This window comes from Aquila chrysaetos, chromosome 7 (genome assembly GCF_900496995.4).
Source record: "Aquila chrysaetos chrysaetos chromosome 7, bAquChr1.4, whole genome shotgun sequence".
In the NCBI taxonomy this organism is placed as follows: Eukaryota; Metazoa; Chordata; class Aves; order Accipitriformes; family Accipitridae; genus Aquila; species Aquila chrysaetos.
Window position 1 is genome coordinate 47,507,432 of NC_044010.1, and position 144,179 is coordinate 47,651,610.

The following is a 144,179-nucleotide window of genomic DNA, read 5'->3' on the forward strand; positions in this document are numbered from 1 at the left end:
TATTTTATGTCTATTGTTTATTCTCAGTTTCACCAGATCAGGGGTCTAAGAAGCAGGCTTAATGCTGGCCGGGCTTCCTGATTTCAGCCTCCTGGGAAAATTACGAGCAGGTAGAGGACTGCACCAGTTCACATTTGACAGGCTCTGCAGCAATAGCTGTAGAAACGAATGGTATTTTGTCCCAGTGGCTCACAGGGAACAGATTCCTCAGATGTTATATCTAGCACTGGCTTGGGTTTAAAGGATATCTTTAAAATATGTTTCTGTTTCCTCTGTGTCTCCCAAGGACTTATTCTGTGACACTTGGCACATTTCTGTATCCGTCTCTATAATGAACATGATCTCTCGTTTTCCTGCGAAAGTTCAGGATGACAGAAAGGGGAAAATATTTCAAATTCAGCAGCGTCCATCTGCATTGGTTATGAGCATACCACACTTGGCTATAAAGATTTTCTGTAAGCATGTTTCAGTATTTCTTCACCTTTCTCTTGTATATTTTTCATCGCTTGGATTAGCATATTTTTACTTGTTTCTCTGATGTTGCCTAAATATTAGATTTTTATAATTTATGGAAAGGACTCATTTTCCTTGTTTCTGAAGAACCATTTAGTGCTTATGAGAGTGCTTAAAGCAGTTAGCAGTAACTTGCAATATATGCAGGATACTAAAGCGGGCTGTATCAATTTCACTCTCATATAGAAGAGTTTGAGGGTCTTTTGGGTGTGTATTTGAGTTTGGTTTTTTTCTCCACTAAAAAGCCTCCTAGAATCTCACTCTTGTGACCGTAGCTTAGTTTTGAATTTAAAACTTCACTTTCAAGTGATGCAAGTAGTGAGGATGCAACTTGGGCACGGAAAGCCCCGAAGGCTGACAGCGTTCAGGAGATGGTTTCTCACCAGAGACGCCTACACGCCTCTCGGGGTCTGAACTCAAACACCCAGAGCTTATAAAACGGGAACGCGCCCCCTCAAACGCCAAGGGGTGCTTTTCAGCTATTACGCGCTATTCGTAAGCGCGGGTCCCGAACAATCGCACACCATTTCTCAAGCGGCCGCGCACCGACGAGGACAGGCGCGCCTCAGCTGCGACCGCTCCTGCCGCCGCCGTGCCGAGCGCGGCCCGACGCCGCGAACCGGCTCTGCGGGGCGCTACCTCGGCGCTGGCGGTGCCCGGGGCAGGCGGGAACGACCGCCGGCAGCCGGGGCGGCGGTTGCCTGGCCTTTCCTCGCGGAACACCTCGCCTTCGATTCCTCACGCGTCTTCCAGACGCTAACCGCTCACACCGCGGTCTCCGACAGAAAACACCTGCCGTGGGGTAACCTCCCCCCTTACAAGGCGCTCCCTCTCCCCGGGCGCGGGACCGCGGAGCCCCCGCCGATCCTGACCCTGCCCTGCCCTGCCCAGCCGCCGGCGCCCCCCCAAGTCCCGCTCCTCCCCGCCGCAGCAAGGGGACGGGGACGTGCGCCGGTGTGGCGGCCGCTGCCGTTCCCGCCGAAGCCCCGGCCGCCGCCCCCCGAAGGGCCGCTGGGCCCGGGCCGCCCGGCCGCAAGATGGCTCCGGGGAGCGGGGCGCTCCGCGAGGGGACGGCGCCAGGTTTGAACGCGGGAAGACCGCGGGGAGGCAGCGGAGGGGAACGGCCGGGGCCCCGCCGGCCGCGCTGCGCTCGGGGCCGCCACACGGCCACCCCGGACGGGGCGGCTCTGCCCCTAACGCGCCCGCTCCGGCGGGGCCGCCCCCCGCAGGTATGGGCGAGGTGCGGGGATGCCGGCTGCCCCCGGCGAGGGACGCGGGACCCCCGGCCGCGCAGCCGCCGCTTCCCCCCGCGGCGGGCGGAAGGGGGTCGGCGGGGGTGGGGGTGATGGGGGGGGGGAGGCGGCCCGCGCCCCCGGTGCCGCTGCCGGGCATGCGCGGTGCCCCCGGAACATGGCGGCGGCGTGAGGCGGGCGACGGCAGGAGCGGCTTGACAGGCGCGGGAGCCGCTGCCGGGGACCCGCTTCCCGCCCGCCCGGTGAGTGGCGGCGGCGCAGCCCGCAGCGGCGGGCAGGGGAATGGAGGAGCGGGGAGAGACCGGGAGGCGAGGCGGTGGTCGCGCCCCCTCCCCGGGCTCCCACCGCGACCTCTGCCCGCCACCGGCCGCGCTGGGCGTCGCGGGGAAAGGAGAGCGGCGGCGGCGGCCCAGTCCCCTCGGCCCCGTCCCCTTCCTTCCTTTCCGGGGGGGGGGGGGCCCTCCGGCTGCCGACCCCTGCCCGCCCCGCCGCGCTGGAGGCGGCGGCGGGTCCGGCCGGGGCTGCCCCGGGCTCAGGCGCCGCGTCCCGGCCTCTCGGAGCTGCCCGCTCCCCTCCCCGGCGGGCTTGAGCTCCCGCCGCCCCCCGCCCGCGGCAGCCGGCCGGTGGCTGGGGCGGGGGCGCAGCTGCCAGGGCGGCGCGGCGGGAGCCTCTCCCCGGGCGAGAGGAGCGCGGCGGCTCTGCTTCTCCTCTCGGGGCGGGTGGGGGGGGGGGGAGGAGGTCGCGGTTCCCGGGCAGCGGGAGCCCCGGTGAGCAACGGCGGCGCGGGAGGTTCCCCGAGGGACCCGGGGCAGCCGTGCGGGGGGGGGGGGGGGGCGAGTTGGCGTTGTCCCGGGCCGCCGGCTGCCCGCCGCGCCGGTGCCTCCGTGGCGGGGCTGCGCCCGGGACGGGCCCCGCTCCCTGCCGCCCGCCAGAGCAGCGGGTCCGGCGGCGTTTGACAGGAGCGCGGGGAGGACACGCCTCCCCCGGCCGGGGCGGCCCCGCTGCCTCCCCCGGCGGCGGCGGCGGCTCCGCGCCCTCCTGGCCGGGGCGGCGGGGCTGGGCCTGCCCCCGCCCCGCTCCTCGCTGCCGCGGCGGCTGGCGGGGTCCTGGGAAACGGTGGTTAACCTGGAAAAGGGGATACGTGTTAAAAATTGGCTACTGCGGAGCGTGCCCTTGTGTTTGGTGAGGAGGTTGGGGGAGCTGCTTGAAGGCTGCGCGGCGAAAGGGCGGCGGGGCGTGGGGGCACTGGTCGGCTTGCCATGCGCTGCGGCACCGTTCCCGTTTTCTTCAGAGTTAAACTGCACGTATGGCATGCGTTGATCGCCGGCTGAAAGGGGTTGTCTTGCGTGGGGAATGGTATTTTCCATAGCTGCGGGATGGTCCTAGGAAAGCGGTTCAGGTATGAAAAGTTCTGTTCTTACGGTGTTGTGCATCATTGCTGTCTTTAGCTGCTGGGACAACCTGCAAAGCAGATTGCAGTGCTGTAGTAATAAAATTAACGTTCAAGTTAAATTTTACGCTCAGTTATTCTTTAGGAGTAAAGAGACACTTTAAGTGTTTTTTAAAAATCTCTAGCTAGTTACTTACCGCACTTTAAAGTTGAAGTCTTTCCCTACAGTTATTTTCTGTTTCTCACTGATGAGTTTGGCTATAGGAGATAGCCAAAAATAATTCTAAAAGGTTTAATGAAGAGGCGAAATACTGATATGTTAGTGAGTTCTAATAATGTAAACCTCACTTGTGACTCATGCATATTCTGACTAGTGTAGGCTTGGTGATTAAAACTTAAAAAGCATAGGCTTTGTAGATATGACGGTAGCTTTTCAGGGTGTCCTGTGCCTGACTTGTAAACAGCTCTTCAAGTTTGACTGGTTCTGAATTTTTAATTATTCAGAGTAGCAGTCTTAAACTCTGGATTTTTAGAGCTTTCATACTGCACCTTACTTTTTGGAAGTGGCAGAGAAAGGCAGTCGGTGAGGCAGTCACTTAGGGTCAGTAACAACAGCAGCACTTGTGGAGATGCGAAGAGTAATGACAGTAAGGCATTCGCTGCGTTAGTTATGTTTGAAGCTGTCTTATTAACATCAGGTAATAAATAGGGGAGTGAACGCTTTGCGGTGTACCGGTTCTCCACAGGCCACTATCAAGTGCTGCTCAGACCACAGTAACCCACAGCCCACATGAGTGGGCTCACTGGCGGCGCGTCCAGGGAAATTACTCGTGCAACCAGGCTGCGTGCTTGGGGGCAGGGGGAGCTGGTTTTCTCCCTTAGGGTATGGTAAAATGTAAGTACTATTTAAGGATGATATTACTTGACTTGATGTAAAGGAAAAGTACATCAAAAACACTCTTGTTGGTACTTTATTTATGGGAAGTTTCGCAGTAATGCAAGCGGGAGGCAGCGGCCAAGAGTATATGGTAAAACTGAAGTCGAGACCTGGAAGTACTTGTACAGCTTTTAACTTTAACACAGTCTGGTCTTGAATATGAAAGTAATGTTTACGGATTTTGTTTGAGACTCAGCTGATGGAGTTGATGTTCTATTTCTCTATTTGGTGTAAATCTGTAGTAATATTTGTGTAATAAGGTCGTAATATTTGTGTAATAAGTTCATAATATTTGTGTAATATCTTTCAGGTTGCTTGGTATTGTATATTTTTATAGTAGTGTTCAGATTCAGCAAAAACAAATGCTGGCTTTTGATTAGGTGTTATAGCTGCAAGTATAAACTCCTTTCACACCAATTACAAGCTGTGTAGATATGCAAATGTGACTGTCTCTCATTAGAATGTTCTTAAAATTCGGTCATATGTTAAGTGTTGATCTTGAAATAGGGAGGTTAGGGAAGAAGCAGTGACAGTCCTCTAAAATATGTTTCCTCAGACTTTGTATATTCCTACTTTGAATGTGCAGATGCCTCTTTTTCCCTTTGCTGTGGCTGTCCTTGCTGCCTGCAGACACTGTGCCCTTGTTAAGTCAGAGGTGTTCTTTTCTGGAGTAGCTGCTCAAGTTCAAAAGAGGCATTGGAGAGTGTTTCCTTTACAAAACCAAGTGTAACTTTGTTTTTGCTAGTGTGAAATTTGTAGTACTGAGGAAGTATTAATTCCAATATCGGTCTGTAAGTTGTGTGTATAAAACAGTGATGCGGCTTTACTTAAGAAGAGAGAACGCGAAAAAGCCTGAAACAAACGTAGGTAGCTCCTTCTGCCCTTTGCACATGGTTGTCTGTCTTGTGATTTTGCCTCATTTTTTTCTTTCTGTTCCAATGGGATCGTGAGCTGTGAGCGAGCCCTGTTTACTCCCTCTGCCTCTGCAGTCGATCCATAGTGGAGTGGATGTATGGGGAGAAATTAAGTTCTCAGTAATTATCCCTTGATATTAAATAGCATCGCTAACAGGAAATGACATTTGTCATTAACTGTCCAGGACACTGCGGCTGGCTTTCTTACTCGTCTGGATACACCTACCTCAAACAAGGATGGGTGAAACACACAGTTATTCTTGCATGTTTTAAGATAATCTTTGAAAATGCCTTTTGACAGTCTACTGTAATATTTTCTAAGTGTGAATATAGAACAAATTACAGCCAGGAGACCGGGACACTGCTTCAAGGAGTCTACACAAGGGAGGCTGTCAGCCAACTTCTTGACCTCCGCAACTGCAAGGCATTTAAAGTTCTGTTCATTCCCATTTGCAAGAAATAGCCTTAGGCACCCAGCCTTAGTGCTGATTGCTTCTTCCAGAGATTAAAATCTTAAATGTAAAGGACTATACCGTTTGTGTTCTTTAAAGTGTAAGACATGCAACATAAATGGCCCAGAACTCTGAGATCTTTCTGGCATGTGGGAAGAGCCAGAAAATCCCTTATAAAGTTGTTGAGGCTTAATAGAGCAGTTTGTAAATGTGAAACAATGGAAATGTTAAATGGAAAATTATTTGTGCTTGAATGTTACAGGTGTTTTCATCACATATAGTAGTCCTGGTACTTTTGCAAATACTTCTGATTTGCAGTTTTTGGCTCAATGCAGTTTGAAGTCCCAGAATATTTGTTAACGTTCTGGTGCGATTTGGTGAATGATTCTTTTTTACTGTGATTTGTGTTTTGGTATATGAGAGTGTTTTTACTAATACAATTTGTACGGCTTCTTTGAAGACTTCTTTTAAGGTCCAGGTGTTCTATAATTTGGTGATACCTTGATGTAGTGGTAGGAAGCCTTAATATTAGTTATATGCGCTTATGTTTATTTTCGCATTGTAGCGATGACTGATAATGGTGAGGTACATGTGGTGTGTGTGAACAGCTTTACTTACGATGTCTAAGTGGAGAGATGATTCATTTGCTTGAGGTATAGCCTCTAAAAAGTGAAACAGTTAAGTCCTTAAGTGAGTTGTAGTTTATTTTAAGAGTATATTTCTGTGTAAATACCATTTTTGTACCTTCACGCACCTGCCAGCTGACTTGACCTGCGTGGGCAGTGAGGGCTGAGAGTGTGTACCCAGCTCGTGCTACCCCTCACTCCTGCAGCAGTGCTGGCCATGGAGCAGCAATGCTGCCTCTCGCTCCTGGGAGCAGCAAGAGATGATTTGGTGAGTGACCAGCTCAGTCCACTTGTGGGTGTGTGTGTAAACTCCTCAGGTTGCCTAAAACTGGTATCCCGTATCTGTGATCTCCTCAAGTATATCTATCTATGGTCTTTTGGGATGGGCAAGGGGGGCTTGCAAGAGTGGAGGGGTGGCTTCAGGTACCTGAGCCAACAGGGAGCAGGCTCCCCTTTTATCTGCAGAAGGTACATAGCCAAAGAATAACTGATGCATAAATAGTGATGATAACCCTCAGAGGTCTTTACAAGCCACCTTATCTCTTCTATTTGGGCTTGCTCTGATACTTTCTCTTGCATACAGTGGACATTGGGCACAGGTATATACAACTAGGCCATTTGTGGTAGAGGGGATATACTGTCTCCTATGCTTAGCAACTCTCCTCCTAAGATCCTTGTCACAAAAAGTAACAGCTTTAGTTTCGATGTCCTTAGAATAGGACCAAAAATCCAGTATTTTCTTATCTTAGATCTAAATGAATTGAAGAAGTATACACTACTTCTTTGTGATGGTAAGTTACATGTGTCTCTTATTTCAGCAGCGTAGGTTCAAGACAGGTTCATAGTTCTGGACTTTAACAAAGGTGCCTGCTTTATGGGTAGTGGTTGATCATTTTGGATCTAAATTGGTGCAATATTAAGTGTGTGCTTGTTGTGGTTCTTCCATGTCCACTCTTCCTGCCTTTCTGAATTACTTGCAGAGACTAATATCAAAGTCTTTCTGAAATACTGAAACCTTTAACAGAATTTTAGTGCCCTTTTGCTTGTTTTAGGAGGGGGGTAGCCTTTGTGCTCCACAGGGAAGATGCTGTCTAGGCATCTTATGTCCAAAGGAATCCTAAAGTACTTTTTTGGATTTGTGAGAATAATGCTATATGCAGCTCAAGTATGAACAGTGTTTTGGACTGAAATTTTTTTACCCATAAATGGTATGTTTTCTGTGCAGCTCCCCATTTGTACGTTGTCATCTAAAACCAAGGAAGGTATTGCATTAAAGGTAGATGTCCTGCTTAAATAGTTTGATTTAGGCCTTCAGCTTCACAAATCAGGTCAAATTCTATTTAAGATACCAAGGGAATTCAGTCTTTCATGAAAGGGATGAACTTCTTTGATGGAAATCGAAGTCTGTTGTCTTCTCAAGGTAATATGATACCCCATTTAGACTAGGGCAGAGACAAGGCTGAGCCTTTCATCATCTCTAGCATACATTAGTTCAGGGAGCATCTGAAGTTTATAAAACCTAGAAGAGGGTAGAACCATTTTAATGAGGTGCATACCTAAACTGAAGCCTGTACCATTATTTATGTACTGTATGGAATCTATCAGAGATTAATGCAGGAAGGTTCAGTGGAAGGAGTGCAATTCATGGGGCACTTTTAAAAGCCCATTTAAAAAGCACAGTTTGTAAAAGTGAGTCTTGTACATGGAGGAATGTGAAAGGGTATCAAAGCTGCTAAATTGGGTGGAACTCCTTATTGTCACTATCGTCTGACAGGGGCTCAGAGATTAAAAGGGCTGTAGCATGTTTGATGGCACTTCTCAATCTCTTGTATGTGTACCCTGCAGTGGAGTGCTATAAAGAGGCAGACAGTGGTTTTCTGGAAAGGTCAAAAGATATGTACTGATTTTAATCAGAAAATGAACAGTATTAAAATTAGCTGGAAAACTTTTTTTTTCAGCTTGTTGTAGGAAAACGCTACCTAGGTCCTTGTTTGAATATTCTCCAGTGCTCAAAGGTGTAAGCACTGGGTGGTGGAGGGAGGGGGGATTGCCTCGAGAAAGGTGATCTCCAGAAATAGCAGAAGGGGAGATGCTCTGCCTCTGTCATGGGCTGGAGCCGCACACAACCAGTGACAGGTGTGCAGCTGTACTGAGGAAGAGGTGGAGGAGGTTGCCCCGTTACAGCCTGCTTCACCTGTTTTTGTGGGTTTTTTTTAATAATCGGAAAGTTGACCTGGGAAGTGGGAAAGAGACAAGGATTTGCCGTGGATGTTCCTGATGCTTTAGGTCTTTCATCTTCTTCCATTTTTGAAGAGTGCAGCAAACAGTACAGCTGAGTATTTGCAGCTGTCTAGTCCTTTGAGCACTTAGGAGTTGTCTTGTCTTTTCTGACCTGTTGGCACTTTGTTAGCTACAGAAATGTCTAGTAGCACTGAATGGTGCTTGTGAATGTTTGTCCAAATAGATGGACAAATATTTTTGGTGACATCTGCATGGAGGATGAATTCCTTCCCTTGTATAAGGGGATTAAAGAAGGATTTTCCTTTTTGGTTAGAGAAATAAGAAGTTGGGGAAACAGCACAGCCACCAGTACCAGCAGCACAGATGAGCCCAGTGTGGGGATATGGGTGAGCCTGGAGACTGCAAGCAGCTCTCTGGGGTTTTTGCCCTTCTGAAACATCCTCTGGAAGGGGGAGCTATCAGGAAATTGCTTAAGGGTTTATTTAGTTCTGGTTGGTTTGGTTTTTGTGCCCTGATTAGACACCAGTACGTGGGACCGATGTAGTTGTCCCATTGTATAAGCCAGGGTACACCGCAGAGTGTTGCAGCAGCAGATAGACGTGGTGAGGCAAGTTCTGCCTTTGTTAATATACAGTGGCAGGGAGTCCAAGCCAACATTGTGTTGTTTGGATTCTCAAGTGGGGAGAGAGAAACAGATACTTTAAGCACTGGGAAAGGATGGTAGCAGAAGTATGTTGCTGCTGGCATTGAGTACAAGCAAGGGGAGACAAGCGTGTTGCTCTGAAACAAGCTAACTCCTCCTGGGGTGCTGGCAGCAGACTGATCCTGTGCAGAAATGTCCCAAGACTGTTCTCCATGCCTTCAATGAAAAAAAATAAATACATTGTGCACTCTATTTGACTTTCATAGATTTCTGCATCAGACTAAAGGTGTTTGTGTTTCTGTAGATACTCTGTTGGGTGAATAAAAAATCTGGACCACAGGGATGGATTTGCCAGCTACGCGGTATGTGGAGAGCTGTTAGATCATATCTGAACCGAGCTTCCACAGTCCTTTTCAAGTTTGGAGCCAAAGTTGCCTAAGAGGTTGTAAAATCCCTTTTTCACCATCCCTCCTCTGCTTGTCTTTCTCCCCCTTGTCCACTTATGTACACATATTCTCTGTGACTACTGCTTTTAAAGCTGGTGGTATCGCTTGTTCTCTGCCAAAGACAAGCGCAGAAGAGCTCTATAGGGATCTCTAGCATCTGGGCATCTCTTAACTACGTTTGCAACAACAATTTCTTTTCTCCCTTACCTGCTGTATTTACACTGTGCTAAAAGTATGCTCAGTGCCTCACAGAACAAATAGTTCGAGAGCTCTCGTCTGTGTCAAGGGAGGCTGAGCTGAAGGCAGAGGAGATGTATCTGGGTGTAGAGAGAATTTCATGCAGGTATGTAGCTCTTTGCCAGTGCTAATCATACAAAATTGTTGGGGTTTTTTGGTGTGCATAATTTAGTTAGTTAGCTTATGAAAGAAATTTCAGTTAGGCATTTGAACAAAACCAGGTTGAATAATGATGATGAATGTTTTCAGGAAGAGTACTCCAGGCTTGAAGGGGGAAGTGGAAAACAGTACAGAGGTTTCAGTGAGCTGAATTCACCAAAATGTTTAAACAATTTGTTGAACTCTTGTACTACTGTAAATATGTACTAGTAAACAACTAAAACTGGCAGTTTTACTTAAAGACAGAAATGTAAGCACTGCGAGCTGTATTTTTTATTTATTTGAATATAACATTAAAATACCCTTTCATGTGGGAAGACTGGCATTTTAAGAATATTTAAAGCTGTTAATGGCCAGTCAGCCGCTTTGCTGAACTGCTGACTTCACACATACCATTTCCTTTTTCAGGTTTTTACAACCCCACATCTTCTGACTTTTAAAGCAGGATGGGGAGGGAGGGAAAGAGGAAAAAAGCTATTTTTATTTTCCACTGGTAGCCATAAAGCAGCTCTAAACTTTAATTTTTAAAATTATTGTCAAATTAGTAAATGTTGAATCTACATGACATAAATTGTTTCTGTTGTGTGTTGATAGAAGCTATGCTGTTTAATTCAGAGACCTTACTTTTCTGCTGTTCTCATTTATAAGTATTTATTTCTTGTTTCAGGAATTTTTGGGAAAAATTGTTGGTCTAAACCTTGTTAGTGTTGCTTTTTCAAATACACAATGTCTTGCTCCATACTGAATAATACACTTAGTATGGTTTGAGAGTTTAGAGAGATTTTTGTAGTCTTGAAATGTATGACTTACTGTAATTACAGTTGCTCATATACTAAAGCAGATCATAAACTTAACCTGGAGAGAGGGCAGAACATTTACAGGCAGTATTTTACTGGTGACAGCTTAAAAGTTTGTTTATGCTAATCACTTCATAAATAGTGAGCAGTACACTGTTGGTTACTTTCCGAGGAATTTTGCAAGTGCAGAAGATTTTCTTCTCGATACTAAGGCAAATGACATTACAAAATGGTATTTGTAAAGCACTAAGTACCCACTTTCTTCCTTTAACAACTTAAGAAATAGTCACTTAGTTGTTGTAATAATACACATGGCTAGCTAATATCTGCTCTTTTGAAAGCCCGTAAATTTGACAAAAGCCGATCTCTCTTAGCTCAGTTTTTATCGGCCGGAAGAGAAGGTGTTCAGATATATCAGCTCATTAGAAGTTCTGCTGTACGAAAACATGGAAGTTTCATTTCCTTTCCTTGAAAGAATCTCACTTTTTTTTTTTTTTTTTTAACAAAGAATGTGAACTAAAAGGGATTCCAACTTGGATCAAATTCCTTGTCAGAACACCGACTAATGATATATTTGTTTGCATAAATGAAAGAAGACCTGATCTTTATGTTTTGTTTTGACATCATATGAGTGTAATGGTGAATAATACTGATTTTACAACTACAAAGCTTGTGTTACATTTTATAAACTTCCAATACATTTGTGTAAGTTTTTTCTCTTTAAGCCTTTGAGATCTTACTTTTCTATAATGATGCCACAGTATGCTCTGAAAGGTATGAACTGATTATCTCTATTACAGAAATAAGTATATGCTGTTGTGTCTTGAAGCACACTAAATGAGTCTACACACTGGGTAACTTGCTGGAAAGTAAATTTTCAAGTATTGGAAATATGGAAGTATTGCATGTTCTAGAAATACCCCTTTTAAGTCTTAGTCTCTTTATTTGCCTCTTTTCAGCCCCCTAAAGACTTGTGAAAATGGTGTGAAGTAGGGTTTTTATTTAAGAGATAACAGATGAATAGATGATTAGGTTTTAAAAAAAGGTATTCCAGACTCATGAAGGATAACTTTGAAGGAAGGCAGTTAAGTCACACTTGCTTGGGAAGTGACTGGTGCCTGTAGGTTAGGTACATGTTACCCATGCCTGGAAGCTGGAGTGGGAAGCACGGCTGCCGGACTGTGTGTCTGTCTGTGGAGGAGGCTGTGCGTATATAGTGCTTCCCAGTGCAAGTTTATCTTGACAGCATGCCCGCTCATAAAAATAGATAGCCCAGAATTATGGAGATAAATATAATATTTAAAAGAAGACTAAGCAACCAGTAGATTGTGGATTTAGTCCCCACCAAAAAGATTAAGGTTTTTCTGTCAATGACTCTGCATCTCATTCTCAGAGGTAAGAGAGAGACACCAATTTTAGAGCCGGTTAGCTTTTTGACCCTAGTACTGGTATATAAATGAGGCTGTGCATGATTTGTTTCAGGACGTTCGGCTTGCTTGAGTGCCTGGCTTACAGTGAGAAGGATAATGGAGATGCATAGCAGACAAAACAGAGAATGATTTTGACATTTTCTGTAGAATACTAACTTCTCTGAAATGCAGCAATACACGTCCTTTGAGTAATTCTTTCAAAATGAGAAGAGCAAAGTTAGACAGGAAAAATGTTTTCCATCCTGTTCACTGACACCTAGTATTAGGTAGTAGCAATGCAGAGAGGGTGAAGGCTTAGGCTGGTCTACTAATATACTTTCTGACAAAGGGCTGGCACAGTGGGAGGTAGCTAGAAGAAGTGATTTGGGGATTAACAATAAAAACTTCAGTAGGGCATTGAAGGCAGATGTATGCTTTCCATCTGATTTTTTAAAAAGTAACTGATGTAAGGGACGCTAATCAGAGAAAGAATAAAACTCAGTTTACAGGATGAATTGAGGTGTAAGTGACGTAAATAACACACTTCATGAGTGTGGAGATCCTTCACGCCTCTTTAAATTGAAGATATTTCGATGATGAATCCAATGTTATCCTAGGTTCATGGATTTTTTTTCTCAGCTTTTCCAGTTTCGTTAATTTACAGCAAACAGTTTCTCACTGGTGTCCGATATGGATTCTGTACTGCCATTCCTTAAATCAGTGGGTTTTGGCCATTTTCTGTCCGTGACTGACAGTCACTATGCTTAGCTTCGTCTTTGTAACTTTGGTTTTCATTGTGCTGCTTTGTGCACCCTAACGCCATTATGCTTCAGTGTTGCCATTGCATTTCTTTGTTTGCTCGTATATTCCTGACCTAGTTTTGTTTCATTTTTTTCCCTTCATTTCTAGAAGCTGCTAGATTAATTTCTTAACTCCAGCTTTCTGTATCACTCACTCAGCTTGCTTGCCCAGGCACACATACAAGAATGCCTTGAGCTCTGCCCTTTTTGCGTTATTTTGCCAAAAAGGTCCCTGGAAGTTTCTCCCCTGTATTTGCTGGCAGTTTTCTTCTCTTCTGTGGTGGGTGTGCTGTGGGTTGAACCAGGCTGGTGATGGTGAGTGCAACGTAAGAGGACTCTTGTCTTGGTTAGCAAAGGACATAACTGCCTTGCTTACGGTTTGCCGCTTAATTACGTGAGGCGATAGAAAGCTGTTCCTAGGTCTGCCCCTGCAAAAGAAGTTACACTTTATTTCAGACTGACCCTGCTCTGTTTTGGAGGTAACTGGTTTTCATTTTGCTGTGATTCAGCAGCATTGCGGTCTAGCATTGTGGTATCTAGCGGTTGTTAGATAGAGGCTCAGAAATACAATTCTTGAATGTTTTCTGTGACAAACAGTACCATCTACAAGCTAATTTAATAGTGGCTTTAAATTTAATACTTAGGTGTAACTGACTTTTAAGTAGCACCTCTTCAAAACAGTAATATATTGTATTCCTGCAGTTGGGTTTGCCTCATTTCAAACAGTGCTTTCAGAACTTTCAGTTGTCTTATATTTTTAACAGGCTGGTGGGCATGCTGTAAAATAGCCTATCTGGTACAACACAGGCTAATGAAAAGCTGGAATCCTTTTTATGTTCTGACAGATGCTCCGGTTGTGCTAAACTTGATGACTATCACTGCGGGGTTGGAATCTTTATTACTGCACCAAGTGCAATCTGGTACTTGGAACAAAAAGATAAAAACCACGCACTGTTTTAAAGTAATCTGTAAAAACAGTTACTTCGACTCTGCATCACCTTTCACGATTTACTGCTTGCAGTGGAAAAGCTTTGAATTTTGGGGGGGAAGTCTACGAAAGTATCAAGTATTTCAAATTTATTTGATGGCTTAAAAGGATTTCTGTTCTTCATCCTGATGATCACTTATGCTATGAATGCTATTGTGTAGCAAAACCTGCTTATTTTATGGTAGTATTCAGTTTTACTTATAACTGCTTTCAAGTCTCAATCTTGAGAGTTTTTGTAATAACTGTTCAGCACATTCACACACAGCACGCGCGTGCGCGCGCACACACACACACAGAATGAATTAGTCAGTGGCGTTTTTAAAACCATATTTAATCAGTTTTAGCTGTGGGACTTGCACTGTATAAAGTTTTCATCATGCAATCCATCACCATAGTGTGCAAGTTCCTCGAGGTTTCACTGAAATGTCACAGTTTCAGGAAAATACTCAGCTATATGACGCCTCTCTTGTTATATGTGATACATATGTGTAATTTTTTTTTTTTTTTTTAGCGTGCGAGTATAAGAGTCAAGAAATTCCAAGTAGATAACTTGCTTTTCAACTATTCCTTTTATGTAACACTGGAAAGGTATAGCTTCTGAAAATGTTACCTTTGGGTAAATTAATCTTGGAAAAAGTATGCACATATTTAAATTAAAAAAAAACAAACAAACTTGAACTTTTGGTTATGTCAACTTTAACCTGATAGGAGTTCCTAGAAAGGAAATGATCAAAGAAGATAATTCAGAAATTTGAATGTATTTTTACCCATTATTACTTGAAAAGTTAATGGAAAAGGATAATAAACTTGCTGGCTTTGCTGCTTTGAGGCTAAAAAGCTTCAAATGAGTTTGACTTGAACTGAACACAGTCAGAGTTCAAAAAAACTAGATGCTGGAGTAGAAAATCACAGTAGCACACACAAAAAAAATAAAGTTTGTTTTTACTGTTTTACAATAGTTTAACTGATCTGGCACTTCTAGTTTCTAAACCCTACAAGAATGTGGCTCGCTGCTTTTATCTGCAGTTAGTGTTTCCCTAACAGGTTCTCTGTGCTCTGTTACAAGTCGTAGAGGGCAGGGGTATGGGAGAGCACTTGGGCCTTTGTCAAGATTTCTTACATCAGTGTTTTGTTCCCCCTTCCACTGTAGTTGTGCAAGATAGTGTTTTACCCAAAGGTGTTTAAACCCATGATTGTTTAACTCTGTGCAAGTGAGGCAGGATGAGTGGGTTATGTATAAAAGTATTTCTTCCATTTTTCAGTAGTGTTTGTTGGGGAAAAAAGGAATAAAGCATGTTTTATATCTTTCTTTGTATTAGAAATCCACAGAAAATGCAAATCATTTTACAAGGAACTGTCTAAAACAATGAAATAAAGTTTGGGTTCTGTACCCTTGCTACTTTGATATATCCATTGTTTACACGCTGTTCTTCTACACATAGTTTGTTAAATGTTTGCAACTTAAAACCAGCGAGATAATTATACACCAATACAAAAAAAAAAATCCTCCTTTCCAAAAAAAGAAAACCCAAACCCCAACAACAACCTCCCCCCCTAACTTGTATTACTACTCCACAGGAAACTGTTGTGCTGAAAGGAAGAATTAACTGGTCTTTCAACTTCAGCCTTTTTATTGTGAGAGGGGAGATCACAGAAGTGTCACCATGGGGAGAACAGCAGCTAAAGGTAAGGCCTGGTAACTTTTATCCAAGAGGAAAGAAAATAGGGAACCTGTTAAATTCTCTTTTTGAAGGTGGTGGGATTACTATAATGTTAGATTAAAGAAGACAGTTTGTGATATGAGTACAGGTAAGTTCAAACTTCATGTTGTTTTAGAGTAAGTATGCAAAATTTGGCTTATCCTGGAGTTCTACAAGTTCAACCAAAGCAATTTTGTCCTGTGACAGCCTTGAAGCCATTATACTACTCTAAAATTGAAGAATGTGTCTAGGGTGTGATATTAAATAAAATGTAGTGCTTTATTCTGTAACTGCATGTAATTTAGCAGGACAATAACTGAGTAGTACAAGGAATCAGATTTTATCACAGTGAATGGCATTAGCAGCTGTCTCTTGAAGATAAAATTAACATTTTTAAAGAAATTAATCCACAAATGCACAATGTACTGTGAAAGTGTGATTTCTGCTGTGTCATGTCTGCAGAAGTTTGTTGTGAGTTAAGTGCTTTATTTAAGTGTTTATTATTTCACTCTTTATTCTAAAGAGTGAAACTTAAGAAGAAACAAGGGTGTTTGGGTTGGTGAAACAAAGAGAATGTGAAGAGAGAAAGACCCACGGTCTGAAACCAGGTTGCTGCTGCTTTTCGGAGCTTTCAGATGGGTAGTCCTCCCCCATAAAAGGCTGCTAACACTTCTGTACTTTTCTTGAGCTTTCCACCTTCAGCCCAAGCTGCTTTATACGCTAGTGCACTCCCTTGGTAAATAATTGTCTTTTGCTTTAATAGATTTTCTGTAGTGGCAGGAGTCATCCGTTTAATTGTCGCACCAAGAGTTTATGGAGGAAGTCTGTCCCCTTCTCTTGTAGGTTTTCTGCATGGCTGTTGTCTAAACATACTAAAAGAGACACCCGGTTCCGGGCAGATAAGATAAGAATCCCACTAGGGAAGCACAAAAAGAAGGGAAAGGAGGCATTTCATAGTTACTCTGTCTTGCTATCCTCAACTGTGTGCCCTGAGGATTGCTGAAGGGTGGCTAAAAGGTGCTCACAACCCTGTGTAGTAGGGAGTGAAGTAGATTCCTGGGCAATGGTAAGTCTTGGACTTGTCTTAGTAAACCTAGTCTGAAGGCGAGTAACTGCATGGCATGAGAGGAGCAAATGTTTCTGTCACCCAAAGATACTTCATATCCCTCAGGAAGAGACAAGGGGTTTCTTTGAGAAAAGTGGCCTCCTGCCATGTTTTCAACACCTGTCAGTTGAAGACTTTAAGGTGGCTAAGAAATAGCTGCAGAATTTCAAAAGCGTGACTGTGAACTGCTTTTTCCCCACAGTGGACCGCAAGCAAATAGCAAGTCTTAGAAGATAACAGGTATATGCCTCCTCGTGTAGCACACCATTCTGTGGTAAAAACTAATACTGTCAAAAAACGTGATGCTTGCCAGCATGCAGACAAAGCAATCATCTTGTTTGTTGAAAGGTTAACTCTTCCCAGAAAGAAGTGTTGTAGATTTTTAAAGCATCTCAGACAAGAAGCTGGCGTTCAACATAGGAGTTTATAAGAGGAACTATACATTGGTCACTGGGATTATCTTTACCAGACATTATATTCTAAAGGTGCCTTTTCTGATTGTCTTTTTTGTTTGTTTGTTTTAGGTTTTGGTGTTTTTTTTTTTTTTTGTATTCACAAGTCAGTCAAGATAGCTTTGTCTTTTTTCTTCCTTGTCTCTTAATTTCTTGCATGATAGATGTGGTTGGTCTTGCCTGTCTTCTGTTGAGTAATCTTATCAGCAGAAGAATTCTGTGGTTACAGATAGGGTGGGAGTAATGTAAACACATGGAGTTTTGAATTGGTAGGCAGAAAGCACCATGTTAAATAATCTTACTCTAATCTTGTTTTGTATCTACAGCTTTAATTTACGAAGTGCGCTTTAGAAAAACAGTTAGTTGGTGAACAATAGAATATGCTGCTTTTATAGTTTTAGTATATGCTGGATTCTGATCTTGCTACCTAGAAGAAAATAATCTTTCATGGGGGTTTTGAAGATAAGTATTTAGCCTGTATGTATTATAGGCTAAATGTGTATATATTTACATAATGAATATATAAACTCTGTATGCTTATATGTACTACTATATTTTTAAAACTTTCTTTGAAAATGGTATCCCATTCTTTGTTGTTTGTTTTTTTTTTTTTTTAAAAGAGAGCTAAGTAGCATGTGATTAAGTCCATAGTAGCAGCATTTCATTTTTGTTTGTGTTTTGACAAAATGATCTAAAACTTACTGCGTTTTACATTGGAAAGTAGACTGAAACTTGTCTCTCTAAAAATGGACTTTATGAATAGAGGAAGACAGATAATGAATTAAACTGACGTATTTTTTTGGTCACCATGAGCTTCAGTACTCTAGAACTAATAAGTCACTTCTGTCTCTCAGTATATGAATAAAATTCCCATTTTCAAGTCCACTTTTCAGGTTTCGAGGAATTAGTCATTGAATGTGGCTAGGTGAAGGAGATGAAAGGAAAATACTATTTGTACCTGCAGAACTATTTCCCTCTTTCACAATCTAATTTTTGAGGTTTGACCTCAAAGTTTGACCAAACTGAGGGTCATATGCTGCAGGAGTCATCTTCCTCAGCCGAGTGATTTTTGATATAATAGTCTTCCATGTCTTAATTTTGTTTTCAGTGGTCTTTTGAAACTAAATTTACTAGAATTAAGGATATCAGAATTTCAAATGTAGATTGGCATGCATTAAAAAAAAGGGGGGGGGGCAAAAAAGCGCATGTATTTCATATTTATAAAATTGGATTTTAATAAAATGTTATTTTCTTTAATATTGCTTTTGAAAATAAACCATGAATTTTTATTCACCCTAACTACTGACGTTGGAAGAGGCACACCAAACCAAGGCATCATAGCAACTGTGAAGTATAGACCAGGGGAAAGTTTTCTGAGGTGGTAGCAGATACAGGGTATCTCGTGTAAAAACAAGTTAGTAATTCTTGCTGCTATTAGCTTTTTATCTGCTTAGACAAAACACTCCAGCTTTGTAACGGTCTTCCCAGCATTGAAGGTTGGAATGCATAAAAGCAGGGGGAGCCTTTGAAAAAAATCTTGATTTTATTCAGGCTTATTTTTGGATGCTTCTGTGTGTGCTGGGTGAGTTTTACTTGAACGTTTTAAAGAGTAAATTTCTGGCCATCAAAACCAAGTGATAGTGACGGTGCTTTGGGTTTATTATGAATGAAGATGCCTCCATCTCAAATGAAAGATGTTTAAACTGCTGTTGAAAAATGCATTTCTTCTCATTAATGTCATCATCTCTTCTTGTCATAGTTTTCTAATGGCTGATGATAACAAAAATGTGTTACCGAGAGTGTTCCATTTCAGCGTTTGTATTTGCTGTGATACTTGTGAGAGAGGCACTAAACCTAACTGGTACAGGAAATAATTCGGGTGGTGGTTGCCAGCAAGAACGCATCTGGTGTCCAGGCTGTGGTTTTTCACATTCTTTCACCTGTTCTTGGTGTCTCTCATCATGAAAGGCTGTCATCTCATTTGAAATCTGGCCCTGTGGGGTAGATACTCTTTCGTGACTCCGTTCTTTCAAGCTTTGGGTGTTCACAGGAAGCAGTTATTAGTTCTGTTCTATAAGTCTCTTACGTGGGACTCCGTTGGATTTCCTCTTCAGAAATAAGCAGATTGGGAAGTTATCTCTTCTGTAAGCTGTCAGCCTGATGTTTATGACAGTCTCGTGACTGTTTTTGGGAAAGCCTGACTAACTGAGCTTGTAGAACATGGCAAAAGGCTCTGCTGGTGATTGCCACTGTCCAGGAGAAAACTAGCTGGATTCAGTTCAATCCCAAAGAGGCTGGATGGAATATATTTTTATCTGTAGGAGGTAGAAGGCGAATGTTAGCCTTGTGTCTCGTCATTGTTACTGAACTAGTTTTAACACGGTCCCTTCTCAGATTCCCACTGGTGGTAGTTGTCAGGACATAGGGTGTCCACTTGTGCGGGTTAAAGCCCTACTCCTGAGGAGGTGCTGGAGTTTTAGTGCTCTCTGGGCACCATACAGAAGCATTTCAGCAGGTCCATCTGAAGTTGACCTCCATAAGGATTTTTCTTTGGGAACCTATCAAGTAGAAGATGTTTCAAAGCAAACTTTTTCCAAAAGAAAGAGCACGTAAGTCAAGACAGAAGACTAAGTCAAAGAGTAAACATAGCATTTTCTTTCCTTTTCAAAGTATCTGCGGTACTCTCCATATCTGCTTTAGGAGAGACAGGTGATATTTTTGCAGGATATTTTGAGCAGTTGTATTTTCTAGGACTGCGGAGCCCGGGTTATTCTTGGAAGTCGTCTTGGCCCTGAGTACACTAATAGGTTTTAATGGCCCTGACCAACCTCACCTGGGGCCTCTCCCGTCTCTGCCCAGGACCCCACGTTGGCCTCCCAGGCCATCAGACCCTGCCCCAGCGATGCCGGAACACGGCCGGTCTCCAGCTCCCCGCAGCCCTGCCCTGCCCAGCCATGGGCCCTGCCAGGCTGGGCCCGCCCGTGGGCCCGTGTCCTGTCCCAGCCTTGACCCGTCCCCAGGGAGGGTGCCCGGTGCTGGGGTGGCCCTGGCCGGTGAGGCCCTGCCCGGCTGCCCCTGAGGGGGCCCTGGCCGGTGAAGGAGCACCACATCCTACCCGGCGCAGAGCCAGGTGGATGGCTCATCCCCTCCTCACTGACTGAGCGGGGAGGATTTGGGGATTGATGACGGAAGATCGTCATCATTCAGCTCTTGCTGTACATGGCGATTCCTCAGTGAATAATGAAATAAGTGGGTCAGAAATGGCGAATGTCACACGTTGCTCGTCGGTACTCTCTGTTTCAAGAAAAGCCTTACAGAAAACACAGAAGAGAAACACTGTTAGGGCTTAATCTTTGCTGCAGAACAACTCATTGTATCTCAAGTGTTTCTGTATCACCAAATGCTTATTCTAGGTTAGGAGTGTTGTTTCAAGCGCAAGCCCATCAACAGCTGAAGACTTAAGTGTAAGCAAGTAGAGGAATTGGCTGCCAACACAATCTTTGGGTACAAGTGGGCCATCCCTTCACTTGTAACAGTTCAGGCTAGCTGGGGTGACCCAGGGTGTGAGCTGAGGCACACACCTTCCCAGAGGAGCGGCCCCATTCCCGGTGCTGAGGCGTTTGTGAACCAAGAGAGTTATTCTGCCACACAGAGCTTGATAACCTTTTTAATTCTGCAAAACTTGCATTTTGCTTGCCAACTCAGTGTCATATTTGAATTGAGCTTGAGTCCATGAGTGTCAAAAGCAGGTCACCAGACCAACGTATTTTAAAGACTATAAGGAACGAGTGGAACTGGTTCCCTCAGTCTTCTCCATGCTAGCCTCCCAGTCCACCTGTGTCTCTATGTTGCGAATGAGTGGTTTGGACCGCTTAAAGAATCACCGTCAGGGGTATTAGCAAAAATGATTTAATAGGAATTTATAAAAGCGCAACTTCACAAAGTTCGATGGCAAGGTTCACTCTATTACTTAATGCATGGATGAAACGTACAAAGGAAGATCAAGTTAGAATCAAACTAGAATTATTTATACAGAGACTGCAGATGCAAAAGGGTAAGAGAGAAACATGCAAAGGAAGATTAAGTTAGAATTGATTTTTCATGATTTGCAGAGAGATTGGAGGTGTAAAAAGGTAGGGAAGACCCTCCCATTGAGTCACGAGGTTCAGAGGAGGCTCCCTTGCTTTCTAAACTCCTGATGGAGCTCAGGTGCGGCTGGATCCACTCCTAGTCCCAGACTTGGGCAGTGGTTTACATCTAAATGGATTGTGTAGCAGCATTCTGAGATTCATTCGCAGTTTGAGGTGAATCACCAGATTTAGCAGAATTTGATCATTTTAACATTTCCAAAGTGATTCAATAGAATTTACTACAATCACAACAGTGACTTAGTGATAAATTTGAAAGGGCAGTATTTATACTATACTTGCTCTAGGATACCTGGGTCAATTCACACACGGGTGCACACGGACACTAAGACAGATATATATATATATATATATATATAAAGAGAGGTATACCTGTTAAAAGTTCCCCTCAAGTTCAGTGAAATATTCATGTCAAATGTCTCGGCATTTTCTCAGTGGGTATCAGCCCAGGTCCCATTGTCAGCTTTTGGCAACGGTCCTCCGATTTTCACAAACTGGAGAGTTCACGAGCTCTGAGAGGCATCCCCCTCAGAGGGAGATGCTCGTTGCAGCCCGCTGTGATCCAGGAGAGCTGAAAGGGCCTCACTTAGGACCACTGTTTATAGGTTTGGAAGATGATTGGCTTTAGTCATCAGCAAATTACTGGAATTCCAGTAACACTGGTACTGTTTCACTCGAGCTATGATCCAGACAAGGGATGTTCCAAGGCTGTCGGGGATGACTAATTATTCCTGCTCTCGTTCCCCGCCTCTGCCAAGCAACAGGAATTCTTGGTACGGCCAGTGCCTCTTCCCACCTTAGCCATGCAAGAGTTCCTGGTATGATCAAGGGACGCATAACTGCCCAACTCATTACACAAAGGCCAAGGCTTAACGGGAATTCCTGAGATCGTAGAGCGGCCCGGGAGGGAGAGGAACGGGGAGAATGCACCACCACGCATACACGCTGAAATCCGACAAAAATGAAATATGACGGACTTCTTTCTGTATGTGTGTAGAGATGAATGATCGAGAAGGTAGATTCTTCTGAATGTGTTGGGTTTTTTTTTGTTTTTTTTTGAAGAACTGACATATGCACTGAGGTAGCTGCTTGCATTTCAGTATTCAAGATTTTAAATATAAAATGGAATCTTTAACTCAGAAATACGCTTTTAGGGTGGGTTTGGGTTTTTTTCTTGTTTCTCAGTTCATAGTGGTCTAGACAAGATTTAAAAAGATATCTAGTGATCTTGAGGATCTCAAATTGTGTGTAGGTTGAGTAAAGCTGTTAAAAATTAGGTCAGAGTTGCTCTTTGTGGAGCTAATACTACATTTTCTGCAGCTAGATTTATTCTGATAATGTAATGTAAACTAGTCAAAAGCTTTGCTTTTTCTTGCTGTACTTAATATATTTTGATAGAAAAATAGTGCAGTGATTAAGTTTGTGGTACAAATACCTTTTTGATTATGCACTGAGTAAAAAGAAAGTCAATATTTGGAACAAGACATTCTGTATTGTTTGAAAAGTGTTATGCTGGACATCATTATGATGTGAATATTACATTTATTATGTAATGGAATCTTGTCTTTTAGATTCAAAGAATATTAAAAAAGAGAAAGATGGAAAGAATCAGCAGGCAAACAACCCGTCTTTAAAAAGTGGTAGGTATTGCAGCTGTCAGGTTATTAGTTAAGGTACCCTAAAAGAAAAAGTATCTATTCGGATTGTACTATTTCCTGAGGATTTTTTTTTTTTTTTTTTTTTTTTTCAATCTCTTTGGCTATTACTGGTGGGTAGTTAAAAACATACCTTTGCTTTTATCTACCTCTGTTAGGAAAGTATGTTTTGGTATTGAAAATGATGGTTGAAACTGCTTGACTTGAGCCTGATAGCTTTACTAAGCCAAGATAAGTACTCTTTGTATATATAATCAAAGATGCTGTGTAAACATTAATTTTTTTTAGATCATTACTGATTTGTCTGTTCTTCTCATCATGTATTTCCCAGTTTCATGCCTTTTCTGCTGCAGTTATCTTCTCTTTCCTTAATGTGTTTGCTGATGCCAAAAAAGGATTTTCAGGTTAACAGTCTAGAGATTGCTAACTGGATTAAATTGCCTGGGATTCTAATTTTACTTTAAACAAATTCTGTTTTCAAATCAGTTGTATTTTTATAGTAAACTAAGGAAACTACACACTTGCCAGAAATGATCCAGCTCCTTATCAAACTTAGACAGCCTCTACTATCCCAACAGGTGCTGTAGGGCAGCATATACATGGGATTGTTGGCAGTTTAGCTTTTGTGGGCTGCAGTGAGAGGGCAGGAGCATCCCTATATACCCTTCTTATGTTCATGTGGGTTGCTTGAATCTGGGGCAGTAAGAAATGTCATGAGTAGAAGTAGAAAATCTCTTCAGGAGTTGTTGGTTAATTCTCAGTAAAATGTCACTGAGTTACTTAAACTCTCGCTCTGCTTACATTTCTGTGCCCTCTGACTCCTAATAGATGGTCTGGTTCAGAGCTTTTCTTGGGTACCAGCTGACGAGTTCCTTACAAGTAGTGTAGTCACTGAACAAACGTGCTGAGATACTAACGTGGTAGCTGCGTAGTTGAGGTGATGACTTTGCATAAAAGGTATGGTACACTGTTACCACCAGCCATAGTACAGCTTTCTGCTGTTACATTTGTCAGACTTAATTCTTCCATGTCTTGGGATCCTAGCAGTCATTTTTGTTATTCTTCCCTGTTACTTTGAGACAGGAAAGGAGGTGTATTTGTGTCTTCTTTTCCCTCTTCTGCAGAGTAAGAGGAGCTCCAGTCAAACTGGACTTGGATAGCATGTCTGTGTTTTAAAATAATGTCTGACATGACAGACGGAGCCCCATAAGACGCCCCCTCACCAGCAAAGCGCTTTTCATATGTGGGTAAGATAACCATATTTCATGAGTCACTGGAAAACGTCTCTGCCTCCTCCTGCAGTAGAGAGCAAGGTGTTGAAAAAGCTTTGTGGAGAAGCAGTGCTAAGCAGGCAAGCCTTGTTTTGTCATCTGTGTTCTTCCACTTGGGACTACGCTGTTAATCTAGTGTCTGAGCACTGAATTTACTCATGAAATCTAGACTCAGGTCTGTCAAACACTTAGGGAGGAGTGCCTTGCTCAAGATCATGCAAGATCTCTGATTTTCTATAGATGAGATGCTAATTTTTATCCTGTGTTGTTGCTTGTTGGTGGCAAGGAAGAAGAAAGAGCCTCTTGATGCTGGATGAAGATGCCTTACAGTGCTTCGGGCTAGCATCCAGGAAATCTCCAGAGTTTTCAGGGAGATGTGTGATAGGAAAAGTTTAAGAAGAGGGAAGATACAGAGATGTGAGAAGAACAGGTGAAAAAATAGACTAAAGTGGGTGGAGAAAGACAGGAGGAGGAGAAAAATTCTAATTGAATGATCACAACATACAGAAGGAGGTACAAGGTATAAAGCAGGGTATGAAATACCTTACACTTAAGTTACTATGTTTGCAAGAGTATGTAAACCAAAATTAAAAGGAAACCTCATCTTTGACAAAGAGAGATTGTAGGCTGAAGACTAGAAAAGATACATCTCTCTGTCAAAGGTCTCGGATGCATGCCAAGGGAACCTAGGGATGAGATGAGAAGACACAAGGTGCTCTGTCTGCTTAAACAGTGTATAGGCTATGGTGATACTGTATTAAATTAACCTAAATAAACCAGGACCTTAAATCCTACCTATCTACAAGTGAAACTTAACTCGTAGTTTAAATCTTCAATTGAAATTTTGTAAAACTCTGCCTTAAACTAAACTGAAGCATTATGTACAGTAGGAGACAACAGGGAACACTTTAGCGAACTGGGCATCCAGGTATTATGGGAGCAGATGGGATGCCTCCAAGGGTGCTGAGGTAGTTGGCTGATGTCACTGTGATGTTTCTCTCTTATTTTGGAGAGGTCATAGTGATTGGAGAAGTTTCATGATGATTGGAAAAGGGCAAACAGTATGCCCAGTGTCAAGAAGGAGAAGGGAGCACCTGAGGAATTATAGGCTGGCCTGCCTGACCTCAGTCTTCCCGAAGACTACAGAGAAAATCCTCCTTGAAGCCATTTCCAAGCAAATAAAGGACAAAGATGAGATTAGGAACAGCTGAGATGGGTTTGCCAAGTGTGAAATGTGCGTGACGGCCTTTTGTGATAATTGATTCTGTAAACAAGGGGAGAGCAGTAGATGTTGTTTGTATCGACTTTAGCAAGGCTTTCTGTACGGTTTCTGTAGTGTCCTTTAAGCCAAACTGGTGAGATGTGGTTTAGATAGGTGGATAGAAGACTGACTGGACTGCCAGTCAGTACAAGGTCCACCTGGCAGTTGGTAGCTAGTGGCATTTCTCTGAGGTCAGTACTAGGGCTGATGCTACTTTATGCCTTACTGACAGAGGGGGACGATTGGACAGAACACGCTGTCAGCTGGTTTGTGGGCAACATCTAACTGGGAGGAGTAGCTGGTAGGCTGGAAGGCAGGACTGCTCTTCAGATGGACCTCCCCATGCTAAAGAAACCGGCTGATGGGAACCCTGTAAGATTCAAAGGCAAATGGAGAGTCCCTCCTGCACCTGGGCAGACTGGAGCCCTGCAGCAGCCCAAGCCGGGAGCTGGGCTGCCCAGAAAGCAGTTTTGCAGGAAAGGCCCTGCAGTCCTGGCAGGCAGCAAGCTGAGCGTGGGCCAGCAGTGTGCTCTTGTGGTGAAAGACGTCAACTACATACCGAGTCCTGTCGGCAAAACTGCAGGCAGCAGGCCTAGAGAAGGGGTTTGCTGCTTCTTGCTATTTGTGAGACCGTTTCTGGAGTACTGTGTTCAGTTTCGAGCTCCCCAGTACAAGGAAGACACTGCTGTACTGGAGCAGGCTGGCTGGCAGTCCACCAAAAAAATGAAGGAGCCGAAACGCAAGATGTAAGCAGAAAACTGGTAGTGAAACCAGAAAAATGGTTTCTTCAGCCAAAAAGGGAAAGCTTATGGGAGATTGTCTTGCTGTCTTCAGTTATCTGACGGGCGGCTGTGGAGGGGACAGAGCCAGGCTCCTCTGAGGCGCAGTGGAAGGATGAGAAGCAACAAATACTGGCTGGAGCACCAGAAATTCCTACTTGATGGAAGGAAGGAAATCTTCGTGTTGACGGCGATGGAACCCTGGAGGAGCAGGAGGCTGAACTAGAGACGTCCTGGGGTCCCTTTTAGCTTGAGTTACTTTGTGATTGGCAGGCTTGACAAGAGGTGAGAAGGTGTTGATACAGCATTGCAGAGAGCATCAATGGTCATTGACCCATTGGCATTGCCGGTAACTATGGCATAAACAAACATATTTCCTCCATCTTTAAATTAGTCAGGCTGTTCGCCCATGCTGATTGTCTTAGATCACTGTTTAGAGTCTCACTCCTGTGTTGGTTACAAACCGTTTAATTTTTTTTACAAAAGGTCCTAGTTACTTTCTGGTGTATTATTTTTTTTTTTTTTTCCTGTTTCCAATATATGGTGTTTTGTTCTTCAGCGTAAAAATTCCTTTCTCTCTCTAGTTTTCACTTTGCTGGTGGGTTATAAAGTTGTGCTTGTTGCATAATGGGTTTTTCTTAAGCTGTTTAATTCAGCCTGCAGGTTTGAGTGGGAAGAGAAATGCATGTTAAATCATTTAGTGCGAGCTGATTTTCTTAAGGATTTTTATTTCTCAGAAGTTGCATGTTTTCAGGGGCTTTAGAATTAGAAATATATATATATATATATATATATATATATATATATATATATAAAACAACTGCTTCTTTACCCCCGCACACTGAGAATACAGAGAAGCTTTTTGTTTAGGGATTTCTTTCAATGTGATTATCTTCCTAGACATGCATCTTACATGTTGCAAACATACATTCATCTCCTATTTCTATGACAGCGGTAATTAAATGATAATTAGCACCATATCTGAGAGCTTGGTTTTAATTTAATACAGTGTATCTTCGCAGGTGGAGAGATTCTGGTTTAAACTTCAGGTCATTTCTCCTTGATGAAAGAGGTTTTGATAACCAAGATTTAAAGCAGAGAGCCAGGCAATGTTGTTTTCCTCTTGGCTTTATCTGCAGCTGGCTGCTTGTGTTACCTTATGTGTCTTCCTGGTGAATGTTCCCTGGAAAAAGACCCTGTGTTTTTCCCTCTGTACTTTTGGGTCATCCCACCAAATTTACAGTCCTGTTATAACAATTGAGATCATTTGGGAAATGCTGGTATATAGAGATAATTTTTTCTGGGGTTTCCAGGGGTTTCTCCGGGTGAAAGGTACTGTCTTTGAAGTATTTGCATTTATACAGTCCTTAACACAGCAAGACTCTGATTCATGATTACAGCTTTTACATCATGTTATATCTGAGACAGCTGGGACGTAGCTAACATTTTCTTTTTGCTAGATTTAATTTTATTGAATTGGGTACTTTAAAGTTTACTAAGGTAAACTCTGACTAAAAAACAACTTTTTTTTTTTTTTTTTTTTTTTTAAATCAGGAGTCAACCTGAAGTGGCAGCTTCATTATTAGACTCAAAGAAGAATTTTTATAAGATGAAACTTGCTAGCAGTTCATGGTATTTAATTTTTGCAGCCTCCTTGGCCTGTCAATAAAAAGAACAATGGATCTGGAGGCTACTTTCTGGAGAAAACTCTGAAGAGCCATTTCCTGAGCATGTCTTCCTGAAATACAAATATCTAACATATGCTTAAGTTTATGTACCCTGCCTTTTGTGAGTAATACAAAATCGATGTAACTGTATAAATGTGTGAATAAAATTTTCATTCCCAAATAGGCAGATTTCCAAGATGTTGTATGGAAATGTCTTTGTTACCAGCCTACATACAGTCCAGACCACCGAATTAACAGCTTTTTGAGATTTTACTGACTTGTTACATAGCTAACAACCACATGGCCTCTGCAGTGCCAAGAACAAACTACTCGGACACTTTTAAGTCTGTTATGCCAAAAAAAGAGGATCTCAGTAAGCCAAGGGGGTAGTTTTCTTCTGCTTCAGGCACTGTATATTTTCAACTAAATGCTGTGCTAACGCAGGCAGACTCTGGGTTTGAGCCACCATGCATGCTTCAGAGCAGCAGTGTGTGAGTGCTGGAAAATGCTGCTGTTGTCTCATTGTTTCTTTGCTTCTCCTCTCTCCTGAAAATTGCAGAAATGTGTTTAACTGTGTCCAGTGGCATTTTTGGAAGGTTTACTGATAAACCCGGCACAGCCTCCCCGTCATCACCAAGGATTTTGCTGTAGGCCGTGTGAATGGCCGTTGCTGAGCCGCTGGGTGGCATCACTGCATCATTTTGGGGTTCATGGGTGATCCACTCTTCAGGAACATCAGAAAGATGCCAGCTGCCCAAACAAGAAAAATAAGCAGGAGAGCTCACTTAGATAGTTTAGGAACAAAAACATTAGCTGTGCTATTGTAGTTTTTCTCTGGTACTTTGTATTAGTTTAAGTAATGCTTGCTTCTATCTTTGATGTTAGTACTTCATACTGTTCATTCATGCAAAACTGATAACACTGATTAAATCAAATGTAGAATACACTTACCCATGCACATAAACAATGCCAATGTTAATGCTGGAAAAAATACCATGATTCTGTTGCTGAACATTGCCATAGTATTTACCCTACAAAGAGAAACCTTTATCAGACTTCAGATGAAAAGAGACAAAGATGCAGTTGGAAGGCTGTGCTAAGCCTTTTGCTTTCTAGTGGACTGAGGATAGTATTCTCAACATACATTTCAACAGAATCTATGTGTCTGTGTTTTTCAACATATATCATCTCAGGACTCCTATGAGATTATCATATCAGTTCTGCTGTTAGGGGAACTAAGATACAGAAAGGCTAAGGTGATTTGTACAAGAACGCTTGGGAGGTCCTTATGCAGATAATTGAATCTAGATATCCTGACTTGTATCTTTGTATATGGACCACAAAAAAAAAAAAAAAAAAAAAAAAAGAAAAAGAATTTGGGGAAGGTTTATATCGATTTTGCCTATTGTGTGATCACCCCATGAATTAACAGTACTCTTAAAGCTCCTTCAAGGGTTGTATGTTTTTCAGAGGTGGAGTTTCTATTTGAGAGTAATCCTGTTCTTGGAGAAGAAAAAAGTATTGTACAAGATAGTTGGTTTTTTTCTGTCCCTTTCTTTCCCTACCCCCCATTTTAATTTAAGTTCCCTTTAAAAACTGTCTGTATGGTCTTTTTTTATCTTATGTCTTCCAGAACAGTTTAATTGGGATGATTATCTGAAAGAGACTGAATCAGTAGCTGCCCCTCTACATTGTTTCAGACAGGTATGCCAGATACTATTTTGCAAGTGTGTGTGTATGTATGCATGTTATGGGGTGATCCTAGAGCAACTTTTATGTTTAGACTGCTTGCAAACTTCCCATTTGACTTCTTTTGATCTCTAGTTATCAGTAGCTTACAGTTTTGGCAGATGCTAGCTACTGAAGTTTTTCATTACCGGTTTCTGCCTCAAGCCAGACTTTGAGGGTTTCATTAAAATTGTAGCTTCAGACTCTGTTTTCCTTTTAAAAAAGACTAGTTAATGAAAACAGATAGTCTTATCAGAGTTCAAAAATATTTTCTACTTCTTTCAGTAATCTTAGAGGTACAGTGGTTTTAGTGAGAATTAAAATTTGGCTGATCGTCAGAGGAAGCTTTCTCCTGCCCCATTTCTGAAAGAGTCCTTTGAATTCTGGCTAGCTACAAGATGTATGTGTGTGTGTGTAGTAGAGTTCATTCACCACTTCTTTTCTGGATCTCTCAAATATGTTTAATTTTGTCTCTTTCTGAGCAGAGTGCTTTTTACTAAGGAGTAACAGATATTGAAGTTAAAATAAATCAAGGGGTATATATGGGAATACAAAGAAAATACTGGATTTATAGTGAAGGGTGTTTAATGTACTACTGTATATTTTACATTGTGCCCTGCAAGTTTGATTCTGCCCCATCCAATGGTGTAGTACGTATTTGCAGATGCAGTTTAAAACTGCCATCTTGTGTGAGCCAATGACCTCCCTGGAGACCCTCCCCAGAGGGCCCTCTGGAGACTGAGTCGACCTCTGCAGGCATCTTTCTCTGTAGATGGAGCTGGGGCCAGTATTTTCCCCAGTTGAGGAGTATCTTAGCTGCGTAAAGTTAAATAGGAGGAGTTTTGGTCTGTATGCCTTCACTGTGTTAGGAAGATAGATGCTGAAGGAATTGGATAGTTCAGGTTGGTAGAACTGTAATAGGTGTGACAAGCGGTGCGTGTCTAGTTTAGTGGATTGGGCATGTTCAGAAAGGTATCTTCTAGGGTTTCTTGGTAGTCTGATGGTGCTGTAAATGATACTGGCCTCCAGCGGGGACCAAACAAAAAGCAATATGAATGGAATAGTCTGAGGAGGAGAGGAACTCTCACTCAGTGAATCTGAAATAGTTGCAAGAATGGAGAATAGGGAGAGAGAAATGCAGGTGGTACCATTTCCTTGCACTAGATCTTGAATCTCAGCTTGCTCTTTGCAGGTGAGGATAAAGGACAAAGAGCCCCTTACATTCTGCTTTCAATGACAGATGGCCAAGTATAGCAGTGTCTATAGCTCTGAGTGGACCTTCAGAAATTAATTCTACAGTATGTGTTTTTCATAGTGGATACCAGCTCAAGGCAGAGACCTCAAACTCTGCTTGGGTAGAGGCAGAGGGCAGTAGCGTATCCCTAGATCATTCTGAGGTTAATGCCATATTCACAGACCAGAGACCACCATGACTAGAGTGTACACTCCCGAGAGATGTAGCTACTGCACAAAGCTGCTCAGAAGCCTTTCCTCGTGCCTTTCTTGCATCTTCCTCTTCCCTCCTAATGCTCAAGAGGTCCAAACTGAACAACTGAGTAACGCCTTAAATAAAGACGCTTAAGTGACATACATGGACTGGGAGAGATAAATCTGAGTGACCTGGATTGTTTAAGGAGAGTGTGGGTTGGAAAGAAGAGCTTTAATTTCTGTGCATAGCAAATTTCAAAACAATTTACATATGCAGACTTCCAGATTTTTCTAAGACCTTTAGGTAGAAAGTGATATGCAGTGTTAATTAGTGCAGAGGTAGCTCCTTTCACTACGTGATGTTTGCAGATTTCAGAAACTAAAGTGCTTGAGCTTTCTGTAGAACTAATTTGACTTTTATTGGGTGTCATGGTTTAACCCCAGCTGGCAAATAAATACCACCCAGCCCCTTGCTCACTCCCCCTGGTGGGATGGCGGAGTGAATCAGAAGGGTGAAAGTGAGAAAACTCGTGGGTTGGGGTAAAGACAGTTTAACAGGTAAAGCAAAAGCCTCACACTGCTTCCCATCGGCAGGCAGGTGTTCAGCCATCTCCAGGAAATCAGGGCTGCATCATGTGTAATGGTGACTTGGGAAGACAAAACACCATCACTCTGAATGTCCCCCCCCTTCCTTCTTCTTCCCCCAGCTTTATATGCTGAACATGACGTCGTATAGTCTGGAATATCCCTTGGGTCAGTCAGGGTCAGCTGTCCCGGCTGTGTCCCCTCCCGACTCCTTGTGCACCCCCAGCCTGCTCGCTGGTGGGGTGGGGCGAGAAGCAGAACAGCCCTTGACTCTGTAAGCACTCCTCAGTAATAACTAACACATCCCTGTGTTATCAACACTGTTTCCCACACAAATCCAAAAAGTAGCCCCATACCAGCTACTGTGAAGAAAATTAACTCTATCCCAGCCAAAACCAGCACATTGGGTTACACATGAATTGTACGTGTTCCTATCACGCTGTGTAATGTAAAGAAATATACTGCTGTGGCCAGCCACAAAACAAATAGCAGAGAGAAGCATAATTTGACAATTATATCCAGAATTTGTGACCTGTGGGAATTCTACAGAGTTTAAATTTTGTAGTAATTAAAAATAACCCAGGGAGCAATAAATTAAAGCCTCTACCATGAATTAAGATACAGGCACAGACAGCTAATGGAAATTGATTAAAGTATTTTATCTGTTGCTCTAAGTTGTTTATAATTACTACTTAAAATTTTGATGCATCCCACATACCTTTCTCTCACCCTGAAACTTTTTTTCCAAGCAGTTGAAAATTTTAAACAAAAAAGCTCAGTCCCTTGTGGTTTGAACAGAGCTTAAAATGAGGCTGCTACTGAGCAGGTTTTGTTGTTTTGCTCTAAGGATGGGCTGGCATGGAAGAGCTACCTTTTTAGTAGAATGCCTTGAGTTGTTGGTATTTAAACAAGCTCAACTTTTCTACAAACAAATAAACAAACTCCCCAATTTCTCAATTTCAGTTGCCTTTCATGGTTGTAGAAAATAACAGCTTGACAAGCAATATCCTGAAATTTAATTGCCCTTTAAATTTAATATGCTCAGGCTCCCCTTTCAGACAGCCTGCTGTCTGAATGCAGCATTGTCAGATGTTACACTCAGTGTTCACTGAATATTGCTCGATTCTTTGGTTTTTGGGCTCGGGCTCCTCCAGGGCTCCTGCTGTTGATCTAGGGTGTGTTGTCAATAGTGTACCTGCAGACCATAGCAAGTAGAGCAAGATGTATTTTAAAGAATTAAATGTGGTGGAGACAATATGTCACTAACACTTCTTGTGGTTGCAGATTTCTTCAGCCTTTTCCTGCATACCCGGACAGATAAGTGCACCCTTATCTGCTTACTATGGGATCCCTACCTGATGTGGTTAGGCGGGCAGGAGAAGGGATACAGGAATCTTGCAAACATGAATGCCAATGGTTTTGGTTTTTCTACCTGCGTCCTGTATTAGGATTCAGATTGTGTTAGTCTGTGTGGGGTAGCTACTGGGTTTAAATGTCATGGGGAAGGCTGCCTACAGTCCTGTGTGTCTGTCTTCAAGAGCAGCTTTGTACTTGAGTTGCAGGAAAGGGCTGCCAGGGTGATAGAATAGTCATCCTCTCCTAAGAGAAACTTCAGTGCTTGGCTTATTTAACTTGTTGAAAGAGTACTGAGAAAGGGTGGGGCTGCCCCCTGTAAATACACTGTAGATTTTGTTGTTATTTGCAAAGGTGCAAAAAGAATTAAAGTTAAATGATACTGTTGGCAAAAATTTCCATTAATAAATTTAGGCTGGAAAATGAGGAGACATCTAAAGAGAATAGTGAGAGGCATTCAATCCCAGTTAGTGTTAATACAAAGTTTTGAATGTCATCAGATGATGTTATTGCCTGCAGTACTACAGTAGGCAAGTAATCAGACTGCGATACAGTCAATCTCTGCCAGTAGTGTATTGATACATGAGTAAAAAATATTCATCTCTTTTGTTCATCTTTAGCTTGTGACAGAAAGTTCTGCTCAGACCAAGTTGCATTCGTAATGTTCCTTTTCCCTGTGCTAATTAAATTGGCATTTCATTGTATGTGTATATTCAGTTTTCTGTGAATAAGCACAAGCTGCAATTTTTGTCTTAGCACAGAACTTTTATGTGACTTCAGGACTGTCTGTTTTCTTTCTGTAAAATGCAGTTAACACTAAGTCCTTTTTCTGCCGTCTTTCTTTGTATTGTAAGCTTTTTTTTTTAGATGCAGAAACTCTTTCTTGCCTTGAGCTTTTGTAGTGCCTAGTGCAGTAGGGTCCAAATTTTGTTTACATTTCCAAGATATTCCTATAATGAGAATATATTTTGTTTGAATTGAAAGCTAATAAATCTTGTGGGTGGGGTTTTTTTTTTTGCGGGTTAATTTGGGGCTTTTTTGAGTTGAATGTCATGTTTCCTAATGTACTTGTTTTCCATTCACTTCAAGTATTAATCACTGTTCCCCCATCTTTATGTTCGTATCTTTGTCAGGATTCCCTTGTTACCCTTCTTAGCATGCTTATCTTTTTAGAAATCAGTCATGTTTATGCAGTAGGAACATCAAGTATCTGAAATGGTAGCTGTTGGTAGGTTATCCATCTGCCTTTTCTGACTTGTTAAACACTCAAAGTTCAAAGGCTTCTTTATATTTACCATTTATATGATATGTTTGGATGAATGAAAGCTGTATATTGAACTGGCTGGTAAATTTAGCAATACTACAACAATAAGAAAAAGTCTTTTACCTTTTATTGTAGTCTAGAATTCCACCTACGAATGATTTCAAAGTTGGCATGAAACTGGAAGCCCATGATCCTCGCAATGTTACCTCCGTTTGTATAGCTACAGTAATTGGAATCACTGGTGCCCGGCTAAGGCTGCGGCTGGATGGAAGTGACAACAAAAATGATTTTTGGAGGCTTGTGGATTCCTCGGACATACAGCCCATCGGGACCTGTGAAAAGAAAGGGGGCATGCTCCAGCCTCCGCTTGGTAAGAAACAAAGCTTCTGAACGAATGTGTGTGGAGTATTGCTTTCATTAAGTCCATTTTACCTTTCTGTCTGGGCAATTTCAATGGTACTAACGTTTCACCAATCCATGATTTAATTGAAAAAGAGGTAAGCAAACTAATTTCAGGCTAAGTGAATTGTGGCTTTTTCTTCTTTTTTGGATTCTTTTGACATAAGAATGAGCAGAATAATTAGTTTTGAGTTCTGTTATTTTTTGAAAATAGTCCTTAATATTAAATGGGAGTGTCTGACAGCTTTCTTAATGATGAGATACACTGTCATGTGCCCACCCATTCTATAAATGTTACCTCACACACACCTTGTGTTACCAGTGCATATGGATACAGCGTTTTGCTTGATGCTGCGTGTGCTCCTTTTAGTAGACCTTCGTAAGAACTGGGGAAAGTTGACTTGCCTTTTTCCTCCTCGGTAAATCCGAGTGGCCCACCAGAAGGTGCTTACTGGTAACCGATCTGTGAAGCGCTCCGCAGGGCTGCAGGAGGTCCATCAGTTCAGACAGTCTGACGTTTTCTTGGGCACTGAGCAAACTGGTTGTGGTCTGGCAAAGGCAGCATAGGGTGGGTTAACGGCAGTATTGCAGCATTCTGCTCTGAAGTGGGAAAAATAGCACTCCAGAGCTTTAGCAAACTGCAAGCTTATGTTGCATGTGATTCTCATCTCCTCAAAGCGACACGTGTTGGGGGACGTCTGATCAGTTTGTCATGACTAGTTTGTGAGCACAAGGAATGCTCATGAACAAGGTGTAGCTTTCCTGTGCTTAGAAATAGTATGCAGTATTTCTTTTGCCTTCCATGAGCAATACGGGTGACAAGGTTATGTGTCTCCTCAAACTGAGAAATAGTGCTTGGGCTTAGTTTTATTGAAGAAGTTTATTAAATGGGGAGCTGTACAGAGGAATTCCTTGCTATATGATGAATAGTCAGAGGTCATTTTGACTAACTACTAGTGGTAGTAAAGTGTGATATCACCTTTCTTTGCTGTGATTAACCTGTATATTTAGATCTGCATTCTTGTACCATTTTTGTTATAGCTTAAACTTCTAGGTGTGGAAATCTTTAAAGAAACACATTTTTTTCAATTTGGCCTGAAAATAGTTCTACTTTTAAAAAGGAGGAAAAATAATGACCAAAATTTATCTTAAACCACCACCCCCCAAAGCTCCCACAACAGCAATACCCCCCCCCACCCCCGTTATCCTGTTACCTTCTGTAATTTTTAGACGAGGCAAGAAATAATGTTCTTAATATAAGAAACAAACTGTAAGCAGAAATTGGTTACTGCTGGTTTCCCATCTTGTGGTTATGAACCTACTTCTGGTTTGGTGTCATCACTAACTCCTACAGATTTCTCATCAGAGGTTTAGTGAAGATAGGTATGCTTTCTCTTAGTAGCTTCTCAAAAAGCTTGTCATCCCTATTTGCTAACAACTCAGTTCTTCTGTTTGAAAGATGAAGTGAAAAGTATCCATTCACTACAGTATGAAACTTGACATGCTTGTAGAGAGGCAGACAGACGCAGGTGCAGTTGACATAACCATTAAGACACTTCACATAGATTAGAAGGGTAGATTTTTGTGCTGTTGTGCTGCTTCAGAAACACAAGCAAAGCCATGCAACCAGCCTGCCACTCTAGAAAAATATTATTTGGGATAGATAGATACAGTTTGAGCCCAGAAGGGCTTTTTTTCCTTCTTTCCTGTGGATATATAGAGGTTTTGAATGAGAGCACTTGAAATTCTTGACACCTGGGGGAAAAGGTTCTAAAATTTTTTTTTTTTTTTTTTTTTTTTTTTTGAGAAGTTATTCAGTTTAACCTCTCTGAAGTTCTTGGTATAACCATGTAGAATGAATGCAGTGATACCAGTATGAAAGAGGGTTGTAATAGAGAAGAGTATATTGATTCCTTCAGCTACACATAAGTACGGTTTTAAATATATGGTTTCAGTTCAGGAGCATAGTGCTTTTTAAAATGAGTTTCTAAACCAGTCTGATGAATAAAACAACTCTGATTATGTATAATGGGGCAGTTGGTCCATTAAGAAGAGAAACTTTCCATGATCATCAGTAGAAAGGTTGATGCCTTCTCTTCGGATACTGTTTCTTACTCCTATTCGATCAGGCTGCTTGTAGTACAGAACCTAGCAAGCAGCTGTTTCCCTGCACCCAGGAATGTAAGTTTACCTGTCCTCCTAACAATTGCTGGTTATTCAGAGAAGAATGCAAGTGCCATTATTTTGTCCCTCCTGCCCTAGATTTTTCTAGAGGTAGGCTAAATTCCAGCAATCAAACATTCTGGCATACCTAGCTAAATTTTTGAAAAAGCCTGTTTGGCAGTTTTACAGCATCCTGTTCCTGGGCAAAGCTGGGAGCTAATTGGGTGTATAATTACCCTCCTGTTAGACATTTAAGCAACTGATTATATTTTTTTTTTCTGAGTAGTGGGGAACCTTCTGGATACTAATGTTCTGATTCTATCATAATAACTAGCTAAAATAGTCTCTCCTACCTGATTTTTATATAGGTTTAATTATGCCTGTTACATAAGGGGTTTGAGAAAGTGGTTAATGTAGCAAAGGGTTCCTGTTCCAGCCTCTGTTTTTTCATAGGTGAGCTTTTTTGTTGTTGAGAGCTCAATGTTCTCAACAAATTACGTTGAGGATAAAATTTTCTCTGGTTTTACCAGGACAACTTAAAGGCCAAATGAAATTAATTGAAACTGTTGTTTAGTTGTCATTCCTTGTATATGTCTTTTCTGGGCTAGCTTATTCTGGTTAGGAATATTGTATTTCAGTAACCACACGTGTTTAGGTTGCATAAAGACTCTGATATCAAACCAGGACTGGTAATCAGCTCAGCAGCCCTCAAATTGTGACACCATTTATCAAATATGAGTTTTGTATTCATTTAGGTGTTCCGTGGGTAGTTCCAACTTGAAACCTGTTTATTCAACTGAAGACAGCTTAAAGCTACTACTTAAAGAACAATTATAACATATAATCCAATTTTAGATGACTTAATGATTTAACTGATCAAGAATTGCATGTATTTTCCACCTTTCTAGTTACTTTTTTTTTTTTTAAGAGAATTGTCAAGGCTGAGTTACGAGGGAACTCATCAGTTCCTGGCAGATTCTGATTTGCTTTGTGGAAAAACTTCTGATTTGCTCTGTTATGTCTGTTTTTCTGTAGAACTGTGCCAGACATATAACTGCTAAAGACGTAGAAAAAATGTCCACTCTGTCTGTTATCTTACTCATTCCTTTGAAACATCCATTTGGAAAGCGGCAGAAAGCAAAAGGATTTTTTTTGTTTTGTTTTGTTCCTTTTTTAACTGGGAAGTAGTTGATTCTGAGGGAAGATTATCTGGAATGAGAATGTTTTCAGCCAAACCTTTGTTCTGCTTGAATAAGGTAGTTCATCTAAACAAATCTGATTATTGTTTGTGCTTTTTATTCACTTGTTAATGAAGAATATTAAAGTAGAAACATCTTCCAGTTTATGTTTTCCAATATGATACGTTCTTTTATTAAAATAATTGTAGTTTTTTTCTTATCTTATGTGTTTGGTTTTAAAGGCTATTTATTAATTTATTTTAATGGGGGAGGGAGAAGAAACTGATTGTTCTTTTTTTGTCTGTGGTCTGGTGAGAGAATTACAAGAGTCTCAAAAATAGAAAGGTATCTCCTCAGTAAATGAGAGAAACTGGAGCAGAGGATGTTGTTTTAGATTGAGAGCAAAAAGCAGACCTGCAAAGTAAGCTAGGTGCTTTTGATGGGAAAGTTCCACTGGACCAGGGACTGTGTGGTACAACCTTATGATCTTCTGTAATAAACTTGCATGTTTTAAGTCCTAGATGTTTATCTGTAGTATCACAAATTAGGATGAGTGATTCTGCAGGCAAGTCACTCAATGGAAATGCATTGCACGGCTTTCTGTACCGACAGCGACCCTGTTTATTCCTTCTTGTATACTTTTATTTTGGCCAAGTCCAAAACAGAGGGAATGAGGCATTAGTAAAACAGACTTTATATCCTTCTCCTCCGATTTTATTTTACAAACTGAAAGTAGGGCTATTTGTTTGTTTGTTATTCAGGGTTCCAGATGAATGCATCTTCTTGGCCAATGTTTCTCTTAAGAACTCTCAATGGAGCTGAAATGGCACCCGCAGCATTCTTTAAGAAGGTAAGAAGAAAGGGACTGCTAGTAAACAACTTTCCATTGACTGGTCCATGGTTACATTTTTTTAATGAGGATGCCAAGATATTACCCTGTTGTCTGCAGCACAGGAAGGCAAGACTATTATTTAAAATGACTTTGAACTGGACTGGCAAGCTACAAAGCTAGACAGGAAGTGATCTGCTTCTAGTCCATTGAGATGGCCATCTCTTTTCCTGAGTTGAGACTTTAAAGTGTGGTCTGTTATTTAGAAAAATTATGTTAGCTCATTTTTTGTGTCTCATGGATTTAAGATACAATGCATATCACATTTCTTAACAGTATCGTATTCATGTGATTGTGCACAGGAGTAAAAAAAAATTTTAATGGGGAATAAGAGCCATTGGAATACAGTGATGCCTGGAAGGGTTTTGTTAAAACGTTTTCATTGGGCATGTACTCATCATTTAAAATGTAGTTAGAAAGTAGTTGAAAATAGCAGAAAAAGTTGTTCAGTTTTTTAGATATGACTCTTGAGTAAGTTACTGTGAAACATGAAAAATTATATAAAAACAACAGTAATACTAAAATGACTTGTTAGTTCAATTTTTTTGTCGAGGTGTTAAAACCCTGCTGTTACATTGAGTGCCTTCATTTTTGATACTGAGAGTGATGTTGACAAGTATGTCAGCAAATCAAACAGTTCGGTTCAGACCTGTAATCGCATTGCTTGTGTGTTAACTTTATATAATTATATATTTTTTTTAATATAAGGTAATATAAATTTTCTGAGGCGTGATGAGCCATGCTTCCCTGTGCTAGCCTACCAGTACATCTGAGATGGCTTTTGGATAATGAGGTTCCTGAGGCTGAGGTGGTAATTCATGTTCCATTGGGTCACAACTCCTGCTGTGGGGGTACACCTATGCTGGTCACATTGACTCGATTTTTGTTTTTCTTTTGTCCACTTCAAATTGGTCTAAGGCCAACTGAGTTAACAGAGGCCTATAAATAATGTCCAATGGTAATGAATTTTTCATGAATTAATTGAGAGGTGAAGCTTTTACCAGACAGTTATCAGTCCCCAGAAATACCCATTCCCTGAAAACCTCCTCTTCTTTATTAGCATGTAATAATTTCATTTTAGTGTCTTCGCTGTCTTGCTGCCCAGACATAATGTATTGGGTACAACCTATTGCTTATGTAAATACTTTTAGCAGGGCCTTTCTGTCATAGAGAATTTTGCTAATTATCCCAGCTGTGTTTGTAGGAACAGAATCTGGATTTTTATAATACAGAAGAGCAAAAGCAAATCTGAAATACAAGTAAGTTTCCTTGAATGTCTACTATAACTTTTTGAGAGTAGTGAGTATAAGAAGTAAGGGTGTTGAAGAAAAATAGAGGGGGTTTTTTATTATTCTTTTTTAAGAGGCCACAGAAATACAAATATTCTACCACTCTTACTTTTGTAGGAGCCACCAAAACCTGTGCCAAACTGTTTTAAAGTTGGAATGAAACTTGAAGCTATAGATAGAAAGAACCCATACTTGATTTGCCCAGCAACCATTGGAGATGTTAAAGGAGATGAAGTTTTTGTTACATTTGATGGCTGGAGAGGAGCATTTGACTATTGGTGCAGATGTGATTCTCGAGATATTTTCCCAGTTGGATGGTGTAGCTTGACAGGAGATGCATTACAACCACCAGGGAACAATGGTAAGATGACCAATGATACTGCTTAATTATTTTTCCCCTCAATTACAGCAGAATTTTAAAAACAAGCTGCGTGTATGCAGATAAGACTGAAGATTTGATTTATGAGTAGCTGATGAGGATGAAATGTTGTTAAATTTTCTTTATGTAGTTTAAAGCTAATAGGATAGTTTCTGGGAAACAATTTTTGTCTGTTCATAGTAACTCTGGGAACATGTTTTATTTAATACTGCTGGGAGGGCTTTTGATAATCTTTAATTTTTGTGTGCTTGTGAAGAATCTTGGACTTAAACTAGATTTGCTGTTTGTATTATAGATAGTTAAATGCTCCTGTTTAATGATACTAATATATTGGCTGCAGCAGCACTTTATATTAAGCTAACTGCTAAGAAAGTAAAGTAGGCTTTGCTTCTGTGACAGTTGGAGCTTTAAACTATATATTTAGTGTTTCTTCCATCATACTCAAAAAATTCTGTTTTGAGGCTGCCTATTCTGAATGTTTTATCATCCTCATGCCTTTAAGGATGTTTGTACATAGGGTTATAAAGTCCCTTTAACGAATGGCCACTGTGCTTTATAATGTACAGCTATCTACCTTAGAAAGAAGGGAAATGGAATAAAGAGGGATATCCCTGAATGTAATCCCTCTGCTACTCTGGGGACCCTCCTGTCATTTTCTGTAGTGTAAGGCTTTTCTGTCAAACTGTTTGGGCTCTTCTATCCTTACTCCCTTCAAATTTGACAGGAAGAGAGGTTTCTAAAGAGGGGAATGGTATTTTAATTAATTATTTTAATATTGTTGACCAGAATAGTTTGTTCTTATGGTGAGCATTTTCACAGCTGGCTTTAGGTGAGTAAGGAATGAGTAGACCAGTATCACAGAACTCTCACTGGAAGTACCAAAGGAACAGAAGCAAGAAGGCAAGGAATCAGTCATTTCCTGCCCTCTCTATCCCCATTGTTTTTCTCAATCTTTTGCCAGCAGGTCAGAACTGTGTGGAAAATCTGACTGAAATTAGATAAGGGTACCTCTGCATCCTTGCCCACACCTGCCTGTCTGTAGTTACTGTCTGCAGTTACTGCCAATGGTCATAGTACCTGTAATCTAGTTTAGTCTGTTTTAGCAGATTTCAGCAAGGGAACAACTATGTGTGCGGCTGGCCTGGCAGATCCAGGATGATCTGCCAATACAAACCTGCAGTGAGAAGGCAGGGGGAAGTCAGGTGAGGACAATCTATATTCGGTCAGAAGTCATCTAATAGAGACCCAAGCTGACCTCAGTCTTAATGTTTCTGTGCGCCCAATCTGTAAACTGTCTTCCTCAGCTTCTTCAGAAGGTTGACCTTGTCTTGAGAAATCATGAATGAGATGTGTTATTATGGTAAGCTAATTACATTAATTGTGGTAAAATAAAATGGCTTTCTGCAAAAGGGGCTATGTAAATAAGTGGCATAAAATTTTTAGAAGATATTTTTGTGACAGTTTAGAATGCTGAGTCCAATTCCATCTTCTGGAAAGAAATATTAAATTGTTTAGTCTACTCCAGTTTCACTGCTGGAAAACCAGCAGTATTTTGAGATAAGTTCAGAATTTTTCTTGCCTGATTAGTGCTTGATAGAGATCAAGGAGTTTTTTAACAATTAGTTAGTAAAGTTGATGATGTATTCCAGTTGTTCAGGTAATAAAACAAACAAAATTCTTGAGTATGTTCAAAGTTGCTGAAGAATTGAAACACCTCTACCCAGGTATTTTTCTGGATTCTATTGCTTTGTTATGAAAAACAGTAACACTTTAGGCATTAATAAAACCTGAAACAAGGTTCTTACAGACTTGTAGTCAAAACTGAGAATTTTGGACATTTGATAGAAACTGAGGGTGGAGAGGTACAGGCTGGGGATTTCGTTATTTTTAATTCTAAAAGTGAGCCCAAGTTAACTGCGGTTTTATTAAAATTGTGTGTGCTCCTTTCTTCCCTGTTCTGAGCATAAAGAATTTCTTTCAATTTTGCTTCATGCACTTAATTTTTATGTGCTGTTTGTTCATATTATACGCACTTGTCAAATTTATGTAGCTAGATGAAATATTTTTTGCTCTCAGGTTATGTTTTTTCACTGTTATTTGATCGCTTTTGAGCCATTAAAGAACTGTAATGATAGTCCTTTATTAAGATGTAAATAATAGCTTCAAGGAGAGTATAATCAAGTCATTTCAATTCAGAAATATGATAATGTTGTCAGGATTCTTCATTAAGTCACATTAACATTGACTACTCCTGTTAAGGAAGAAAGTATGACAGATACTATATTGTAGGGATTCACTTGAAATATTATAGTATTATTCTGGCCTGGACTTTTTTTCCTGCGGGTTAGTTTAGTATTTCTGCCTTGAATTACCGCAATAGAAAGTGAAAATAATTGACTGTGTGTGGCTTAGATTTCAGAGTGAATATGATGAAAAGTATTCTTGGTTTTTGTAACTACCTTTCCTGAAAGCATTTAAATATGTTAAATCACTAGTTAAAGGACTGAAAAAAACCCCCTCAGTTTTTGGTCGACAAGCAAAACCAATATCCTGCAATCTAAGTATGACAGTGATAAAGGATGCTTTAAATTTCATTCATACCTAGGACAACAATTTGTGCCATGAGACTTATATGTTAGGGTCTAATTTAGCCTTTTGAAAGAGAGATGAAATGCAGAAGGGAGGCAATATAAAAATTAGGGAAGATTTTATTTCAGCTGTTTACTGTCTTACCCATTTAGGATGCCCAGAGAGAATGTAGGACCTCTGTCATGGGAGGTTTTTAAGAACAGTTTAAACACAGGCTTCTTAGATATGGGTGAATTTATTCAGACCAGATTATGTGGTAAATTTAGTCTTTATAGCCGTATCTGCTGCAACTCACATTGGTTTTAGACAGATAAGCTAAGGAACTATGACACAATTAATAGAAGATAAAATGTAGAAGGTAGGTGAAAAGTTGGTTTGGACCAACTGTTTTTAGCATTCAGGCCTTAATCTTCATTGTGCTGTTTTGTCTTTGGTCCTTATCAGAAAATGTGACTTAAGTGGACCTGGCTGGGTGTCAGCGTATGCATACAGTGGTATGAAATGTAGTGTTCAATATTTACACTAGCAGAAGCTGTGCTTAGCTAATATTGTAGTTTGTTTCCTTAGAAATATCTCTGATACTAGTAATTTATGTTATGTATGGTTTGACAACAGTGCTTGATGTTGGCTTGGCCTGCTAGCCCAAGGTTAATATTTTAAGGATGCAGGAGATCGTTTTCTCTGTGTCTCTTGGTCATTTAGGTGCTTTTAGAGATGACTTGTCACTCAGGAACATCGTTGTGAAGTTATAGCTGGTGAAGGAAGTTGGCATGCTAATGTCTATGCTGGATCAGTCTGAAGGACCATCTGCTCTAGCAGGCTTTCTCCAGCAGTGGCTGAAAGCAGATGTCTGAAGAAAAGCATAAGCACGTAGGAAAGAGGTTTGCAGAAGTATTCCTAATATCTGGCCGTCTACAACCCAGCACCTCCCAAGCCCAGAATAATGCTTTTATGCTGAGAACCTCCTGGAGGAGCTTGATCTATTTTGTTCAGTTATATTTTGGAGCCATCTGAACTTCTAGCACCTACAACATGCTGTAGTAAGGAGTTCTGTACTTGAGTATATGTTCTATGGAAGAGGAGATCTTTTTTTTTCTTGCTGGTAGTTCCATTTGTTTTCCTTGTGTTCTTGTACTGAAATAGCTTCTTGTACTTCCAGTACTTGTACAGGAAGAGATGGTAAATAGTCGTTCCCTAATTGCCTTCTTCATATCCATCACGATTTTGTAGACCTATATTCTAGCTTCCCTCAGCTATCTGTATTCCAAACTTGTAAAATCCTGTCCTGGTTTGGTTTTCGTTGTTATGGGATCAGTTTAATTCCTCTGATCACCCTTGTTCTTCTGTACTGTTTCCATTTCAGCTATGGCATTTTTGAGCCACTGGACCCAGAAGTGCAAAGAAGACCTAGTGACATAGTGGTGGTTTCTGTTTTGTTTTCTGTTCCTTCTATAATTATTCATGAATTGGTATTTGGGATTTTTGGACTACTACCGGGCAATGAACTAATACTGTAATAGAAATACTTATTTTAATTCTAAGATGTCATTTTTGTATACATCAGCTAATAGCCTGTCATTGATCACAGAAGCTGGATTATTTTGAAATGCTTGATATTGAATTTCATCTGTTACTTCCTCTGCTGAGCAGCTGCTCAGCTTTGCAAGATCTATTCATATATCTTTACTGACTCAAATAATCGTTCAGCAGTTGTTACCGTCTCATGCTTTACTCTTGTCCTAGATCATGTGTGAATCGAATGGCACAAGCCCAAGCAGAGATCTCATCAGGATTTCTCTAGAGTCCTCTCTCGACTGTGGAAACATGTCTGCTTATTCCTGGCCACTGTTTGGTATATTCCAAGAAATTCTTGAGAAGGATCATGAGGATGTTCCCTCATACCCATTGCCAGCTAAGGATTTTTTTAAGAGACTGTGGTGTGAGATCTTGTCAAGCACAAATCCACAGACTATCAATTGACTTTCCATTGTCTACTTGCTTATTGACTCCTTAAAAAAAAAATAAAATTAATAATAGATTTGTGAGATGTGACTTTTCTCTACAAAAGCTATGATTGGTCCTCCCCCAACGCATCATATTTATCTTTGGGTTCACTGCCTTTGTTCTGTACAAGAGTTCTTAGCAACTTGGCGAGTACAAACATCAGGTGTCCTGTCCATACCTTGCTGACTAGAGTGTTGGCATCGCATTAACCACCTTTTTTAAGTCTCTGTACTTGAGGCAGTTTTAAGGACAAACTTGCACAGCACCATCAGTAGGTTTGACATTTCATCTTTTAGTTTCCTTAAAATTCCTAAGTGCTGTATGTCCTGCCAACTCTCTACAGCTTGTTTTGTCTCTGTTTCCTGACCTCTACTGCTGGTACTTCACATGAGGGAACTTGTTTCAAATCCCTGCAAAGAGGGGTTCTCATATGGGAACCAATGTGATGAGCTTCCTTGGAGTGAGTATGAACACAAAAAAACATTCAATCTTGTTACTTTAGTTCTATCTTCTGCGTTTGCTCATTCTGAAATTTGATCATCTGTTGGGTCTATATTACTTCTGCTTTTGATACGTATTAAAAAGGCTTTTTAAGTTTGATATCTTTTGGATGTTTTTCTGTTAACTCTTTTTCTAGGTCAACCATACTACACTTTTCAATTTAACCACCATAGATTGTAATTTTTATTTTACTCGATTGGATAATAGAAGACTGTTACTATGCCTCAGAATATTCTTGTATTGCACTTAGCTAGTTGTATCTGAGGCTTACGATTGAAGCAGAGGGCAGATGACTGGAGATTGTCAGAGCAGTTTCTGTTTGCTTTTCCTATATAAAATCATTTACTGTTTAGTCATTACATGTAAATGACAGTTACTTAGGCAACCCACCTTTTTATTTATAATAGGAGTAAAACCTTTTCCATAAAAGAGAGAAAACAAAAGAACAACTGGGGACAAGCCATGTGGGAAATAAGTGGTTTCACCTGCAAAGATTGATTTCAGTATAAAGTAGTATCTGTCATTTAGGTGTGAAGAGAATCTGGAGGGGTATCAGTTTCTATACATCTCTGATCCCCACCATCTTATGAAGCTGGATCTTTGATGGATAAAGGTGATGCAAGAACTCACGAAGGAGGAACTGCTCTCTGCGCTGTACAGGAGAGAATTTGGGTGACCAAAGGAAGATGATGTAGTAATCTAAATAAAAACAGTGATACTCTGTAGCTTTTATCCTTTGTCCTCTTCCTTCCTTCCTTCCTTCCTTCCTTCCTTCCTTCCTTCCTTCCTTCCTTCTTTTTTTCTTTTCTTTCCTTCCTTCTTTCCTTCCTTCTTTCCTTCCTTCTTTCCTTCCTTCTTTCCTTCTTTTTTCCTTCTTTTTTCTTTTTCTTCCTTCCTTCCTTCCTTCCTTCCTTCCTTCCTTCCTTTGTCCTCTTCCTTCCTTTGTCCTCTTTCTTCCTTCCTTCCTTTGTCCTCTTTCTTCCTTCCTTCCTTTGTCCTTCTTCCTTCCTTCCTTTGTCCTCTTTCTTCCTTCCTTCCTTTGTCCTCTTTCTTCCTTCCTTCCTTTGTCCTCTTTCTTCCTTCCTTCCTTTGTCCTCTTTCTTCCTTCCTTCCTTTGTCCTCTTTCTTCCTTCCTTCCTTTGTCCTCTTTCTTCCTTCCTTCCTTCGTCCTCTTCCCTCCTCTTCCCTCCTCTTCCCTCCTCTTCCCTCCTCTTCCCTCCTCTTCCCTCCTCTTCCCTCCTCTTCCCTCCTCTTCCCTCTGTTTCTCCCCTTTTCCACGTTGTGTGTCCCCTCATTGCTTTTCTCCAAATTCAGTGCATTTATTGTCAGTGAGAGCAATCTTCCTTCATTACGCTAATCAGCCTGTGATGTTAAAGGTCTCCTTCAAAAGCTGTCTGCAGCAATAAGAGTAGTACAGGCTCAAGCAGAGATTAAAAAGTATCTTACTTGTCTGTTTTATGATTTCTTAGTTTAGTTTTATTTAATTTTCAGATGTGTTCTCAATGCGTACTTTGTGCAGATTTTTCCAAGCTAGCTACTGGAGATGCACTTCTCTGTTATTGATAATGAAATTACATCAAAATAGCTGTGCTATATTTTCAGCTGAGTTGTACGCAAATGTGCAACATCAATATAAACCTAATTACTACTTTGTATGTTTGCAGATGAAACAAAAGAAGTGTTGAAACTTTAGACAGAGCTACAGTTAGATCTGTGAAAAGACTCTGCATTGTTTAAAGTAGCCAAAAAAAAATCAGATAAGCATGGTAATTCTTAAGTTTCATTAAAGAAAAAAACCAAATGCTGAAATGGTACAATTTCATACTGCTGGAGGTTTCATTTTTCTCTTCGTGCAGCCAGCTTCTTTTCACAAGCAGGTCACAGTAGTTAAATCAGGCACATACAGTAAGCAGATTTATGCTGTCTTCAGAATTGTGCATGAAAAACTCCTCAGTGCTTCAGGCTAAAATCTTATTTGCCACATTCTCTCACATGTTAAGCTTTTTTTATTTGGTATTAATGTTTCTTGGCATCTTGCAGCAAGGCCTGGATGGTGCTGCTACAGAGCAGTAATCACTTAAGGAAAAATAAAGGTTTTGCCTTTCCCAAAGCTGTGACCTTACTGTAAGTCTGGTTTCCTCGCCATTTTACCATGTTTATTTATAAGGTAGTTGTGATTTCTTTTTTTAAGTTGGAAGTACTCCAACACATGTATTTTTGACTGTTACACGGAAAATATTTTTTTTGTTTGCTCTTGTTCAGGTCTTGTGGATACTAATGTCAACAGTGGTTGTGTTGCCCAATTAGTGGATGGGATTGAGTGGATTTTTTCCAAATCTGTGTTAGTACCTATAAGCTATTGTCATGGTTTAACCCCAGTCAGCAGCTAAGCCCCACACAGCCGCTCACTCACTCCCCCCCAGTGGGATGGGGGAGAGAATTGGAAGAGTAAAAGCGAGAAAACTTGTGGGCTGAGATAGAGACAGTTTAATAGGTAAAGCAAAAGCCGCGAGTGCAAGCAAACCAAAACAAGGAATTCATTCACCACTTCCCATCAGCAGGCAGGTGTTCAGCCATCTCCAGGAAAGCAGGGCTGCATCATGTGCAATGGTGACTTGGGAAGACTAAATGCCACCACTCTGAACATCCCCCCCTTCCTTCTTCTTCCCCCCCAGCTTTTATTGCTGAGCATGGCATCATATGGTCTGGAATATCCCTTGGGTCAGTCGGGGTCAGCTGTCCCGGCTGTGTCCCCTCCCGACTCCTTGTGCACCCCCAGCCTGCTCGCTGGTGGGGTGGGGCGAGAAGCAGAACAGCCCTTGACTCTGTAAGCACTGCTCAGCAATAACAAAAACATCCCTGTGTTATCAACACTGTTTCCCACACAAATCCAAAAAGTAGCCCCATACCAGCTACTGTGAAGAAAGTTAACTCTATCCCAGCCAAAACCAGCACAGCTATGGTAAGAATATCAGTGCTGTCATTCAGATATTGAGACAAAACAAATCGTGGCATTGCACTAACCATGCTCTGTGTTTCTTTTTTCTTCCCTTGAAGCTTGTTGCATTTTATTGTTTCATTTTGGGTGCACCTTTCATCCTGCTGATGCTATTTGGGGAAAAATAATGGCAAAATCTGGGCAGAATCAGTAATGATGGGGTGAAGAATCAGGATATTAAAACTCTTACCTGATGTGTAGAGCTAGGCTTTGCCAGGCTTAATGACAGATTCATCAGCAGCACACCTAAAACTGTCTTCAGGTAAGTCAAGTTTGTGCTGCTTTGATAGTTTATTGGGTATTTACTTGCTCTCTTCCTTCTCAGCTTAGCAACAAAATAAAGGGGTTTTTTTTCGTTAGTGTGGTTGCAACGGCAATGCTATGTTGAAGGGTGAGACGAGAAGCTGCTTTTCACAGTTCTTGGTTTCTGGAGATTAACTGGAGAGATCTTTCCAGGAGTCTGTCTTTTGTTTTGCTTGTACCCCCCATTCTCGCAGGCCCCCTGCCCCGGCTGGCTATTAAAAGTTGGTTTTTTGGAAGTGATGTGTGTTAATTTGGTTAGCAGTGGGTTTTGATGGAGCTTAATTAGTATTTTCACAGGTCTGTTCTGTAGGTGCTGGCTTGCCTAGCTCTTGAAAATGTGGGAGACTGGGGGTGGAGGTGAGGGACCGAAGGTGCCACAATGCCGCCTGGGGAAGTCACTAGGGAAGAAATGCTTTCCTTTCCTCCAGTTTTGTCTTATGTTGCTCAGAGCCCTCGGTTTCACCTTTCAGGGCTGTGAAAGGAAGGCTAGGATTTTTCACAGAAGATAGCAAGAGATTTTTTTTTCTTTTTTGCTTTTTAGATAGCAAAATGATGACTTATAACTGATTTTGTATCATAGCAACATATCAATTAGTATCTCGCAGCTGCCTCTTAACCCTAAGTAATCCAAACACAGATAGAAAGAGGTGGCATGTATTACAGACACTTACACTTTTTTTTATATGGCTCTCTTGTTTAATTGAGGCATAAGGACATAAATTTTTATAATCTTTGGCAGTAAGCTGTTCTGAAAAATTGCTAATCTTTTTCACCTCCTTTGCCGGTTGTCAAAACTATCATGATAATAACTTACTGTATTAAAGAAGGTTAATTTTATAGTTAAAATCCCGGGCTAGAACACAGGAGGTATGTTTCCATTACTTCTGCTGTGGAATGCTCATATGGATTTAGGGTAAGTTGCTAAATCTCTTCACCTTATTTTTTTTATCTGCAGATGAGAGGAGGGCCAGGTTTTTATATTCTCAAAAGAACATTCAGCTTGTGTCTCAGTGGGGGCATAGGAACAGTAATGCAGTACAAATAGAACTGTTTCTGTCTTGAAAGAAATGCTGGTTTAAACACTGAATTACTGTTTTTACTGTCCTAATTGGCACCTTCACCTAAGGTAGCAATGCTGTGTTCCCAGAATGTACGGCAAAATGGGCCCCTGCCTTGCTTCATGTAATTTCACTTCAGCTTTTTAAAGTCTTGTCTTGTAATTGCTGCTCTGTAATACTAACTGAATGGTAGATTTCTAACGTTTAAATATTACAAATCTGAACCTTTTTTTCCCTTGCTTTCCATAAAAACATGGAGTGAAACCGTCACTGTGGATGATTTGAGGGAATTTTACTAATTAGAATTGCATGAGAATTCAGGCTTCTGAGCTGTCCATCTGTCCCATCCCCTTCCCAAGTGCTGGAGGTTTCACTGTCAAGTAGCTTCAGATTTCACAGTTGTATTAAATATCTGACTTATTCTGGTAAGACATCTTGGGGATAACATTCTGGGGTCAAATTTTGCAGTCCTGCATGTGTCTGGGCAGTCTTTCTGCTTCTACAAGCAGAATTTGGCCCTCCATCTGAAGTCTAATCTTTCATGTCCTTCTCATGCAAATGAGCTTGGTTGACTCCAATGGATCTGCTTGTGTGAGTGAGGACTGAGTTGTGGCAATGCATCTTTAGGCTGTGTGTTCCAAGATTGGATTTGGGATTTCTCTTACACGTTAGATACAAAGTTTATAGGTGTTGGGATTCTAACAGAACAATTTGGGGAAAAAAAATGAGAATATTTTGAATAAGCAGTAATTGAAAGTATGTGAAAGCTGTTTGAGTGTTGCATGAAGGTAGTCACCTATAGCCCTCACTAACATGACAGTATAACTAGAGCTCTGTGAAGTTTGCAAACGCTGTTTAGTTGCTAACATTACTATGATAAAGTATGTTTGCGTAGCATGATCTCTGCTCCTCAGTTATTGAGGATGCCGGTACAGTTTTTGGGTCTAAATAAGAGACTTGGGAAAGAATGCCATGCAATGCATCCCGCTCCTGAAACTGGAGCAGTGATTATTTGTGTAGAGGAGCAACATGACACAAATGCTTGATTTTGTTTGTGCAAATGAGAAGGCCTTTGTGATGCAAAGCAGCATCCTGAAAAGGCAAATGTGCTTTTTTGGTTGTAAATATCCCAGCTAAATACTGCAGTAATTGCAAGCAGAGCTTGGCATTTTTCCTCTCTATTCTCTTCATCGTTATATTTTAACAAGTTCTCATGAGACTATTAAAACGTCTTAGTTTTTGGAACATGTGGCCTAGTGGGGATAACTCTGTCTACAGATGCAGTGGGTTGGCAGCTTGATTTTGCATGTCTTTTCATTTCCCTCCAGATCCTGTGACCCAGCGTAACCTTTGGTCTCCCTCTGAAGGCCGGGGTGAAGGAAGTATGAGCAGGTGACTGATGATCACTGTCAATACAGCCTGCAGACAATATGGGAATTACTTTAGCAGTCTCCCACTCCCTTGCACTCCCCCCATCCTCTCTTAAATCAACAAATGCAAATAGCAGCCTCCTCATTTGCTGCTATCTCTGGGAAGCTGCCCGGGCAGCATGGGCTTTGTTGCAGTTCTGCCTATTGAAAAAAGCAGCTTCAGCCCTAGGCAGAAGAAAAAAATACCAAATGGGACCTTACCCCCCCCCTTAATGGTAAATGCTGCTAATATTTGGTCCTCTGGCGTATACAGGTAGGAAGATGCTGAGATAAGGGTATTTGATGTTTGTGGTTCAAGAGGGCAGCCTGAAGTGGTTGGAGCTGTTTGCATTGTTACTCTTTGTCTGGTAAATGTCCTTCTGGAAGGGAGTAGGGATTGCCCAGTGTCCCGAAACTCATACCTGTGCTCCTAGAACCTGTTGACATTGCAATTATCTGTGTATTTAACCTTAGCTGTGTCTTTAAGCATAGAAATGCGTTTGCTAGATTTCAGGATAGGCAGAGGCACAAAGAATTTGTGAAACATTTCTTTATGAGGTCATGATTGTTTTATTAAACACATAGTTGTGTGGCACGAATAAATAAAAATAGCTGCATTTTACATTGGTGTAAGCATAATACAGGATGCAATATGTAATATTGTATTGTACAGCATACAGTTGATATTGTTTTGCTTTCCAGATGTACAGCTTAATGCAAGGTGTCATGCAGCAATTCGGAGACCTAAGAGTAATGCTATGTCAGCATTTGGTTAAAATTCTGTTCATCTTATTTTAAGCTGTCATTGCCTATGTAAATAAGTTTGGGCATGCATAAATAAAAGGAAAGTGATAGCTTTGCATATCCAGAACATGGTCCTTCTCAGATATCTAGGGATATCATGTCTGTATGTGATGTATTAGGATTGCAACCAGCCATAATGAAGAGATTTCTTCTGAACTGCCATTTAGGAATATTAGATTAGTAACCAAATCAGACAAATAGCAGTGTATGTAAATGTTCCTATACAGCTTTAAAAATGTGTGTCAGTAGTACTTGTATTTTATAAGAAGTCTGTTTGCAGTGTGTATTTCATATTACTGTGACATTTTCTATTGCAAATGCTTAATAACAGTTAACTCCTGAATAAAAATTCAGAGTTGAAGTAACAGTTATAAAGCTAGGTGGTGGATTGTTAAGGTGAATATCACTCAGAGCTAGACATTAAAACTGTTACTCAATCTTTAAGTATGTTATTTTCTCAAGATCTCATTTCAAATGTATCTTTGAGTTTTATTTCATGTTTTATTTGCTTACCAGAAAGCCTCAACATACTAATATTTTAGGAGAAGAAATATTCCAAATTCACAAAAATCCAGGGAATTAACTATTAGTAGCCCCCAATACTCCACTTTCAGTCTGCATTAGCACTTTGGATCAGGCACCGGTGACTGACACAGTCAAAGCCCGCTTGAACCCTAACTTGCAATACTCCTACGTTGTGTCACATTTAGTTCATAGTATTTAAGGTTAGGGTGAATCACAGGAGTTTCGTCGTCAGCGAGATGCAAAAGGCTGTGGTAGGGGCAGTGTGATACTAGAAAGCCATCTAATTTTAGTGTAAAGACTTCAAATTATTTCAAATATGTTGTGTGTTCCTTTCCCACACCTCTCGTGAAGAGGGTGGTTTGATATCACAAAACCTCCTGTTTTCATCTTCTACTTACCTCTTCCATAACTTATGCATCTGCCTGCCTGCCAGCAGTCAGGCCAACAAAATAGAATATTTGTGGGACTTTTGGTGCGGTACAACTTTTCATTGAGGATATGTCCTTCTCCGTAGGTTTTGTTTGGCATCTTTCTGGTGTTTTAATCTGTCCATTGTGAAGGAAATTGTTAAAATAAAATCATTATTACTTCAGAGAAGAGCAAGTTGGGTGGAAAAGATTGTTAACTAGGAAGTTCTGTTCAATGAAATCTGATTACATCTTCCAGCTTCACACCAGATTATAATACAGTCACATCACGTACATATTGGATCAATTTTGTCTTGGGATGGGAGATTCAACAGAGAACCACTTTAGTGTTAAGAATGAATAAAAATGATACTTTGTGTTGGATTTTTGGAAGTCCTTTTTCCAGATAAAATTTTAAGTCTGGATGGCTCCAGGTAGAAGAATCTGGGTATAGTTATGTGAAGTTAATTTTTTCTAAACTGGCATCTCAGACAAATGCTCATTAATGGTAACTTTGCCTATCATCAGTTTCTCCCTTCAGTGGGATGATTTTCTTCGCTGCTCAGAATTACTTTGTAGCTCTCTAGAAGTAGTTGTCATGTATTGTAATTGTGGAAACTGCTCTTAGAGGAGAACAGATGTATTATGGGCTGTATAATTTGTGAAGTATTTTGAAAGCCTTCTTGATGAATGGCACTTTATAAATATCTTATCGTAATTAAATTATGGGAAGCATTTATAAGGTGAGTAGATTAATTCTTTTTTAATTATTTTTATTTGAATGTTTTTCTCTTAGCAAAGTCCCTCTAAAATAATGGTTATAAAGAGTTCTCTCTTTGGCTTTAATGAAGTTACATAGTTTCATGCCAACCACTTCAGTTCAAAATATCCAAGTATATTTATTTTACAATGTAAATTGTGCACTACACTTTTATTTTTTTTAAGCCTTTGTTAGAAAAGTTACTTTCCATCGTTCATTTTGAGGTTTTCCCCCCCTTCCCTTTTGTTTTTGTTTTTCCTCAGTTTCCATTACAAAGAGCAGTGCAAAAATCCAATCTTCCCCTTCCAAAGTGACCCGGCGTTCAATGCAGTCTCCACAGAAATCTGCTCCAGTACCAGCGCAACGGGGCAGGAAACCAGGTCGGGGCAAACCCCCTGGACAGTCTGCAGTTCCCAAGAAGGGCAGGTCTCCTAAAAATATTCCCCTGACAAAAAGCACATCTCATACTGAAAATCTTAAAACAAGGAAAAAAAGTTTAAAACCTGGAAAAAAGGTTAGTCCTTATCTACTACTTTACTTTATATTGCAAAATTTTGTAGTGAGATTTTTTTTAAATTATTTAATTTTCTGTCTTCTCTTCAGCCTTCAGGGCTTTACTGTTCTCAGCAGTTGATTACAAGAAAAAGTCTAGAATAGCTATTCTGGAATATTCCGTATAAGCTTCTGTGGATTATTATATTCCAGAACAAGATTACTAATTTATTTATGAGTCAGTTGTTGGTGTTGAAAAATACTATGCTGGGATAGCCATTGCCAGTAAAATCACAAGAGTCAGGGAAGCCTTTAGGCTTTTTAGTCTGGGTTGTTTTGTTTCTGAACCATATCTATAGTTTGCATAACTTTTTAATTTGTTTGTTTGTTTGTTTCGTGTTTAGAAACAAAGGATTAGGAACAGCGAGGTCTTTGTTGCAGAATTTAGGCATCTTAAGCATACAGCTGGATTTGCCAAATGAATCTCTTAGATATCCCCTAATCCTGGAGATACTAGCATGAAGCAGGAAGCTTCTTTCCAGGCAATATGTTTCTCCAGGCGTGGGTCTTAATTCTGCCCTGGTCTGAAAGAGGTGATGCCTTTCTGCCTTTCTCCCTGCCAAGCTGAGTCAGACCTGGAGTGTTGGCAGCTGCCTCCAGCTTCAGCTCCTCTGGAACTGTTTGATCAGGTACAAATTGGCACTGCTGTAACCCCCCCTTCCCGCTCCCACGTGACAGCAACACTGGTGGGTAAACAATCCCAGAGTGAGCTAGTTCAGGGAGCTAAACTGGTAGACAGCTAACCCAGCATCCAGCCCTCTTAATTTCTTCTTTGTCTGCTCCACCCAAAAAAAGCACAAATGCTACAGCTGCTGCAAGGAAGGATAGGATCACAGCAGGGCAGATTTAGGACAATTTGAATTGCCGTGGAAGTACAATCTATTTTCTGAGGCTTGCTCACCCACTGCAGGCTGGCAAAGAGGAGTAGCAATCTTGCAGTGTCTTTCCCCACGCAATTTGTGTCTGTCCCTGTGCTCCTCCCTCCTTTGCATTAGCACCAATGGCAGAGTGGAGGACGTTGTTTTTTCTGTTGGGTTTTTTTTTCCTTCCCCCCGCTGCCCCCAAGTTTGACAAAATTAAAGTTTGGGGGTTTTTCTACTCCAGCCTAGATCACTGTGGGTTATGGGATCTATTGCTAGTGGTGTGTGGGAAGAGGTGGAGTAATGGCAAAGGTGGGACTTCTCCCTTCAGCGATAGCGCTGTTCATTGTAAAGTGCTAGTGAAGTAATATTATTAGAGCATACCCAGCAGGCTCTAGCACAAAGCTGGAAGCAGGCACTTCGTTTAAATGATGACCACAAGATAAGAAATGATTCTGGGGACCAGCAATTGAAAGCCAAGTGCTGTCTCCTCTGCTGCCTGCCCCTTCCAGTTGGGTATCCAAACTGGTAGGCTATTGATGCAAGTGGTCTCCAGCTTTATCTCTTGCTTGGTGTATAGAAGTGCACAGAGGCTCAGATCAAAGAGGAGAAGGGTGCTGCCATCCAGACTCAGCTGGTGCATGGGGTGTTCTCCATAAGTCTGGGCAGCTTTAAAGGAGAACATTGAACATAAGACTTTCATTTCTTAAGAATGTACTCAGGTATGGCAGGGTGCGCACTTTCATGTAAGAGTTTTGTCCTCTGTGTCTCACGAAAAAGAAATTGAGAGGCTTTGCGTATCCTTTGAAAGAATAATTGGAGGCATCTCACCCTTAGAGGCTTCTGGGCTCTAAAAGCTGGGTGTCTGAAAGTGTCTGCTTGGAGCACTGTATTTGGCACCTGGTCTGTGTGAGGTACTTGGGGGGATTTGCTTGGGGAATGGGGGTTACCGCTGACACTCCCGTCTTGAGGCAATGCACCTGAGGTACCTCTACACACTCCTGATTTCCTCTGTGTGGGACCAGGCAACTAAGAGTTAGGTTTTGCAGAATCTAAGTTTGATATATCTAACTTGGGAGTTTCACTACATTAACTTTTGCATTAAAAACTTTAAAAATTAGCTCCTTTTCAGAATCCACAGAAGATTGTTATTGCTTTGGTACATGGTTAAATTGCCAAGATGTTGTACATATGTGCAAGCTCTTCTTTGGACTGTTAGGCCTGTTAGCATAAGGGTGAAGAGAAGAAATGGCTTTGTGGGAGTTCTGCAGAGGCAGGGTATATCTGACATGGAGTGCCATACAGCCCGTATACCTCACAATACATACACAAATATAATGCAAGTGGTATGTGCCTAGAGATTTGAAAGTGCTTCCCACCTCTCCTCCCCAGGCCGATCCGAAAATAAACCTCCAGATTTCAGGCTAAGTAATTGTGCTTCATGTGTGAGCTGGCTATGTGGTAGTTCAAAAACTGTGTATTTAGGGAGATTGGTCTATGCCTGATACTCTGTAGAGTTGTTTGACTTTCTTTGCCCTTTTAGGTTCATTACGCTGCAATGTTTATCATTGTGTAGGTATTAACTTTTATTATACAGCTAGGAATGTTGAGCTGTTGTGTCATTTTTTTCCTTCATTGAAAAGTTTTCTAAGCTTCTCCCTAACTATGAGATGCATGTTGGGTTTTGTTTTCCATTTGTCTCCCCCAGGTTGCACTGTATGTTTTTGCTCTGTCAAAATGAAGAAGAAATCTCTGTACATCTCTTTAATTATTTTAAAAGTACACTTTGCATAACAATGCAAAGAATTCCTTCCGGAATTTCTTGAGGAAGTGCCTTGGTCTGAGTGTGGATCACAGCCCTAAATTTGACCCCACAAGAAGAGAGTTTTTAAGCGTCAGGGTAAAGCCTGTGAACTTGGCCATGTGTTGCCAGACTGTGAGCAGTGCTCTCTGCAGGCAAACAGAGCTGGTGTGCCTTCCCAGCTGGCTGGGGCCAGCCGGTGACACCCTGACCAAGCTGAGCCCGGCTGGGAATGTGGCCTGCCTTGTGAAACAACATGGCTTTGGGATCGCAGTTTGCTGCTTGTCAGTTTGGGGTTGCAAAATGAGAACCTCAGCTGAGCAAGCCTGATGTGCTGTATTTCCAAAACACGTGCTCTTTCCTCCTTCTGACGGAGAAGGTAGGAAATGGCTGGCTAGCCTCACCACGCTTATGTGTTAGTGTGGAGGGTGGATAGTTCCTCTGTATTACAGTTTAGTGTTTGTATTTTGTTTTCATGCCTACATTTCTCCCATTTCCTCCTCTTTCCTCTCAAGTCGACCACCCATATTTTGCAGCATGGTGACAGACAACTGCCCCCCCAAAGAGTCCCTGCTCCAGAGGGGCCTTCAGGAATGCCAGACTTCAGATCAAAAGCTCCAACTTCCCAAGTGCATTTTTGTTCTCTGTGTTAAGGGTGGAGAGAGACCTTTCTGTCACCCAATGTTAAGATACATAGGCAATTCCTGACAAGTAATACATCACTGCTTGGTTCAGTGTCTGACCTGAGCCACCTTGTCTCATTCACGATCCAGTGCCAAGCCTTGGCAGTCTATTCCTTATATTCATGGTGATTCCACCCAGTGCCATGTTGTCAAGTAGTTTCTCCAGTCAAACCTATCTTCTCTGAACTGTAAGGGGCACAGAAATTTTCTTTGAAGTGCCCTGGATTTCAGAAGAAAGTAAATTTATTCTTTATAGATGTTGTGAAGAAGTTGAGCACTGCTGCTCTTAGGAAAGTGTATATTTTGATTCCTTTCTACGTGATTTTTAATATATTATTCGGAAAATATGCTGCTGCTTAAAGTGTAAAGGATGAATACTGCTAAATGGAAGAGGGCTTAGCCTCCCTTAGAAACCTGACTGAATTTTCACTTCACTATGGATTAATTTTAGCAGTAAATCCTTAGCACATGAGTAGCCAAGTCTCTGCTGCCTTCAGCAATGTCAAGACCTTGGGTAATCTCATATATTCCTAATTTTTTTTGTAGGTAAGAGAATGAGAACATAATCTGTTCTCATGCAAGAATAAATGGTGAAGGGAGAGGTGATGAACTTTTCTCCAATTCATTATTTCTTTTATTTCAATGTATTTTCATAGCATGTCAAAGCAGATCAGAAATGTCTTCATTGTGCATGTCTCTGTTTTAAACCCCAGTCCAAACCAAATTACAACAAAATTCTCCTTTTCTCAGGTAATGCGCGCTGACCAATTTCTAAGTCTTTGTGCTGCAGACTCCGTCTGTCATATGATAAGCTGCAAATAAGTTTGGTTTGGGAAAGGAGAAGGTTTTGGCAACCCACATGACTGGATTGTAACTACTGGTTTATTTGGTATCTTGCGTAAAGCACCAATTCCTGAAAGTGATTACTTGAGAATTTCAGCCCCTTTGAAACAAGCCGAGGAAAAATCTAGGTGCACTGTAAAGTTGACACCTAAATGTGACTCAAGTTTTGTATGGGAATATATATACAGCCCAACTAACTGATTTGAGTTGTCATAAATCCAGATGATTGGAAGGGTTTGGACAGGAAAATAATCCAAAACGCCTCTTTTGTGCTTCCTAAGATTTAGAAGGGTCATGAATTAGTATATAAAGCTCATTATTTTCCCACTTTTTAGATAGAGGTGGGTTCCTTTTTAAGTAATTTGTCTTCCATTGCCTTACTTATGTAGCTGTAAATGCAAACTGACAGTTTCTGGTCTTTCTTTCCTGGACTTTATCTTCTCTGCTATGTGTAGTACTTTTGTAATAAGGAACCACACACATTCAGTAAGATGGTAACTGATAGCAGAAAGGTTTTGCAGATTCCTTAAAAAACATGAAACATTTTGACTTTGGGTTTTTTCTCTAAACAGAAAAAAGTCTTGCCGGAACAACTGACTCCTGCATCTCCTTCTCCTCATTCTTCTCCTGAGGGGGACAGTGGCACTACACAGATACTTAAAGATGGAATTAGTTTGTCTGGGGCAACTGCATCAGTTATATCCACAGGTAAAAGACAAAGAAAAAAAATTAATGACATTTTTAGTGTGAAATGGCTTCCATTTCAAGCAAACTAGTAGTGTCATTTTATGGAAAATGTGCGGCAAACTAATTACTTTAAATCATCATCCAGCTACCTTATTTTTTAAAGATATTTGTAGGTGCCAGTGTTACTTTGCAGAACTAGTATTTTGATGTCTGCATTACAGCAAGAAGTGCTGGAGCACAGGTGCTTTTGAAAGATCTCCCAGACCTGGCAGTTTGTTCCTGTCTGAAGAAGGAAACTGTACAGTTCTCTCATGTCTGACCCACTCCTTAATGTATGAAATGGGAGTAGATGTAGCTAAAAACCCGTAGGATATTCTGATATCATGCAGGCTGTACTGTAATATAACAAAATGGAGATTTTATCTCTGTATAGCCTTACATTAAAAGAAACAGCTCAGACTGTTTAAGCCAAGTAAAGGCAGTCGGAGGAAATACATTCCTCCTTCCTCTTATGCTTGCTTGTTTTTGAAATATAATGAAATGTATCTTGAAAAGGATTGGCAAAAGAGAAATAAGCTAGTTGATGAACTAACTCATTGAGGAACTTGTAACCCTGTAGTGAAACAATTTGTATGTTGTCAACCAAATCTCAGAACTTTCTAAAAACTCCATAAATTATGATAATTTTGTTTGGGGTGCTTTTTTACATTTAAAAACTGTTTTACAATAGAAGTTGTCAGGCTCTTCTCACTCCCAAGTTCAGTCATGGATGAGAGGAAAATAAACCTTTCAGGAGGCAGTTGTTGTTGAGCCCAGACAGAATATGCCATGAAAACTATTTTGCTGATTTGTATCTTTGCTTATTTGTACAAATAGGTTTCCTCCAATTTACAGGCATCAGAGAGTGAGCAGATATGCATGAAGATATAAGATCATTAAAACACTTACAGAAATACTTCATTTTTAAAAATCCATGTTTTTAACTAAGCCCAAATATTCCTACAGTTCAGAAAATATGGCAGTCTTTTGTATAACAGAATGCTTAGATTGTCTGCTTAATCACCACAGAGGCACACTTTTTCATTAAGCTCTAATAATGTCTTGGGTGCCTTCCTGGTCATGTGACAGCCAAGGCCAAAAAGAAAAAAAAAAAAATCTTCTGTTATGGCTTTTTCCCACGTTTTTTCTGCCTTGCCGTTCCTTTTGAAAGACAGTTTTGCATAGTCTCTATAAAAAGTAATTTCTAAAGTCCTATTTGATTGTTTTGTGCTAACCACCTTACAGTATTTCTAGAGAAGTATGTTTATTTTATTTAGCAGAGAAGGCCAAGTTGCTGTGTGGAAATCATATATGAGTGTCTTGGGGCTTCTGAAGGTACAAACCTTCAGTAGCCATTATACATGCACACAGGACCATGCACACATGGGTGCTTCAGAATGAGCTTCAGTGGTAGGTATATACCATAGGGTTGTCTTTGTTGCAGCTTCTCAAATAGGACAAAAATTAGGGAAGTAACTTGGCAAGGCCAGCTTTTTAGAATCGCATCTTGATAGTTTAGAGTACCTGCCAGTAATTCTTACTTTATTGGAACTAGTGTATGAACAGAGATTAGTCAAAATAAAAGATAAGCACAGATTATGACAGCTTTGTTATGTTGGTGGGGTAGAGAAAGGCTTTAGAGACCAGAAAGAAGTGGGTTTAGGACTCAGGCAGGAGAACCTTGGTGGAAGACAGAGAGCGCACTTTTTGTATACTCTGCAAGTACGTATGCATGTTCAGCTTCTTGAGTTGACAAGTACATCTTTTCTTCAAGATTAACACTAAAAAGGCGGTTTGCAGTTGTAACTTGGAAACATGTCTTAGTTCCTTGGCGGTAAATATGGCTTGTTCTTTTTCAGTGTGTGTTTATGTCAACAAGCATGGAAATTCTGGGCCTCACCTGGATAAGAAGAAGGTTCAGCAGCTTCCAGATCACTTTGGACCAGGTCCTGTCAATGTGGTACTTCAGCAGGCTGTACAGGCTTGCGTGGATTGTGCCTATCAATCCAAAACAGTCTTTGGATTTCTGAAATCTGGCCATCATGGAGGGGAAATGATAACTGGTATGTGAAGATGCTTTGTTTCTTCTGTTTCTTCACTTGGTTTGCAAACTTGAGGTGGGGCAGAAGAACTGAAGTGGCTGCAATGAGTTTATATCACTTTTGTAACTATTTAAGCACAGTCGAGAACATGTACTTGTGAATTCTTTTATTTACTAAGCGAGTATTGGTGGTGTGTGATTTATCTGACTCTGGGTCCAGGATGATTTGAACAATTCTTTAAATGAGAATTTAGCAATAGCAGTGTTAAATTACATATACACAATACAGTTAGATTCTTATACTAAGTAGAGCTCGTGCACCTCATTTAGCAGCTGTAGCCAAACATTTGTCAAGTAAACTCAGTACAAGTGAAATATCAGCTTTAGTAATTCAAGTCATTCACATAATCTTATTCATACATAGTGTTTGTGTTCTTAATGCCTTAACCAAGTGGGTGAAAAGTTTCAAACTAATGTGTTTAGCTTCCAGGCAAGTGATTCCACGTGTTAAAGTTGCTGCTTCTGCCCTTTCCCCATTCCCCAGAATTGTAGCAGTATCTTAGGTCAGTGTTCATCCACCTATGTGCCCTATTATGGAATAGGTTTATTTCTGCTAGATATTAATGGCAGGTCCACAGATAAATTATCTCTGTATCTCAAACTGTATAGCTGCTGCTTGACTTTTTTTACTTCTAGGCTAGGAAATATCCATATAGCAGTTAGCACATCAATGCATAATTCCATCACTGGCGATAAAAAGACTTTGTGTTACTTTAATCTCCTTACATTAACACCAGATGTGAAAGATTAGTGGAATACAGGTTCAATTAAATCCTCATAAAGATGTTGCTGTCTAACAATATTTAAAAAGCAGCACCCCAACCTGCATATAGCAGAACTACAGTAAGCCTTGCTTATGTACCCCCATGACTTCATTCACAAAATGGATGCTGCCTCTCTGCTGCATTTGGTTTAATGGCATTGTATACATGTGGTTTTGAAACCCATATTGCTTTATTTTTGCATGATATATGGAAGTTTATTACATTATTAATACCTTGCTATACCTAATTCAGACAGGTCAATTTTCTTGAACAAAATGCACTGAGGTGTGCATTGTCAGTATTCTGTTTGTGAGTTGTTTATCATGAAGGACTAAATTGTAGGCCAGTGGAGTATCTGGGCTGTGACTGAGTCGTTGAAAATAATTATCTCACAGAGGAGAGAGAAATTTCAGAATCTTTATGTAGTTGTGGTTTGTTTACATTCAAAAATTCTGTACAGAAAGGAATTGCTGTTCTGCACCTGGCTTTACCCCAAGGCCTCGATTCAGAGAAACCAGCTCTGTAGCGCTGGATTTGAGGAACTTGATGATGTGGACTGCTCCTGAAGCAGAGTCCTGGTCCAGGTGATAGCGAGCCACAAGACCCCAATGGGTTTCCAGTGTTCTTGAGCTCTTGCCTTCTCATTGGCGTGTCAAACAGGTTGCTGAGAAGCGGGTGAGCAAACACTCCCTGTCATTTTATCAGAAATTTGTGTAATGTATTTTGAAAAGCACAAAATGTGACTTAGGTTAATGTAGCACATTACAACCAGCTGTGCATGCGAACAGTAAGGAAGAAGAGGAGAGTTACAGTAGAATAAAATGAGGAATTACAGAATGAAATTGTGAGAGTGTTTTCTTGTAGAGTTTTTGAAAGTGTTTTTGGAGTGTGGTTTGTTGTTCAGCTTTTTTTTTAGACTGGCAAGAAAAAAAATATGTTACAGCAGAGTATAAGGAAAGAAATCTAAATCTTTTGTGGACTGATATTTTCATGATGAGTATTGTACCTGCCGTAGGAGGAAACTGTATGCTAATGAGGACATGGATAAAATAACCTTGCTAGAATACATATGAATAATTAGCGGGTTCTTTTGGTTCAGCTGCCAAGGAAAATAATTGTTTTGAATAGAATCAAATTTAGGTTTTTTCCATCTTTTCATACTCAAACAGAAGCACAAACCATTTTATTTTTGCTTGATGCATAAGGTTTCAATTCAGGCAAATATAACTGAAAGGAAATTAAAGGCTTGATTAGCAAGCCCACTAATGGTGGTGACCGTGTCAGCCCTTTTTTTCTCCTTGTAGCTCAGACACTATGGCGTTTGGTGGGATGAAATAGACTGAGGCTCAGATAAATCTTCTCAAGCAGAGAATTAAAATCAAACTCTTGGGTGAGTTTCTTCACTATCAGACAAACACATTTATCTGATAGCTTAGCTCTCAGCCTTTCTCCTGGCTTGAATCTGGTATTTAAAACATACCTACACAATGGAAGATGAAGAAATGAGAATGACTCTTCATTCCAGGGGCTGGGGTTGCACACACAAGCTCCAGTCCCTGTTTATTTGTCATTAAAGGTTGAGGTTATGGCACCTCAGCAGTACTCCTTTTTATTTTTTACCCTAGCATTTATCTGAGAAGTAAGAGGCTTATGTTGTTCCCAAGCAGAGCAGACAGTTGAGCCTATGGATCTGGATCCCACACCCTTGGAGTTCGTATGGTTGCCCTCAGGTGTTCAGAGTACAAGAGAGCTGTGTTTGCACTGAATCTTTATTTGCGGATTTTTCCCATGGTGTGTCTTGCTGAGGCAGTCACATTGCCTCAGCTGTGTCTTGCTTTACCCTCCTGACAACTCTAAGATAATATTGTTCTTTTCAATGCTTCTTTTCAAAATGAGAAATTAAGGCATGGAGAATAAGTGATTTCCCCAATGTCATATAAGAAGATCCATAAGGCTATTATAAAGCATTTTAAATTTTTGCTGTGGGTGACTACTACCTTGCAGTAAATTTGTCAGGAGATCTGGCTGTGCTAGGTCTCACAGCCCATTTGCTTTCCAGAACTGGTTGAGTTCCAAGCAAAAATTTGCCTTCGGAGACCCCTTCCCCAAAAAGGAGGTAGAGGACCTTGTGTCTGAGCCACCTGTGGGACTGTGATTCATTAGCATTTCATTTGAATGTTGAGGCTTGGAAAAATGGAATGGGCCATGGAAACACGTTGGTCTGGGATTTGTCCCTGTAGTACTGACTCTTAAACTTTAAGCACTTGCATTGGGTCAGTCTGTCATGAAAACAGATGAGAGAAGTAACACGTTGTTGTTGATGCTAGCTGGTTAACTTGCATTAATCAGAAGCTTCCTTGCATAAACAGTGTTAAGTAATTGACACTTCTGATTTCCTAAGGAAGCCTAAAATATGCTAAACCTGGGCGTTTTCTTTGATTTTGTGTATAGTATCTGTCTCTCTTGTAACACAATATGGAAATGTTCCTTAATTCAGATCTGTGAATAAAGGCTTTCTTGTCATTTCTGTGGTGGTTTTGGTTTGGTTTTTTTTTGGTTTTTTTTTTTCTTTTTTAAATGCATCTGCTCCCATGCTACCAACAAAATGTGATCCTTTAAAGCTCTACTTACCGTTTGGAAACTTATGTTAACAACAGAAAGCTGCATGACAGGCTGAAAACCAAGACGACAAATTGATGCATAAACCTGGTGTTTATGCCACTTCTTTCTATCCCTAAGCTTAAGTTACAAGTTTGTTCCTGCTTTGTCGTAATGTCTTTCTAATCAGAAGTAACTAAAAGTTTCAGCTAATGTAATGGTAATTATTTATCCGTATGTTGGTACTATCGAGTCTTTTCAAAATCTTACTAATTTTCACAAAAAAGGAAAATATCATCAGCTGCAACACTCTGTTTGGGGGGTAAGGAAGGAGTTCAACAAGTAAAAGACATAGGCACATGTCCAGGCTCTTTGTAATCACTCAGTTTAAAAGACACCAGATCCATTTGTGGCTGTTGTGGTATCTCTGCCACCTAGCTCCTGTTGAAATAAATGGGAGCTTGACCACTGTAGTGTTGACAGCAGGATAGATTTCTCTAGTGATAAAATAGCAAATGGCAAAACAGTGTCTGTAGTAAGAATTTCAGTGGTAGTGGATGCTAGCACATTACCACAAGTATGCTTAGATCAGTTAGAAACTGAGAAAAAAAAATCTTAAAGTTGTTTGCTTCCTTTTTTTAAATTTTTTTTTTTTTTTTTTTTTTTTTTTTTTTTAGCAAGTGCTGTAAAGGGTCTTTTCTGTGTTATCTCCTGCAAACAGGTGGTGGAGAGCTTGCTGTTTTTAAGGAAACAACAGAAATTATATGTAAGGTTTTGGTGATGAGGGAATAGTTGCAAGTTTTGTTATGCTGGTGTGAATCCAAAATTATTTTATTAAAATAAGTTCCCATAGAGCAAATTTAAACTGGCATGGATCCAACAGAAGTTAAAATCAGTCCTTTGGATGTAAATTTGTTAAACTACCAGAATGATTGCTTACTCCTCTCATGTCTTGTGTGGTTTAAATCAAATCTGGATGTCTTCTCCTTTAAGTTAATGATGGTGTTTTACTATACTTCATGATGCTTGGGGGGGGTGTTTGACATCATCTTCTTATTCACAGCTTCCTTTGATGGAGAAAAGCATGCCATCAATCTTCCTTCTGTAAACAGCGCATCGTTTGTCCTACGCTTCTTGGAGAAACTGTGCCACAGCCTGCAGTGTGATAATCTCTTTAGTAGCCAGCCTTTCAGCCCTTACGTGGGATGTGCACATAGTCCTACAGAGTATGACAGGAACAAACCAGGTACTGTTAAACAGCTGTTATTTTCAAATGCTGGTATTTTTGCGAATGTGGCAATTTCATGAAATGTAATTTTTAAATCTGTCTTACTATGACGTGAATTGATTGAAATGAATACCCTTCAGTTCTTAGTGAATTGGTTCCAGTGCAGTAGTGCTTTGACAGGATGGGATAGTGTGCAGAAATCGTTTTGTTCAGCAAACTCCTCCTTGTAGCCAAGCCAGGAAACATATGTATTGCACCACTGTGATACTGCGAAAAAGACAAGCTCAAAACTTTACGTGTCATTGTTAGATTTATGATCGGATCATAAAATAAACTTACAAAAAGATACTTACTGCCTTATGAGAAGGGGCTTGCCCTGAAAGGGAATTCAGTCTAGCCCTTCCCACACCAGTAAAAGGTCCCTTCTTCCCTCTTTATTCACCTTACGAAGTGGTGGCTCTAAAAATTTTACGTTCTACTATGTACAGTCCAGTCTCCTAGTAGAAAAGGTGGGGTTTGCAGGTGGCTGCTTGTTATATTTTGTATGAGGCCAATATCTTTGCTGCACCGGGAGCGTGGAGTGAGGGGGAAATGAAATGACTTGCACCAGATCTCCGATCAGGTTGTTTGCAGGGCTTGGCATTACAAGTTCCAGCCCAAAGGTTACCAGGAGTCATAGCTGAGAAAACCTTGATGTCAGGGCAATTTCTGAAGATTCATACTGGGTATGAAGCTTCCTCACAGCTGTCTGATTGATTGGCTGAGTCTGTCTTCTGGGTGCTACTTTAGAAAATAAAATATTCCCCCCCCCCCCCCCGCCACCAATGGAGAAATTATGTTTATAATTCTGTCTGTCATATGAAAGTCATTAGTTTTAACTCTTTTCAGAAAAGTAGCCAGGGTCAAGGTAATTTGGGTGATGACAGTATATAAGCTGTACTTCAGCTTTGAAAGTTTGTATCGAAATGACTGAGTCTGTGTGACACAAGAAACTGAACTGTAACCTGGTGAATGGCTGATGTGAATGACCTGGACTTCCACCTGAGCAGCTTTATGCTAGAATAATAGGTGGTGACTTGTCTCTTCACAGCAAAAGAAGAAATACCTGAAAACAGGAGTGCTAAACGATACTCTCAGGACTCTCCGCCATATTCGGCTCCTCTTTCCCCTAAGCTTCCCAGAAATGATGCTCATCCATCTGAAGGTAATTACATTATGTCAGGATTATATATGAGGATTATTTATGGTTTCAGTATTTCCAGTCAAAAAGGACCGAGTTCAACGTATGTGTCTGGTTTGTCTCTAGCCTTTGACATGTCAGGGTGAAAGTATGTTAATTATTGATCACTGGCACAGATTTTGCACTTAGGGAAGATCTACTGCAAGTTCCAGCAGTCCTTCTGCTAAACCTGCTAGCCTTTCTTGTGAAGGGGCTCAGGCAAATAGGTGACAGATGAAGCCTCCTGCTTCATATATGGCTATTTAGCAGAAAACCAATTGCCCCGAAATGGATTAGGAGATAAATGGGAAGCAACCCTTAATAACTCTAGGCTGGGGCCATTAAGTGAGGAAGGGTGTAGCTTGATGATACAATTCAGCTGAGTTTATGGTTAGCTGCCACTGAAAGTTGTGCTGCTCCTGCTTTCCTTGCCTCCTTGTCCCTGCAGTGCGTCCCAGGTCCCCTGGCTGGGTGGTGAGCTGAACCAGTGAGCAGAAGCACAGAAAACATTTTGGTGAAGTGAAGAGTAGTTTGCAGTTTACTTCTCTGGACTGACTCAGTGTGGACTCGGGTGAGCACAGGGAAGGGTTGAATAAAATGCAGCCATGGCCAGGGCATCAGCGAAGCCTCCCTGTGGCAGCTGGCTGTTAGATTGATTTAGCTCACTGATGAATAGCACCTTTTCCTGTGCTGCAGCTGAGCTGCAGCAACTGAGCACGTGTCTAGTCTTAGTCTGCCTCAGATGTGAAGTAAAGCATCTAGGTTTAAACCTCAGTGAGAGAGACTTAAGAAAATTCTTACTCTACATTTGCTACTTAACTGGTTAAGCCATGGTAACTTGGTCAATGTTGAGTCGTCCTATCTGATACATGCTTTCTGTTGCTGCATGATATTTGCACAGCATTTACAAAGGCTTTTTTGAAATATGGCAGGGATTAGTTATTTCTTCACTAGGTTTTTTTTTTTCTTCCTTCTTTTTGGAGATCCTGGGGTCATTTTGTGTCTATTAGCGTCAATGGGGGCAGAATGATCTCTTTTTCTGTGCAGATTAAAAAGTCATAGGACTACAGTTAAAGCAGAAAGGGACATAAAATTAAAATGTTCAAAATGATAGCTTATCTAAAATGTTACATCTTATTATTTTATGTATACTTAGCATATTCACTTCTTTGCATGTAATAACAGCAGCAGGAAATACAGTTCTGCATTGATTATTGATTTCTGTGTCTTTCCAAAAGAAGTACTGGCTTAAGTCCACAGATATATTGTACACCTAAGTCAGATATTTCTGGTATGTAACTTAATAAGAGTAGAGCACTTAATTATACTCAAATGAAGTTGTTTCAGTTGGAGCAAAACAAATGTTTAAGTAGATCTGCATTATCTTGTAAGAAATCTCCTCAAAGTAAACATGCGTGCATGTACTGCTTTTTAATCCTTGTTTGCTAACGGATCCCCTTTACAGATGAAGTCAGTGTACTCCTTAAAATACATTTTAAGATCAATAGTTCATTATAAAGTGCAGTTACTTGGATAAAAAATAATTAAAGTAAGTGTTTTGCCATGGTTTCAGAGGTTTGAATTTGTACTCTGCATTTCAAGACGCAAAGTGTTCTCCAGGGTTGTGTGTTTCCCATTAGGGCAATGTCCTCTGCGGAAAATCTGGAGGTAATTTTATAGCGGTCAGTCATGGGTTGGTTAGCGAGAAAGATCTGCCCCCAAAAAGCTCTGGTTCCATTGAGACACAGTTGTCTTGACATGGTTGTTTTGAAATACCATTTGAAGGCAAAATGGAATAATTGTGGGAAAGGGTCTTTCAAACAGCTCATTTTCTTTCTAATCTGCTCAGGGATATGTTTTGCAGATTTTGCTGTCTTTCCTGCTCACTAACAGTTTCTTCTTCAAGTTATGAAAGATAAAGGGGGGTAGGGTGGGGAATAACTCAGTCTCCCTCCCCCTGAAAACAGAGTGTTCTTACTACTGAGGCCAATTACATCATTCCTGTTATGTATGAGGCAGAACAACTGGCTTCTAATTCCCGGAGGAGCTTCAAGAAAACAAAACATCCAATTCCTGCTAAGGCCTTCAGTGTTTTAACAGTCTGTTGTCATCCTTACATTTGAAACATAAGGCCTTTTATTGGCTTTTTATTAATCTACCCAGAGATCAGGCATTCTGAAGTGGAACCTCCCGTCTCTTTTCCTACCACTGTTATTCACAACTGCTCAAAATGTTGAGGTAGGAGAAGTGTGTCATTCATTGCTCCATGGATTGCAAAGCTCCATTTGCTAGATGCCAATTTTGAATCAGCTGTCATACCAGCTGACCACTTTTTCAGCAAGATTGCAGCTGTGTTTTGTGTGTAGAGAAGCTAGATGGATGGAAAGGAAAGTGGATTGGACGCTATAGTTGCTGAACAGAAACACCTTCTCTAAAAGATGATGGGAAATATGCCAGCTTTTCCACCTTGTGTACGTGAATTGAGAATTTACAGTAAAATAAATTCAAATGCTGGTATCTTGGGAAAACAAGCAGAGCTGATCTTTCCCAGCCCTATTTACTATTCTTTACTTTAGGATATATAACATCAGAGAAAAATCTGGGATATAATTGGAATAAATATAATTAAATTCTTTTGTAATACAGTCAATTTAAAAAATCTTTTTGTCTTCAGAAATCCTGACAAGGATTATGTAAAACAATTATTTTTAAAAGCCCCTACATTTGGGACCTCTGCTTGTTTACTATAAAAACTACAAAAAGGTTTTTTTCTTACCATATTATATGGAGTTGACTGGTAAATGCTTAAATACTCTAGTTGAAACCTGCTGCTGCGGAGTATCATCTCCATTGTTTCATCCTACTTTTCAAGACTTCTGAAATCTAAATTTACAGGTTCAGTCAGTTAAACCTTAGGCTCCTTCATATAGTTTTGCTGTAACTATTTAAAGTATCACCTCTCCCTTTTGGCCTTGGACTGAGATTTTTGTTAGTGGTTTCATTCTTTACAGTTTTAATTTTCCCTTGGTTGCCTACCCTTTAATTTTATAGTGCATATCATTGACTACATCTCTTAAAGTCTCTCTGAAATTCTATAGAATGATGGCTTTTGTTTTTCATTTTAGTAAGTTGCTGCAGCTACTTCAAGCTGACAAATGTAAATAAGTTAGTTTTCTTGTTTGTTTGTTTTCTTTGAAAACCTCAGCAGCTGCTTCTTTACTTCAGCGATTCAAGTCTAACAAACTAGAAAGTTTTGCAGTGGTTGTTTTGAGGGTTGAGTATATGAAAGAGGAGGTCCTGTGTCCATAAAAGCTTCTTTATTCCACGACTATCAAGTTTAGTAAAAGATGTTACATCATCTTGCAGATCTTGCCTTACTGCATTCACTACGTAGGGAGCTGGCTCTCTGAGTGCCTTTGTTCCCTTTCAGGATTATGCTATCTGAAGACCAAAATACACTTAACAGTTCTTCACTGCACTCCACTTTTAAACAGGTTCCAGCAGAGAAACTAAGACCTCATGAAGCAAGTTGAAAACATTCTTGAAAAGCTCACTGGATTTTTTAGGAAAATGCTCTTCCTTTAGTTTTAATTGGGTATTTGCCCAAGAAGTTCTTGAAAGTTGTCATATAAGAATGGTAGTAAAAAGCTTATTTCAGGAACTTGTTTTGCAGAACATACCAGTTCTTATTCCAAAGAATATGCTGCTTCACTAGCATATGTTTTATAACTTCACTAGAGTGGTTTTCAAGATGGTAGCGTGGGGTTTACACTTCTGTGAACCTGTTACTTATATTTTCCAGCTCTTAACTCTGCTGCCAAAGTAGCATTTGTTTCATACAGATTTGTACATCATGCTTCCAACTTCTTTCTCGGGCCAGATATTGGCCTGGTGCAAACAGAGAGGAATACATATGATTGCTAGAGAATGGAGTAGTGTTCTCATTGATTTGGGGCTGGATTTTTTCATCATATGGCATGTTTCTCCCAATCATGGCATGTTTCTCCTGAATTTGGTTGACTGAGGCTGGAATTTTCAGTGATCAGGCAAACGTGGCTCCTGTCTTGTGGCACAGGGAAAGGGACCTGCTGAACTCCGCTCATCTGGCTTAGAAACAGTATTGACAGGCTCTAAAAACTCAGGAGTCTTCTAAGTGAGCGTTGTTTGTGTTTTGCAGAGTAGAAATTAGCTGAGAAGTCTTAAGAACTAAAAAGGGGAGTGTTGTTATACTCCCTTCCTGAGACCTGATTTTTTTTTTTTTTTTTAACTTGCTCAGGGGGTTCAGTAATTTACATATCTAGCTTTGCAGAGTCTGTGCTCATAGACCCTGCCCTGTGCAAATAACTAACTGTATGTAGATACAGCGTTGCTGTCAAAACATGTTATGTTACTGTGCTGTACCTGGCACTCACAGCCATCTGTGGCTTTGCCTGTGTAACCTGTTCAATTTTTAACAATGGCCTCTATGTCTGAACATATTGGGATCTAGAGATGATAATTGTCCACTTGTTCATGTAGTGACTCCCTCTGCTGCTTAGAACAAACTAAACAATTGTTAGCTAACATGAGAGTTTTTATTTATATTAAAAATTTCTTGCAAGGTAAACATAACAAACTCTTAATGGTTAGCTTTTTGAGAATATGTTTAAAAAAAGATAATGAAAATGCTTGACTAAGTTTGCTTGATGTATCAGTATTAACATCAAACAATTTTACCCCCCAAAATTTCCTCTGTCACTTCTCTGTTCATGGTATTTAACAAATACAACTGAAATGATATGGAAGACTGTCTCAAAGTTGACATATTAAATCTTTTGCTACAAAACATGTTTTAAAAATACAGTAAGAGCCCAGTGATTCTTTGAGGAAAAGGGGCAAACATTCAGCAGCAGTGATTGCCTCACAGGAGAGTTGTTAATAGGTTTACAATCTGTCAGTGTCTTCAAGAGAACATAGCAAGGAGTTAAAAAACAAAGGTATGATGTCCATCACTTTGAACATATTGATACTTGCTTTTTGTGTAGCAGAAACATTACCTATAGAGGAAAACAGCATTTCCAAAGAACACCGATTTTCTGAGGACTCTATGGATTCTGCACTTAGTTCTGTAAATCCTTCAAGTCCGACCCATCGAAATTCCACAGAATATCATACTTCAGGGAGTGCAGCATATTACAGAAATTCCCTTCAGCCAGTGACTGCTACCTCAAATTCAGCCCCAATCCTGCGCAGGCTGTCCTTGAGCTCTGCTGGGAGCAGCAGTTACTACGAAGTTAGTAGGAGTCGAATACAGAGGCAGATTGAAGGTATGCTATATAACTAAACTTTCCAAAGTATATAACTGCTTTTATTAGTGTACAAAGTCTGAGAGTTATGAACAAAGGACTCCTTTGCCATAGGAAAGCTTGCATATGGAGTGAAATGTGCTGTTGCCAAGCATGTCAGCCTTGCTAATGTAACTGCAAATGCAGAAGTTAAGCCTGTTAGAACTGAACTAATACTGTGGTGCAAGCCAGGAGGGGTCTTGCCTGCTGCACCTTCCTCTCACTGCTGTTATGGACCCTGCGGCAGGCCAGACTGAGGAGGGCTGGTTATATGCAGCTCAATTCCTGAGCATCTTATCAACTATTGCCGTGTTGCTGAAATATGGGAATAGGGTCTCCTCCTGTCCTTCCCTCTGTCTGCACACCTTAACTTGTCTTTGCCACATTCCCAATTTATGGCATCTTGGAACCCAGGAGCCAAGTACAAGTCAAACTAATCCCTCTAGGTATGTCATAGTGCTAATGTTTATGCTGCTATAAATATTTGCAGTTATATAACGCATTTAAAGACAAATGTAACAGTTCAATATTATTTGGAGGAAAATAAAACATATTTCTTTTTCATACATTGCAAAGAATGCATAATAAAAGCCGCATGTGAATATTAAGAATGTCTTACGTAAAATGGAATGTGTTATCCCTGTATAGACTAGTGATACTTCTTCCTTTCACAATATTTTTATACTAAAAGCTGCAAGTTCCACAACTGGACCAGATCTGAATTCACTAAAAAGGGAACCTTCAAGAATATTGAATAAGGATCCTTCCACCTGGTCAATAGAGGAAGTAATGCGTTTTGTGAAAGAAGCTGATCCACAGGCACTAGCTCCACATGCAGAACTCTTTAGGAGACATGTATGATGCATATCCATTCTGTTCCAGTAGATTGTGTGTTGTGTTAATCTCTTAAAATACAGCTTTCCTGTCTATCGCTCTATTTGCAATTGAAGGTAGAACAGGCTCTACTCGTATATTAGAGGGAGGCTGAAAATTATTTTTCTACCTGAAACTCCTCCTGCAGTATATTTTATCTGTGTTCCAGTCTTGTTAGACTAAAGTAAATACCCACTGCTTTCCAGCTTATATGGAACAAGGCCAGTACTGGAAGTATCCAAGTTCTAATGGCCAACATCCATGGTATCCCCATCATCCCTGGTACCTCTAGAGAAGATGGCATTCTCATGTACAGTGTGGGGCATTTAGCCTACAAAGACAACACCTCTCTAGGTCTGTTTTGGAGACTGATTATCCCAAAGTAGAGATGCTGTTATGCCTCACTAGCTTTACACCTGGTCATTAATACTAAAATTGAAAGAATCAATTGAAATGTTGAATTCATCTGTTTTGAAAAACAACGTGTAAGGTTTCATAATATCTAACTAGATGTTGTATTTAGATAGATAAGCTGTGTCAGTTTCTGTGCTGTTTTTGGTCTCCCCTCTTCCTTCTCACTGTGATTTTCTATGGCAGATTGCTCAGCAAAGAGCTGCTTTCTTATTTCATTGTGTATATGGCCCTCCAAAAAGAGACTGGCTTTCTCTTTAGTAGTATTTCACCCTTGTTCTGCACCAGCTCCTACTAACAGTTAAAACTCAGAGTAAGCTGGACTGGAAGGAGAACTTAAAATAACTTTTAACAGAGCTTCCTGTCTTATGTTTTATTTTTAGTTGTATAACAAGACTAAATGTCACTTGTTTTGTCAGGTTTATGTTTAAAAAAAATGAGACAGAGTGGTTTTCTTTATGGTGTTTTAAGGAACCAACTGCCTGTCTACAGTATGTAATGCTACTAAGAGCTTAGGACTGTCACATTTCAGCAGCTTCTCAACCAGGCAGTTGAAATCTGACTAAGTTGTCCTTGGTCTTGATCCTAACAATCTGTCTGCTTTAACCTGGACATAGATCTGTCTTATTTCACAGATTTAGATGGTCTGTAACCCCTTCCTCCATGTGACTGTTTGCATGCGCATGCCAGAATCCTCCCGCAGCTGTGTTCAAGGTTCAGTGCAAGGCCTCAGTGCTTGGATCATTTAATCTTTAACTGCACAGACCTTCCTTTGCAGCTTCTCTTTTTTTTCCCTTGACCCATTCACTTTTTTTCCCAGCCAGTACCTAATTTTGAGGGCTGTTCAGTCAGTTTCTTTTACTTACTATAATTTTCTTTAGCATCTCAAATACTTTAATTGTACATTAAAAAATACTAAAATAAATTCAATTTCAGTGGCCATCTGTAAATATGAAATTATACTAAGTTACTGTTTTATATATAGTAGATAAAATTTTACTACAGCGTAAACAAATATAATGTACTTTTCAGTTTTACCATGCAGCTTGTTAAAGTAGTTGTATGTTGTTGTGCTTATTCTCTTCCTTCTGCAGGAAATTGATGGGAAGGCACTACTCTTACTGAGGAGTGATATGATCATGAAATATATGGGACTGAAGCTGGGGCCTGCCCTAAAGTTGTGCTACCACATTGAAAGACTTAAACAAGGAAAGTACTAGCCAGTGGGAATACCACAAATATGTGTGTTCGTATCACACTAAGCTCTCAGGTTCACAGCCATCGCCTTTATTTGAAATTATTTTACTGATATAAATCATCTTTAGTTTTTGAAAGTGCTCTCAAAATGTAAAAAAGACATTCAGGATAAAGGAGTGGGGGGGAATCTGTATTACATTCTAGTATTTTGTGAACTATTTCAGAACGTCTGCAGGGAAGGACAGTTGATCATACTGAGGGGGGGCAGGTCGGGTAACAGCGCTCTCTGAATCCTGAAAAGTGCGTTCTCTGTTACAGACTTCAGCCAACGTGTTCATATTCAGAACCAAAACAGCTGAATCCCAAAGGAAAATAATAAAACAAACCAGCATCAGGTGTTAATAATTTTTACAGGGGTGGCTGTAAACTTTTATATTACAACAAATATTTAAAATAGAAGATCTCATCTCTGTAGTGAATACTGTGTCTGGTCCTCAAGCAGAGTAATACTCTAGTATATTATTCTAGATTATTCTTCCTAGATTTCCATAAAGGGAATAGCCATATGAATTGGTTGAGGCGGATGGAGGTGTGGGGAGGGAAGGGCTATGGAGGAGAGGGCTTAATACAAATATAAGCTTTTATAAAGTGTGATTATCAGTCCTTTGGTAAGTTATGAGGACAAATGTACGGTATATTGTCAATTTATGCAGGCAATAAATATTTCTGTTTCATGGAAGGGCATATTGGCTGTATAAACAGCCATTTCTGGGACAGACTGATTTAACTGGAACAATGCATTCACATCTTAAACATTCCATATTTTTGCTAAGTTTGGCATGGATATGTGTGTTCATGCTTTTTATATATACATGTGTATGTGTCGGGAAAATACATACTATATATATAAAAATATACATACACACTGTACATATGTATTCAGTTTTTTAATGTGTACTTTGCACTGTGCCAGAGAGAACTGTACAATTTCATGTTGGTTTTTTACCAGTAAATTTAGTTGTGTTCTACTTTCATATTCATTAGCACCTGTTTAATTTGTTGTCCATTCTTGGAGACAGAAGGTGACAAACAATCAGAGAGTGGCTTTATTCATACAGGCGAGATCCCTGTACTATGCAATACTCTTGGTTATTCACCACTTAACTCTGAGCCATATATTCTGGTATAGTTCTGGAAAGACACGCTTGGTTCTGATGTTTTGGGCTTTTATTTCCTATAAGGAAGTGCTACTATGTAACTGATAAGCCTTTTTTGGGTAAAATTGGTGCTGTTTGTATAAGCTGCAAGAATGAGTGGTGATAATACAGCAGTTTGTTGTCACTGCCAATTGTAATATACATCAGGGACAAGAAAATATACTTTCTGTGTAGGAAACTGAATGTACTGTATGTAATAGTGCAAGTGATAAAAACTATTTGCTAGGGAAGGTGTAGTCCTAAAATGGTAGGTTTTATTATATTTCTTACTGCCTTTTTATATGAAAGCATATAGTATAAATGTATTTTTTACAAATTCCTTTTCTGAAAATGCCTTGCTTTACTGATAGTCTCATACTCCTCAGGTTTCAGCAGAGATACTGCTGCAAAATAATAAATTTTGTGGCGCACAAGTGTCCAAGTATTTTGTTAGTTTAAGTGACTGCAATGCAATTTTGATTTAGCAAGTCATTTGGACTTTGAGAATTGTTTCTATTATTACATCATTAGACATTTGATACTAAAGGTTATCTATATTGATTTGTTTTGCATATCTTTTGGGTGCATATATGCTTAGATGAATAATACAAGCATGCTCTCTATAGTAGGAAAAGGTCAGAGCATTGATTGAAGAAACAGAATATTTTCTCTTTGTGTTAGGAAAATACTGACTTGATTGTTGGTGTAACCATATGAAAGTTAATTATATATTGAGGAAAACATCATGCGACACGTTTAGTATATTGTTTATACCTTACTTCTTCCACACTTTATTATGCTGAATTTCAGAGTTCTTTAGCGTAAAAAGATCTCATACGATTTAAGTGGAAGTAATTGACTGAAAACAGTTTTCATATTTTACATTGGCATTGGTTTAAGAAAAACAAAGATATTTAAATTTTCTGTTTGGCCTTTATGGAATGACATTTTTGTACATGGCACTATTATGGGTATAAATATTTGTTCAAGGCTTTCTGTGCACCTGTGTGCACAGGGATTACTGTGATGTTGCAGTACCAGAATTTCACCATGTGCTATAGCGTGAGATTCAAGCGTTCCAAGTGTTGTAGCAGAATATATTTTTTATTCTTTATTTTCAATGGGATGTTCTTATCTATCAACAAAAATAAAATAGTTTGTTCATTGTTTTAACTGTCCATTTTGTTTGACGTTGTGTATATGTGTGAGCACTGTTTGCGTAGGCAAGGGTAGCTATCTTATCTGGCATTTGGCAGTTCTTGACAGTTCATGTAAACATCTGATGTAAGGAAGTTTTAATCAAAAAGGTAAAATCATTCCAACATTGTTTATCTGAAGCAATTAATGTTTGAACTTGGGTTGGTCTATGCTTTCAGAATACCATCTTAGGAATATATTCAACTATTTAGTTTTGTATATAGAATTTTGCCACTTACAGAATTATCATATAACCACTGTGGGGAAGAGGCTGCTAAAAACTATTTGTCCTATGTTCAGATGAAGACCTGAAGTGTTTTAAATCAAGGCAGTTAATAGCAATAGGTTTGAACTTCATACACTTCATGCTTTCTTATTTCTGTGATACAGGAGTCTGTTGTCCTGGTGGCTGTTTGCAGTGATAAGCCTGCGCTTGAGAAGTAACTTAACTTTGGTTAATGGTAACTTCAGATCCTTACAAGGCAGATTATGGAACTTGGAAGTTGGTAGTGACAGTAGTCTAGAGGCATTTTGCATCTGATCTCTCTCAAAAGATACTGAATATCTTTTTGGTGTGTATTTGATATAGAAGACATCATGATCTCTCTGTTTCTCTGACTTGCTTTTCTGTCAACAGGGATTCATCCGCTTATCTGGTTCTGTATCTTTTAGTTGCTTTGCAAGACAGTGCCATAACTCCTCAGTACATTGTAAGACCTCTTCTATTTGAAATTAAAATACTGCTACCTGGGAGGACTGGTAGCTCTCACAATTCTTGTTGCAGAAGACCTGTGCAATATTGAAATGGAAGAGTGCTGTATGGCAGGGTGATTGCACGTTGCAGTTGACATGACTGCACTTCTAACAAGTTTGTTGTGGCTGTATACATATTGTAGGACTTTTTCAGGAATGACAGTGAAAGACAGCAACATCATGTTATAAATGTTGGCTCAAAGGATGGACCATCTTCCCCTTTTTTGTTGCTTTTAATAAAGGCACACCATTTTTTACTTCAGTTGGTAGACACAGGGTCAAAGGTGTTCATCTGAATATGCATGGTATTTGTAGAAACTCTTCTTCCAGTCGCTCAGGTATATAATTTGATCAAAAGCAATGTTAATCTTCTCTGTAACTCTGATGACAGTTTTATGTGTGTGTGGATGTGATTGTGTATGCCCTGAACGTGATACAAAAATTCTATATTTGAGTATCTCACATATTCCTGTAGGGGGAATAATGAAGCCCTGGGTAAGGATGACTAAAATCTTGGAAGTTTGAATCTTGTCAGATGAAATGCCACGGTTTGTCTCATTCAAGAGTGGGCCCACATTTTCCCCAGTCTTCCTTTTGTCACCTATAGTCTATTTTAATGCAGTATCATGTGACATTTTAAAAGTGGATGGCGGTATTTTTCCTTTGATTGGCTAGCTAGTTACATAATAGAGTAAAATGAACAATTAATTCCAGCATTAGATATGTGAACCTGTTCTAAAAGTTATGAGCATCTTTGTCTTTCTGCTGCTCTTTCTGCTGAATTGAAGCTATGTAGAGTTAGGCTGGCTTGGTTTAAAGAGAAAAAAATAAAAAAGAAAAAAGAGACCCCCTCGAGATCAATTTCAAAGGTCATATATTCCTCCTCTCTTTTTTTATTACATGTAAAACTATTGGAGTGAGTAAAAAGTGCTCGTTTGGAACTGCCTAAGAGTGATGCAGGGAGGCAGAAGCTGATTTCATGTCCATTTCAGTGGTGAAATGATTGCTGCTTTTTTTCAAGTCTTGATTAAAATCTTCCGCTCTGTAAAGCTTACTAACTAGCCTGTAATCCTAGGATCGTGTTCCCCAACTGTCAGCGTTCCTGTTGTTTCAAAGGTCATGCAGAGCCATTTTGAGACTTCGTCTTCTTAAAATCTGAACAATCTTGTAAACTCACTGTATTTTGAGTCTGCAACTGAGACATTTTATATCCTTTTTTTTTTTTTACAGTGAGAACCTCAGAGATTGTTTTTTTAAAAGTAGCAAAATATTTTGCTACTTTCTCCTCTGATGGTTTGTCCTAAATAAATTCTCATTACTGTGGCTGTGTACATGATGGAAGTCCTATGTGTACTTAAAATATGCCATTACAGTAGTCCAATAGGCTTTTAAATCCCTCACTTACATGAATCATCCATCCCTGTCCTAGCAGATCATTTTGATTAGCTGTAATTTGTCCCATTTGAATGGGAATTAGCTTCCACCAGCTCCAGAATCCCCTAGTCCTGCTGTACAAGCTGAGGAGTCCTGCATGAGCTGCTTCTCCTCATAGCTTTATGGACCACGGCTAGTTTTATTTCAGCTTTCATTATCTGCAGGGGAACTGTTAGGTGCTGATAGCAAAGGCTGCACACCTCTCTTTCTTTTCTTTTTAAAAATACATGAAGACATTTTCATCCACAGAGATTCACTTTTCAGCCTCTGAAATCAAAGCCCTTCCAGGACAAACAGTACAAGCAAACAGATGCCAGCACAAGAGGAAAGGGAGATTGCATCCCATGTTGTGTGAACAGACAAATGTGAACAGATGTACAGTTTGGAGCTGGCAGAAACCCTCTCTGCCAGTAGTTCCTTTCTAGTTGTGACAGCTGGAAGGAAATGAACACACCACAAAACCACCATGATAATTGCCATTACCCTGCATTGGCAGTCTCGGCACTGAGGTCAAGAACTGGAAAGACAAAGACTCATCTACCCTCCCAGGTGGAAGCTGAGGCAATTGGCAAGGCACTGGGAAAAATCTTAATGAACGGTGGCGCACCTTAGAAAGTCTGGTGTTCAAATGCAAGAGGCCATAATTTTACTAGATTTCTCCCTTTCTCATATTTAGTTTTTTTCACTAGTTATGGAGGCACTCTGTTTCCCCAAGCAATTGTGCTAGTGCTGTCCAGATCCTTAAGAGTGGGGTTTTCAAACAGGTCTGAACTCTTCTTCCCTCAACTTCCATCTCTACAAACCAGTGCTGCCAAACAGGTCTTCCTCTTATTGGAGACCCTTTTGAGGGAAGGATCTTTGCATGTGCTGCTTATTCCTGCATGTTTTGAAAAATAAGAAAAGGACACTGCAGCTTGCTTGCTTTCTCTCTCATGTAAGTACCACCTGTTGCTACTGAGTTCAGTCCTTGCCTGGGAATGTTGGTGGTACTCTGTTAGGAACAGATGCCTCTCACCTGGGCGATGTTACTCAAGGTGTGGTCTACAAAGTGCTTTTCTGTCTGTCAGTCTGTCTCTCTTTTTTTAAGTCCCTGTGCTCACATGAACAAAACAGTGGGGAGGGAGAAATGAATAAATAGATGCTCGGTTTTAGTCTACCCTTGGTTTATGCTTATGCTTCAGGGGTGAGGTGCTAGATAGGTCATTGTAATGTACTGGGGACATTGCTTATTAGGCTTAGTGGGAAATGGTGGAGGGTTGGGCGTTTTTTTGGTTGGTTGCAGTTTCGGGGAGTTTTGTTGGTTTGTTGTGGGGTTTTTTAACTGAATGCTGTCAGCTGTTTGTTTATTTCCAAGGGACCAGCTCAGCCAAAGGGATTATATTACTTTCATACATCTTTGCATTCACCATAGTGTATTAATGGTCAACTGTCTTTGCCTGGGTGGTGTTTGGCTACAGGAAATGAACAGGTTGGGGCAAGTTTAAATGTTTGGAAAGAAAACAGAAATGGAAGCCTGCGATGAGTGATAGGATTTGTATGCAATAAACATGGGAAGGAAAATATATGAAGAATGAAGTAAGAGAAAATCAGAAAGGAGAAAACCAGGTGGATGTACTAAGTTAAACAGTTTCAGATTTGGATGCACTGACTGTTGAGTCACAACTAGTGTCTTTGACTGTGTTGAGCTGGGATTTTAAAGAGGAAAGTTAGAAATTAACATTTTGAACTGTGTCAGGGGTGTGAAGTATTTTATCTTGACGTGATTTAATCTGAAAACATGGGCTGAATCCTTGTAATTCCCTACCCAATTCTTGGGGCATCCTCTCTCAGTCCTTAAATTGTTTCTTCCTAATTGAATGAGCTGCTGCTACCGACTCCCTCTTGATGTGATTTCTTTTAAAGCCAGACCAGTTGAGGAGCCAAAACCTAGGAATACAGGACTGGGTTTAATTTCATATAACTTCATGTCTTTATATCATAGCTGTCTAGACTCTCTCTCATTGTAGTCCATGGAGGTCTAGCTGACCAAGTTGAGGGTATGAGTGATCTGACCAGCTACCAACATCTGCTTTACAAAGAGCTGAATAGCTCTCTTGACTCTGGGGGTTTTATTGACTAGATTTCCAGTATCTGTCATGGGAACCTCAATACCCATCTCACTTAACTTTAGCATGTGAGCTAATTCCCCACCTAAAGTACTGTTTGTTGCAAGTAAGATGGAACAGTCCCCTTACTTGAGCCCTTCACTGAAAGACCTAGTTGGCGCTCAGAAGGAAATGTTCAGGTGCACATGGTACTAACCAAGAAATGCTGGCCAGATCCTGTGGTCTGCCATACAAAGGGTCTTGCTTGAAAGTCCGAATGTCCAGAATATCTAGCCCCAAAAGTCTATCCATACAGAATATTTCTGCTCTCTTAGATCTTCATTGCTGCACAGTTAGAGCGCTGTTGCGTATCTCCTGTTTAAAGTGGCAAAAGGCAGACAACAAGCATTTAAATATTCTGTTGGTCTTTTTTAACCCCCCTCTGACCCCCTGTACATGAATACGGGTAGTGCTAGGTGAGTGCGGCATATGCTTCATCAGGCTTTAAGATCGAGTCTGGTGGCTTTGTGCCGTCATGGTTGAGCTGTGGAGGGTCTCTGAGGGGCAGGCACATGCTCTCTTATGCTGGACCGTGCTCTGTGGACCAAGCTTTCAAGGCACGCACTTTGAAACATTTGTTTAAAGAATGAAAATCCACTCCATACCTTTATAACTGTGAATGCAGGTAGGAGTTTTTGTTTCTTAATAAACAAGAAATGACTTGTATATCAGAAGCCTCAAAAATTAATAGCTTTCCCATGCTTCCTGAGGGACTTTTAGGGGTTTTCTTGCAGTACATAAGTTGTAGAAAGAAGGACCTCCTTGTTTTGTGTCACAGTGATGCACCCTTGGTGTGCGAGATGCCAGACTAGGACAAAACGTTGCCTATCTTCGGTTCTTAAGCAAAGAAAGATGGGAACTCTGTTGACGAGGATGTGGTGGGAAGGATGATATTGAAACAATGCAGAAAATGTGACTGTTTTGAGACAGCTGTGGGCTAAGGCACATGAGTAATCCCAGGATCAAGGGGCGGGCTGGGCACAGGCTGACGCAGGGATGTGAAGTGTCTGTTACCAGTGCTTCACTGGGAACATGCGCTTCTTTACAGTGAAAACTTATGTTTTACCTGGAAAATAGTGCTCCCTTCCAGATAGTTGATTACATTGTATCCTGCCACTTTCTCTTTTAATTTTCCCCTCTTAGTTTGAAAGTATCCTCATCATTTCAGTACCAGGATATTATGCTATTATTCTAGGAGAGCTTCGGGTATATGGGCACAAAGCAGTGCTAAATATTTTAGCGATTAGTAATTTTTATCCCCAAACATGAAGAAATGTTTCAGATGGTTCAACAACAGAATGGATTTTCCTAGTGCGGCTGCAATACCAGGATTTTAACAACTGTGGAAAATATGTTTTCCGCACTAAAATTAGGGGATTTGCTTGTGTGTGTAGGACTGCCCCAGAGTACTCTGAAATGCAAACTTCAGCATTAGGAGTATGTGGTATAGTCTAAGAGAAATGCAACTTTACATAAGAGGAGGGGGAAGCATTGGGAAAAAAGTGAAATGTGAGTGAAAAAAGCAAATTGCACAAATTAACATCATTAATGTTGCGGTGGCAGGCTGGCTCCATTCGGGAGGGCAGGAACCAATCCCAGCCAGAGGAAAACAAGGTCTTTGACTGAGCCCTGTAGCATGTTTTTATAAACTTCAGCACAAAAAGAAACTAAAACATCTGGCACCAGGATATTATGCAATGTTGTTTTATGCTATTTTCATTGTCTAAGATTCTTCATGAGGACTGTTAATGAGTCGCTTATTGTTGTCGATCGCTGTCCTGAGGTGCCTCTGTGCAATTGAAGGAGCACAGTCTTCTCTGAATTGCTCCCTTTGGTGCTTGGTGGCCACTGCTGTGCCAGCCGGTTTCACCTGAAAGCTTTCTTGCATGCCAGAATTGCGTGAAGCTGCTTCTTGAGCCCCTGTGGGTCAAACCTCTGCAGGGATGTGCAAGGTGGTGTGATAACCCAGGTGCTCTGGGGGGGCTGAGCAGAAAAGGTTAAAAAAGAAAAGTTGGGAGACATAGTGGCATATCAATTTTACAGCGCGCAGGAGCGTGGGTGGTAGGAGAGCCTAGGTCGCGCACGTTACTTCAGGCCTGTGGTACGCAGAAACGGATGCCTTTGCTGTTCTCCTTCCCCTCCCCTTCCCACTGCGCTGGGTTTGCTGCAGCTCCTCCCCGTCACCTGCTGCATCAGGGCAGGAGTGGGAAGGCCACGCGGCCTCGCGTGCTCCGCCTGTGTGTGGTTTGATATACGGTCTCCCCCCCCCCTCACTTCGCAGCTGCCTTCAGCCCAAGAAAATGTTACCCTCCCAGCTCTCGGTGCTCACCTTTCTTCCCGCTCTTGCTAAGCCGAGTGGCCCTGGAGCCTTGCCTTTGAAGCTGACACCTTCCTTTTCTCTGTCCGTCTGCTTATGGCCAAGGGCCGCAGCTTTCCTTCTCCTCTTTGTTCTCGGGCTGCCTGCTTGCTAACTTTAATAAAGGTGCGATGTTCACAGGTCTGGAGGCGGCTCTTATCTCGGCTTCCACTGCCTGCTTTCATCTCCCCGCCCTCCACCTTTTCCTTGCGCTCGTAATTGTCGTCTTCTCACCTGACTTCTTGTCTGTTCTCTCAGCCTAAAAACTGCCTGTTTCAGGTAAGTTCTCTGGCTGAGAAGCTGCTCATTCTTCTTTTGGATTCATTTCTGTTGCTAACAGCTCACTCCATGCGCTGAAGCCTTAGCCGTGCCCCCCTGGTCCCGGGGCCGTGCCTTGGGCAGCGCAGGGGAAGGGGACCGGCTGCCCCGCGGAGGAGGGCTCCAGGCTGGTGCATCTGAGCTCTCCCACGCCAGAGGCTGCCACGTACCGTGGCCTTCGTCCAAGACGCACAGCCCCGCTACGCTCCTCGGATTTGGTGTCTGGCTTCCTGCAAAGCCCCTGCCTGATGGGGGGAAGAGAGCAGAGGAGAAGGTAACCCCCCCACAACCCTCTCACCCACCCTGTAATAAAAGCCCACACCCCAAGTCCAAGTCGAAGGAAGCTTGGAGCCAACAAGGGGTGCCCTTGAGGGTCTGCAGTGCTCCTCTCTCCCTTTCTACCTTACATATACCCATCATTGTAAAACATCTTCCTCCTACCATTACGGCTTAATGACTTTCCCTTCAACTTCACAAGAGGTATTAATGTCTCCATTAACAGCCACCAGAAATGGAAGCTCCATATATCATGAGTGCAGCTCCGCGTCCTTCTCCTCATACAGAAGTTTCAGAAGCAGTTAAAATGTAGCCCTGTAGAAAATTAATGGCCCAATATACAAAATCTGTAATTGCTGCTAGAGGCGAGGAGGAGGAGGTGGAAGTGCTCAATCTTGGTGTAATTAAGTACCTTGTTCTGTGGCTGCTTCTCCCCCGTGCCGATGGGGTGTAGATCTCGGGCTTCACACGCAAGAGATGGTGGGAGGCAAATGGTCCCTACTTAGTGTCGTTTGCCCAACAGTTAAGCATCAGGAGAGGTGCCGGTGCGTGGGTCCTGCTCCCATGGCACTGCCTTGAACAATAGGGTTGCGTGAAAGGGTGGCAGGGGGAGGGAGTGGGAGCTGCCCTAAGCCTTCCCAGAAGGATGCTGTTCGGAATATCCCCCTGCCATTGCAGTCTAAGCAATGGAAAAGCCGGGCGGTGGGGTGGGTGAGCCCAGTCTGCTCTGTCCGCCCATTTCTAGTGGGGTGTCTCCAGCCCGTGTCGCCCCGTGGGGGACACCCATGGTGACCAGCAGTGCCGGGGACCTTGGTCCTTCTGGAGATGGCCCCATAAAGCCAGGGGGGCCTGTCCTGGGTGGGGAAAAGGAGGATGCTAGGACAGCTGGAGCCTGTTCTGGTTTTCTCAGCCCCGTTTCAGAGCGCGGAGGCTGCAGTTACTCTTGTAATGGCCTGGGGGAAGATGCATCCGCATGGCTGCTGGTCTGGTCTGCCTTTACAACCAGCACCAGTTGGCTTTAAAGTGAATTAGTCACCCGTAGGCATTGGGTGTTTTGAAAGTGCTTGTATGGGTTTATAATAGTATAAAGCTGATTTAGCCTAATTTGTTGTCGGGGTTTCTGGGGCTTGTGGTCTAAATTCAGTTAAACCAGACCACTGTGTGAGTGTGGGCCAGGAGGTAGCCTGAGCATTGAAGTTAACGTGGGAGCACCAGTAGCTCCCAGTAAAGGCCTGCGAAGGAGAGGAGGGAGAACCTCAGCAGCTGCAGCCAGTGTCGCCGACAGGCGCTGCTCTGCCTGTCGCCGGTGCCCTGTGGCCGGCAGGAAGGGTGCGCAGCGGCTGGATGCCCTCCCTCCACCTGCTGAGGATGCTGCAGGGGATGATGCTCGCACAAGGATGGCGGGGATCGGGGTGGTCGGTGCAGCAGATGTAACCACCGGTATGAGAAGCACATACTTTTTGGAAAAAAAAAAAAAAAAATTTTTAACAAAATCCCAGAAACTTCTTTTGAACTTGGTTCTGTCAACTGCAGAATAAAAATGACAGCAGCTAATGCTGTGACCTCCTTCTTTTTAAAGAATCTGCTGTAGCCCTGGGGAAAAAAACTACATTTTTCAGAAGGTTTTTGACACTCTGGAATGGGCCCAGCTGAAACAGAGTGGGACAGTGACAAGTGGGATGGCTGTCCCAAGGGATGTCGAAATCCTGAGCCTCTGCAGTGCAATAACCAGAAGATGACACATTTCATCAGTGCAGTTTCTTGGAAGGAGCAAAACAAAGTAGCAGAGTATTTTCAATTAAGAAAAAAAATATTTTAAAAAATACAGTCAGATGACTAAACATTAATGAATCCATCAACACTTTATGCTCTTCTGAACATTGTCAGTTCTGCCAGCTTTGGGAAAAATAAAAGGCTTTAAAAATACTTAAAAAGCGAGAGTTTGACAGAACTTGATGCTAAGGTTATGTGAAAGTCCCCCATTTTTATATTAAGCGAGAGGGCAGCGATCCTTCAGCCCAAGAAAAGAGAAACAGCATGCCTTTCCTAACTTCCTAATGCAGATGCATTTTCTGAATAGCGAGTTGGTGTCTGCTGGCATCAAAAGTTTCAACAGCTTTTGGCATGACACTGGTGCCTACGGGTGCAATTAGACTTCTAACCCTGAAGCCGCTTCTTTGGGCAACTTCTCATTGCATGAACAACTGCAAAAACCTTCCCAAAACTGTCCAGGAGGAGTCTTGGAAGTTCCTTGGCTGCAGCTAGGTAAAGGAAGGCACAGTTAGCGTGCAACAGCATCCAGCTGATGGGTTTACAATGGCTTTTTTTATTTAGACAGTACTGGTGCAGTGCTGGGAACATGTAATTTGAAATAACAAAAAAAGAGAAGTTTTTCTACGTGACAGGTATAGCCACAAAAAAGGCAGTGCCCACCAAAAATTGTTCTCCTGCTCTCACACTCATCCTTCTGCTAGGATGGGTTTTTACAAGCAAGCCGTGTGAACTTAAAAGCCAACAGACAATAATGCATCTCCACCTCATTTCCATACACAAGTGCAAAACCATAACCTACCAGAACTTTTATTTTAGTTGTACATTCACATTTCTCCATTGACGTGGGCGGCTTGTACACTGCCAAGTGATAAAGTTACACAGTTCTGCTCTTTCATGTGCATTGATTTCAGCCATCAAAAAAACTTAGAAAACTAACAATAAACAACCTTTCCATGTATGTGTAGTCAGGCTGGGAAAAATTATGCGACTTTTCCTTCCCCTCCTGCCCCCTGGCAACCGAATTCCCCCAACTTTTAGGCTTTTCTCTTTTAAATGACTAATAACATTATTTAATATTTTAAGACTGTTTCCTACAGGTCTCTCGCAATGAAGCTGGCATTAGGTGCACACTGGGCTCTACTGCTCGCTTGCTCTTGCTCTCGCTCCTCTGGAAGCTCGTTTGGGTGCATCATTAGTGGCTGTCGTGACGTGCTCTCCAACAGTGCTGCAGGACAATATAATTTTTCTTAGCCTGCTATTTTTTTCTTAACATTTTAGGCTGATCACAAGTCAGTTGCAAGGCTTTACAGTTTACAGACTTTTTGCCAAACCTTCTCTGTATACTGAAAGCGAGTTAGAAATGACAAAGAATGCCGCGACCAATTAGCACGTACAAACATTTATTTTGAAATTTCCATTCCGACCGTTATGAAGAATTACATCATCAAAGCACTTTATGGCAGTGAAAATAGCTCTTACCCCTCTGACTCATCCATTACTCCATTAAAGCTGCAAAATGTGCAATCTGCTTGAAAAATAGGTTGCTTTTTATTCAGTTTCCCATGAAAAGTCAAAATTCGATAACAAAAAAAAGGAAAGGAAAAAAAGAACCAACCCAGCTTATAGGGACTCTCCATCCGATCCTTCCCCCAAAAATAACTTACAAAGATAGTTTAAAGTTTTAAATGAGTTTAAAACCAAGTGCATCTTTTTTTTAATTTTTTCTTCTTCTCCTCATAATAATCTTAAAATTCTAAAAACGCATAATTTACTTTCTTGGAAAAAAGGCAGCGAGCCGTTGCTTCTTGATTGGAAGAATATGTATCTCCGGCGAGTTCATTTTCTTTAGCTTTACGCTCCTGTTTTTGACGGGTTTCCTGAGGGCCTCGGCGCTGTCCCGGGGCTCGGGCGGGCTCTTCACGTCGTAGCACTGCAGCACCGAGTCCTGGGGCAGGTCCCTTTTGAAGGAAAAGTTTTTGGTGGAGACCCCCGACAGGCCCTTGATCTTGCCGCAGAAGATGGTGGGCACGGCGTCCTTGACGGAGACGATGACTTTGGCTGTCTGCGAGGTGCTGACGATCTCGATGTTGTTGCCGGCCTTGGGCTCGCAGCCCGCCCTGCCCGCCTGCTCCACCAGCCACTTCTGCGGCTGCCGCAGCAGCTCGGCCGGCCCGCTGGCCGCCCCCCGGCCCTCCGCCTTGCCCGACGCCTCCGGGGGCTTGCAGGGGGCGAAGGGGGCAGCGGGGCCAGGCAGCTTGTCCGGCGCGGGGTGACCGCCGGCCTCGGCGGCGGCGGCGGCGGCAGGGCCGGTGCTGGCGCCGGCCGCCTCCCCGAGGGGCCCCACCGGCTTGCGGCAGGAGGCGAGGGACAGGTCCAGGGCCCCGTCCTCGGGCGGCGGCGGCGGCAGGGCGGCCTCGCCGGCCCGAGGCGCAGGCGGCCCTTTCATGGAGAGGTCCAGCGCCTCGTTCTCGCCGCCCATCTTGATGACGGTGTGGCGGCTCAGCTGGGGAAGCTCCCGCGGGTGGAGGAGGTCGAAGGGCTTCGTCTCCTCCTTCTCCAGGGGGGTCTGGGTGCCCTTGCAGGAGTGGGGGGCGAAGAGCGGCGGCTTGGGCGGGTCGGGGGCCGCCTTGGCCTCGGCGCCGTGGGGCACGGGGATGGGGACGGGGATGGGGATGGGGACGGGGACGGGCAGGGGCACGATGACGGGGTAGGGCACCAGCAGCGTAGCGGGGGGCACCAGCGGGGAGAGGGGCGAGCTGAAGGCCTGGGGCGGGAGGGCGGCGTAGTCGGGGGGGGGCTGGCAGGGGGCCGAGCCCAGGGCGCCCTGCGAGGGGAACAGGTCCTGGAGGACGGCGGCGAAGCCCGGCGTCTGAAAGACGGGGGGCAGGACGGGCTCCTGCGCTTGGCCGGAGGGCTTGGGGTCCAGGAGCTGGGGCTGCCCGACGGGGGGGGGCGGCGGTGGCGGGGAAGAGGCCGGCGTGCAGCGGGCTGGCGGGGCAGGCGGCCCCCGGGGGCAGCACCAGGGGCGAGTTCAGGTGCTGGAAGACGTGCTGCTCCAGGAGGACGGGCAGCGGGACGGGGCCCTGGGTGGTCATGACGTAGGGGGTGGCGGCGCTGGCGGCCGGCATCTGCGGGGCGGCGCTGCCGGCGACCTGCAGGTGGATGGGCAGGACGACGGGGCTGTCCCCCAGGCAGATGGGCTGCAGCACGGTGGCCGCCACCTTCAGGGCCACCCCGCTCTGCGACTCGGCCGGCGGCGTCAGGATGGAGGGCGCGGGGACCGTCACCAGCGGGGACAGGGCCTTCTTCATCAGGTCGGCCGAGTTGATGTTCCAGGCCTCGGCCGTGATCAGCTGGGCCACCCCATTCTCCAGCTTGTTGTTGGCCATGGCCGAGGGCGAGCTGGTGACATCCATGGGCAGGTTCGGGGCGTCCTTGTACAGCTCCTCCATGTCGCGGGGCTTCTCGGGCTCTGCCGGCGCCGCCTCTACATCGCCGTCAGCGGGACCCGCGGCGGCTCCGGGCTGCCGGGAGCATCGGCACCGACATAATTTGGCCTGCGAGCCAGAAACATGTTTTAGGCAGCGCATAAATCTCCCCCTTAAAATAATATTTGCAATTGCCTTTAAAGACCCCATCGCCAAAGAAAAGCTGCTAAACGTTTCCATGCTTCAGGCTAACGGCTCCATAAGACAGTGTACTATATATACAGCGTTGCTGGATATACATACATCCCTGAGTGTTGTACGAAGAGTTTTGAGGAACTTCTATTTAGCTGTAAACACAGATAATGTAAAAGGCCTCGAGGACTGCCTGCAGCCAGCAACGCCCCCCCCCCCCCCCCCCCCAGTACGCAGCCTGATGAACAAGGACTTGGGCCATCCGTTTCACGTTTTTAAACAAAGCTTCACGTAAATGACAGTGCACGGCAGAGCCGAGCGACAGCGTGCTGTTTTAACTCAGCCCCCAAAACAAACATTTCTAAAAACAGCACGGCTAAGAAATGTTCCACCCTGGGCGAAGGGTGCTCAGTTCCCCTGTAGTACTTGGCCCTTCTTCATCCTGGTGGGATTTACTAAACGCAAGCAGGCGCGCGCCGCACAGTGCGTACGGCACCTCCGAAACTGCCGTGTGCAGGGTGAGAAAGGAGCCTGGCCAGGCAACGGCAAAGCAAAACCAAACCAAACCCCGGCCCTCACCCTGCCACAGAGCTAGAGAGAGACAGTAGTGTGAACCAAGCAGCTGACTGATTAAAGACCCAAGGAATAACAAAAAAAATCAAAGCAACTGCAAATTTATTTTGACAGCCCAACCCTTCATATTAACCAAGCAAATGGCAATTAAAAAAGGGCCGAGATGGTTTCCATTCATGATTGCGGTGAAATTTCCAGCCTATTTCCTAGAAAGACTACCCCCCCCCCCAAAAAAAGCAGCACATTAATGGCGCTGCGCATGCATTTACTTAGAACGATAAATAATTTCAACCCTGCGAGCTGCCACCAGCAGACTTTGGCTGGGGGCTGGCCGCTCCGCCTGGCACCACCCGTGCCTCTCCCAAAGTGTGCGGCGCATCCTGCCGTAGTAATAATCACCATGGAAACTTGTCCGGTTTCAGCTGCGTTACCACAGGAAAGCACTGGCACACCCAAAATTTACATTTTTCACCTGCACGTGGCTGAATCCTGCTCCCTACGAGCAAACCGTGTGCCATCGCTGCAGCCCGGCTGGCACGCTGGCGTTGGGATGATAGGGAGGGCAGCGCCGCTCCGAAATTGGACGGGTAAGGACTCCCAGCCTGGGGATGTGTCTGCATCGGAGAGCACGCGAAGACCTCCGCTGGCTCTGACACTTACAGAAATTATTTGCTCGCATAGATGTTTGTAATACTGACAAACCTGCAAAGGGGACAGGGAAAAGGCAAGAAAAGAAAAAAAAAAAAAACAAACTCCACAAACAAAGGCTAAAAAATGGCCAAGGCAGGGAAGCGGGAAATCTCCCAAGTCTCTCCTGAGACTTGTAAATCCTTGGATTTGGCAGCAAGATGCTACAGTGAGCGCAAGACTACAGAAATGCCAGGAGTTAATAGCGGAGGCTGGTTGGGTAAAATGCTAATAATTTATCAGACGCATTTGAGTTCTTAAAAAGGATTTTAAAAAGTAAACAGATGAGTCATTTCTTTTCCTCTCCTGCTGCTGGCTTAAGGAGAATAACTCCGGATTTTTCTCATCTCATGAAATGTTCTGCAGAAAGCATTCACAAATACAGGGTTGAGGGGTTTTTGTTTCCTTTTCCAGCTTCAGCTGAGACAGATTACAGACAGACAGAGGTGCCCAAGCACCGAAAAAAAAAGGAGCAAAAATCAAATCCCTTATTCAGAAAGTGACAAGAGTCAGTATAAAAAAAAATTGCACCGGTCGGTTTTTTTGGGGGGGGTGGGGGGAGGGAAGGGAAGAGCAATCATTTCTACAAATAAAGACAATGAGGAGACTGCTCAGCAGATGCAAGCTGAAAAAAAAATAGACGTTGTTGTTTCTGTTTTAAGGAATTAAAAAGTCATTTTCTGCTGCTCTCATATAATCTCTCCCTGTTTTTAAAAATGACCATTTTAAAACCCTGTGGTCTCTGCAGCACACACCAGCATCTTTGCTCCTCCAGCTGCTCCAGCACAGCTGAGTATTTTGCACATAACACTGGCTCTTCCCGATGTTTCTGTTTGCTTGAGAAGCGTGAGATCGCAGTGTTTTTATAGAGAATTAACGATCTGGCAGGGACAGGAAATGACCCCTGTTCCCCTGGCAAACCTATTTAATGTTGAGAAATAGAAAAATTAAGATGAAAATTATGCTGCGTAAGAGACTTGAGGGATTAGCATGCTGTACAGACCCATGGAGCGGGAGACAGATCACGGATGAAGATGAAAGTATAAACCGTAATAAAATCCCCCCATTGCTGCTTTAAAAGGTGACAGGGCTGGAGGCAGAGGAAATATCTAGATGAGGGGAAGAAGAGCTCATCTATCACCATCAGACACCTTGAAGAAATGCCTGTGGGCTTGGTTGTTTTTGTTTTTTTTAAAGCATAGTCAAATACTGTTTTCCACACTGAATCCTACATATTTCTGGGATCTATAAATACAGGTTGTTGAGCTTGTGGCCCTACACTGCCTCTGGGAGGGCCCCACTGTGTGAGGGGAAGGAGAAGACGAGAAAGGTGAGATGCAGCCCTCGACCCAGGTTTATGGGTTTGGGGTGAGGTTTTTTTCCCCCCCCTCACCTTTCCTATGTGGAAGTTTTCCTTACTTCCAGTATACCTGCTTCTTGAGCATGTGACCACTACAAAAAAAAAAAAAAAAAAAAGACATACATATAGATATATATACACACACACACTTAAAAATATTTCATGATCCTGCCCGCAGCCTGCAGCTTGGCGGTAGCCAGCTGCCAGGTACAGCGGAGTCCCAGCACAACTGCCTCCTGCACCCTGTAAGGCAATTTTCAGTTTCACCTGGGAGGCAATCCCAGGGCTGCTAAAGATGTATTACACTGAACACCTATTATCAAGGTCAGTAAGCAGACAGAGTGAAAAGGATCCAAGTCCCCAAGCCTCAAAAGAGGAAACATTTGAAGATCTGGGATCAAGAGACAGTTTGAAGTTGTCCAAAGAGGTGTTTTGTAGTTCCTGGACTCCTCTTTTATACTACATACACCGAGTACAAGGTACAAAACCGTAAGTCAACATGGAGATGACTTTAAAGTGATGTCTCAGTGCTGGTATTAACAGTGATAGCTATACTATATTTCTCCTTTAATAAAAAATCAACCTGAAACACGCGCTGGGTTTGCGGTTTTTCGGGGTTTTTGGGGGGCTGGTTAAGACTGCTGCTTCACTGCACGTACATTATTCAGAGTTACTCAGCTTTTAAAACAAGTTTCATATACCTAATATACACAAATGAAGGTAATATAATTCACTGAAATTGCTTTAAGTTTCCTCTGTCTACCACACCTCAGTGCCAGAAAATCAATTAATTTCACTTTCCCTACTTATCTATTTAATATTTAATTTGCTCTTTGTTTTAATTGAAAAGAAGCTTGCAACACTGAAACGAGCCCTATTGTAAATAACCCAGGCTTTCCCACCGGGGTGCTGATAAGAGTTAAGTTCATGGCACTGTGCAATGATGTGTGTAACTGTACAGGAAATGGTATGTTAGCTATACAGAAATGCCATGAAAGGGTGCTGATAACTCTAGCTTATTTTTTTTATCTCCTGCTGATGGCCGTGCAACAGACTTTCCTCAGGGCTGTTGCATGCCTTCCTGTGGGACCACAGCACCGCACCGTACGCAGCTATCCCCACGCTCTGCGTGCTCACCCGTACCGCAGCTTGTACCTCCCTATCTACACAGAATTCAAATTTCGCTATGGGAAGGTTCTCAGATGCTGCCTTTGTGGGATGCCCTGCCCAGTACCTCCTGGAAAAATCGGGCTTCCCTTCAGTATAAACACAGTATCAAACACAAACCAAAATTACAAATCTTGACTTAATGGAACAGCTTGGGGACAAAACTACGGACAGATTTGGACTTCAATGTTTTGCCAAAACTCACTGCTTGCCGTCGCTGATCCTCCCGCCAGAAGCAACATGTTTGGTTTTTGCTTTGCAGAAGCCCATTAACAAGGGTCACGGTGAGAGCATCCCCGATGGGGACGCCCCACCGCCCTTTGGGAGGGCGGCAGACCTGCCGAGCACCCCCGGCAGCAAGCGCCCAACCAGGTCCTGCACTCCCCGGTCCCTGTCGGGCTGGTCGGCCACCAGCACACCCCGGCGCCCTCGACGCTCCACAAAACCATGCACCCAGCCTGTGCCTTGCTGAGACACGGATTTCTGAAGGAGCTCAGGGTTGGGCCTGCCCATCCTCAGCAGTCTCAGCGGCCGAAGCCTGACCCGTCTTTCTGCATCCTTCTGCAGTAAATACGCAAGTGGGCAGAGAGGACACATATTGACCCAGACCAACCACTATAAGTCATCTAGTCACCTTCCAACCTGCAAATTTTGCTTTGCGTAGTTCGAGCCGTATGCAAGTAAAGGCTTTACCATAGTGTTATTGGTGTTTTGTTGCTAGAATAGAAAAAATGTATTTGAATAAAGCGAGCTTTCATATACCAGATACAAGGAGCTATTACTAGGCAAATAATGTACAGGTGGGCTCTCCCATACATGAAAACCACAGATGATTTCAGCAGCGTTTGCCTCTCACGTTTCCCACCGATTCACATATTCAGGCACCTGAGACTGACAATCCTGGCTATCCCGCACACCCTTTTAATAGTGTAATCCTCGAGCACCAAAGGGCAGACGAGTAACCAACTCACAGCTAATGGTGAACCAGCCTTCTCCCCCCACCTTGTTTCACCGTTCAGGGTGCTGCGTTTGATACCCCCCTACCTTGGCCGGGTGCAGAGGCACCCGGAGGGCCAGTGGGACCTGTCCCCTCTGCTCGCAGGGGGGCTGATGGTGACCCCCCTCCGAGGTACGGGACAGGCAGAGTGGAGGAGACCCACAGGACATTTTGTTAAGGCAACCAGCCCTTTGCCCTCCTGCTGGCTCACAGGTGGACCCCGAACGCAGTCCCATCGCCCCTGGAAAGGGGGCTCGATGCCCCCCCCCCTTGGTCGTCAGCAATGGGGAACCACCGGGGATGCCCTTCTCTGTGTCCTCCAAGGGGCACCGAGCAAACATCCTGGCTTAGCCCTGCCCTCTCCCCCCTTGTTCCCTTGACTCAACTACCCAGCAACTCCTTGTTAAGATTTAGGAGGCACCATTCAAAAGTGACTGAGGGCAAGGTGAGAAAGGCATTGGAAAGACAGTACCAGCCCGAGAGAGGAGGGAGGGCTACACCAGGGTATCCCTGCCAGTATGAAAGCTACACCCGCAGCCTTTGCTCCCCGTCCCTCTGCACAACGTCCCCTGCTCGCCACGCACCCACGCGCCGCCCCGCGTTACTTCTCACTCTACAGGAGCTACGCTGTGGAGGATGAGCTGGACGCTGCCGAGGAGCAGTTAAAATAAGAGCATCTCATCAGACAACTTCAGAAGACACCGGAGGAGTAACAAGGCTCCCACGCAGCTCATGCAACAGGTACTTTTATTTTCCACCGCTGCATTATGGAACCTTCTGGGAGGCGAACCTATTTGTGTCAAGGCTCCCATCCAGGCTGTTAAGCCCTGGGGGAACGAGAGGGAAAGGAAATCATTATGGCAGTGCAAAATGGCATGTTATAGATGGGACACTGACAATATGTATACACCGCTTCGGCACACAGCACAATCGTTCCCAAATGCAGAGGCTCGACTGGCTGATTGTACTTCGGTCTTTTAAATAGTTCAGCTGAGAAATACCACGGTGGTCTGCCTATTGCACAGGCTAATCGCCTGCAAAGAGCTGCGTTAGAGTCATATATTTGCTAACTATATTGCTGTTGTCAACAGCCTGTAGTTAGAAATCTATTCCAGGGAGGAGAGAACTCACTTTCTTCTCAATTTAAAAACAAATCAGACCAATTGAAAAAAAGATCCTGTCACGGGTCTCGAACCAGTGTCTTTATACCCAGGGGCAATATATACAAGACAGACAGTAAGTGCTGTAGAAGGAATAGAGCATTTGCCTGACAAATTTCAACCTGTAGTGAATTTTTATACCCAATTTGGACGCCTCACAAAAACCCGCTACATTTGCAGTGGAAACCACGACATAACCCAAGCACATGAGAGATAGCACATGCTGCCGTACTGCCAGATGCCTTTTCCCTTCCTCTGCTCCATTCACAAACTATTCCACTAACTGGATATAACACTTAACTGATGGTCTCCTACTTTCAAAAGGACCACCGCTCACGCAATATACAGTATTATATATAAGCAGGCACTATAAAAACAGGGCTACTTTGAAATTACTTGAGATTGATCTTGCTATTCCCAAATGCTCGTTTCTCATATTCACTGCACATCCCCGTTCCTGAGGTCTCTAAACTGTTACGCGTGGAGGAACCTTGCAGCAAGTTCCCGAAAATAAAACCTTTCGAATGGTGGTTTATTTTTTTCCCTTGGCATAGTACAGAAATGCCTAAACAGCGGCGGCTTGCTTAGCCCACAGTTAAGCTGAACACACACTCTGAGGCGGAGACAGTGCACGGAAATCTGATGTATTAAATGTGACATGTGAAGGACAAATATAAATTTGCCAGCCATAATTACTGCTGAGTCACGTGCCACCCAGTTCAGTGATGTCCCTTCGACCCAGCAGGCTCTTCCAACTCAGCGCAGCTTTCGCACTCCAAATTTCTGTTCAAAAAGGGAAGGCAAGTTACCGCTTTTGCGACTGCAGAAGTATCTGTTTCAATCAGCTTCCCCTCGATGCTGCCAGCAGCATGCAGGTGTCTCCTCCCGAAGCGTGACGTAGTCCCTTGGGATGGGGATGTCGGCGGCTGCACCGTTGTGTTGGGACGGGTGCGTCGGTGACCCAGCAATCGCCCCCCTGCCCTGAGCGCCTGCGGTGGGGAGGTGCTGCCTGCGTGGCCCTGGGGGAGCATCTTCTCACCGGCAGCTTCCCAAAAGCCAACCTGGAGGGCTGCTCGCCCCTGGGAAAGTCCTGCCGCCCTCCCCTCCCCGCCTCTCAGCCCCATCACGCACTCTGCTTGCTCAGAGTCACTGAATCACAGATGGGTTGAGGCTGAAAGGAACCTCTGGAGGTCCTCTGGTCCAACGCCCCGCTCAAGCAGGGCCACCTACGACCACTTGCCCAAGACCACGGCCAGACGGCTTTTGAATATCTCCAAGGACAAAGACTCCACAACCTCCCTGGACAGCCTGTGCCAGGGCTCGGTCACCCTCACGGTGAAAGAGTGTTCCCTGACGTTCAGAGGGAACCTCCCGTGTTTCAGTTTGTGCTCATTGCCTCTGGTCCTGCCGCTGGACAGAGCCTGGCTCTGTCCTCCTTGCACCCTCCCCTCGGCTACTCCTGTACATTGCTGAGATCCCCCCTGAGCCTTCTCTTCTCCAGGCTGAACAGTTCCAGCTCTCTCAGCTTTTCCACATACGTGAGACGCTCGAGTCCCTTCGTTATCTTCACGGCCCTTCGTTGGACTCTCTCCAGTGTGTCTGTGCCTCTCTGGTACTGGGGAGCCCAGAGCTGGACACAACACTCCAGCTGTGGCCTCACCAGTGCTGAGGGGAGGGGAAGGATCACCGCCCTCGACCTGCTGGCAACACTCCTCGTGCAGCCCGGGGTACCATTAGCATTCTTTGCGGCAAGGGCACATCGCTGGCTCATGGTCAACGTGGTGTCCACCAGGACACCCCAGGTCTTTTTCTGCCAAGCTGCTTTCCAGCAGGGCAGCCCCCAGCCCACACTGGTGGCTGGAGTCGTCCCCAGGTGCAGGGCTTTGCACTTCTCCTTGTTGAACTTCACGAGGCTCCTGTCGGCCCATTTCTCCAGCCTGTTGAGGTCCTTCTGGATGGCGGCATGACCCTCTGATGTATCAGCCACTCCTGCCGGTCTGGTGTCACCTGCAAACTTGCTGAGGGCACGCTCTGCCCCATCATCTAGATTGTTAATGAAGCTGTTAAACAGGATCAGACCTAGCATTGACCCCTGAGGTACACCACTCGTCACTGCCCTCCGACTAGACTTCGTGCCGCTGATCACCACCCTCTGGCCCCGGCCATGCAGCCAGTTTCCAGTCCACCTCACTGTCTGCTCGTCCAGCCCATACATCAGCAGCTTGTCTGTGAGGATCTTACGGGGGACAGTGTCAAAGGCCTTCCTGAAGTCTACGTAAACAATATCCACTCCTCTGCCCTCATCTACCAGGCTTGCTTCTCACACAGTAGGTCAGCTTCCCACAGGGAAGGCAAACTGGCAGCGGGTTGAGAACCTAAGAAAGTCTAAATTAAAGTGGTATCAGGGAAAAACTGGACTTACTCTAGGGATCTCTCTTGCATCAGAGCTCCTGAGATTTACTATACCTTGACCTCCACGGTTTTCACACACATGGTGGACCCACATGTTTACGTTTGGAGCGAGACCGTAGGAAGAATGCAGACTCATGCTAGCATTAAAAGACTTCTTAGGCTCGAAAAGTAAAGTGCATGATTTTCCTATGGGAAAAAAATATTTTAAACAATTTTTCCTGTCATTAAATATCCCGTTTAACTGATTATTTAGTATCATTTTCAATCAAAACATTATATTCGCCAGCTAAGCAAAGACAAATGAGCTGTTTTGAGAACACAGAGCTAAACAAAACAAACAAGAGAGCCGTTACTTTACAGTAAATTTTAAAAACCATGCATTTTGTTTTCCCAGTAATCGATACGCCAATGATAACAAGAGGAAAAGGATACCAATTAAACATAATTGCCAGCCCCACTTCCCCCAAAACCCGAAACAAAAAGCACTCAGTGTCAGCCTGATAAAATATTTGCTCCTTTGCCAGTCAAGTGCTTTATTAAACAGTCCTTAAAGCATCTCAGCTCTTACAAAGGATTTCCAAGTTTGATGTCAGTGAAATGACTTCAAAGCCTCATTAGTTCCCCAGCGGAGGTTTGTTCTCTGCTCAGAGGTACTCCGCTCGCTATTTTGTCCTGACCCTCTCCACTGATCCCAGGCTCAGATATTTTTAATACATTCATTTGATCTTTTCTGAGATCCAGACGAGAATTGGTATTGGTGTGGCAAAGGCCGCCACCCATTGCCTGTCTCTTCTTGCTTATGTGAATCTGTCTCGCTCCCGGTTACGAGGGACAGGGACCCCTCATGGACCAGTTACCAAGCCTCAGCCAACAGGTTAGCGAGGTAACGTTAAAAAACAGTTTTAAACTGCTACAGCACTTTTGCAGGTGAAACATCTGACTTTGCCCCATTATACCGACATGGTTTCAACTGCTTCAGCTGTCTCCCGACTAGCCACACAAGCAAAGCACACCAGAGTACCCCTCGAGGGGTAAACCAGCTTCACCAGCTCAAAACCCGTAAACGAAGTGAGGTGCCACCAGCACCACATGCACTCCGAGAGCCCTGGCCCCTCAGACACGCTGCAAACCCTTTCCCATCCCCTCCTTACGGCATGCCAGCTCCGGTTAAAAACCACTTTTTCTTGGTACAAACAAGGCCAGAATAGGGCTAACCTCAGCACTGCTGAGAGGACTCCCCTTAAGCTCATCTTGCTTTCTAGACCTTCCCGAGTCAGAGAGAAAGAACAAGCAGAAAACAGTCTTACTGTATTTTAAAGCCATGGGGGTTAAGGATAGCAAATCCCAACAACTCTGTAACTCATCTTAAATCAACTGAAAGCCAAATTTTCACATAATCTCTCATCGTCCTGATATAGTCTGGCTTAAATAAATACATAATGGGAAGAAAAGCAAAACCAAATGAAAAACTGAATCTTCCAGCTCGCAGATCCTTTTTGGTGAGGTACAAATGCTCCTATCTAAGACCACAGGTAAGGACATGCAGGTGATTAACCACATGCACGCGTGCCACCCAGCTTGCCACGGTGGGCCGAAAGGGCAAACCCCTTCTCCCACCTATAGCTCTGATGGCTCTCAGTGGCACAGATATTGTCCCAAATGACAAGATTCAGGGATGGGCCAAAGAGCTGGGGACTGAAAACAAACTCATCAGCTTCTCTTGTGGGACAGGGTCTCACTTGGGAGCACGGGCAGATACGAAGGCACAGGAGTATCGGGCTGCTGCTTGGGAGCAAAAGGGTAGAGGAATCCTCCCTCTCCCGGTGCAAAATGTGGAGATTTAATACTTCATCCTTCCCCACTGGCATGAGTAACCAAATGCTCCTTCAGCTTGCCACTTCAAGATCAAGTTTTATGTTCATAGCTTCAGATTTATTAGACTGACTTTCCCTCTCCTCCACCCTATCACTTTGATAAACGAAGCCCAACATTTCATCAGCTACCTGACAGTGCTAATCCTCAGCAGATTTCAAATTTGCCCTGCTCTTGCATCACCCTATCTAAAAATGTGTGGATGGAAAAACTTTCAAGCAGAAATAGCCCCTTACTTTCATCCTTGCAAAATTTGTAAGCAGCTGCAAGGATTTTGTTTAAAAGAGACAGAAAAATGTAGGACTCCTGTGATGTGAGGAAAACTGCAGCATTTTTTCTTTGAATTTCGCATCCTTTTACACACTCGCTTTCACCCCAGTGTCTGGACCGTTTCCTGGTCTGACTTTGAGAGGCAGAGAAATGACCTCTTCTCTCCGTGATGCACAAGATGTCAGCCTTCTGACTGAATTCAGGCTAACACCAGCGTGAGATGCAGCATTACAGTGCTGATGATAACGAGAAGACTTCACAAATTTTCACTGTGTTTTCATTCTCAAAGACCAATTTAGCCCCCCTAGAACTTCAGCCCCTGTGCTGAACTGTGAAATACAGATGCCTCTGACCACAAATACTATGTAAATAACAGAAAATACTGAAATTCTGTCTTGTTGCATTTCAGTGCCGCTGAGGTTACTGCTGTTCAGTTAACCCATCCAGGTTACTTGTAACACCTACAAATGCCCCACACGCACATGCACACATGCAAGCACTTCTTCTCTAGTGCCTTCTGCCTCACCTATTTGACCGTGAGGTCTTCTGGGCAGAGATCGTTTTGGCACATGATTAGCACAAAGCACAGACCTCAGCTTGGATGCCAGTTACCACTGCAATCCAGATTACCCCTTCCTCGTGGGGACGGGTGGGCACGCACTCGCTGAGGTGGCACGGGGCTGCCTTCCTTCTCAGTCTAGCTGCTGGCCGCTACTTGCAGTTGTGTTCCTCCAGCATGCCTCTTCCTCCCATTTCGTTAAGGTCTACTGTGTTTCTCTGCTGCCAGAGCACTTACAGTCTGCCTAAGAAGGGCGAATGTTAATGTCCAAATTTTACTAATTTGATGCTATACGAACAGAGACCTTCCAGCCAGTTCAAAGGAGTCTTCTCCAGCTGGGTATCCTGGCTCTGACCGACACACTGCTCGTACTGCACGGAGGTGAGACTATTCCAGACTGTGCCCAGACTACACAAAAAAGTAATAATGCTCTTTGTCATCAGGGATCCAGACTCCAACCACTCAGAAAAAAAAGGTTATATTTCAGGAAACGCAGGCAGGGCAACCAGTGCTGTAAAAATAGCGCTGCTATTGCAGGTAAAAGTAAGTATTATTTTCCTGATACTATGAACCAGTCAACATGAACATATTTTGCAGACACATATTGCAAGAGGAAACAAGGTCGGTCCTGCCCATGCTTTTCCATCAAACCTTTGGAAAGCACATACATCATGATGAATGCAGTATACCAAACTTTGTTATTATCACCTCCCCTATCTTAATGATGGCTGCGTGGTTCCAGAAGAGGAGTGTGCTGACGTAGTATATAGAGCCGCTGACATATTTACTGCAGCATTTTTCACCAGCAATTTCCGCTGCGATGTGTGCTATTACATGTTCAGAAAAACTTAGGGAAACTGCAGGATGCAGAACAACAATTACATCTTTCCCAGATGAGACTACTATGTTAATGGATCGGCATCATCCATCACCATAGATCGTAAGTCCTCTGGGGAATGTCACCAGGCCACTCCAATAAATCTGACCGGGAGATTTCGTATTTGGCTGTTCGGCTCAGCCTTAGGAAACAGTTTAGCAACACACTCCGCAGCATGACTGTGGGTCAGCTCTCCCGGTGAGGTGACGTTGCTCTACAGCCGTGAAGCTCTGGATGTAGGACGTCCTGCACCCCAGCGTGGAAGGGCACACAGGGCTGCAGCCTGGCATTAATTCCTCACATGGTTGGTTCTTCAAAGAACCAAATTTTGGTACGCAGATCGAAGACTGTGAAGGAAGAAAGCTGGCTGCGCAGCTTCGTTCCTTTACCAACAACAACAAAGAAAAGAAAATGAAAACTAAAGAAGAACAAAACTAACAAAAAAAAAAAAATACCTGCCAGCAGACCAGTGCAGCTCTGAAGTAAATTTTTTTGCTGTCAATCTATCTTCTTGATTCTTCAGGCCACCTCAGCAGGCAGAGTAGACTGTCTGCCATGAAAATGTAAGGTGATGCTCTATTAGGGAAGAACATACTTCTCACAGGATCTTCCCTCATGAAAGCCAAACAAATAACCCACAGATAAAAACCTCCATGGCTGTACCATGTCCTAGCTTATCCTTGTAATAACAGGAGAATTGAACCTGAGGCTGTCTCCCCTCGTCTCCCACACTAATGCAAATACAGGAGCAGTGTAAGAGCCGGCTGAGGGGAAGGTCAGCCCCATCAAAGCCCTTTTGGGAGGCAGCTCCAAGCAAGGGGGTCCGAGGGCACTTTTGTCTCTCCTGCTTTGTGTATATTCCGTTTCAGGCAACGATGTATTTTCCTGACACGCCGTTCACAGAGCTGGAGCTAAGCATTTCCTCGTACAGCACTGGCGGTGGGGATCTGCCACAGCATCGCTGCTCCCAGGCTTAACTGTTTTGAGTCCTCTCTTCCCTTAGGCACCGGCTTTCACCACCCACCCCCCCCCCCGCCTGCCCCAACACCACGGGCAATGTGCGTGGTCCTTCTCCCTCGCCCAGGTACCCGATGTGAGGGCATCAACGCCAATGCCTGTTCCCACCAGGATGGGGCCACCACTGGACATGCCCCCCGAAATGGGGACAGCCTTGGGGTGCTGCCCATGCCTGTCCAACCCTCCCCATTCCCACGCGCCAGCCCTTAAGCTCCTTGTCCCCAGGGTGGCCAACCCCTCCTGCTGTCTCGGTATGGGTGCAGTGGGTTTGGCCAGAGGAGCAGGGATGGAGACTGACGGCTTGAACTACTGCAGCTCCTGCAGCAGCGAGTAGCTGATGGTAACCAGAAAGGAGCACAATGGAGCTTGGGAGATTAGCAAAACAAGGAGGAAGTAGTTTTAACTACATAACAATTTCAGGGAATAAAAAACTGCCTATAGCCTGTGTAAGTCGTGAGAAACGGCACACGCTCGTCTCGCCTCAGGCAAATCCATATGTTGGTAGACTAGCTCAGCTACAAAAATGATACCCTTTCTTGCAGACAGAAACAGCAAGAGCACCCAAGAAGTACAAAATGTTCAGTATTTACTTGGTGGGGTGTTAGAGAAAACAACCATGCTCATTTAAGAGCTTGCTGTTGGCAAAGGGGGAGGGCGGATGCCCCCAGCCCTTGCCTCCTGCAAAAGCGGGGCAGTCAGCATCAGGTCTCTGCACTTGCCCCCTGCTCAGGGGGCTAAACCATTGCCGGATGGAGAAGCTGCTGCACCTTTCAGCTCATGCAAAACGTGGGTCTGCCCCACACCCCCCCCCAGGAAACTCTATGGCTCCAGCTACGCCACAGGCACCCTCCATGTCCAGGCACCCTGGGGGCAGGGACGGGCGGACTGTGAGGTGCCAAAGCAGCGCGTGCCAGGCCGCTGGGCTCCCGGGGCCACTGCTGGCCGGCCGGTCTTTGCCCAGGATGGCAGCTGAGGGAAATCAGAGGAGTCTGCAATACGGGAGGCACAGCAGGAACAAGCCACACCACAACAGAGGTTGCAGAAGAAGCCCAGAGAGCTAAGGTGGCAGCCAAGAAAAACCTCTGTTTTTTACCGCATGTTGGTGGACGTGCTCGCGTGCCAAACCCTTGGCCGAGCTGGGTAAACATCTGAACAGCACAAACCAAACCAGAGGAGACAGCTGTCCCCTGGCGAGCGCAAACCCTTTGCGACCCCAGATGCATCTTTCCCAAAAAGGTGTCGAGATCCATAGTTTGAGAAACCGAGCAGCCAGCTGCTGGCCACGGCTGCACCGGCAAGGGTGGCCACCAGGGCAGGTGTGAGTGACCACAAACCAGGAGCCAAGCTCTCTGCCAAGATGTGCTCCACGCCAAGAGGGCACCAGAGCTGCCCAGCACCCGCAATTTTTGCAATGGGGAGGTCGGGCTGCAACAACCAACCTGCATTTCCTTGGCTGCCTCGTCCAACTAAAAGGGCCATCTCCACGTGGTGTGTTTCCCGGAAAACACTTCACATAGATTAACTCCAGTAATCTCAAGGGAGCTGCTGGGTGCAGCTCTTGCCTCTGTTCAGGCAATGGCCCTTGGCCAAACCCCGCTGGCAAAGTCAGTGCCATTTCCCACGGCTTCACGGGGCACGCAGCCACAGGGAGTGGGTCCCAGCACGCACCCATCTTGCCACCCCCAGGTGCCCTCCATGTCCAGTGGAAAGGCTCCCGCAGCATGCTGTAAAAGCATGAAAAATCAGTAGGCTCCATTGACTTTTAGTCTGACGTTAGCAATTTCATAGCTTAATGCTAACCAGAGCAAGAGGGAGAGCATGCTGCTACCAAAAATTAATTAAAGGAGGCGGGGGGGGGGGGGGGGGGGGGGGCGTGGATGGATCTTCAAAGATCCCGAAGTCACCCAGTACCATGAACGCCTGGTAAACCCTGCCCTGTCCTTACCGTGATGAAGGACGATTCGGCCCCTCCTCCGGGATGAAGCTTTCGCCAGGACCCAGCCACCCACACGGGCTGGCAGAGGTCAAGAGTCGGGAAGAGGAGCAGCCCAGGGGCCGCAGGCGCCCACCCCCCCATGGTGGTGGCACCAAAGCCACCGACCCGGCAGCACCAGGCGCAGCGTTGCGGGGCGCCGGCAACGGGGCGCTGGCGGCCGGCTGTTTGGGTTTATCTGTCTAAACAGGCACTGAGGGATTAGGTCCCTTGGCGTCCTTGGCGCTAATTAAAGGTTGTTTATCATCCGATTGTTCCCGATAGCGTATATTTCTTCTTTGTGTAAGCACAGCCAATGCGGACGCGCAAAACCAAAAGGAGTGGAAGGGTCTGCGTTTGAGCAAGTTACGGGGTGCGAGGGACACCCTGCAGCCCGCCCCGCCATCGCTGGGCTCGCCGCAGGCACGGCCGCTCGGTGCCGGGCCGAACGCTGAGCTCCGTCCATTTCTTCCCACGCTGGTCGTGCCGTGGGCAACAGTTACCAGGAAGAGAAGTTTTGGCTGAAGCGTTCCCAGAGCAGCACCAGTTACGCGTGATCAGAGCTTAACAACGTGGCCGGAGCGAGCGCACTCCAAGGGCAAAGTCGTTACCGGAGCATCCCGGGCAGCGCTTGTACACACAAAATGTGCATCTGGAACAACGGGCAGCAACCCCTTAACGGCAATTTTTGGGGCCCTAGAAAGGGTTTACCTAAATATAGTTAAACACGGCCCTTCGGCAACGTCTGCGTCCTTGATAGAGCCAGGGGAAGACGGGAGTTTCCTCCGGGCCTTGGCTGAGGTGGGCCGTGGGCACTGAGGGGGCTCGGCTGGGACGGGAGCCTGGCCTTTACATTAAAAAGCCACCGAAGCTGCAAACACAGGCACTGAGAACAGAAATGCAACCTGCTCCTGGTTGCCCGGCCTTTATGCTCCTGACTCTGCGTGGCTGGGTTACGATGCGTTCTTAAAACACACAGTTATCCCCTCTCTTTCAGAAGGCCTTGTTATGCTGCAAAAGGACATACGCAAAAGGAAAAAGTAATTCATAGGCCTCTTTCTTTGTAACTTTCAAGCTTCTGACTCCAAACTAAGTAACACTTTTTTTTCATGCCGATTTGTACGTGTAATATAAAAAAATTAAATTGGTCTATGAATCTGCTTTTAATGATACGATGCTACCTGCTACCCTTGTAAATGTATAGAATTATTTTAGTCTTCCTCTTGCTGTGTCTTACAAAGGCAACATACTGTAGTTTCAGCAGTTGCATTTTTAAACGTGTTTATCTGGGTCACTGCTACTTACAGCATAAGAAGATTTAGTGAAGCCAGTTTAGCATCAGTCTAGTGCAAAGGAAAAAATTCTGTAATTAAAACCAAAAGAATTATACTGTTTGGAGGGTAAAAATCTCAACATTATCAAATTAAAGTCTTTGGGCTGATTCAAGAAGAAAATAGACCTCTGGGCAATTTCATTCAAAAGGCGCTTGGTGGTTTGGGGGTTTTTTAGGCTCATCGCAAATTATTTCATGTAATTGGCAATTTCAGGTATAGAAAAGAGAACCGAGAGCATTACAACATCAGGATTTTCTTTAGTGGTACGGTGTAAAATCACCAATGATGGAAGAACATGACTCCTGATGATGGCGGTCCATCTGACGCACACGGAGCACTGCCGATGTGCGTGCCAGAGTGCCCCGAGCGGCTGCACCTCTTTGCCGTGTAGTGGCCGTCACGGAAGACAGGGGAGAAGACAACCTGTTTTGATGGCAGTGCTCCCAGATCCTTCCGCTAAGCGACAACTGATCTGCAGACAGAAGAAAGCAGGGGGGACGCTCAGAGGCCAGGGGAGGCACCTAACATAGTCTCCACGTGTTTCCAATGGTCCTAGCTTTCCAGTGTCTTGGAAAATGCCAGAAGAAAGGAAGATGTTGTTCAGGAAAGGCGAAGCTGCCACTCATGCGGGAAATGACGTGGGAGGCTGAACAGCCACCGCGAGATCAAAGTCTGAGCACGCCCGTGTGATGGAAGAACAACATCCCTCTGCATGACACTGCCCGCCGGGTGACAGGGAAGTGACTCAGAAGACGAGTGCACTTCAAAGGTTCCTGGAACACTGGTTTATTTTAGCTGAAGCCCGTCTGCAGCGGAGTGGGGAGGACTGCAAGCAGAAAGCATCCACTCCGCACCCTGCGGCCACTGCTGGGGCAGTTCATCCCCCAGGAACAAAAGCCATCCTCCTCTTTTCCCTTTCTTCTGGTCGACGGAGGAGGGCAGGCAGGGAAATAGCTGTCACTGCCACTCCCAAACCACAGCCAGCGGAGGCCTGATGCCGCAGTGGAGCGGGATGAGATGCTCAGCGCCTGCCCCGGTGTGCTCCGTGGTCTCTACGACAGGAAGCTCAACAACTGTCCATCCATCAGTAGGGTATCAGTGTGACAGAAACATTAGGTTACTGCAGCCACATCACCGTGATCCAGAGTTAATTATTCCCCAGATCCAAACAGCAGCAACATGGGGAACATGGGACGAGCGTGTAGTCGGTAGTTTGATCCTGTTATCGATTGGATGCTAACAGAGGGACATAACTAACTATAAAATATTTCCTGTGTCAGAAACAGAGAGGAAGGATGATGGATTTTCTTCAGATTATTGGGGGCAAGAAAAGGAAAGTCATAAATTCTCAAAGCCTCAAAGTTTTTACTTAGTTTTTTCAAACATGGCAGATTTTTTCCAGGTTTTTGGGGTTGCTTTTTGCTTTTTTCAGTTCCTTCAACATATTGCTTGCTGACAGACAGCACACCAGCTATTTACTGGATATGGTGATCTACAGCTTCAGTCCTTGGGGTTGCCATTTGATTGCAAGAGGGCAGCTTCTGGCACTCCCAGTCCCGCTGCAGCAGAAGTTGTCTCACAGTCAGCAGGGCCAGCTACAGATCAAGACCCCGAAGGAGTAAAAGGCTCCGTAACTGGCCCCTTAGTTAGAGAGGATTTATTTTATCATACTGGTTTTAGAGATTTATCACTTCCTTTACTTTCCTCCATACGCACAGTGAAGAAAATCTGCTTTAAACATGTGACAGGCACGGTTTCCATCAGAGGGTAAATTTTGGGGATAAATAAAGAAAAAAGGAGCTATTTTTAAGCCAGAGACACAAGTGTTGTTCAGCATATTTACAAGATCAGGTTGCCACGCCATTCTTCAGATGATCTGAGATCACTGGAACCTCTTTCCTTAAAAATACGGCTATAAGAAGTAATTAAATGTTGGCTTGGGGTTTGTGCACATCGGCATGACCACTTTCTCCTCAGGCGCCTTGGAAGTCTGCCACTGGTCCTTACAGGAAAATGCACTTAGCCCTAATATGACGTCCCGCCAGTTTTGAAGCCCTACATTCAACTTGGCAGGATTTTGGTGCAACAGCTTCAGAGCTGTATTGGATCAGTGATGCAGATGCCTTTGCAAGCAGGTTGGACACCAATGCTGCGGAGACCAGGAGCATGGCCCAAAAAACTGAAGCAAGGGGCAAAAAGAGGGGGAAGGAGGGTAGGATGCAGAGCTCCTGACATCTGTATCGCAGAACTGCAAGGACCTCTGGACTGTCTCCAGATCAAAGGACCACTTGATAGCAGTCACCAAACGCCTTCTAGCAGAACACCACCATTCATTTCATCCTTCTCACATCCTCCCAAAAGAAGCCACTACGTTGACACACTTCATGATTTATTCGCAGGAGTAGCTGCAATGGAAGGAAGTGGTAGCACATGGAGACCTGGCACCGGCAGAGAGATTGGGGGATCCAATTCTGGGGACACACATGGTGCTGCTCTGAAAAGTGGAGATGGTGCAGGGAACAAGACACAGAGAGTTCTGGGCCTTTAAAAAACCCGCAAAACAGAAAAAAAAAAGTACGACTGCTGTAGAAAAGACGGAGAGAGGAAGAGGGGAGCACAGGAGAAAAACCTAGAGCTGCTGACACAGGGATAAGATGACACAGGGATTATCCTGACAAGGGATAAGATGAACGAAGCGGCAGAGAACACCTGAATGGAGTTTGTTAGGGAAGATACAGAAAACAGTGACAAATAAAGAGCTGCTGTGCAGTGTCCTTAGCTTGCAGATATAAGACTCATTGAGGGATGGATGTCTACTGTCTTTCTAAAATAGTTGCCAAAGATGGATGAAAAATTCCTCTGACCACAACTGAGGAAGTGCTCTATTTCCATAACTTTGGAAGCTGGAGAAGAATAGGGGTGTATTGATCATACCGCAGAAAGCCAGGTCATGCAAACAGGTGTCCTTGGGCAGACCCATGCTCTCTTTTACAGACCTCCATGGGCTCCCCACAGCCTGGGCGTGAAGGTCTGCTCTGGAATGAAGGCCGGAAGGAAATGATCGGCCAGCAGCAGAGTCCCAGGGCACCTCCACAGTATGATCCGCAAAACCGTTCTCAGCTAAAATCGCAGGAGCTGAGTTTGCGCAAAGTGAAAAATATACTGAGGACAATGTTTAAGGCTCTCAAAGAAAAATACTCTACTTTCTGTCTGCAGTCACTCCCACATACAAATCCCCTCACACTTTGTCTTCTAGAAGGAAAGAATATTACACTGAAGCCATTCTTAAGCAATAATGTATCTTGAGATGACTGAAAACCAACTTTAAATGCATGTTGTCATTTACTAAGCCATTAGGAAATTTCTTATCATTGCCTTGAAGCCACAAATTCTTGTGGCCTGCTTAGACCCACTTTGCGCTTCAAATTCTTAAATCAGCACAATAGCAAAGACATTAGAAAATGTGTGTTATGCTGCAGCTGGTAAACACCAAGGAGAACGTCCTGAGCTTTACAACAAAAGGTTACCGTGATTTAACAGACAGCCTCCAATCTAAGAAATAAAGTAACTAAAGTAAATAAAATGGAGTCTGAAAACCAAACAAAATATATTCTCAGGCCAAAATGTAAAAGAACCTGAAAGAGCCAAAGAAGAGTCAATACAGATTTTCAATTTTATTACTTCGATTTAATAAAATTCTCTCAATAGTGTTGCTTGCTCAGTACAACCATAGAAATTGTAATGGCAAATACTGTACTGTGATTTATGGACTGAAAGGTTGTCTCATTTAATTATGCTGGTAAATATAACAGTGCAGACACCTTCTCTTGGAAAGCTATTTTTAAATTGCTACATCAATATTCAGATAATCAAAATTGATATTTACCTTCTACAGGAACAGCATGTGTGCGTATGTCCGCATGTGTGCACGTGCACACACACACACACACTTATATTCTTAATATTTCTCCATCTTTCTGATCGCAGGAATACATGCTACAGGAGCTGATGCTTTATTCCAAACCAAGACCTATGCCGTTGCAAGGTACCCAGCCCTTCACATAGGACATTTCTGCTAATTGCACCCTCTTCTCTCGCTAAAATAAATCCAAGCAGAAGTACCCAGCAGAGGTTCAGTTCAACCATTTGTTACTCTAGACCTATGAAGGTGTAACTTCACCTTCAGTTTACAATGACATAATTGATGGATAAATCGCCGAAGCCCTAAAACATGCAGTCCAACACTTACATTAACGCTGTATTTTTCAGCTGGAGTAGAGCACAGGAAGTCATTTTTTAACTAAACCTTGCTTTTCTCTCATGGTTTTGCAACAGAAGTATAAAGCAGCGCGTTAAGGCAGATTTCAGGTACCAGAGCCCATGTGCCACTCACCACCTACGGCATCCACGGGGCAGGAGGCTGGCAGGGAAGCAAAGGATGGGAGACGGCACCAGCGAAGGAGAGCGAGGCAACGTGGCCAGAGAGGGACAAGGACGTCCCTCTGCAAGGTGGAGCCCGCTGTCCCTGCCGACCCCCCCTCGCACACCCTGTGCCACGCATCCCTCCTGGCCATTCCGAAAAGTCCTGCCCTGGTCACTCTTCCCTTCTTCCCCACCGCACCGGCGTTAGACTGCCGGACGGCCACGCCGGGGGCCGAGAGAGTCGAGGTCCCACAGCAGGCGCTCCACGCGCTCTGCAGTGCCGGGGGAGCCGAGAGCAATGGGGACAGCGCCCTGGCACGCAGACCCCGAACGCCGCGGCCCGGGCGGCCGGCGGCACTCCTCCACGGCACAGACCCGGCCTCGGGCTGGCCCGCGAGCCCTGCCTCGGCAGCATGTCCTCCACGGCCAGCTCGCGCGACCGCGGCCCACGGGGCAGCGAGCCTCCGGGGGGACGTCTGAACGGGGTTGGAAGACGATTATGGGGACAGCAGCAGAAGCTCCAAGGACACGCTCCCATCCTCTGCGGCAGGCGGAAGAGCGAGGACATGTCTAGCCGTGATAAATAAACCAGGCCACATCCCCACTTCTGCGTGCCGCCGCAGGAGCCCACGGGGGGATCCTTTGCCTTGTCCCCCTCGATCACTGTCACCAGGAACAACCACCGGCTCTTATCAGCAGAGACGTCTCTGGGAAGGAGTGACTTCGGGACACAGTGTCCTTCCCTGGTCCCTTGAACCCCCGAGACAATTTACAACACTGTCACTCGTACACACTCCCTCCTCATCTGCACAGTTCTTGCCTCTAAATCTAACATTTTGTTTTCTAAATAAATGTCCTTTAGAGCTCTTACAAGACCTTGATGATAAGCCATTTTATTGATATTCCGTTTCACTTTTCAAAATATTTGCAGATTATAGGATAAATAGCGTTTGCTTTTATCCCTTCTTTGGGAGATAACAGTTTGGTAACTTATGTTACCCAAATGAGAATTTATTGGTTAGCATTGGGGAAAGCAGATCCTTTCCAAAATTAACCTTTGACCCAGTTAGTCTTTCATAAACAAGCAACGATTTAAAAAACCCTCAGCGCATAAGAGATGTTTGCAGTCGCAGCATCGACTTGCATGACTGTTGGAAGGTATAAGGATAACAAAGCTACATCATCCATATTTCACAGCATCAAGACCGGGGATGAAAAACTACGGAAAACTTCCCTAATGAAATGTCAAAGCCAACTAGCTTCACTACGGCTAATCCGCAAATCTTGATGACAGTGCAGATTACCCAGCCTGCTAAACTGGCAAGCGCCCAAGGAAGCTCATCTCCCAGGGATTACACCTCCATTTAGGCTTGCCTTCCTCCAAATTATTTGGAAGAGTCCCGGAGGAAACAAGTTTCAGCTTATCCATTTCCTTCTCGAGGCTTTCAGTACACTACCCAGTCTTAAAGCATCAAGCAACAACAGTGCGCGTGCACGCGCACGCATACACGCACGCACACACAGAGCCCCAAATATTGACATTACTGTGCAACAGGCCAGTCACCTGCAGATACCAGGCAGAAAGCTGCTGACAGATGCTGCAGTATAAACCTCCTAAGAACCTTCAGGTTTGGTGAAGAAATCCCCTGTTCTCCGTCCACGCCGCCCCGACGCCTGGATCCAAAACACGCCCGAAATGAGCGATTATTTTTTTCTCACACTGGCTATCTATGGAAGATCCTTTTTATAAGTCTCTGTTGTGCAGCTCCTGAATGTCAGGCCCAGCAAATCAAAACACTTTATTGTAATTTCATATTGTTTACTTTTGCGAGGCAGGATCTTGGCAGAGACGAGCGTTTCCTCCAGGGACGAGGAGGATGGGGCTGGGAGGGGGGGAGGACGGAGGGATGGAAGGAAGCATTTTAATGCAGACTTCCTCATTGTCTGTTTTAATAAGGACCCTGGCTGAAATACAAAGGAAGAGGTAACTAAAAAGACCTTCGCTACAAATTCAGAGACGCCAGAGAACGGGTGTGAGGACGCACCAGGGCCAGCCTACGCAGGCAGCAACAACAGATAAGGGATGTGGCAGGAAAGAGCCCGCAGCCCTTGCCCCCACCGCCCGGCCCACCCAGCGGGGCCGGGGAGGATCTGGGGCTCCTCTCCGGGTGGGCGCAGACCGAAGGGCCACGGCCGAGAGGGTGCAGGGAAGGGCAGCCTCCCCCCTGCTGCTCCCACTCCGCTCCCCCGTGTCCCGGCAGAGCCAGCCTGTCCCCCCATCTGGGGATGCTCCTGGCTCCTTCCCTGGACCCTCCTCCTCCCTCCCCAGCCCCAGACCGTGGGCAGGTTGCCCTCCGAGGAAGACGGCACCGCCAGCGCATTTCTTTCCCCATCGGGGCTCTGCCGGGAAGGAGAAGAGGAGGAGGCTCCTCGCATCCTGCCGGCCAGGGACACTGGAAAGCACCGGTGACCCCACCACAGGCATCTGTTTTTCACTGCACGTTTCCAGGGAGATTTGACTCACAACATTCAAACGTTTGGGTGAGCAATATTTAAGCTGATGAGAGCATTCAAGAGCTCTGCGTTGGGGGAATCGGGCATCTGTAACACACGACATTCACGCCCCTCGCATGGACGTGGGTTCACTCTGAGCCTGCTGCTGAAGCCACGGTCCTCCGAGGAGCCTGCAGGAGATGGACGATGCCGGGACAACAGTATGGCTGAAAGGGATTCCATTGCTTTCGTTTTGTCCCCAGCTGTCCACATCAGAGACCCAGACCTTCTCACCTTCTTTAATCCCAGCTTCCTTGAGCTGCTCCACACGAGACAAAGTCCCGGGGCCAGACACGAGGAAGGAGCGTGATGCCTTGAAGCCGCAACCTGCCCCATCTCCGGGACAGCCTGCGGTCGCAGGCAGACGGGCAGAGGCAGGCGAGACCCCCCGCTCCCACACACGGCCTGGCAAACCGTGGCAGAGCCCAGCTGGCGGCTCTCCGCCAGGCACAACAAATCTCCCTGTCCTTCGGCATCGTCTCCCTCTCCTCCTCCAGCTTTGTTTGGGTAGAGAAAGTGGTTCACAGAGACCTTTGCACAAACCCACCCCAACGACAACTGCCTTGCTATGTAAAATGATTCAGTGGTGTTTAAAAATCCCACAAACAGGAGCCCTCACCGACTTTATGACCGACTTCCTACGAAGGCACCAAGGCCGGCAATCGCTAATGCTCCGTCTGGCATCGACTCCCCGCGAATATCTCTCAGCAATAACAACTGATAGCAGAGCTCGGAGCCTACACATCATCCTCCTGTTTGTACATAAATTCCCTTTAAAAGGATTTCGGCATCCTCACACTGCTTCTTCCCAAGCGTTCAGGCTCTTAAAGCCAAGTCAGCCAGACAGAATGGTGCCACGCAACTACAAACAACACAGGACAATTTTTTATTACAATACACGGCACTATTATTTCTAAAAGCACTGACAGTAATATGCAGCGTGTAAAAATACACGTTCATCATAAAGAGGTTAGATACTAATTCCTGCAGCTTAATTTTTTCTTAAGGGCACCAGCCCATTTTTCAATTAAGGCAGGATAATATTATTAATCATAAAAAATTGCTGATGTGTAAAATTGTTTCCTTTCTAGCTAGCATTGGCTGAGAAACGTCGGACACGCCGCCTCTGAATTAGTCTAACTTAGCGGCAGTATGGAAGCTGTATCATCCTTTTCGGTGAGGATTCACACTGCTCCCAGCCTCAGCCATGGGGAAAGGCACATCCCTCTGGGGAGCGCAGGGACCCACGGATCTGCTGCGCTGGGTGCAGACTGGCAGCGAGGAGCCTACGGATATAGATTCCCAGGGAAGAGCAAGCACCACCTGCTGTGGGGCAAAACGGCCGGCATCACAGGGCCGCCCCGTGCCAGGAGCATATTTTAATGGCCTCTGTTGCCTGAGCATTTCCGGGGCACCATGTTTCAGCACCCCCTGAAAAGAGAGATGGGGTTTCTGTCCCCTTCCTCAATTTTTAGTGCTGAATTTGGCACTATGGGACTCTCTGGTGAGGTTGTCAGTCCTATCTCTTTAATGTCGTGTCGTCCCCCGTCCCCCCCCCCCCCCCCGTTTCCCTCCTGCTGAATGGGTTTGCCTAACTCCTGCCAAAATAAGCGGGCACCTTGCCTTCAGACTGGGCCAGCAAAAGCGGCATAAAGGAAAGAGAAGAATTAAAAAAACAACCCAAACCCCATAAAATAGTAAGTTAGGAATAACAAAACCTCTCCTTGCCCTGTAGTAAGCAAGGGGAACACCTGGACTGTGGCTCGGCAGGACCCGAGAAGATGCTGCAGAGGTGTGGGCATGTAAGCATCCTCCAGAAGGAGAGCAGCTCCCTGCCACAGTGCTCCCTGGTACCTGGCTCCTCACCCTGCCCAAAGTGGGGACCTCTTGGATCACTCCCGGTGCGAGTGCCCAGCTCTACCCCAGGCTAGACGTGTGAATGCTTCAGGCAGACAGGAGGGGAACGGCGTGTGCCCTGGTCCTGCTCCTGTAGGCAGCCGGCTGTGCCCCCCGGGAGCCCTCCACGGGACACGGGCAGAAGCACCCACGCGAGGAGCGGGGCTGCCCAAGGCCCCTCTGCACCGGGGTCCAGAGATGACCCTTCAGCACGTTTGCTGGGGATGACGGCGCTGGAGGGAGGCAGCCTGGCTCCTGGCTCCGCAAGTGCCTGACGTGTACTTCAGTGGCACAGATCCAGACAGAAAGCCTTGTCTCTGCCATGTGTCCAACCCTCTTCCCATCTATGGGCACTTTCCCTCCCACACATCACTAAATCATATATCCCCCGACTTCTGTTGAGATTTTGCGCTCCCCCACTTACAGGACCTCCCACGAGCAGCTCATGGCAGTTATCTCCTTTGCAGCTCAACCTTTGCCCATCGCCTGGAAAACTTTCAGCATCACTCCCAACCTGTGTGCCCCCACCGTTCATCTCCTTCCTCCCTGGTCTTGTTTCTCCCCTGTTCTGGAAAACACATCCTCTGTATTTTTTTTCCTCATAGTGACCAACCTCCTCCCAGCTGCAGAATTCCCCTCCTGTTTTTCCCACACACAATCAACTCCTCAACACTATTCCCAGTTACCTGTAGCCTTGTGCCATTAGTTTTCTGACATCACCAAATACTTTCTTACCTGAAGCTGGTATTATTTATATACACATATATACAAAAGGCCATCTTCCACCATCTTATTAACTGCTGACCAAGAATAAACCATGTAAAGAGAAAAGGCCAGATGTTGGGACCACCTTGGGGGATGTGCCACCCCACGGTTGTTGCCTCTTGGCAAATACTACCAAGGGGAGCACTTTCACTCTGAAGTCTGCAGAGGCAAATCAAATAAATAGAAATTGTGAGTTTCAGCCAAAAAAATCCTTTCTGACAAGAGTTACTCCTATCCATATGACTAGTCTCATTAAGATCAATGAGAACTGGAAAAAGCTGCAGGACAGAGTGTGCATGTGCCTCCTGGCTGAGATGTTCAGCCGTATTTTTCCTTGTGAAAAGGAAAACTAACCCTGTACCACCAAAGCGATAAAAGTTGTGGGATTACTGGTCAGCAACTCACTGGATAACACTTCCAACAGTGCTATATTTAGTAACTACTCATTGAGAGTAATTGCCACAAACAACTGAATTACCACAGAGAGATTTTTGTATTATCTACACCCATATATATATAAAAATACCACTTTGTACAAATCCAAAGTATGTGAGGTTAAAGCTAATGGGCTAGCTTTGTTGAGCATCTCAAAAATCAAATTAACTGCAATCAAATTCATGGCACAACTCAGGGTTCATTTCATTACTATCAGAAAATTCAATCTCTGAAATCTTACAATATTAAGCTAAAGCAATGATCTTTCTGTTAAAGTTCTTTCTTTTTTCATTTTAAGGTGAGAAAAAGCTGGTGGGCCTGGGGAAGGTGGGGGCAGGGATTCCCAATGGATACTACTGAAAGCTTGGCAAACATTCAATCAATTACTCTTATATAAGGGAAAGAAAAAAAAAAAAGCATCCTTTCCAACACATACTAAAATACATTTTGCAGTATAAATTCTACCTCTTGCATCTATTTCTACATCATGCCTTTTCTTGCAAAAATTAAGTATATACACACATGCACGAATATATGCATATACATATTTAAATTCAAAATACAAATCCATTAGAGAGCTACTTAAATCTGCTCATTGCTGCAATAACTAATCATCTTATCTCTGTGCCGTACTGTAGGTGGGAAAGTCAGAAGTTCATTGCATTAAATGCAGGCATTTTCCTTGTTTTAATGATGCAGCCTTTTTGGTTTATTTTACAATAAGCCCTCTTTAACCTTACTGCAAGACCTAGCTGTAGAATACTCACTGCAATTTCAGCCTCCTTTTTTATCCCTCCTCTTCAAGGTTCCCAGCCAGGTTTCTCTGCAGGAGTCAAGTGTGGTTTTAATAAGGCAGATGAGGCAGGGCTTCTCAACTGCTTTTGATAGAGGTGAGGTGGTCAGCTCTTTATTGACTTTCTGCAGTACTGCAGCTACGGACCGTACAGACAATCTTGCTTTATGAGCATGCACCAGGCAGGAAATGGGCCTGGAAATTTCCAGCCGGCAGTGTTTGATGCACTGTTTGAAAAGCTGCACAATGTGCATATAAAGGAAATGAAGGAGAGCCTTTTTTGTTGTTGTTGCTGTTGCTAACCCATCAGGCTGCAGTCGCTACACGTACCTAGAAATGCCTGCTCAGGAGCCATTTTAAGAATTAGTATGTCTCAGCAAAAGGAAGAAAAACAACGTTGGTTATTTTGTGCACGTGAGAGAGTGCTGCGTATCAAAGATCCTTTTATAAATGCTTGGAAAAATCACATGGGAGGTAACTAGACGCTAAACGATTTTACTGTCCCTTTCTTATGTCAGCAGCCACAGCACATATACACTGTATACAGTGCACAGCTGCACCGATAGACACACATCCTCACAAGGGCATGTGGAAAAAAGGAAGCAATCACAGGCTGGTATCATGTACTATTAAGGTTTTATTGATACCAGCACGGAGCAATTGCATCACTAATTAATGGATGCTCGCAAGCTACACACATCCTTCCAATCAAGTGGCAATAAAACCAGGTAGCCTTCTTCACCCTCACATATGTTACTTCGGCTATTTACCCTCCTCCCTGCTTTTTTGGACTTCTGCACACACCCCTCCCCTCGCCACCCCACACCTACACTAGCAAGGTATATTCCTCTGCTCCGGATCAGGGAGATGCACGCTCATGTCCCTGCTCACGAGCTTCCCACGTGAGGCAGAGCGACAAGCTGCTCTGAGCCAGGTTTGTAATGGCAGACAGGGTCCAAGCTACACAGACAGGAGGTTTGGAATGCACCCCCCCCACACCCAGATGTCTCTGCATATGCAGACACAAAAATAACTATTAAAATCGGGCTTGACATCTCTCTGCACCTCTTTTACTCCCTGCCCGAGGGGGATAAAATCCTCCTGCCCCAGGGGAGCACAGTGACGGCGCGCGGATCAAAGATAGCAAGAAGGTTCAGAGACTTTGGTGATGGCAGCCCTACAAAAGCTAGAACAGGCTTTTAGCCCCTATGAAAATACCACACACGCGTACCCACACCCGGGTGGTGTGCGTGCAAACTCCAGCTCGCACCCAGCTGCAGCAGCATCAGCTGCAGAGCCACTCTTGTCAAGGACCGGCTGAGGAAGCCAGGTCCCACCTCCTGCTGAAGCACTGCACCCGAGGATCCAGAGCTGAGTGGTATTTATCATGATTTCCCATCTTTCTGCTAATTGCAAAGCTCTTGGGGACTCTGAAAATAAAGCTATACACACACACACGGGTTAAAAAATCTTACAGCTATAGTGTTACTATCACAGCATATGCCCTTACTGCATGTACGATTTAACTACAGGCTTAAATTCTGCCGACTTCAGTGGGACATAAGGATTTGCTTAACTTTCATTATGTGCTTAAGTGTCTTTTCTCAATAGATAAGCTTTCCCGCACAAGAACTTTAACGTATACTAGTCATTTGTTTTATCGTTACCTGGATAATATGTCTTGCCTTTCCAAGTACAACACTGGGCTACTTCCACTGTAGGGTATTACTTGTTACACATAAATGGAAGAGCAGGTAGAAATTGGGGCATGCTGGATTTTTAGTTAGCCACCTGAAAAACATGGACAATGATGGGCAGATGATGCTGCTGCACACTGCAATGCTCTCTGAGCGCTCCCAAATTCTTGCCCGCTAGATAAGCATTGGTGGACAGCTATACAATAGACCTTAAAGGAAGGTGAGGAAAGGACAATAACCCATAGCACAGAACATTTCCATACCGTGTTCTGCATTTTAAATATAAAATGCAGCTACAGGGAACAGGCGTCCTGTGAAATAACAGATGTTAGACTCTCACCACGCATACACTGCTTTAATTCAGATGACCTTGCTGAATTAGGAAGCTAAATACAAGATAAATGTCCGCCTTCCCTCCTGAACGCCTGTCTTGAGCAGACCTGGTTTTGCTGGTGTTTGGCTGATCTGTGTTTCCTCCCAGTTCCCCATCTGCAGTTCCCTAAAGCGCGTTCTACAGCAGTTTGGCTTGTTTTTCCAAATCAGATGCTGCTTACATCGTGAAGCTCATGAATTTTCTTTGCTGATAGGAATTAGCGACTGCTTCACTTTAACCCTCTAACTTGGCAGAAGCTGGAGACTGGCCTGGACCTGCTGCCAGTTTGTGCTCTGGGTCTACTCCCAGTAGGCAATAGATGCTCAGGGCTTCTGGAGAATCATATGCAATACATTGATTTCATCAAAATTACATGCAAGTTTCACTCTTTAAAGCAGAATTTAAACAGTCAAATGATTAATGATTTCTTCAATTCTTAAGATCTTTTTCCTGCACGTGTTTAAAATACTCTAAGGGAAGAAACAGACTGGCATTGTCTTTCAGTCTTTTGCTGGTGGCAAAGCAGATTATCCCTATCATATTCTGCAGGGGTGCTGTCAAATGCTGTTCCAGGCTATGGGCCAAAACCTACCCCCAGTCCATGTGCTCCGTTCCCACTGGCATCAATGATATCTCCACCATGGGCTGACAGTAGTAAATGGGCAGAGATGTGCTGGCTGCTCAAATAGCACGATCTATGTGCTGAATAATTCATTTTAAACTGTTGCACAGATGTCAAAATGTTATTGCTGATTTCTAGCCAGCAGAACGGGCGTTTCTTCTCCTGATACGAGTGTGTCAATGCCTGTAACACCAGAGAAGATCTGGGGGATGTCTCAGCAAGACAGCAAAGCCCATACATGGCATGCTTGCGAACATACAATTAAAATGCTCATTGTAGGCCACCTTTCACTCTCCTTATTAGGATTCTCCTGTGGATGCACTCACCCATTGCCTCCAAAAAATTTCAGAAAAGCAGCTTAAAACATGCCGCAGTTACATAGGTTTGAGCGTATGGTCTCCAACAATCACTTCAGCCCTTTGGATGTTCTGTAAGGTCCCACAGAAAGCCTCTAAGTACAATCAACTTCAGAGTCACAGCCAAGTTTGGATAACAAAATAAACCCAAACAAACAAAAAAGCCCCCGCCTCTGTAAATGAGAATAAGTACATCTATCCTACGGAGTTTGTCAGCCTCGCCATGGCAAGAGCCCCATGGCAGAAGTCAAAGATCTCCCTCCCCTCCAAAAGCAACGAAGAGAAATGGAGTTTTCCCGTGTTTCCCCTTTCGCTATACCCGGACCGGCCAAGCTGTTCAGCTGAGCTCAGCACCAAGATAGTCCAGGAGCTGGCTGACCCAGCCAGCCGGACTCCAGCTGCTGATGGCCAGCAGCCACCTCCAGGAGCGAGGTGGGACTCCCGTGTGCCCGCGGGCTTGGGTGGCATCACTGGGGGTGGATGAGGGTGACAGGAGAGATGGAAGGAAAACGGCAAAGATGCAAGAAAGCCACGGGTGTTGAATTGAGATCAGAGATGGGGGATCTCTGACATGAACCAAAAGAGCAAACGCACCCTGTGCCAGCCCAAGTGCATCTCTACTAGGGATGTGTCAGCTAAAAAGCGCAATTTTCCATGCTTGGAGATGGGCTTTTTCATGTCAGCTGATCTGTGTGGAAACAGACCTAGGCTTAATGAGGTCTAATTTGTTTTAAATCCATAGGTTTCTTTTTAATAATTAACAGTCCCCATCGCTCAGCAAAGCCATTCTTTACCCCTGACTACTTGCTATTAGGAATGAATTTACTGTGAAATACTGCTAAAAGGTGGAAAGCAAGTGACATAATTCAAGTTTTAATTAAAAAATATATATATCACACAAAGCCAGAGCCGTAGAAGGAATCGTAACCGAATAAGCAAAAAAACCCCCAACCCAACCCAATGCCTACTCTCCCCAGTTACCCACTTTATTCTTTTTATGCTATTTGAATTCTTGTAATTGGTTTCTCTTACTGGATGCCCTATGCCCAGACCGTATGTAAGGTTTTCTCTCCGCGATTCCAGGAACTAGAGAATGCGTCGGCATCATTACCGTGAACATCACACATGCTCGCACACGAGGGTCCAGGAACTACAATTAACACATTAAGAAGTAAGAACTGCCAAGGGAGCAACGAAAGATAAACAGCATGGAGCTGATGTAGCAAGAATTCTGCTTGGGAAAGGGCTGTCTCTTGGGTAACGGGCAAGGGAGAGAAATCGAAGCGCTGTGCAGCGCTGCCCATTTAGCGAAGAAATTCCCCCAAACCAGTTGAACAACCGTTTATACATTAATTTCTTGAAATTTAATTTCACTAAAAGTATTGCTGGCTTTAAACTAGATTTTGAAGGAATCTGAAGGCTCCTGTTTACAAAGAAATAATAATAATCATGTCCCTTTTGAAAGTTTAAACTTGATATGGTTTTTGCTATTTGAAAAATTGTCCCGAAGTGCTGTGGGTTTGTTGTTTTCTTGTTCTGTTTTTTTAATAGCAGCCAGAAATATTTATTTCTTTTATACATATATTTTTATATACATATACAAAAAATATTAAAACATCCTAAAAATAATAGTTTTTTTTTTCCCCTGCTTAATATCCGTTTTGATGATTGCCTTTTTTTGTTGGTTTTTTTTTTAAATGAAATTGAAAGAATTCATTATTTTCAAAATTTTCCCAAGGATTTTTTAATGAAAAAAATTCTTTAGATTCCAGAGTCTTTTATTTAAAGCTTCCAGTCTGAAAATGTTTTGTGTGAGTAGTCCTGCAGAAGCTGCATAATAAAAGCCCGCAAGAGCATGCCCACCATTTGGATATATATTTTCACCACTGCAATGAACAGAAATCATGGACCATGCTGGTCCTTCTGGATACCAGTCCTGACTTTTGCTATTGCTTTCAGCTGGACCAGCTGAAGGCCTTAATACTTTATTTTTCGCTGAGATCAGAAGCCAAAGGAACACGATGGCACAGGCGACGCTTATGAAATGCTTTGTCTCACATCTCTCCCACCTTGGGGCTGCACAGCCACAGAAAGCCCAACAAAAATCTTGCCATTATAACCCCTTTCCTACATTCACTCAAATCCCTGTGAGGGAAAAGGGAGGCAGAAGAGGCACAGACACGAGGGCAGGATTAGCAGCCCTGCTCAAACCCACCTTTTGGGGAGAGAAGGGCGAGCCCCTCTCCAGTTGGGGCGATGCCTGTTACCCACGTGGGGACTCAGGCGCAGGGTTTCTGTGATCCCCCACACTGCCCCCAAGCATCGCTCATCAGTCAACTAAGACATTTCAGCAAATCACATGGCACTTTGTAAAAACATAATTGTTTTTATTTTCCAATTTTCCATGTTTTGCGCAGAGTGCTGCTGTGTTCAAGCGAAGTGAATAAAAGCATAAACAGTAAGCACCATCTGGAGAACATTCTTCCAGCACGCTGAGAAATAGCAGCCGCCTGTGCGCTACCTGCTATAAATAAATGTCATTAAAAAATGTCCAAAAAATTGTTTGTTCCTATTTGATGGAACTGCAGCCAGATAAAATTTTCCTTAACCCTGTCTTCGGGTACCTGCCATCTTCACAACAACAACAAAAAAAGATGCAGATGTTTGTTTCTCACGGCTTTATGTTAATATGGGTATCACTAACAGAGTATCAACCCTACACGTTATTCTAATAACGGCAACAGAGGTTACAACTTAAGAGTAACACATGAACAAGACATTCCAAATGCAAATGTTTTTTAAACTCTTCCATGATCACAATATGGTGATATCCCTCAGCTGGCTAGCAAGACAACGGGTAAAATTATTCTTGCTCTAAACTGATAGTGTATCAGTTTGGAAGGAAAAAAAAAAAAAAAAAAAAGTCAGTCAGTAATTTATTTTCAGTCTAGCACAAAGCCACTCCGATCTCCCTCTCTGCTGACAAAATACAGACCAAGTTGGCTGTGGGGCTGTGTGATGAGGCTCTGTGAAGGGTCGGCATTTGCTGTGTTTGTTTAATCACTGCAATTAGAGCTATGCAAATAATGAAATTGTTTGCTATGGTGGCCAGGCTGGGGGAAAAAAATTTAAAAAGAAATGTTTGGGTTGAGCAATTTAAGAACTATTTTTTCTTTTTTGGTAAAATGAAAAAATAAAACTGTTTTGTTTGTTCCACTCAGAGGGCAGCGAAGCCTTGAAAGAATCCACTCAGTTTGAAATGAAAAATACATTTTCACGCCGGAACGAAGCATTTGAGCATTTGACATTTTCCCTTCTCTTTTTGTCAGACGAGCATTTCCAGCACCCAGAAAGGGATGCTTAGGAGGGCTTACTGCTCGTTGGGGGAGGGAGGAAAGGACTTGGCCATCCCTGACCCGAACCTCCGACACACCTCGGGCCTTCGCGGCTTCCCCCCTTGCGGACGGGCCCCCGCCAGCCCTTCGCCTCTGGCAGCCCCCCAGCTCGGCGAGCCTGGGGGGATCTTCCCGCTCTCCCCCTTGGCGCAGGGCTGGCAGGCCGCCTGCCAAAGGTACGGCGGCGGGAGCAGCGGCGTTGCCTCTTCTCCGTGACCGGCGGCGCCGCCGCCGCAGCTGACGCCCCTACGTCGCCTCACCGGTACCGGGCCAAAGCTTCACCCCGCTTACACCCACACCCTTTGGAACCGGCAGCTACTGAGGCTGGCATCTGGTTTTGGGAGGAGACAGTTCTCACCTCAGGGAAGTCAGCGAAAAAATTAAAAAGCTGACAAGAACAAAAGGACTCAATCTACAGCGATTAGGCTGCAGAAAAATGAGGGCTGGAGAAGCCTCAGAGGAAACGTGACCCCGGCACCCCGGGCACTGCAAGACGCAGGCTCCTCTCAGAGGCCGGGCTGCCTCAATCCCTCAGAGAGAGGGTCTGCGCTGAAACGCCTTCCTCTTCCAGTGCTTCAGGGAACGCTTCAGTCGGGTTTCGGGTGGGAGGGAGGAGCACGCGTGCCTCAAGGAGGAGGCTGAAACTACCCATGGACCTGGGAAACCGAGTACCCCGCACCGAGTACCCAGGTCTGGATGAAGCGACCACCCTGAATCCTCCACAGCTGTAACAATTTACAATTGTCTGTTAAAAAAAACAACAACGACCTAAAGTCAGAACGGCCCCTGGCACGGTGTGGCTCTCCCCAGGGCAGCACAGCCCCTGCAGCCCGCACGAGGTTGGGGTGTGCTTCGTGGGGCAGCACGGGGCTGAGGGAGCCGGAGGCTGATGCCAGAGGCAGCCCGAATCCTCACTGATGAGCCACCAGCAGGAAGAAGGATTTGAAGAAATTTTAGGGATTTTTCGGTTTGGTTTGGTTTGGTTTTTTTGTTTTGTTTTGTTTTTTTTAAACCTTGGATTAGTAAGTGTCATGAAGCGATGGGAGTGACTCTGCCTTGTGAAACAACATCCACGAAACCAGGCTGGGTCCCTTGACGGAGAGAGTGGCTGTGATTCCCAAGGCACAGGGTGCATCACCAGCCTAGCTCCACATCATCATTTCAGGGCAAGAGTGGAAATGATGGACATAAATCAGATTCGGTCCTTCCCTCGAGCTATGCTGCTTTCTCCAGACCCAAAGTTGTTGTACATTGGTATGTTCACAGAGCAGCTCTGCTAAAGCCTTGCTTTCGGCTGGGACTGGCCACCGTTCCCACTGGAAGCAAAGGCATCCTTCCCACTGTATTTTATTTTCTGTTTTCACAGGGACTTGGTGTGCCAGGAACTGCATGAATAGGGATGAGGGTACAGTACCTTCCCTGACAAAATCATCATCTCAAACCCACCAAGGGCAGGAAATGATAACGTGGTTATGGTTTCCATTAGCCGTATTTTCCTAATATTTATATTTTAGCTACTTTTATTTACGGAGTCCACTCACCCTAGTTAAATGAGATACTTGGCAAAGGGATACTTAAGCTGTCTGGAAATGAAGACATTGGACTACTGGTTTTGTTAGGATGATGATTTGCCTACATGAATAAGGTTTTCCCGGACCAGGTGTGAAGGGAAGGCAGGTGGTGGGAACGTGTCTGTCTGTCTGTGCACGCACACATGCACGCATGCATGTGTGTACGTATGGGGCGGGGGGGGGGTTGTTCTTTGTTTTGTTTTTGCCTTCGGTCAAATTCAAACAATGTGCAGTAACAAGAAGTAAATGTCATTTTCCTCCCATCCATCTTAATTTGGCATCCATTTTAAAGCTTACCTTTGACCTTTTAAAATGTTAATACACTTAAGCAGATATAAAAAACACAAAGCTCCTGGAAAAATTAATCACAGCCATATCACGATGCTAGTCTAAAAATGTAACATCAGTTGTTTTCCTCTTTAATTTTAAGAAACATTTGTCCAATGCAGCAGCAGTTACTATGCTACAATTAGCTATTACTTCCTTTTCAAACAAATATCCACATTAAATGCTATAGCAAAACCCTATCAGCATAACCAGCACAACCTACTACGAATTTGTTTTGCTGGGTAGCGGCCTAGAACCACAGAAAAGGTCCTGAAAAGGACCTTGAGAAGTTGCCTAACCCATCCCTCTGCCCCAGGCAGGACCAGCTATATCTAAACCATTCCTGACAGGAAACCTTATTTAGACTTCCTTAGAGCAGCAGCCTTAAATAGAACAGGAAAAAATTGCACAAATAAAAATATATAATATAAATATGAAAAGAATTCATATATGTGCACTATGTATACAAATATGAAAATACAAAGAGACAACCCTGACCTAAATGATAACTCTCCCACCTCTGACCACTTCATACCCTTTAACCAAAGAGTTCAAAACAGGAAACTCTTAATAAAAACACCTCCTTCCTTTTTAAAAATAAAAGGCTGCTTGCTTGAGAACCGCAGCCCCTTGGAAATGCAGCAGCACCTCTTCTCAAGAAAAGCAGTTTCAGAAGCACCAGGTCCCAAAATATTTGGGCCTTTATGCTTCAAAGCAAAGAGCTCTTCAGTTCCACCAGAAAGCAAATAGAAAGCAAGAGTGTTGACCCACCTCTCCAGTAACCAAAGCAAATCTAAGATATCTGGAGCCTGTTCATGATCAAGGGCATCCATCTCGTTTGTTGACTTAACCATTTCAGGTGGCAGGCTGTACCAGGTCCCTCCGAGATCGTCATCGCACAGCTCTGCGGTTACAGGCTATGAACAGGGGGATCCATGGCACACAGCCATACGCTGCTTTCACTTTCTCTTCTGTAGCATCTGACGGCATCCGGGGCTACCCCCATCAATTTAATAACCCCCTTTAGAAGACAGAAAGCTATGGTGACAGCCAAAATGTATCCTAAAAGACAAGTGATGGTTTCATGGCTAAACACAGCTGCTACCCAACCATTCAAAAAAAAAAAAAAAAAAAATCACTTAAGGACCTAAATGGCAAACCCAAAGCAAAGGCACATGCATTCCGTCAGTGAGTGGGGAAATATAACTCCTTGCAACTGCTTTCTTCCACCTACCAACATTACTTTGGTTACAGCATAACAGCAAGGCTCTTCCATGCATTCCTTCTTCTAGGATACACTTGTGCAAGTACACGTGCATGCGTCTGCCTGCGTATATATGTATTTATTTATATCTACACACTACGTGCTCTCTCTAGTAGAAAGTATCCTGTGCCAAAGGGACCCTTTGCTGTCACACCAGAAGACCCTCCAGGGCTGCAGACCCATGCTTCCACTGATCTTCTGGGTGAAGCCCTCTGATCCACCTGCTCTCCCATGGGGCTTGTAGAAAACTCTCCCCCAAGGCCAGGCATCTCAGATAGCAGGTCCAACGGGCTTGGCACCTGCAACAACTGTCTCTGAGGACCCCAATGACAGCTGCCCAAGACAGTAACACAGACAAGATTCTTCCAAAAAAGGAACGATCCTTCTCATTTTCTTCCCTGGAAAGTACACAACACTTTGGGGGGAAAAAAAGTGCAATAACATATATCTGTACATACGTTCCTACTTCCTTCTGGCATCCCCTCAGCATCCCACAACCTGGAGAGCAAGGCTCAGTCATGCAAGCAGTCCTCTTTCCCCACCTTTCTGTGGGGCAGACATCCTGGCCGAGAGCTGCCTCCTGATCTCCAGCCCCATCACCAAGGCTGGAGAGGCCATCTGTTATTCAGACAGTGATGCCTGACTGCTCAGTGAGGAAAATCCTGATTAAAAAACAACGTGTTGCCCTTCCTGTTTGCTTTGCAGTGGCCTTGTGTGGATCCAGCTCTACTGCAAGCGATCCAAAACCAACAACCAGAAAGATGCATATCATACACACACAAAAATACTTCACATTTCACTTCGTTTTCCACATCTTCCACTCTCATTGCCCTTCTGCATCATCTAGTTCAATGCTCCTCAGTATCTTTTCTTTAACCTAATTATTTTTATATATATATTTTATACATATATATATATATACACGGACCACTTAATTGTTATTTTTAAACCAAGGACCATTTTGTGCAGTATTGTCACATAAGCTTTCAAAGACAATCAAATTTAAAAAAAAAAAAAAACAAACACAATGAATACACATTTCTCACTTTGCCACTCCTGACCCTATGTTTCAGGTTTTTTGCTTACATGCAACCGAATGCACATGTGTCATTGTCATACTGCTCGCAACTGGTTTATTCACCATCTTCTAATATTCATGGACTACAAGTTAAGTAACACTCCTCCAGCTAATTAGTTTATTCAGGAAGCACAGATGACTAACTGATGAGCTACAAAAAGTCGCTATTGTCTGAGTCAGCCACCAAGTAACTAACTTGGCCATTCAACCAGGGAGAAGTTTTCTTCTCTGAAAGGTGACAAGTAGCTATGTAATGACTTCTATTATTTTCTCAATAAACTCAGAGAAAATAGGACATTGCAGCTAGAAAAACACAGAAAGAGAAATTAGCTGCTACTGTCATTAAGGATTCAGAGGCTGAAAAAGAACAGTTGGTGCAATGCAGCTGGAGAGGCTTTTCGGAGTAAAGTGATTATTCTCTGGCCCTTAATGAATTATTTTTTGCTGGAATGCAAGACCTGCACTCCTCCAAATAACCTAGCTTTGCCGCAAGGAGCACACTGTCTGCGGGGGCAGGCGAGAGCCATTGTCCTCTTGGGCCTCCTGGTAGCCACTGCACTTCTCCCACCTCTTTGTTTCCATGCCACAAGAAAAGCAGAGAAATAATTAAAAGGTTGAAGCACATAGAGGCACTGGAGGAGAGACTGCTCTTCAAAACTAGCCTCACCAACTGAACTTGGAGCTACAGCCTCGGGTGTTCGGGGGGCACCTACCCTCAGCAGCCCCACTGAAGCGCAGTGAGGTGACGCAGCAAGCTTTCTTCTCCTCTCTTGCCTGTCAGAGCTCACCCCCAATCACCGGCTCAAAGATAACAAGATAATAAGACGTTTATGGACATGGTCGGTCCTGGGGCTTGTTCTGAGAATTTTGCGCCTGCCATGGGGGAGGCGGGGGGGGGAGGGGACCCAAATGCAAACCCAGCTTGCCCTTCAAGCCAACAGCAACCGCCTTCCTTCTGCTATAGTGACTGCTCTTAGCCACTTCCAGGGTAGTGCAAGTAATACAGAGACCTGGAAGCCACTAAGCTGAAGGACACGTTTTTCTGAAGAGGGTGAAGGGGTCAAGAGACCTGTCCCAGGCTCTTTGGTTAATTCTTGAGAACATTTAGCCCTATATCCGATGTCTCAAAGAAGCATTTCCAAATAACTACATGCCCAGATGGAGATCAGTGACAAGTGGTGTCCCTCAGAGGTCCATACTGGGACGAGTACCATCTAGTATCTTCATCAGTGACGTAGACAGTGCGATCAAGTGCACCCTCAGCAAGTTTGCAGACACCAAGCTGGTGTCTCCTGGACAAGCTCGAGAAGTGGGCCCATGTGAACCTCATGAGGTTCAACAAGGCCAAGCTCAGAGTCCTGCACATGGGCCAGGGCAAGCCCCGGTATCAGTACAGGCTGGGGGATGAAGGGATTGAGAGCAGCCCTACGGAGAAGGACTCGTAGGTCCTGGTGGATGAAAAGCTGGACATGAGCTGGCAATGGGCACTCCCAGCCCAGAAAGCCAACCGCATCCTGGGCTGCATCAAAAGCAGCGCGGCCAGCAGGTCGAGGGAGGGGATTCTGCCCCTCTGCTCCGATCGGGTGAGACCCACCTGCAGTACTGCGTTCAGCTCTGGGGCCCCCAACATAAGAAGGACATGGACCTGTTGGAGCGGGTCCAGAGGAGGGCCACAAAGATGATCGGAGGGATGGAACACCTCTCCTATGAGGAAAGGCTGAGAGAGTTGGGGTTGTTCAGCCTAGAGAAGAGAAGGCTCTGGGGAGACCTTATAGCAGTCTTCCAGTACTTCAAGGGGGCTTATAAGAAAGATGGGGACAGACTTTTTAGTAGGGCCTGTTGCAATAGGACAAGGGGTAATGGTTTTAAACTAAAAGAGGGTAGATTCAGACTAGATACAAGGAAGAAATTTTTTACGATAAGGGTGGTGAAACACTGGCACAGGTTGCCCAGAGAGGTGGTCGATGCCCCATCCCTGGAAACATTCAAGGTCAGGTTGGATGGGGCTCTAAGCAACCTGATCTAGCTGAAGATATCCCTGCTCACAGCAGGGGGGTTCAACCAGATGACCTTTAAAGGTCCCTTCCAACCCAAACTATTCTATGATTCTATTAACTAGCAAAAATAAAAGGGTACTGGAAACTGGTCTAGCTCAGAGGAGTCCAGTCACTCACACCCAAAACCAGCACTTGAGCGTGGAGTGGCAGCTGCCGCAGGGGTTCCCCAGGACACCCTGCCACCAACGGAACTGGTGAAATCCCACAGACAGGCAAAATCCCACAGACATGACCCAGTAAATTCACCCTACCCATGTTACAGCACTGCTCTGCACATTAAAGTACAGCATGGATAGACCTGTTTGTGGCGGGGGAAAAAAAAAAAAAAAAAAAAGGGAAAGCCAGAACTAGCAAGCAACATTTAATCGCCCGGCAGAGCAGCTCCCCCACAGAGTGGCCTGTTTACAGAGTTGCTCAGTGCTCCAGGAGGGATGGGCAATATTGCAAACCCAGGAATGGAAATACCCAAGGAGAACCAAGACAGGTTCATAATGATTCCCTGCAGCCTAGGACTGCTCGTACAGCCACCTCCTTTTTGAAATCTAGAGTCCACTGGGAGAATTTAGGCCTAGGGCTTTGAACAAAAAATAAGGAAAACTTTTTCCTCCTGAAGACAGTCTATGAAACCCAAGCAATGCTGAAAAGTGTTTTACTGTATTGTTATTCTGTAGATGTCATTTCTGGAGGCATGACCCAGTGCAGCCTCATCTCAAAACAAAGCCATTCATGGCTAGCACCACACATCGCCAACCAACTCCATCCACTCAAAATAAAATAAAATTTTAAAAAAAGCAAGTACCCCCATAAATCATTCATCCATCCCAGTTTCATAATGAGAATATTTGTCAGCTCCCATTTTGCTTCCCTTTCTCTGCCTGCCTGCTCTACAAAGCCACCATTTCAGCTGCCTGTGCATGCAGACCAGCGGGCACACTGTGCCGCAACAGCTCCTGCATCCCCATCCTCCTGCCTGCGGAGAGGATGGCCACCCTTCTCCCCCAAACCCTCGCCTGCACCGCCAGAGATTTTTCAGGGGATTTTTTTTTAAATATATATATATATATATATTTTTTATCAATTGCTCTGGGGCACCCATCAGATGTACTCAGCTCCTGTAACAATCACGTGATTTATGTAGAAGTAATTGGGGTTAAACTATCTGCCACATCAAACTCTTCACATTTGGCCCCATCTTTAGGACCTAGAAACATCTGAAATAAATAAAGCCATGTGTCATTTCACAGGGTCTGGGCTTAATTAGGATCATTCTGGATTTTATGGGAGAAATCTTGTACTGCCAGCTTTATGTGGCTAGTCCACCACTTCCAAGGTTATCTGCTTTTTTTCCTTTAGTACCTACATCAAAATATTTCTATTTCCACACAGCTTTTCTTTCTCTCTTTTTTTTTTTTTTTTAATCCTCCAACCAGCCGGATGACAACCACTCCTTATCTTTGGCTGTCTTCCATGCTAAAATAAGAACGCCGTTGTTACGCCGAGGGAGCTGCACCCTTCCACCTCCGTTCCCTCCCAATGTGCACACAGCTGGCTGCGTAGGAACGCCCGAGGTGCCATTTTCTGGCCATTTTTCTGTGATGTTTTTGCTATTTACCCTCTAGCTATGATCTGTATTACTAAATCACACCGGGCCTCTCTCATGCCATGGATTTTACAAACCTCAAGTGACAGACGGTCTCTGTCCTGAAGAGCTGGTGATACTCAGCCCATCGTCACTGCCACCGCTTCCCTGCCTTGACGTAGGCTACCCAACACGAGGGCAAGCAGACAGCCAAACACCGCTCGAGCAATGCCGGGCGATTTGATTAGCAGCAGAGAATGACTGGATTAGAAGAGGGACAGGATTAGAGATTAATGAATAGCTGTGAGGCTGCTACGCCTGTATTATTGGCTCCAGCAGCAGCATTTGAATGTCAAACTGTATCCCCTCGGAGCAGCTAGGTACCACCTATCGCAGGCTTCAGGCTGCTATGCGCGAGGCAAGTGGGGAAGGTAGAGGGTTTGAGTTAGGGTCTGAACTGACAGCCTGGTATAGGCAAGCCCTTCGTGGGTCACGGGCAAAGATGAGGAGAGGGGAGGCACAGAAACATTAAATGATTTGCCCAAAGCTACACCGGCAATTTGTGGCAGAGGCAGAAACGGGAGCCAGATTTTCTAAAAAAAATGAGTTCCTCACGCAGGAGATGAGCCAGCCGCCTTTGTTACATGCAAATGCATTTTTTCCCTGTAATTCACACCGCTGCGGGCTCTGCACAGCAAACGCCAGCTTCCCAAAGTTGTAGCGTGTTCAGTGCGACCTGCTCATCACACACGTCATGCCCGCTACATGACTAGCTCCATCCTCCAGCCTGCACTTGCAATGCAATCCACGCACGTTGCAAAAGCTTATCACTTGCATTTTTGGTAGGAAGCGATCAGGACCCTGCAAAACCCATCACTGGGGTGATTCCCAGTCTGACTCGGATAGCTCTGGCTACTGCAGCGCCTCCAGAATTTAATGTATACACGGAAACTCAGCATCGCTCTCCACTTAATTCGAGCAGTTATCCCCTCTTTAAATTTGGCTTCCATCATCTCTCAAGGTAAAAGAGATTTCAGTGTCTCCACGAGAGTCCCACTGGAGCTTATCACAGAAATGCTACAAAATTCATCAGAGACGCCAAGAACAAAATAGTGAGGGTGCATTAACCGAACAGGCTTGTCTAGCAGAGCCGTGCAAGAAAATGTGAAGGCTATCAGCGGCCTCCTGGACTAGTTACTGTAGTTACATCTGATTAACCAAGGCCACTCACAGAGTCATGAAAAGGAAGGAAAGGCTTTTCCAAATTTACATATTAAAAAAATGGAAGCATGCCGATTTTCCATCCTGTACGAGCGTTATGCCTGAAACACGCCGATCAGTAGCATATTTGTGAGGAAATCTTTACTTCAAACGCTAAGCCAGTTTGCTAGTGATAGATGACATGAAAGGTTACTTGGAAAAAACATTTCCTCATCAAGTTTAAATGGAAAATACCTGAAGAATTAATGGGCAACCAGATACCCTTTCCTCTTTAACAATACATCCCCATTAGACTATACATACATTCTGAAGCCTGCATTTTAAGCGTTATTTTAAAGATGACTTCTGATGAAGAACGGCACGCGAGAAAACCGACATCAACAGCAGTGACTAAATCAAAGCCAAACCAACCTCGTAAAAAAGAGGGAAAAAATGAGAGAAGGCGATGGGCTGCCCTGCAACTCTGGCACAGGGCGCTTGCACCCTGCAGCATCTCCATCTCCCCCGAGGGATGCAGAACTTCTGGAGCACGACACTTCACCGAGGCAGGCACCCACCGCTCGCACGCCCGCAGCGCAGCCACGCCGGCGCAGAGGACCCACGCCCCGCGGCCGCCTCCTCCAGAAAAAGCCATTAAGGGGGACGCAGGTGACAGTTCACCCTGCTGGCAGCCTTCGCCGGGAAGCCGGGCGACAGCGGGAGGAATTTCTGCCCCGACTTCGGAAGGATAAACCCTCCTCCTCCTCCTCGCTTGGGACCGGCTACGAGGGGGACCCCAAATCCCCCCACTACCGGCCCTCTTGGAACCCACCCTATGTCTTTACTCTCCTTCTTCCACGGCGCAGACCCGGGTGCTTCAAGCCGCCGGGACCCGCCGCGTTTTCTTTCCCGTGGGGCAGGAGCCACAAGCCGGGGGGGGGCGGCGGGGGGCGATGCCTCGCCGCGACACGCGCCGCTCCTCCCCGCGCACCCACGGGCGTGATTTTGGAGAAGTTCCGCGGGCAGGAGGAGGAGGAGGAAGGGGCGGCGGGGGGGGTTGGCTCTGCCCCTGCGGTCACCGTCTCGCCCCGTCCCTCTCCCCGCCTCGGTCCTCCGCGTCCGTCCCCCCCCCCCCCCCCCCCCCCCCCCCCCCCCCCCGCGCCACCGCCGCAGCCCCACTGCCGGGACAACCCGCACAAAGCCGCCGCCGGGGTCTCGCTGCGCCCGCTCGGCGCCACCAGAAACAATAGTCACGGGCCGAAGCGGGGACCGCGGAACCGCCGCCGCCGCCCTCTCCCCGGTACCGCAGAGCCCGGCCGCGGCCGGCAAGGGCGGGGGTGAATTCCCGCAAAACGCCGCCGCCCCGGCCAACCTGTCACCGCTCCGCCCGCCCGCGGTTATCGGTGCGCAGCCGCTCCGCGGCACCTACCTCCGGTGGAGGGTGCGGCAGCCCCTAGCTGGGCTCCATGGGGGCCGCAGCCGCCGCCCGCCTCTGTCAACCCCGGCCGCCGCCGGGGACGCGCCGCCCTGCCCTGCCCGGTACCGCGTCCCGCTCCCCCCCGCGCCGGGCGGGGCGGGGGCGGGGCGAGCGGCGGGCGGGGCGGGGCTGCCCCACCCCGCGCCACGCCTACTACCGCTCGCTCCGCCCTCCCGCCGGCGCGTCCCCGTCGCCTCCCCCCCCCCGCGCCCCCACGGAGCCTTCGGCACGGGGTGGGGGGCGAAGGGGACACGCGAGGGTTGCGTGGGGTAGGGCCCACTGAGGGTCCCGCGTGGCCGCCCCAGCCTTTGCGGGAACAAGCCCGACGCCCCGGAGGATGCTGCAGCAGTCAGCGTCACGCTTCTTAATAAATCTCATGGATTTTTTGCTCCCCGCTTGCTTGAAGTTTTGACCTTGTCTCCTCTGCCGCTATCTCAGACTGACCGCGTTTCTAGTTTCCTATTTTTATTCCCCCCCCCTTTCTCCTCTTTCGAAAAAAAATTTTTTTTTGGCCTGTCTTTTCCACCCTTGATCTCCCCTGTCCCCATTTTCCCATAAGACTCTGAACATCCCGAGCCCCTTGACCACGGACTCCGGGCTTTAAAATGGTTTTGTTGAGGGCAAAAGAGTTTTTCATAGGTTTCAAATCGCTATTAGTGTCGCCAGCAGCTTATTGGAAGGTGCGGTGCATTAAACTAAATCCGTGGCTAGTATTACATAATATGCCCTCGAATGTACATAAAAGATGATTGTAATTCCATCTGGATTTCTGTTGATATTAGCAAACCGCTTGAGATTTCCTCTTGCGGTTTAATGGGCGTTTCAAAACCTTTGACTGGTGCTGGATCAAACAGATTATGATTTAAGAAAGGGTAAAGCACGCGCACTCATGACATTGTAGGAATTAGTGAAAGAAGAAAAAAAATACTTAGTAGGTCATCTGCCTAATCCATCTTCCGAAAGAGAGTAGGAATGTCCCCCATAGGATAATTTATGGGCATTTGTCTAGTTTTCTTTCAAATGCTCCAAATATGTGGCTTCCTCATCGCCCATAGGAATTTAGGTCAAGCTGCCTGAGAGTGAATTTCATAGCATCTTGGGATTTAACATCCACTACTGTTATTCCAAGGTTTGTGTTTTGGTTTGTTTTTGTTTTTTTCCCTAACAGCACAACTGTACAGTTGCAGTTGGTCATTTCTTTCTTGCCCATCAGCACAGAAAGATTTTGGCCATCACTTCCCCCAGGTTGAGAGCCCAGGGACAAGAACAGCTGGGAAAATGTCAGCTCCATGCTCCGTGTGGCCAAAAGAGTGAGTCAAATGTCAGGACTTGTTAGGACAGCAATGGAGAGGAAAACGGATTTTACACTGGTCTGTAAATCCATGGTGCACCTGTGCCCTGAATACTGCTCAAAAAGGGCACGGTAGAGCTGGAATAGCTTCGGAGGAGGCTAGCAGTGACAATCCATGGTTTGAAATGGCTTTCCAGTTAGGTACATGCAGCCTGGCAAGAGGCATCTGAGGGGAGATGTGACACAGGCTCCTCAACTCTCAAGTGGCATGGAGAGAGTGAGCAGGGACTGCTGACCCCGACTTCCAGCACAAGAAGCAGAGGCCATTAAATGGAGGTAGCAGGTGGCCGCTTCACCTGACCGTACGGAGGTGATTCTTCATGCAAACACAACTGTGGAGCCCCTCACCATCTGACAGCGGGCAGTTGATGTCATTTCGAGGGGAGAATGCATTAACTGGCGGAAGAGAAATCCACAGAGGGCAGCCAAATCACAGCCAGCTCAGAAAGGTCCCTCCACCACAAATAATTCATGGCTGGGCTTGCTCTGTTCTTGCACTCTCCCCTAGGTGTCCATTGATAGCCATCATTTACCTGCCAGCAGTGAATACACTTCTCAGATTTAATGTCACATCTGGGTTAATTTTGTGCTGCCCACAGCTTTCCTAGCGCCTGTATTGCATAGAATTGAGTACGAAAAGGGATGAGTGGCTTTCTGGAAGGTATCAGGACAGTAAGGTGGAGGAGTCTTGTAAGCAAGCAGAGAGGCAGCTGGGAATGCTGTCAACCAAGTGGGCTGCTTGGGACAGTGGTCAGGAACGTGAGGAGGAGGTGGTCACTCAAATACGCAATAGCAAAACTGGTTTTAAACAGCTGTATTTAAGAGTGGAAAAAGGTTCTGGTTTGGAAGAATGGAGTGGGTTAGTGTTTCAGGACTGTCAGCTGTCACACGAGTGCTTGGATTACATTACCACCTTTCCGTTGAGAGCTGGAAAAGTCGTTGTCAAACATATTCATTGAGGCATGTGTGGACTATGTGACATCACGTATGGAATGGAGTATGTACAGGTATGAAATCATGAGCCTGTTGTTTTACACTCTTGGGAAGGAGTGGAGAGGATGATGTTGGTGCTGGTGTCATAAGCTCTTAATAGTGTAAACCTGTAATTCAAAATTCAGTTCTTGAAGAAGATGTCTGCTTGTTTCAGTGGGAGAGTGGCAATGCTGTACCAATGCACAGCTTGTTGTGGAAGTTGGAAGCGTCAAAGCCCACTGGAAAAACCATCACTATACATAGGGTCACTGAAGAGAGAGAGTCACTGGTTGCAAATAAGTTTCTCTCACCCTTCTAAAATGTGACAGAAATAATCAAATCTAGCTGTGGCCTGGAGACAGTGACCTTAATTTAAAATCAATCAAAAATCCCTCTGTCAATGGCAGCAGATCACCCCCTTCACATCTCAGACTGATGCTTTCCCAGGCCTGCCATCGTCAGTGCTGTTACACAAGTGGGTAAGCCTTGTGTCACCTTCTTGTCTCCCTTCTTCCTCCACATCTTTGAAGTTGAGATAGCATGGCCTCAAACACTTCTCTGTGTTTCTGACAGAGGAATTTTTTCTGTGCAGTAGTTTATAAAGCTGTACAGGTATGCCCCAGTGTCACTGCTTTATCCATGCAGCTTCTCCAGAATTTACCAGTTCAATAGTTTTTATCTTAGTACAATGCCAGGAGAAAAACTTGCTGTGGTGAGGTGGGTTGACATGCAGGAGGCAAACTACAGCAAGAATGAAGATGAAGGAGCCCAAACTCTGTACGTGAGTGACCTTAGTCAAGTGGCTCATGGACATAATTCTTTATGGGACTGATCCCATATAGTGTTTTCACAGTGTTTACACAGGAACACGTATTCAGGTAGGTCAGGATAGTCACCATTTGCCTGTCAGGTTGCTCCCCCTCCACCTGAATCTCACCACAAATTCAGGCATGTGGCACTTCTGACCTCCCGTGCAAGCTTTGTTCTGAAGTCCGGTGGCTAAGGTAACTATATATAGAGGATTCGCATGAACTTTATGCCTGTGCTGGTAAGCATACCAATGGGCTGTTACTCTTTCCTTTAGTGAGGCATGTAAAACAGTCGGTGGTATCGTTCATCTTGCCCTATTTCTTGGTCTTGTAGAAACACTTTGATCCCATGACAATACTATACAGCAGCAAAATTAATGCTGCCAGGTGTGATTATTAACATAGCAATCCAGGATGCACTGCAAGCTTTAAATTGGAATCACAAATTCTATATAAGCACTCACACTACAAATGCTGGGTGGGGAGAACTGACAGACGGGTGCACACACACTACCTGTTGTGAACTTTCAGAGCACAGCAAGAGTGCTCATTGCACCTAAAATGCGGGTTCTGAGCAGATGCAAGATTTGTAGTGACAGAAGTTGTTTTCAGTTTTTCCTCTAATAATACGTAGGCAGTAGAAAGCCCGTGGCAAGGCTGAATTAAGTACTAAGCAGCTTTAAAATTGTTTAAGGCATTATCTATTATAAGGAAGTTTATAAAGCTCCATCTCCATTATTTGAGTTTTCATGAGGTCATAATCCACTTGACCCTTGTGGTTTATTTCATCACTATTGTCCCTCAGAGGAATTATAACCTTTACCATTACCACTTGCTAAATATATCAAGAGGTTTTAGCAATATTATCATAAATCACCAAGCTCAGCTTTGTTGCTTGTAATGTGACCAAAGTACCTACTGATTTTTGATGTGGTTATTATCAGCCTGATCTAGTTGTGTTTTTTAAATTACTTTATAATAAGAGCACACGCTAACAGATATGAATGTATTTTGCCTTTTCTTTCACATTTAAAAAATTGCCTCTTTCTGAGGTCATCTGAACTTCAAGTGCTGGCTTTTTAGGCAATGTTTCTGGGATCAAACATGAAAAATATAAACTCAAGGATATTGAAATCAAGCACAGTGACTTCAGGTAACGCCATTCTTACAATTGTTTCTCTTTTCAATTAAATGTATGAGCATTCATTAGAAATCATATTGTAATTCAACTATCCCGAAAGCAGTTATTGAGAAAGGCAAAACTATCACAGGTAAGCCAGGTACATTACTATGTGGCTCTTTAAAAAGATAAGCCATAGGAAAGCTAATGACAAGTGAGAATTTTGGATAACAGTAATACATAAAATTATGTTGCTTTTTACAGTTCAATCTGTTTTCCAGCAGAAGGTGGGTCCCATGTCAGCCCCCCAGGAGACCTTAAAGAGAATTTGCCATGAAAAAGATGTGCCACTGGAGCCAATTTGCAGTCGCACTTAAAGATCAGCTAGGATCAGAAGTTGGCCTCAAAACCATTTTCACAAGACGTACCTTGTAAAACGGTAACTGGGATCCAGTCAAGCTGCTTCCAGCTCCAAGAAGGCTTCACCAGTGCTGTAAATCAGGCTTGCTTGCTGGAAGTGCTGGGATCCAAAACTGTGTAAGATTCTTCTTTGTAGCAGCACCTGCAAAAGAATTTTTTCTGTCTGACATGATATTGTGGGGCAGGTCTGGGCATACAATACCACTTGAGCTGATGCACAGCAAAACACCTTGAACCAAAAATATCTCATCTGATGAAAACCTGGAAATCTGTCTTTGGAGAAGAGGAGGAGGAGTTATCTGTCTTTATTCTACAGACCTTTCCACTGTGGCAGACAGGGGTATAGGAGTGCGCTTCAGCATCCCCCACCTCCCCACCAACCTACAGGCTTGCATGTCTACGACGTATTAATTTACATCTGAGCTAGTCACTCTTCAACCTTTATGGTCAGTGGAGAGAAATAGGCACTTTTAGGATGCAATTCATTTGACCTTTCTTAGACATCTACTTTAGGAGGAGATAAATCACTCCCCCAAGTGTCTATGTTTCTCTGTTGACCACGAAAGGACCAGAGAGTGATTAGTTCAGAGGCAGGTCTCTCTATTGCAGGCTGTCTACATGCAATTAGGTGAATCCCAAACCGATTTTTCTACAATGCTGCTCTCACAATGGCTGTTGAAGCGCTTTACAAGGATTTTTATTTCTATATCATGAGTGTATAAAATAACATATTTCTCTCCTTCTTTTGCAGTCTTTATTTTTGAGAAGCATTACGTTAGCAGGGCATGCATGTTGTGTTGGAGTTGAGCATGTTGGTGCTCTGTTCAGAATTGTTTTCAGCTACCTGCTGAGAAATTGGCAATTTTCGCACTATTTCACCCTGTGACTTTCGCCAAATACTTGTCTGATTTAATGAAAAGGTGGAAGAAGGGCATATTTTACACCAAGGAAATGAATATAGCATTAGAAACATCTCCCATCACTGTATACGACTAGAAAGCAAAGTTGAATACACACACATTTTTGGTTTTATTTGATCACAGGGCAAGATTTTAAATACTATTAGTAATGAAAAATCTATGGCAGTGAGAATCACTGTACTGCCATCAGCCCACTGAGCCTGTCCATGTACAGTACATCTCAGAAAAGGCCCAAGGCTCAGATGTCTATCTCTATGTTCTTGTATTCCCAACAAGCAGTGAATAATGCATTAGTTTTGCTTCAAGCATCCTATTTTGAATATGCTTTAGCCAGAATTATTAGCTTTCATGTAGTGTATATTGTTAACAGAGGTCATGCTCTGTGCCTATCTAGTGCTGTCTCCAGAAGTGCCCTGGTACAGCACACAGAAAGGTTTCACTAGAAATCCTCCTTGTTGGTTGTCACCATGGGGTCCCCCAAGATTTCCGTATTACAGGGCCAGATCCAGCCGGAGACGGTGGAAATATCCCTGCGAACACCACGGGTCTTTGGCTCAGGCCCAAAATATTTAACAAAGCAGGAGGAGGGAACCTTTTCTATTACACTGATCTGGAAAGACTCCTACTTTCTGTCCTCATTCTGCTCTGTGGAGGCCAGCCCTGAGACCGTCCATCCGTCCCTTCGCCCAGGCACCCCGACTGCGTGTGTGTTGAGCTGCGCTGAGAACATCTGAAGCCGCGTAATAACGAGTAAGCCCCTGGAGCTGTCCTGCACTTGGCCAAGGTGAACATAGCCTGAAGAGAGCCTTTCTTAATCCCTTAGGTCTTGGCAAGTGCCACCAGCACCCCAGTGCTGATGACGGGCCATCCCTGGTCATCTGCCGAGCGGGAACTTGTTGGAGAAAGGAGCTGCCCAGCTGAGTCCTGGGGTGAGACCACACTCTTGGTTGCTGTGAAGCTGTACCGCTCTCTCCTTTGGCAGCTGTGGTGGTCTAAAAAGAGAACTAGCTAGCAAAGAGTTATAAAGAGAGCATTATTTAAGATAAAGTGTATCATTTGCAAAAGAGTAGGCGTTTACACACACACACACACGTGTACACACACGCACACACACATGCATGCGCACACATCCCTTATTTAAGTTTCCACAGCTACCCTTGGTGCAATGCAGCCAGCTGTTAAATCCGAAATAGCAACGAATGCACATCATACGCCCTCTGTATTACCATTTGAAAGGGACGGTTCCTTGGGAGGATGGGAATTTGACAGGATATGAATATGTCTGAGACTCTATTAGGCACTAATTCAGCAGGACTGGCTGAATGAGATGAAGAAGCAATGAGGAGGAGAGAATCTCTTCAAATCTGAGCTGATTGGTAATTTTGATGAAAGCCCTTTAGTCTCATTCAGTGACTGTTAATTACCTCTGGAAATTAACATTTATTTTTCTCTTCAGGAAATGTTGTTCACCTGCCAATATGGAAAGATTAATTAAATTCTTCCATGGATGAAGGTGAAAGTAGGGTCCTTGTGGTCAGTGCACATTTTGGCTGTGGAGGCAGGCATATCATGACAAATCCCCTTTTGAAAAGAGCAGTCCAGCTCTTTCCTCTTGTGTTTTCAGAGGAAAGTAAGTGTGTCCTTGTCCTTCTGGGGTGAGGCTGGCCTGTCATGTGCTTTCAGCAGGGAAGTCTGGCTGTGGGAGAGCTGTGAAAGAGGGGAGGGAAAGGACAGTGATGGCTAAACAGCTTCGAAGTAAGTTAGAGGAAGCCTCTTGCTCCACCCAAGGAGAAATAATTAACAATTCAGGGCAAGGGTATCTTTGCTTAAATCAGGGGGAAACCCTCAGCTTTGACCCATCTATACAGAATATCACAAAAGTTAATTGATTCCAAAAAAGTGATAACTTGAACCTCACATTCATAAGCTGTTCATAAACACGACAGCTTCTCCTACCAGTTCTCATTTATTTGATCTTGGCTCAGCCTCAAAAGCTGCTTTTGTCAGCACTAATGATGGCCCTTCCACTGCTCAAGAGTTTATTTCCAATATCCACTATTATGCCATTCACTCCTGCTGTGCAGAATAAAAAAAAAAGGAAAGAAAGAGATAGCAGTGTCCCAGGGGAAACTCCTGTACGTGGTTGGTACGAGCATTTGATTGAGTTCCTGATTTGTAGCTGTCAAACAAATATCTGGGCGTAGTTGCTAAAAATCAGGCAGCATCATAAAAGGAAAGGAATGCTCTGTTCCTTTTTTTTTTTTTTTTCTGAAAGGAAGTCCTTGCATTAAGTTTTAATGATACATTAAATAGATGGAAAGTCACTTGGAAGCCCAACGGGCAGAGAGATTTCAGGCTGCCTCTGTTATGCTCGCAGGGAGGAAATGAGGCAGCTGAGAAGAAGCTCAGCGTCAGGAAGGAGGCAGACAGGTCAAACGGACAGGCTTTCCAGAAGCAACCTAGCTGAGAGCAAACAAGCAGCTGCAGTCAATCAAAACCAGCAGGGCAGCCAGCTCCAGAGCTTGCTCCTGGTTTGTGGCGCAAGCCTAACCACCCCGTGGGGACCCACTCTTGCGCTCCCATCTTCCACGCAGCACCAGAGCGGCAAGCTGGCATCACCAAGTGATCTTGCCAGGAGCGTGACGGCTGGATTGGGAGAAGGATGCTGATCTGCACACCAGCCTTCCCACCTGCAAAAGCCACCCCGTCCACACACACACGCATCCTGCCCCCTGCTCGGCTCACCTGGGTGCTGGACTGGGGACCTCAGAAAGGGGCTGTCCGGGAAAATCAAGAACTTGGGGTCTGATCCTGGTCTCAGGCTGGAATATTCTTCACACGTCTGCCAGGATCAGCAATGGGCCAACACAGCAATGAAAAATGCAACCCTTGCTGACTTGACTTGCTTTGGTCAGAGGGAATTCTGCCTGACAGAGGCATGGGATACTATCCTGTAGGTTTAGCCAGCAGCAACATTGAAGGGTTGAAGAGTTACACTTTGAAGGCTCTGTTATGGGTGAGAGACTCGTCCATTTTGGCTCTTCACTGTTCCCTATGCATAGTGAAGAGGAAATAATACCTTGGCCCATTGGCAAATTTCACACAGAGTACAGATTTTACCTCTAGTCTACTTTAGAGTGTGTTTTGAGATCAATATGGGAAAGCACAGTGAGCCACTAGTGTTTGCTGTATTTTGCATAAGATATAATGTAAGAGGTTGCTGCCAGCCAATGGTGGCATCTTTTGCTTGCAATAAATTTGGGGATTAGTAACTTAGAATCTGTTCAGCTGAATCCATGCCGGGGAGGAGCACTGGAAATTATGAAGACAGGCAGCAAGAAGCAAGCAAAAGTGATATGAACAGAGAAGATGGGATAGAAAAGAGTAAGAAACTCACATAGGACACATCTGTTTAGTGGCCAGTCTGGAAAATCAAAGAAAAAGAAGAGATTTTTCTACAGGGTCTAACCAGCCTAGATCCCTTTTAGTAGCTTTTAAATAATGTCACACGTGGAACAAATATATAATTTCCAAAGAAAAACATGGAAAGTCTCAGTTATGTTCTCACGAATGTTTTCTATTTCTTTCCCAGCTAAATCTGTTTACCAAGTTGGACTCGATTCTGCAAGTTGCTTCTTCAAAACTACATTTTTTGACAAATTCGTTATTTGCCAAAAACATTCTCCCAGCTTTAATTAAAAAAAAAGACACCAAAATTCAATGGACTGGAAAGAGTCCAGTAGGCTTTGGTTCAGGCCTTGTAAAGCAGCAAATAAATATTTTCTGCATGCTTTAGGAGAGCATATGACTCCTCGGTCCTCCACAGTCTCTGCATAGAAGAAGGGAGCTACACACATGGAGAAATACCTATTGAAATTTATTTCATCTTCAGTTAGAAGGCAAGCTAGATCTTCAGCCTCTGGCACTGATGGCAGGCTGTCATGATTATAGTCACAAAACCTTTTTTCTCTCATATGGTACACAACTCCAAGTGTCCCAAAGTACATTAAAAGGTAAGTAAATAACACCATGAACAAAAGAAATGAATGCACATAAGTGAAATAGAGAATACTGAGGCTACCTGAAATAATTCTGTCTTATTTGAACTGGCTTTTAACTTGCCTGCCTTCAACTAATCATATTATAGCAAAGAGGAACATAGAGGTGCTATGATAACAGCATGGTGAATGTGGTTTTCAGGCTGATGAAGCTAAAATGCAGTGTTTGAAGTATAATGGCAAATGAGAGAGAAAACACCTATTAGACATGTTAGATGAGCAGTGTATCCAGTTCCTAAAAAAATGCTGGCTTGAATGCTGTCTTCTGAGACAGAAAGAAAGGTATAGAGATACATACGTATATAAGTG

General features: G+C 43.9%; 2 protein-coding genes across 15 annotated transcripts; one reads left to right on the plus strand and one right to left on the minus strand.

The window, feature by feature from the left end:
- Positions 1-1,843: 1,843 nt before the first annotated feature.
- SCML2 (Scm polycomb group protein like 2) lies at positions 1,844-77,410 on the plus strand. Of its 14 annotated transcripts, none has more exons than XM_041124819.1 (17): positions 16,478-16,571; positions 16,659-16,850; positions 22,782-22,850; positions 27,826-27,964; positions 29,477-29,547; positions 34,337-34,571; positions 38,703-38,791; positions 40,237-40,480; positions 54,120-54,370; positions 59,168-59,303; positions 61,181-61,384; positions 65,848-66,030; positions 67,103-67,216; positions 72,256-72,537; positions 73,247-73,410; positions 73,635-73,782; positions 74,934-75,045. In XM_041124819.1, the coding sequence occupies exons 6-17, from the start codon at positions 34,373-34,375 to the stop codon at positions 74,939-74,941; spliced, it is 2,022 nt and encodes a 673-aa protein (XP_040980753.1). In that variant the 5' UTR covers positions 16,478-16,571; positions 16,659-16,850; positions 22,782-22,850; positions 27,826-27,964; positions 29,477-29,547; positions 34,337-34,372; the 3' UTR covers positions 74,942-75,045. The 14 variants fall into 14 exon arrangements, with proteins under 14 accessions (XP_040980750.1, XP_029876136.2, XP_029876137.1 ...); XM_041124822.1 differs by having other exon boundaries at positions 16,677-16,850; positions 34,317-34,571; XM_041124818.1 differs by having other exon boundaries at positions 16,677-16,850.
- Positions 77,411-87,866: 10,456 nt separating this feature from the next.
- RAI2 (retinoic acid induced 2) lies at positions 87,867-134,324 on the minus strand. The gene is given in 3 exon segments (XM_030020390.2): positions 87,867-89,436; positions 89,438-90,040; positions 134,173-134,324. Coding segments are annotated over 2 exon segments (1,683 nt in total). The 5' UTR covers positions 89,936-90,040; positions 134,173-134,324; the 3' UTR covers positions 87,867-88,251.
- Between the last annotated feature and the right edge of the window lie 9,855 nt (positions 134,325-144,179).

What these genes read in the sequence shown, in the direction of transcription:
- SCML2 (XM_041124816.1), top strand. Translation starts at nt 1,859, where the DNA reads ATGGGGGGGGGGAGGCGGCCCGCGCCCCCGGTGCCGCTGCCGGGCATG. An exon ending in TGCATCAGTTATATCCACAG is followed by an intron (nt 59,304 to 61,180) that starts GTAAAAGACAAA and finishes GTTCTTTTTCAG; the next exon opens with TGTGTGTTTATGTCAACAAG. An exon ending in TGATGCTCATCCATCTGAAG is followed by an intron (nt 67,217 to 72,255) that starts GTAATTACATTA and finishes CTTTTTGTGTAG; the next exon opens with CAGAAACATTACCTATAGAG.